The following is a 144,179-nucleotide window of genomic DNA, read 5'->3' on the forward strand; positions in this document are numbered from 1 at the left end:
GAGCCACGGAGGGCTCTTGCTGAGGCACGCTCGCTTCCGGGAGGAGGCGGAGCCAACCGGCGATCACGTGGGCAATCACGTGACTTTGTGCAGCCTCATAGTCCAGCCCAAACCGCCTTTGCGGTGTATTCTGTTGTTGGAGGAGAGCGCTGCTATATTTGTGAGAACGTTCATTTGGAAACATTATCCTTGGCACTGCGAGCCACGGAGGGCTCTTGCTGAGGCACGCTCGCTTCCAGGAGGAGGCGGAGCCAACCGGCGATCACGTGGGCAATCACGTGACTTTGTGCAGCCTCATAGTCCAGGCCAAACCGCCTTTGCGGTGTATTCTGTTGTTGGAGGAGAGCGCTGCTATATTTGTGAGAACGTTCATTTGGAAACATTATCCTTGGCACTGCGAGCCACGGAGGGCTCTTGCTGAGGCACGCTCCGTTCCGGGAGGAGGCGGAGCCAACCGGCGATCACGTGGGCAATCACGTGACTTTGTGCAGCCTCATAGTCCAGCCCAAACCACCCTTGCGGCGTTAAGCCCGTCCGCGGAGTAAAGGGCGTTGCAGTCTATCTTTAGCTGTACTGTTTTGCTGCTGTTTGGCTCAGGGTGGCGCAGGAAGCCCGGTTGGGTCTCACTTACTAAGAAGTATCTACAGGGGTCAACTGTTGCTCTTAGCTGGACACTGGGGAGGAGAGACGGACTCTGGCTGCTCCTCAAGCCATCGGGCGTTCCCAAGGTGATGCTTCTATATATATGTGATACTGATTTTAAAAGTAATTGACAAACATTATATACTCTTTTAATCGCATATCTTTTGTTCCCAGCTATTGTTTTTATTGATTTTACTCATAGCCACTTCGGAGATATTATCATTAATACCTAGAGGCTGCGAGCGGTGCTCCCCTCGGTAAGTAATATAGTATCTGTGCATCTGCTTTTAACATGCCCGCACTTAGAAGTGGGTTTGAAACTGTTGAGAACCAAGCACCTATAATAGTAGAGGTTCAACCTGGCTCCGGGAGGCTTTGATTGATGAATACTGCATATCGCTTTGGATCTCTGGAAAAACGTTCGGGCGGGGCCAAAGGCACATTCCCTGGCAGATTAATTTGCACCGGATTACTTGAAGTTGTAGGCGTGCCGCCCCCTCCATAGAGAGGCAGTGGCGTCTGTCCCGCTTGAGCCTGTAGCAACTGTCTGGCCAGATCATCAATCCGTTCCTTGGCCATGATCAACTCCCTTCGTAAAGCGTTTGTTTCTTGGCGAGATGCGTGTACTTCTGCCCTTAGTTCCCCAAGCATTTGAGCCAGTTGATCTGTGTCCGAGGTTTCCATTGCGCCTGGGTGGGAATATTGCGGTAGGCTTCGCGTTCTGTAACGCTCACCTGAATCCCTCGGAGGCGCAGGTCTGGGCTGGGGGTTCTCGGAGTCTTCTAGGGTCACGCGCAGGCCTCGAATGCCACCCTGGAAAGGCCCTCTCCTCACTGAGATCTTGATCTGAAGGGTGAGGTGTCTGCAATTGTGAGAGCAAGGGGTTAATAGGATATATAAGCCTGACAGGCAAGCTGACTCCCCTTCCTGGTAATCCCCACGTAGTTCGTAGGCTAAATGTGCTCACCTTATATAGGTGAAAGCGGAGCTCTCCATCCTGCGTCTGTGCAGGGGCGCCGAAGCCAGTTACTTCACTGGTTAATTGTCCAGCCTCTTGGTTGCAGAGGATGAAGATTTGGAGCTAGGCCGTCGTTAGCAGCACGAACGGCGGTTGCTTGAATGGAGAGCGATGGAAATGCGAAGGTATTGCAGGCAAATAAGTAAAAAATGTCAATTCGAAGTTTAAAGCACTTCTTAATGTCTCTTTTCCTTTTTCAGGTTGCAGAAGCAGCTGGGTAGAAAAATAGATGTCGAGGAATGCGCCGAGGAGTGAGAAAGATGAGAGCTGCCCAAAACACGTGCGTATGGATGGAGTTTTGTATTTCTTAATGATGTCCTTTTGTTTTGCAGATGCGAGTAGCAGCGTCGGCGGAGGCGAGAAGAAAGCCGCGCAGGTAGGAAAAGTTTCACGAAGGTTACTAACCAATGTCCTTGCTTCCACAGGGTGCCGAAAAAATGGAGAGCTGCAGCCCGTGGCTTGAGATGCACCGATGGATTAGGTAAGTGCTGCGCTGGTTTTATCTCGTGCTAACCTGGTGTTCTTTTCCCTTCACAGATGCTGCAGAAGACAAAGATGGTATTTCAGAAGGTAAGATTACGGATTTCTCTTCCCTAGATGCAGAAGTTGCAGATTCTCTGGAGCTGACACGGTGAGCGTCCTGCTGCTATTGCAGAATAACGCGAAGCACGTTGCTCTGATCGGGCGTGGTTTAAATAGCCTACTGGAGTGCTTAGGTGTCTCCTTCCACAGCAGCCTCGCCCAGGAAAGAAGTCCCAGCTTCCAGAATAGTTCCAGTATCCAGTCCCAGGGAGTGGTGCTGGCCACACCCAGAAGGTAAAGTAGTTCCAGCCATGGATGGATGAGGATGTCATCCTGCAGGTGAGTGAGCAGCATGGTCTGCAGCAGGTAGGTCCACCCAAGCACCATTCCTTGCATCATGAGCCCGGCACGTCCTGTGCCGGGACTGGGTCCCCTTATGAGCCTGGCGCCACTGGCGCCAGGACAAGGTCAATAAGGCCCCTATGGGAGCCGATGGGTGCCTGGAAATGAAGTTGTGACCCGGCTTCCGAGGCAGTTGGGCTAAACCTGACTCCTTGGAGGCTGCGGTCATGACACAAGGGTATTTATATCAATCCCATGTTGCAGGGTTTAGAGGTGGGAAACAATGGGAGAAGGGTTACTTGGAATAAGAAAATAATTAAGAAATGTAATACCTTGGTGTTGGAAAATCTGTCACAGGTGCAGCTTCAAAGTATTAGGGGGGATGACATTGAGTTGGGAGGTTCCTAGTATAATATTATTTTGTCATGTGTCTATAAAATTAGTATGGCCGAGGGTGCGGGCGGCTGATGCCAGAATTCAAAAAGCCAAGCATACTAAATATAGGGAAATTAAAGTCTTGAAAAAAGCATCTATTCCTTTTGTGGAATTTAGGCTGAAAAAGAAAAAAATAATTCAGAACTACAAAAACTTTATCAAGTCTCTTAGAATGGATCAATATCACGAAACACATCAACTGATGATGTATAATCTATGCAAGGGCAGAGAGGTTAAATTTTGGTCTACCATCAACTCCATACTCACGCCTGCTAAAGATAAATTAGACTGCCCCATTCAAGCGGATGTGTGGACTCTCTTTTATAAGGCAAAGTTCGCTCTACCCGCTAATCTCTCTAGGGAACAGGATGTTAACTTGGGCCCTCCGGTTGTAAGTGAGTGTTTGTGGGATATAGAGGATATCAAATGGGCCATCAATAAGCTCAAACCTTCTAGAGCACCGGGCCCCGATGGTATTGCCCCCTTTGTTATAAAGGAGGCCCCGGAAATGTGGGCTAAGTTACTCAAACCCATATTTGATGATGTATTTAAATATCATTCCATCCCTAAAACCTGGTCGCAGAGCATTATAATTCCTATTTACAAAAAAGGGGACGTCCTAAATCCACAGAACTACAGGCCTATAGCACTGTTAGATGCAGCGAGCAAAGTCTTTGGTATTTTGCTTTTGAGGGACCTTAATAAAGTTATTAGAGGGAAGGCCTGCTATAGTAAATTCCAGGTTGGTTTCAGAGAGGGCTTGGGAACCGACCTGAATGGGATGATTTTGGCTCATCTAAGAGATACAGTTCACCAAACTAAAATGGGAGATGTATACATGGCTTCCCTGGACCTCTCTAATGCCTTTGATGGGGTTATTAGAGCAAGATTGTGGACAAAATTGTTAGCTATGAATGTTCCACGCAAGATTGTCCAAATCCTGGCTCTTCTACATAGGAATACCTCCGTTGGGGTACGTTTATCACAAGAAGGTTCCCTATCCGATGCAGTTGATACTGAGGTTGGGGTCAAGCAGGGCTGCTCCCTTGCACCCACGCTCTTTAACCTGTACGTTAGCGATGTGGAGGACATGTGGCAGGGCCCTTCCATTGCTCCGGTCAGGTTGGGTAGCTTGGCTATCAAGTGGATGGCCTTCGCAGATGACTTTATCCTTTTTGATCGTACCCCGAGAGGCCTTTGCAGAAGGATGGATATTTTTTACCAATATGCACTGGCGAATAATCTCTCCCCCAACGCTTCGAAATCCCAAACGATTGTAATTTCTAGGAAAAGAGTTGCCAAACCATGTAACTGGAAGATGGGAGATAACTCGGTGGAACAGGTTCAGGCCATAACCTATCTAGGTTATAATTTTTCCAACCAATCTAGCTTAAAGATGTGGAAACTGAATCTTGGGGATAAAACAGCTAAACTAAAGAATCAGATGAAGTTTCTGAGGGGAAAGGTCTGTAAATTTTCGCTTCTGCCTATTAGACGATTCTACCTTGCGAAATGTGAACCGGTTCTTTTGTACGGTTTGGACATTTGTACAAAGGACTTGAGTTCATATCTAAATGTGATCCAGGGGAAACTGTAGAAGGAAGCAATGGGCCTTTCTAGGGCAATCCCCAATTCCATTATTCGGCACGAGCTATGTCTCATATCACTTAAAGCCAGATACTTGTGGAGGCAACTCTCCTCTTTTAGAAAAATATATGATCCTCCGATAAACACTTTATATGAGTTGTTGAATAAGGTAGTCAAAACGGGGACGGTACTAGCTATTAAGAGTTTTAGCGATAGAATGTTCTTTTTGTTGGAACCGCTAGGACTTTGTTTAGATGATCTGATTCAACGACCGGGACTAGTCAAAAAATCTTTATTTAGGTCAGACTGGGTAGACACAGTAAATGATATTGAGTCCCATGTTACCTACAAGGAGTATGCTAAATTTTTGCATGCAAGGGAATCGATTCCTCTATATATCCAAAGATTTCCTTGCCAGAAGGCGAGAACTACATTTATGCGTTTCAGACTAAATCAGATGCCCACTCTAGAAAGAATTTACCATTGGACCCATACAGAAAAAGGGTCGAAGGATAATTCTAAAAATCTCGCATGTCGATTTTGTGGAGCGACTGACATGACAGAAACACTTAGGCACCTTCTCCTGACATGCACCCATTTTGGGAATAAAAGATCTCTCTACTTTACAGATAGATTTGAGGGGGATTGGGAAATGTCGAAGAATCTGTTCTGGAGTCATGGCATGTGGGGTGTAAATATCTCCCTAATCCTCGCATTGAATTCACTCCTACTTAATATTCAGGAGGAACTGGAAGCAAAAAATAAGGAATTCAATGAGTAGAGACTAGATTGATCCTATGGTATATGAAATGATATACGGTGTATGAAATGTAAACTGTATATAATACATATGGAATTTGATTTTATGTCTGGGAACGATTTTAAAAGTTGATAAAAGTGTTAAAAATGTTCTGCTCATAAAATGAAATGTATTTTTCTACTTGTTTGGAATGTACTTTATGTTGTATAAGGTTTTATGTAAACTAATCATACAACAATAAAATAAAAAAAAAAAATTGAAGAGATGAGAAAAACCTCTTGTATTCCACAATCCAATTGCTAAACGGTCCTTTTTTGGCTTCGCTAAAAGTTAGCTTCGGTTGTTATTTGCTAAGGTAGCTGCCAGCCAGTTTCATTCGCTATTAGATACTGGTTTTTCTTCTTTTCCATTTGTTTGCGAGATTTGTTGAGTGTCTTTACAGTAATTCTAATTTGCTCTGATTGTTTTATTTTTTGATAGCCAGACTGTTCTTGTCGAAATAGGTTGAATTGTTTATATTCTGATTTCCAGGCCACGTCAGCCATCACTTGTGAATTAGATTGAGTTTTCTTCATACGTTCTTTTGTTTGACAGACATTTGAAGAAGCCATATTATTTGTCTTTTCAATCCTACTGGTAGTGTCTACTTCGACAATGTCGAAGCCGCAAGGTAGTAAAGCTGCGGTACCTTGAAATAATGTTTCACACACTAATCTGGAGTTTACATATAGGAACACTCTATCCAATGCAATGTCATCCTTGAATTCAACAGCCTGAATATCACTGGACTCGATGGTACGTAGCACGGGAACATGATGAAACAAACTAACAGGCCGATTCATGGAATAATTAGCGCGGCGCAAGTGGGCAAAAACGTGCGAATCGCAGTGGAATAGCGAAAATCGCAGTGCAAGTGCGAAAATCGCACGAAAAGCAGCGCACGTCGATTCATGGAAGTCTGTGCGCGAGAAAACCAGCGGATGTGCGAAAAAAAGTGCGCCGCGCACGTTGGCGCACAGGCCATCTAACAGCGTGCGCCAGGTCACAGCGAAAATCGCACAGGCCACAGCGAAATTCGCACATAGCACGGCGCACGCAACAAAAGTAGGCGGAACACGGGCGTAACACTCGGAATGGGGAACAACTTGCAAAAACGTGGGCGTCACGGGGGAAGTACAGGGCACAAGTGCGCGGAACGCCCACACGCTCGCCTACAACACGTATTCATGGAATAGAATAGGGCAAAAAAGCGCACGCTCAAACCAGCGCACAGGCACAAACACGACCGCCACAAGAAAGCAGGCGGTAGCGTCTCTGCGGCTGTAAGAAATGTGCGCCAAAAGGTGCGCCAACAAATAGCACCCATATACTGCCATGATGAATGTCCTATACTGTGGCCCTCCAGGACAAATGACGTGCAAAGGGGTACCCACAAACACGGACACGCTGACAAAAAATACGTGTGCGTGTATACCGGGGTGCGCGGGAAGTCTCACACGTGATTTGGCCGGGTACGTGGATTTCAGGGGGGCGCGGGAAGTTCCACACGCGATTACAGCAGGGTACGTGTATTTCAGGGGTGCGCGGGAAGTTCCACACGCGAATAGCCCGGGCGTGTGTATTTCAGGGGGGCGCGGGAAGTTCCACACGCGAATAGCCTGGGCGCGTGTATTTCAGGGGTGCGCGGGAAGTTCCACACGCGAATAGCCTGGGCGCGTGTATTTCAGGGGTGCGCGGGAAGTTCCACACGCGAATAGCCTGGGCGCGTGTATTTCAGGGGTGCGCGGGAAGTCCCACACGCGATTACAGCAGGGTACGTGTATTTCAGGGGTGCGCGGGAAGTTCCACACGCGAATAGCCTGGGCGCGTGTATTTCAGGGGTGCGCGGGAAGTCCCACACGCGATTACAGCAGGGTACGTGTATTTCAGGGGTGCGCGGGAATTTCCACACGCGAATAGCCTGGGCGCGTGTATTTCAGGGGTGCGCGGGAAGTCCCACACGCGATTACAGCAGGGTACGTGTATTTCAGGGGTGCGCGGGAATTTCCACACGCGAATAGCCTGGGCGCGTGTATTTCAGGGGTGCGTGGGAAGTCCCACACGCGATTACAGCAGGGTACGTGTATTTCAGGGGTGCGCGGGAATTTCCACACGCGAATAGCCTGGGCGCGTGTATTTCAGGGGTGCGCGGGAATTATCACACGCGATTTGGCTTGGTACGTGTATTACAGGGGTGCGTGGGAAGTTACATACGCGATTAGGCTGAGTGGGTCCTCACAGGTGTTCCCTGTACACCCTCGACGTCCCCTGCAGGCAGCCCACAAAACAGGGGACTACCCTGCACACCTGCTCATGTCTCCCACCACCCCCACCCCCCACTATCCAGGGGCACCCTCCACCAGGCCCCCACTCATGTCTCCCACCACCCCCACCCCCCTGCCACCATGGGCACCCTCCACCAGGCCCCCACTCATGTCTCCCACCACCCCCACCCCCAGCAGTGCAGGGGCAGCCTCCACCAGGCCCCCACTCATGTCTCCCACCACCCCCACCCCCCAGCAGTGCAGGGGCAGCCTCCACCAGGCCCCCACCCATGTCTCCCACCACCCCCACCCCCCAGCAGCGCAGGGGCAGCCTCCACCAGGCCCCCACTCATGTCTCCCACCACCCCCACCCCCCAGCAGTGCAGGGGCAGCCTCCACCAGGCCCCCACTCATGTCTCCCACCACGCCACCCCCCTGCCACCACCAGGCCCCCACTCATGTCTCCCACCACCCCCACCCCCCAGCAGTGCAGGGGCAGCCTCCACCAGGCCCCCACCCATGTCTCCCACCACCCCCACCCCCCAGCAGTGCAGGGGCAGCCCCCACCAGGGCCCCACTCATGTCCCCTATCACCCCCACCCCCCCGCCACCAGGGGCACCCTCCACCAGGCCCCCACTCATGTCTCCCACCACCCCCAGCCCCCCAGTCACCAGGGGCAGCCTCCACCAGGCCGCCACTCATGTCTCCCACCACCCCCACCCCCCACCATCCAGGGGCAGCCTCCACCAGGCCCCCACTCATGTCTCCCACCACCCCCACCCCCCTGCCACCATGGGCACCCTCCACCAGGCCCCCACTCATGTCTCCCACCACCCCCACCCCCCACCATCCAGGGGCAGCCTCCACCAGGCCCTCACTCATGTCTCCCACCCCCCCACCCCCCACCATCCAGGGGCACCCTCCACCAGGCCCCCACTCATGTCTCCCACCACCCCCACCCCCCAGCAGTGCAGGGGCAGCCTCCATCAGGCCCCCACTCATGTTCCCTATCACCCCCACGCCCCCGCCATCAGGGGCACCCTCCACCAGGCCCCCACTCATGTCTCCCACCACCCCCAACCCCCCCGTCACCAGGGGCACCCTCCACCAGGCCCCCACTCATGTCTCCCACCACCCCCACCCCCCACCATCCAGGGGCAGCCTCCACCAGGCCCCCACTCATGTCTCCCACCACCCCCACCCCCCCAGTCACCAGGGGCAGCCTCCACCAGGCCCCCACTCATGTCTCCCACCACCCCCACCCCCACCATCCAGGGGCACCCTCCGCCAGGCCCCCACTCATGTCTCCCACCACCCCCACCCCCTGCCACCATGGGCACCCTCCACCAGGCCCCCACTCATGTCTCCCACCACTCCCACCCCCCAGCAGTGCAGGGGCAGCCTCCACCAGGCCCCCACTCATGTCTCCCACCACCCCCACCCCCCAGCAGTGCAGGGGCAGCCTCCACCAGGCCCCCACCCATGTCTCCCACCACCCCACCCCCCAGCAGTGCGTGGGCAGCCTCCACCAGGCCCCCACTCATGTCTCCCACCACCCCCACCCCCCAGCAGTGCAGGGGCAGCCTCCACCAGGCCCCCACTCATGTCTCCCACCACCCCCACCCCCTGCCACCATGGGCACCCTCCACCAGGCCCCCACTCATGTCTCCCACCACCCTCACCCCCCAGCAGTGCAGGGGCAGCCTCCACCAGGCCCATACCCATGTCTCCCACCACCCCCACCCCCCAGCAGTGCAGGGACAGCCCCCACCAGGCCCCCACTCATGTCCCCTATCACCCCCACCCCCCCGCCACCAGGGGCACCCTCCACCAGACCCCCACTCATGTCTCCCACCACCCCCACCCCCCCAGTCACCAGGGGCAGCCTCCACCAGGCCCCCACTCATGTCTCCCACCACCCCCACCCCCCACCATCCAGGGGCAGCCTCCACCAGGCCCCCACTCATGTCTCCCACCGCCCCCACCCCCCTGCCACCATGGGCACCCTCCACCAGGCCCCCACTCATGTCTCCCACCACCCCCACCCCCCATCATCCAGGGGCAGCCTCCACCAGGCCCCCACTCATGTCTCCCACCACCCCACCCCCCAGCAGTGCAGGGGCAGCCTCCACCAGGCCCCCACTCATGTCCCCTATCACCCCCACCCCCCCGCCACCAGGGGCACCCTCCACCAGGCCCCCACTCATGTCTCCCACCACCCCCACCCCCCAGTCACCAGGGGCACCCTCCACCAGGCCCCCACTCATGTCTCCCACCACCCCCACCCCCCACCATCCAGGGGCAGCCTCCACCAGACCCCCACTCATGTCTCCCACCACCCCCACCCCCCCAGTCACCAGGGGCAGCCTCCACCAGGCCCCCACTCATGTCTCCCACCACCCCCACCCCCCCACCATCCAGGGGCACCCTCCACCAGGCCCCCACTCATGTCTCCCACCACCCCCACCCCCCTGCCACCATGGGCACCCTCCACCAGGCCCCCACTCATGTCTCCCACCACCCCCACCCCCCAGCAGTGCAGGGGCAGCCTCCACCAGGCCCCCACTCATGTCTCCCACCACCCCCACCCCCCTGCCACCATGGGCACCCTCCACCAGGCCCCCACCCATGTCTCCCACCACCCCCACCCCCCAGCAGTGCAGGGGCAGCCCCCACCAGGCCCCCACTCATGTCCCCTATCGCCCCCACCCCCCGCCACCAGGGGCACCCTCCACCAGGCCCCCACTCATGTCTCCCACCACCCCCACCCCCCCAGTCACCAGGGGCAGCCTCCACCAGGCCCCCACTCATGTCTCCCACCACCCCCACCCCCCACCATCCAGGGGCAGCCTCCACCAGGCCCCCACTCATGTCTCCCACCACCCCCACCCCCCACCATCCAGGGGCAGCCTCCACCAGGCCCCCACTCATGTCTCCCACCACCCCCACCCCCCTGCCACCATGGGCACCCTCCACCAGGCCCCCACTCATGTCTCCCACCACCCCCACCCCCCAGCAGTGCAGGGGCAGCCTCCACCAGGCCCCCACTCATGTCTCCCACCACCCCCACCCCCCAGCAGTGCAGGGGCAGCCTCCACCAGGCCCCCACCCATGTCTCCCACCACCACCACCCCCCAGCAGTGCAGGGGCAGCCTCCACCAGGCCCCCACTCATGTCTCCCACCCCCCACCCCCCAGCAGTGCAGGGGCAGCCTCCACCAGGCCCCCACTCATGTCTCCCACCACCCCCACCCCCCTGCCACCATGGGCACCCTCCACCAGGTCCCCATCCATGTCTCCCACCACTCCCACCCCCCAGCAGTGCAGGGGCACCCTCAACCAGGCCCCCACTCATGTCCCCTATCACCCCCACCCCCCCGCCACCAGGGGCACCCTCCACCAGGCCCCCATCCATGTCTCCCACCACCCCCACCCCCCAGCAGTGCAGGGGCAGCCTCCACCAGGCCCCCACCCATGTCTCCCACCACCCCCACCCCCCAGCAGTGCAGGGGCAGCCTCCACCAGGCCCCCACCCATGTCTCCCACCACCCCCACCCCCCAGCAGTGCAGGGGCAGCCTCCACTAGGCCCCCACTCATGTCTCCCACTCCCCCAACCCCCCAGCAGTGCAGGGGCAGCCTCCACCAGGCCCCCACTCATGTCTCCCACCACCCCCACCCCCCTGCCACCATGGGCACCCTCCACCATGCCCCCATCCATGTCTCCCACCACCCCAACCCCCCAGCAGTGCATGGGCACCCTCCACCAGGCCCCCACTCATGTCCCCTATCATCCCCACCCCCCCGCCACCAGGGGCACCCTCCACCAGGCCCCCATCCATGTCTCCCACCACCCCCACCCCCCAGCAGTGCAGGGGCAGCCTCCACCAGGCCCCCACCCATGTCTCCCACCACCCCCACCCCCCAGCAGTGCAGGGGCAGCCCCCACCAGGCCCCCACTCATGTCCCCTATCACCCCCACCCCCCGCCACCAGGGGCAGCCCCCACCAGGCCCCCACTCATGTCCCCTATCACCCCCACCCCCCGCCACCAGGGGCACCCTCCACCAGGCCCCACCCATGTCTCCCACCACCCCCACTCCCCAGCAGTGCAGGGGCATCCTCCACCAGGCACCCACACATGTCTCCCTGCCCCCAGGTCCTGACGATACTCAATCATGGCAGTAATGGGCAGCATACCCAGCACAAACACCCAGGCAAGGATTGCATCCACCCACATAGTGAATGCAATTACATGATACAACCCTAATGGCAAGTATGTAAATGAACACATGTCCGTCACACACACATACACAACGGGTGCAAGTGAATGTCAAAACCCATATCATGACATGTATGAAACCAATGAGAAAATACCACAAGTGAAAGTTAAAAAAACATGTATTAAAGATGGAAAATAAGTAAACAAATCAAACATACAACAATGGGGATAAAAAAATAAATGGTCCATGTCCGAGAACAAATGTAAAAATAAAAAAAACAAAGTAATCCAAAAACAAATGTTGTCCAAAGCAATGTCATGTGGAAGGAAAATAATGAAAAACCATTTCCTCATGGTGAACACAATAATCAATAAAAAAAATGTTTCTTCAAAAAGCAAACTATATACACGAATATTCCAGGGTCCATGAGCCCAACACCATAAATGAAACCTACTACTACCAAATGAAAAAAATGATCTACAAAAAAGTGGCCATTGTCCGAGCGGTCCAAAAAAATAAAAATGAATAAAGGAAACATAACACTAACTAACTAAATAACTATATACAAAGGCAGCGGGCAAGTCCTGCGGCTCACTTGGTGATGTTGCTGGCCAGGGCATCATCGAACTCCATGTCGATGTCCTGGAGGCGGGACTCTGTCCTGGCCCCGAGGTCTCGCAGGGATAACCCCATGTTCAGCTCAAACTCCCTGCGAGCTTCCTCGAGGCACTCAGCCCGCCTCAACGCCCGACGCATGGAGAACTCCGCCCTGACCATGGTGAGCCGCTCCTCTTCCGCCCGCTGCCGCTCCGCACCTATCCGCTGGACCAACTGCTCCCACACGGAAGACACCACCATCCCAGGGTTGCCCTGCCCTCCGGCCGATGCCTGCCCCTCTGATCTTGATGGCCCCGAGCCATGATGCCTCCCACGTCGAGCCTGCTGCTGTCTCCGACGCCACTGCCTCTGCCAGCACGACGGCATCCAGGCTGATGGAAACCACCGACGCCGTCGTGCACGTGCCCTGCCCGATGATGCTGTCACATCTTCCATCTGCTGGGGTCCAGTTGCTGTGTTGTCCACCCCTGCTGGACCTCCGACTCCCAACTGTGGCAGGGATGGGATCCCCACCGAGCTGGCTGCATTGGTCGGGGCAGGTCCACAGGGGGCCCTGGTGGCATCTGGGCCGGAAGACGGCAAGGAGAACGACTGGTGGATAGCCTGCACAGAGGAGGAGAGGGCCGCCAGATTGGCCAACACATGCAGCAAACGCCCGAACATGGCCGATCCCAATTGGGCCACGTCGGCACGGTGCACTTCGTGATGATGTGCGTGCTCCTCCCGGGAAGCATGCACAGCATCACAAATCACAGCCGTGCGCATCGCGACCCCAATCAGGACCTTCTCCACACGGCCAGGGGTTCCCACGTCCGCAGGTGGAGGGGAGTCAGGTGACATGGACATCCCCTCTACCTGCGGACGGGCCTGGGACGGGGCATCCCTGCTGGTGCATGGTGGTGCACTCACAGGGTCAGGGACAGCGACATGCACAGGCCCCTCCACGGTGACCTGTGCTGCCTCCTGCCCCTGGCCCTGGACTGCACCACTTGCACCAGCAGGGATGCCCCCACCAGGCCCCATGTGTGCCCCAGTGGCGGCCTCCTCCTCCTCTGTGCAAACCACCAACCTGGATGGCTCCTCACCGTCTCCCACCGTAGCAGGCCCCTGTGGGGGCTCACCCACCCCTTCCGCTGCAGCCGTGGGGGCATCCCCGCCGCCTTGCTCCACAGCGCCGTCTCCGCCCTCTTCTTCACTAGCCGCTGCGTAGAGGGAGACAAAGAACACAAGCATCAGGGTACTGTACAATGGTCCCCTAGACAGGAAGCAATAGCAGATGAGCACCACTGTCAAAGTACACTTCCATCATGTCCCTCCACAACACATGGGTCAGTCCAGGCAAAACACACACAGTAACAGGCATGGTGCATGCCATGGACATTTCCATGCATGTCCAATGGACTCTTGAAACATTCAATGATATGTAACTCACATGCATCATGGCTCATGCCTACCACATGCACACACTTCACCTCAGTCACATCCATCTGGCCCCAAACACACCAAACACAGCGGATACAAGGGTAATTTGGCTGCTTCACTGAATCTGTGCATTGTCACACACATGTGTCATGCAACTTTGGCATGCACAAGTCACAGACACGCAGGTCAGGCACACAGACATGGCTACCATATATGTACCTGGCATCAGCACCCATCCCTCACCCCCACCCATGTCCAGGTACAGAGACTGGCATGCTCTCATGTTCAAAATCTACATAGGGCTCCCCATGCGGCATTTGAACACATGCAACAACCATGTGGGTCACACATCACTGGTCGCACATGCATTACTATGATGTCCCTGCACACATACATGCATACATGGCCTATGGCACACATACAGGCAAGTATCATAGAACCAGCACACCGCAACATGCCCTGTCTCACACAGTAATGCTTGGACACTTACTGCTCAACTCCAGACGGGCCTCCCTCTCAAGGATCTGGGCGTACGCGTTCCAGGACCGTCATCTGGATGGAACTCATACGGCCCCGGCCCCCCTCCACGAGGCACCGGGCCTTCACAAGGGTCCTGGACCTCAAGTCCTCCCAGCGCTTCTTGATCTTCAGGACGTTGCGGGTTGCCACCCCCTCCGCGTTGATGGCAACCACACAGTCGGCCCAGATCCTCTCCCGTCCTTCCTTGCTGGCGCGGGACGATCCAAAGAGGGCATCATACTGCCCCAGGACATGCTCCACCAGGACACCAACTTCTGTGGCAGTGAAGCTGGTGCCCCTCTGCCCCTCTGGCCTGGGGTTGCCACTGGTGCCAGATGTGGAAGTGCCCGACATGGCAACCCTAGAGGCAGGTGTGGGTGGGAAACTGGGTCCTGGGGCTGGGCTGTGGAGCGATGTAATCCCAGTCGGGAGTCTTCAGTTCCAGCAGGGGTGGACACAGCAACTGGACCCCTGCAGATGGCTGATGTGCAGGCACCAAATGGCAGGGCACGGTGCAGCAGGCAGGCAGGCAGGCAGGCAGCAGCAGATTGCACGTGGGAGGCTGCTCGGGGCACTGGGGGGCAGTAACTCGGCCTTCTGGGCAGGAGCGTGGTCTTCCGTGTGTTTTCGCGTGGCCAGCTTGATACGGAGTGATTTGGCACGTGAAAATCCTGCACGTCAGCGTGAAATCCGAGGAAAGGCCCTTAGCGCGTAAGCGCGTCAGCACGCATACGCGATTCTATTGGACCAGAGTCCCTCAGCGCGTAAGCGCGTCAGTGACGTGACCCGCACGGGTTTTCCCCACTCAGCACGTGATGACGGAGCACACGTGGAAATACTGCACGTCAGCGTGTAATTGGACAAAAGTGCGCGTACACGCGATTGGCCTATGTACGTGTATTTCATGGGTGCGCGGGCACTTACACACGCAAGTACGTCAGCGCACCTGTATCCCGTGGTGCATGGGAATTTCCACACGCTATTGGACTGGGAACTGGATTCCAGGGGTGCGCGGGTCACACGCTCGCCTAGAACACGCGCAAAGCATAAATTTGCGCACTTTAACATTAACAAGCTCAGACGCCAGGATGAACATACCGTTCCTAGCAGCAGTGGCAATGGGCTACCAAAGGAGGAGGAGGAGGATAGTCAGGGCCAGAATATTCACACCCAGGACCAGCCTTTTCGGGATGCCTGATGACCAGGTGTATGGGAGTTACAGGTTTCCACCACACATAATACTGGACCTGGTGAGTGAGTGGGAGGATGACCTCACATCACCCACCCTGTGCTCCCAAGCACTCAGCCCCCTGGAGAAGGTCCTCAATGTACTGCACTTCTTAGCCACTGGATCATTTCAGCGGACAAGTGCCATAGTGGGTGGGGTGTCACAGGCCACCCAGTCACGCTGCCTACACCAGGTCTTGAACATCATCACTGCACGCCCATCAGTCCGCAGGCACATATATCTGCCCAGAACACCTGCAGAAAGGCATGCTGCTGCCCTGGATTTTTACGGTGTGGCACGATTCCCCAAAGTGCTAGGTTCCATCGCCTGAACCCATGTGGCTCTACGTCCCCCCAGGGCATCTGAGCACATCTATAGGAACCGCAAGCACTGGCATTCCATCAACGTGCAGGTAGCATGTAATGCCAAGGGAATCATCACCTCAGTATATGCCAACTATCCCGGGTCCGCCCACGACAGCTTCATTTACCGAATGTCCACCCTAAGCCGGGACCTAGAAGCTGGGCGGCATGGCGATACATGGCTGCTTGGTGAGTATGTATGCCACTGCACATGCATGCATGTTGGATACTGAGCAAGGTCACAACCCCACCAATGATACCAATCACCACCTCCACAGGGGACAGTGCCTACCCTCTCAGCCCCCACATGATAACGCCAATTCGGAACCCCACCACGCCACCCGAGGTAAGATATAACACAGCCCACATTACGACCCGGGGCATAGTGGAGCGCACATTCGGAGTGCTAAAGTCACGCTTTTGCTCCCTTGACCGTTCTGGCGGCCAGCTGTTATACGCTCCCCCAGTAGTGTGCAGGATCATAGTGGCAGCATGTGTCCTGCACAACGTTGCAACACGCCGGGGCCTGGCCGTGGACATGGTGGTGGCCCCACATCCCCAACCACATGCACAGCCGCTGCGCATGGGAGAGGAAAGGGCACGGGGGGAGGCAGCCCGTACACAGCTAGTGGCTAATTACTTCACATAGAAATCACACCCCTGTGGAGTGCACACTGCCCTGGCACATTCCATCTGACAATCAATGATGACTCAACCTGACACTGATCCTGAATGTCTGGAGAATGAACCGTGAATACCATATCAGCCTGAGATTGTTCACCTGGAAGTGTCACAATGTGTGCATCCCTACCCACACAGACACCACCAATGCAGTTTTGTGGTGTTACACATTCAAGCAGCTAAAAAGAATACCCACTTGCAAAATGCAATAAGAGGACAGTGCCATGTCAGCCAACCCAACCCCAGCACCGCCACACGACACACCGTGCCATGTCATGCTATTTGCAGGTAAACAAAGTAATCCCCACAACATGACACTAGTGTCACTATGTACAGTGTCCCTATTAGAAACCTGCAACACCTGAAATGCTCACAGCAATGCCGGACCAACAACATACTTGAGCACGTACTACCATTAACATGACATCACAAATGTTACATATTAGTAGTCTCACCACCTGGAAATGCCTGCACTCCCACCACTACCAACTGTGCAGTGTTGGCGCCATGTAGAGTTGTAGGTGCACTGCTGCCAACATGGACCCCATCTCCAGTCCTTGTGTAGACATGAGGAAGGGACCTGCAAATTGGGAGGTAGACACAGAAGATGAGTTACACATCAATGCAACATGCAGTGTACAACACAACAGCAATATGCACTAGGAATGTATACACAGTATTGACTACAGACTGCCCACACAGCTCATGGGAGTCCAACGTCACTGTGTAATTCACTGTCACTTGGGCACACCCTTTGCAAGCCCATGGAAACGGGAAGCAGGAGGGGTGTGTGTGACTCAAACCCAAGCATCTGAACCAAATACATTACAAGCCTGCATGTGCCCAGCCACAATGCAGCGTATGCCCACAGGAACCACGGAAGCCAACAAATCGTCCCAAAAAAATAGGGAATAAAATAAATAAAAATAAAAATAAGAAACGATCAAAAATGGCCATTGATGGGCCCGGGGGGGTTGGGGAGGCCACCCAGGAGGTCCGAGGACAGGATGCACACCATAACCCACCTGCGTGGATCCTGGGAAAATAAAACACCTCCATGGGCTCATGGCCCACACGGCTACCCTATTGTGGGAGTATCACTGCTGTCGCTATTATCACCCTGTGCAGCTGCATCCGGAGGTGGTTGCACTATGGGAGGCAGCCCACGCAAGGCCCTAGTCTGCTCCTCCATGGCTGCAAGCATGCGGATGTGGTAGGTCTGGTTCTGGAGGATGAGTGTGCGGAGGTCCCCATGCAACAACTCACGGGTTGCCCGGACCTCCGCCCTCGTTGCCTGCATCTCAGCTGAGAGCGTACGGGTGAGACGCTCCAGCTGCTGTTCTGTCCTTTGGTGTGTTGAAGCCTCAAGCTCAACAAGAGTCGTCCTGAGGTGAAGGAGCTCCTGCCTCAGGGCTTCCCTGTGGCCCTGGGACTCAATGGAGATGGCCTCCTGCAGAGTCGCCAGTGCCGACCGTCTGTCCCTGTTGGACCCCAACATGTCCTCCCTGTGTGACTGGCAGATGGAGTCGGTTGCCTGCTCTAGTCGCTCCATCAGCCTTTCTGGGGGGACAATGGAAGTGGCCACCCTATCCATGGCCTGAGCCATCATCTCGGATGATGCAGCCTGTTGGGTTGCCATACCGTAAATGGATTGCTCCCATGCGGTATTGCCAGGTGGCGTACAGCCACCACGTCGGCGGGCACCACACCTGTCTGGGGCAAGGCGAACTGCGCCTTGCTGTGCCGGCACTGCCTGAGGCTGCAAGACTGCATTCCCCCTCTGATCTGCTGGCCCAGGAACAGGATCAGATGTCGCGGAGTGTGACCCTGCATCCGTAACCACCACCCCCACCCCCCTGCCACCATGGGCACCCTCCACCAGGCCCCCACTCATGTCTCCCACCACCCCCACCCCCCAGCAGTGCAGGGGCAGCCTCCACCAGGCCCCCACTCATGTCTCCCACCACCCCCACCCCCCAGCAGTGCAGGGGCAGCCTCCACCAGGCCCCCACCCATGTCTCCCACCACCACCACCCCCCAGCAGTGCAGGGGCAGCCTCCACCAGGCCCCCACTCATGTCTCCCACCCCCCACGCCCCAGCAGTGCAGGGGCAGCCTCCACCAGGCCCCCACTCATGTCTCCCACCACCCCCACCCCCCTGCCACCATGGGCACCCTCCACCAGGTCCCCATCCATGTCTCCCACCACTCCCACCCCCCAGCAGTGCAGGGGCACCCTCAACCAGGCCCCCACTCATGTCCCCTATCACCCCCACCCCCCCGCCACCAGGGGCACCCTCCACCAGGCCCCCATCCATGTCTCCCACCACCCCCACCCCCCAGCAGTGCAGGGGCAGCCTCCACCAGGCCCCCACCCATGTCTCCCACCACCCCCACCCCCCAGCAGTGCAGGGGCAGCCTCCACCAGGCCCCCACCCATGTCTCCCACCACCCCCACCCCCCAGCAGTGCAGGGGCAGCCTCCACTAGGCCCCCACTCATGTCTCCCACTCCCCCAACCCCCCAGCAGTGCAGGGGCAGCCTCCACCAGGCCCCCACTCATGTCTCCCACCACCCCCACCCCCCTGCCACCATGGGCACCCTCCACCAGGCCCCCATCCATGTCTCCCACCACCCCAACCCCCCAGCAGTGCATGGGCACCCTCCACCAGGCCCCCACTCATGTCCCCTATCATCCCCACCCCCCCGCCACCAGGGGCACCCTCCACCAGGCCCCCATCCATGTCTCCCACCACCCCCACCCCCCAGCAGTGCAGGGGCAGCCTCCACCAGGCCCCCACCCATGTCTCCCACCACCCCCACCCCCCAGCAGTGCAGGGGCAGCCCCCACCAGGCCCCCACTCATGTCCCCTATCACCCCCACCCCCCGCCACCAGGGGCAGCCCCCACCAGGCCCCCACTCATGTCCCCTATCACCCCCACCCCCCGCCACCAGGGGCACCCTCCACCAGGCCCCACCCATGTCTCCCACCACCCCCACCCCCCAGCAGTGCAGGGGCATCCTCCACCAGGCACCCACACATGTCTCCCTGCCCCCAGGTCCTGACGATACTCAATCATGGCAGTAATGGGCAGCATACCCAGCACAAACACCCAGGCAAGGATTGCATCCACCCACATAGTGAATGCAATTACATGATACAACCCCAATGGCAAGTATGTAAATGAACACATGTCCGTCACACACACATACACAACGGGTGCAAGTGAATGTCAAAACCCATATCATGACATGTATGAAACCAATGAGAAAATACCACAAGTGAAAGTTAAAAAAACATGTATTAAAGATGGAAAATAAGTAAACAAATCAAACATACAACAATGGGGATAAAAAAATAAATGGTCCATGTCCGAGAACAAATGTAAAAATAAAAAAAACAAAGTAATCCAAAAACAAATGTTGTCCAAAGCAATGTCATGTGGAAGGAAAATAATGAAAAACCATTTCCTCATGGTGAACACAATAATCAATAAAAAAAATGTTTCTTCAAAAAGCAAACTATATACACGAATATTCCAGGGTCCATGAGCCCAACACCATAAATGAAACCTACTACTACCAAATGAAAAAAATGATCTACAAAAAAGTGGCCATTGTCCGAGCGGTCCAAAAAAATAAAAATGAATAAAGGAAACATAACACTAACTAACTAAATAACTATATACAAAGGCAGCGGGCAAGTCCTGCGGCTCACTTGGTGATGTTGCTGGCCAGGGCATCATCGAACTCCATGTCGATGTCCTGGAGGCGGGACTCTGTCCTGGCCCCGAGGTCTCGCAGGGATAACCCCATGTTCAGCTCAAACTCCCTGCGAGCTTCCTCGAGGCACTCAGCCCGCCTCAACGCCCGACGCATGGAGAACTCCGCCCTGACCATGGTGAGCCGCTCCTCTTCCGCCCGCTGCCGCTCCGCACCTATCCGCTGGACCTACTGCTCCCACACGGAAGACACCACCATCCCAGGGTTGCCCTGCCCTCCGGCCGATGCCTGCCCCTCTGATCTTGATGGCCCCGAGCCATGATGCCTCCCACGTCGAGCCTGCTGCTGTCTCCGACGCCACTGCCTCTGCCAGCACGACGGCATCCAGGCTGATGGAAACCACCGACGCCGTCGTGCACGTGCCCTGCCCGATGATGCTGTCACATCTTCCATCTGCTGGGGTCCAGTTGCTGTGTTGTCCACCCCTGCTGGACCTCCGACTCCCAACTGTGGCAGGGATGGGATCCCCACCGAGCTGGCTGCATTGGTCGGGGCAGGTCCACAGGGGGCCCTGGTGGCATCTGGGCCGGAAGACGGCAAGGAGAACGACTGGTGGATAGCCTGCACAGAGGAGGAGAGGGCCGCCAGATTGGCCAACACATGCAGCAAACCCCCGAACATGGCCGATCCCAATTGGGCCACGTCGGCACGGTGCACTTCGTGATGATGTGCGTGCTCCTCCCGGGAAGCATGCACAGCATCACAAATCACAGCCGTGCGCATCGCGACCCCAATCAGGACCTTCTCCACACGGCCAGGGGTTCCCACGTCCGCAGGTGGAGGGGAGTCAGGTGACAGGGACATCCCCTCTACCTGCGGACGGGCCTGGGACGGGGCATCCCTGCTGGTGCATGGTGGTGCACTCACAGGGTCAGGGACAGCGACATGCACAGGCCCCTCCACAGTGACCTGTGCTGCCTCCTGCCCCTGGCCCTGGACTGCACCACTTGCACCAGCAGGGATGCCCCCACCAGGCCCCATGTGTGCCCCAGTGGCGGCCTCCTCCTCCTCTGTGCAAACCACCAACCTGGATGGCTCCTCACCGTCTCCCACCGTAGCAGGCCCCTGTGGGGGCTCACCCACCCCTTCCGCTGCAGCCGTGGGGGCATCCCCGCCGCCTTGCTCCACAGCGCCGTCTCCGCCCTCTTCTTCACTAGCCGCTGCGTAGAGGGAGACAAAGAACACAAGCATCAGGGTACTGTACAATGGTCCCCTAGACAGGAAGCAATAGCAGATGAGCATCACTGTCAAAGTACACTTCCATCATGTCCCTCCACAACACATGGGTCAGTCCAGGCAAAACACACACAGTAACAGGCATGGTGCATGCCATGGACATTTCCATGCATGTCCAATGGACTCTTGAAACATTCAATGATATGTAACTCACATGCATCATGGCTCATGCCTATCACATGCACACACTTCACCTCAGTCACATCCATCTGGCCCCAAACACACCAAACACAGCGGATACAAGGGTAATTTGGCTGCTTCACTGAATCTGTGCATTGTCACACACATGTGTCATGCAACTTTGGCATGCACAAGTCACAGACACGCAGGTCAGGCACACAGACATGGCTACCATATATGTACCTGGCATCAGCACCCATCCCTCACCCCCACCCATGTCCAGGTACAGAGACTGGCATGCTCTCATGTTCAAAATCTACATAGGGCTCCCCATGCGGCATTTGAACACATGCAACAACCATGTGGGTCACACATCACTGGTCGCACATGCATTACTATGATGTCCCTGCACACATACATGCATACATGGCCTATGGCACACATACAGGCAAGTATCATAGAACCAGCACACCGCAACATGCCCTGTCTCACACAGTAATGCTTGGACACTTACTGCTCAACTCCAGACAGGCCTCCCTCTCAAGGATCTGGGCGTACGCGTTCCAGGACCGTCATCTGGATGGAACTCATACGGCCCCGGCCCCCCTCCACGAGGCACCGGGCCTTCACAAGGGTCCTGGACCTCAAGTCCTCCCAGCGCTTCTTGATCTTCTGGACGTTGCGGGTTGCCACCCCCTCCGCGTTGATGGCAACCACACAGTCGGCCCAGATCCTCTCCCGTCCTTCCTTGCTGGCGCGGGACGATCCAAAGAGGGAATCATACTGCCCCAGGACATGCTCCACCAGGACACCAACTTCTGTGGCAGTGAAGCTGGTGCCCCTCTGCCCCTCTGGCCTGGGGTTGCCACTGGTGCCAGATGTGGAAGTGCCCGACATGGCAACCCTAGAGGCAGGTGTGGGTGGGCAACTGGGTCCTGGGGCTGGGCTGTGGAGCGATGTAATCCCAGTCGGGAGTCTTCAGTTCCAGCAGGGGTGGACACAGCAACTGGACCCCTGCAGATGGCTGATGTGCAGGCACCAAATGGCAGGGCACGGTGCAGCAGGCAGGCAGGCAGGCAGGCAGCAGCAGATTGCACGTGGGAGGCTGCTCGGGGCACTGGGGGGCAGTAACTCGGCCTTCTGGGCAGGAGCGTGGTCTTCCGTGTGTTTTCGCGTGGCCAGCTTGATACGGAGTGATTTGGCACGTGAAAATCCTGCACGTCAGCGTGAAATCCGAGGAAAGGCCCTTAGCGCGTAAGCGCGTCAGCACGCATACGCGATTCTATTGGACCAGAGTCCCTCAGCGCGTAAGCGCGTCAGTGACGTGACCCGCACGGGTTTTCCCCGCTCAGCACGTGATGACGGAGCACACGTGGAAATACTGCACGTCAGCGTGTAATTGGACAAAAGTGCGCGTACACGCGATTGGCCTATGTACGTGTATTTCATGGGTGCGCGGGCACTTACACACGCAAGTACGTCAGCGCACCTGTATCCCGTGGTGCATGGGAATTTCCACACGCTATTGGACTGGGAACTGGATTCCAGGGGTGCGCGGGTCACACGCTCGCCTAGAACACGCGCAAAGCATAAATTTGCGCACTTTAACATTAACAAGCTCAGACGCCAGGATGAACATACCGTTCCTAGCAGCAGTGGCAGTGGGCTACCAAAGGAGGAGGAGGAGGATAGTCAGGGCCAGAATATTCACACCCAGAACCAGCCTTTTCGGGATGCCTGATGACCAGGTGTATGGGAGTTACAGGTTTCCACCACACATAATACTGGACCTGGTGAGTGAGTGGGAGGATGACCTCACATCACCCACCCTGTGCTCCCAAGCACTCAGCCCCCTGGAGAAGGTCCTCAATGTACTGCACTTCTTAGCCACTGGATCATTTCAGCGGACAAGTGCCATAGTGGGTGGGGTGTCACAGGCCACCCAGTCACGCTGCCTACACCAGGTCTTGAACATCATCACTGCACGCCCATCAGTCCGCAGGCACATATACCTGCCCAGAACACCTGCAGAAAGGCATGCTGCTGCCCTGGATTTTTACGGTGTGGCACGATTCCCCAAAGTGCTAGGTTCCATCGCCTGCACCCATGTGGCTCTACGTCCCCCCAGGGCATCTGAGCACATCTATAGGAACCGCAAGCACTGGCATTCCATCAAGGTGCAGGTAGCATGTAATGCCAAGGGAATCATCACCTCAGTATATGCCAACTATCCCGGGTCCGCCCACGACAGCTTCATTTACCGAATGTCCACCCTAAGCCGGGACCTAGAAGCTGGGCGGCATGGCGATACATGGCTGCTTGGTGAGTATGTATGCCACTGCACATGCATGCATGTTGGATACTGAGCAAGGTCACAACCCCACCAATGATACCAATCACCACCTCCACAGGGGACAGTGCCTACCCTTTCAGCCCCCACATGATGACGCCAATTCGGAACCCCACCACGCCACCCGAGGTAAGATATAACACAGCCCACATTACGACCCGGGGCATAGTGGAGCGCACATTCGGAGTGCTAAAGTCACGCTTTTGCTCCCTTGACCGTTCTGGCGGCCAGCTGTTATACGCTCCCCCAGTAGTGTGCAGGATCATAGTGGCAGCATGTGTCCTGCACAACGTTGCAACACGCCGGGGCCTGGCCGTGGACATGGTGGTGGCCCCACATCCCCAACCACATGCACAGCCGCTGCGCATGGGAGAGGAAAGGGCACGGGGGGAGGCAGCCCGTACACAGCTAGTGGCTAATTACTTCAAATAGAAATCACACCCCTGTGGAGTGCACACTGCCCTGGCACATTCCATCTGACAATCAATGATGACTCAACCTGACACTGATCCTGAATGTCTGGCGAATGAACCGTGAATACCATATCAGCCTGAGATTGTTCACCTGGAAGTGTCACAATGTGTGCATCCCTACCCACACAGACACCACCAATGCAGTTTTGTGGAGTTACACATTCAAGCAGCTAAAAAGAATACCCACTTGCAAAATGCAACAAGAGGACAGTGCCATGTCAGCCAACCCAACCCCAGCACCGCCACACGACACACCGTGCCATGTCATGCTATTTGCAGGTAAACAAAGTAATCCCCACAACATGACACTAGTGTCACTATGTACAGTGTCCCTATTAGAAACCTGCAACACCTGAAATGCTCACAGCAATGCCGGACCAACAACATACTTGAGCACCTACTACCATTAACATGACATCACAAATGTTACATATTAGTAGTCTCACCACCTGGAAATGCCTGCACTCCCACCACTACCAACTGTGCAGTGTTGGCGCCATGTAGAGTTGTAGGTGCACTGCTGCCAACATGGACCCCATCTCCAGACTAGAGGTCCTTGTGTAGACATGAGGAAGGGACCTGCAAATTGGGAGGTAGACACAGAAGATGAGTTACACATCAATGCAACATGCAGTGTACAACACAACAGCAATATGCACTAGGAATGTATACACAGTATTGACTACAGACTGCCCACACAGCTCATGGGAGTCCAACGTCACTGTGTAATTCACTGTCACTTGGGCACACCCTTTGCAAGCCCATGGAAACGGGAAGCAGGAGGGGTGTGTGTGACTCAAACCCAAGCATCTGAACCAAATACATTACAAGCCTGCATGTGCCCAGCCACAATGCAGCGTATGCCCACAGGAACCACGGAAGCCAACAAATCGTCCCAAAAAAATAGGGAATAAAATAAATAAAAATAAAAATAAAAATAAGAAACGATCAAAAATGGCCATTGATGGGCCCGGGGGGGTTGGGGAGGCCACCCAGGAGGTCCGAGGACAGGATGCACACCATAACCCACCTGCGTGGATCCTGGGAAAATAAAACACTTCCATGGGCTCATGGCCCACACGGCTACCCTATTGTGGGAGTATCACTGCTGTCGCTATTATCACCCTGTGCAGCTGCATCCGGAGGTGGTTGCACTATGGGAGGCAGCCCACGCAAGGCCCTAGTCTGCTCCTCCATGGCTGCAAGCATGCGGATGTGGTAGGTCTGGTTCTGGAGGATGAGTGTGCGGAGGTCCCCATGCAACAACTCACGGGATGCCCGGACCTCCGCCCTCGTTGCCTGCATCTCAGCTGAGAGCGTACGGGTGAAACGCTCCAGCTGCTGTTCTGTCCTTTGGTGTGTTGAAGCCTCAAGCTCAACAAGAGTCGTCCTGAGGTGAAGGAGCTCCTGCCTCAGGGCTTCCCTGTGGCCCTGGGACTCAATGGAGATGGCCTCCTGCAGAGTCGCCAGTGCCGACCGCCTGTCCCTGTTGGACCCCAACATGTCCTCCCTGTGTGACTGGCAGATGGAGTCGGTTGCCTGCTCTAGTCGCTCCATCAGCCTTTCTGGGGGGACAATGGAAGTGGCCACCCTATCCATGGCCTGAGCCATCATCTCGGATGATGCAGCCTGTTGGGTTGCCATACCGTAAATGGATTGCTCCCATGCGGTATTGCCAGGTGGCGTACAGCCACCACGTCGGCGGGCACCACACCTGTCTGGGGCAAGGCGAACTGCGCCTTGCTGTGCCGGCACTGCCTGAGGCTGCAAGACTGCATTCCCCCTTCTGATCTGCTGGCCCAGGAACAGGATCAGATGTCGCGGAGTGTGACCCTGCATCCGTAACCACCAAAGGCGTAGCTGCCAACACTGACATCCCCATGGAGGGTTCTGACCCTGGTGCAGGTGGGTGAGACAGAACAGAATCCCTCCCTGGAACACTCACCTGCGACGGCACATAGGTCTCATCCGAATCAACACCTGAGTACAGCTCGGGGGAGGTGCAGCCAGAGACACCCCTTGAGAGCACGACCTGCAGCACTTGTGGGTTCTCCCCCACCACCACACCACGTCCCTCACTGGTGGTTGGTCGGCCCTCGGACCCCTCCTGGGTCTGCACCATCTCCACAACCCCAGCAGTATCAGGTGCGTCTTCCCCTGCAAAGACATGAAAACAAAGAAATGGAAACAGGCATTAGCACCATGGCACACAATGAGGGCTGAGAAGCAAGAGAACCAGTACTTGATTGACACATGTCCCACATGACTAAAACCCTCCCATGCATGCACCCTCACTGCGTATGAAGTGCAGGCAAATGGCACACACTGATGACACCAAGATGGAAGATGAACACATTTTCTGCATGCTGCCTGGCAGTGGCATCACACATTGGCCTGTGATTGCCAGGTGAAACACACATGACATCACACAGATGGCATGTACCATTGCTATTGAGTGAAGATGGAGAGGAGGGCAGCACCTATTCATTCAGTCCAGTTCCCGCATGTAATTGCTTTTCTAATTCTAACAGGTCAGATTTTTCACCTGGAGCTGCCAGTCTGAAATGGTCCAATTGCACAGGGACATGTGTGTACAAATGATATCCAGGTAACAAAGTCACTCCACTTTACCATAGCCATGTCAGACATGTGACTAGTGGTCAGCGACATGGCTAGTAAAAGTGGGGGAATGCAAACAATCTGACTGAATGAACAGTGAAAAATAAGCAACTATGTTGTGGCAAGGTGACACTTCAAGGGCAACTGGCGTGCAGTTGGGCTAGATGTCTACTGTTGGCAGAAGGGATACTGCTATGGCCAAATGCAGCTGCGCAGGAAGTATTGCATGAAGCACATGGCTGACCCATACGACTCAGGCGCACACACTCTCACCTGGCACACAAACAGAAGCCCTCACACACACACCATGCACATGGATGACACACACATGCATGTGCACTCACCGGACAATGCCTCGTAATCAGCCAGATCTCCCACGCCTTGGATCTGTTCCTCCGTGACGTAGGTCCCAGCGACTGACTCATGTGGAGTGAGTTCCATGTCTACTACTGGAGACCCACCTCCAGTCACTAGAGTTGCGGCATGACTTGAGGCCAGCTTACTCTTTGCCCTGCGCTTTAGGTCATTCCAGCGCTTATAGCAATCATTGGCTGTGCGCCTCACGATTCCAAGGGCACTTACGATGTCCGCAACGGTCTGCCAGTGTGCCTGGCGTTGTGCAGGTGTGGTCTTGGATCCTGCAACAATGACCATCTCGTTGTCATGTCCGGACACATACTCGACAAGTGCATTCAGTTCGTCATCCGTGAAGCTGGGCTTCCTGGACGGGCCGGACTGTGTAGCCGTGTCTGGGGCATCAGCCTGTGCCGGACGAGCACTCTTCCTCTTCCGCTTGGAAGGTGGTGGTGATCCTGAGTGTCCTGCGCCGCTCTGGACACTAGGGGCAGGAGCCCTGGTGGACTCTGTATCAGGAGTGTGGGATTGCACACTCAGCATGGGAGTTGGTGCAGGCATTGGCTCTAGTGTGATGGTGGCAGGGGGAATGTCAGCAGCATGGACTAGGACCGACACTGTCCTGGCTGGGTGTGTGAGGGCTGGGGTGGATGGAGCCGCAGCTGCCCCTGCAGCCTCTCCGCCCTGCCTCCTTGGTGCAGCAGATGACCTTGCTGCCCCAGATCCACGTGGCATGATGGCATCAACGTGCACCAGCGCACGTGTCGTAGCCCTGCTGACCTGGAAGTCAGCCATGGAGTCAGCCAGGTCTGGTGCCACAATGGGCTGGTCCAACAAGGGGTGAGCATGGATGGTGTCAGCCACATCAGCCTCAACGGAAGGGGGGGATGGGGGGATTATGGGTGCCCGTGACTGGTCGTCCACACATGGGGGAACAGGCTCACCCTGCAAGTTACAACCACGTCCCCTACCGGATCCACCACGGCCACCACTTGTGGCTCTTCCACCTTTGCCACCCTTACGGAATCCTCGCCTCCCAGCCATGGCACTGATGTTAATGTGCGTATGGGAGTGGATGTAGACTATTGTCCTGGGCAATTGGGGGTCAAAGGGGTTGGGTACCAGATGGTAATTGTACCCTAGTGCTCTAGCAAGGCTGAATGTAACCCCTGGGGAAAGATGACGGGTCACGCAACGCACAGGAGGCCCAAAAAAGGGAGATGACGTGCACGCAACCCCTCCTAGACCACGTGTGCAGAAAGAAAAACCTGCACTACGCTGTGGCACCCAGTAACACAAGAATGAACGTATGCGTGTCACACGCAGCCTAGAATGACCTCTGAAGGGATAGGCTACACACGGGGCAAGCACAGATGTTAGATACGTGCGTGACTCACCGTCTGCCAGGTAAAAGAGCGTGAAAAATGAGCGCGTTTGGTTGGCAACACCCCCGCCAAAAGAAGATATGTACGCTGTCTGAGGAGACAGGACAACAGTAGAAGGGAACACTGTTTGAGGGAACAGGCCCAGGTAAACCAGTACAAGAGAAAAATAGAAAAAGCTGTCAGAGGTAACAGGGAGTACGAACTTGAAACGCCGTGAAGTAAATCGCGTGTGAAACGACAAGAAGTACAGAATTCACCCACTCGCTCTCCACGAAAAGCAGTACAAGGAATTGGTGTTCTACACGTACCTTATATGCAGGCCCACACGTACAGCCTCACTTACGCGGCGTGTAGGTGCTAGGCCCATTCCCACCAATTACACGCTTTGTCACTTCTACGTGTAGGTCCATTTGCACCAATTACACGCTTTGTCACTTCTGCATGTATGTCCATTTGCACCAATTACACGCTTTGACACTTCTGCGTGTAGGTCCATTTGCACCAATTACACGCTTTGACACTTCTGCGTGTAGGGCTATTTCCACCAATAACACGCTTTGACACTCGGACGTGTCACGCAACTTTTTCCTACGCGTGCACGTGACTTCATAGACGCGCATACGCGTTTACGCGCTAAGGGTCTTTCATCGATTAACACGCAGACGTGTGGGATTTTCACGTGCAAAATCACTCACTACGTATCAAGCTGTCCACGCGTTCACACACGAAAGACCATGCTCCTGCCCAGGAGGCCAAATTACTGCCCCCCAGAGCCCTGAGCACGCTCCCACCTGCCATCTGCTGCTGCCTGACTGCCTGCTGCCCACGTGCCCTGCCATTTGCTGCCTGCACATCAGCCAGGGGTGCTGTTGCTGTGACCACCCCTGCTGGAACCAAAGGCTCCCGACTGCTTTTCCGTCGCCCCACAGCCCAGCCCCAGGACCCAGTTGCCCACCAACTCCTGCCTCTGGGGTTGCCATGTCGGGCACTACAACATCTGGCACCAGTGGCAACCCCCGGCCAAGGAGGCAGAGGGGCACCAGCTTCAGTGCCAGGGAAGTTGGTGTCCTGGTGGAGGATGCCCCTGGTGGCTGGGGGGTGGGGGTGGTGGGAGACATGGGTTGGACATGGGTGGGGGCCTGCTGGCAGGTGCCCCACAGCGCTGGGGGCTGGGGGTGGTAGCAGACATGGGTGGGGGCCTGGTGGAGGGTGCCCCTGGTGGCGGGGGGGTGGGGGTGATAGGGGACATGAGTGGGGGCCTGGTGGAGGGTGCCCCTGCACTGCTGGGGGGTGGGGGTGGTGGGAGACATGGATGGGGGCCTGGTGGAGGGTGCCCCTGGTGGCGGGGGGGGTGGGGGTGATAGGGGACATGAGTGGGGGCCTGGTGGAGGGTGCCCCTGCACTGCTGGGGGGTGGGGGTGATAGGGGACATGGGTGGGGGCCTGGTGGAGGGTGCCCATGCACAGCTGGGGGGTGGGGGTGGTGGGAGACATGGATGGGGGCTTGGTGGAGGGTGCCCCTGGTGGCTGGGGGGTGGGGGTGGTGGGAGACATGGATGGGGGCCTTGTGAAGGGTGCCCCTGGTGGCGGGAGGGGTGGGGGTGATAGGGGACATGAGTGGGGGCCTGGTGGAGGGTGCCCCTGCACTGCTGGGGGGTGGGGGTGGTGGGAGACATGGATGGGGGCCTGGTGGAGGGTGCCCCTGGTGGCGGGGGGGGGGGGTGGGGGTGATAGGGGACATGAGTGGGGGCCTGGTGGAGGGTGCCCCTGCACTGCTGGGGGGTGGGGGTGGTGGGAGACATGGATGGGGGCCTGGTGGAGGGTGCCCCTGGTGGCGGGGGGGTGGGGGTGATGGGGACATGAGTGGGGTCCTGGTGGAGGTTGCCCCTGCACTGCTGGGGGGTGGGGGTGGTGGGAGACATGAGTGGGGGCCTGGTGGAGGGTGCCCCTTGTGGCTGGGGGGTGGGAGTGGTGGGAGACATGAGTGGGGGCCTGGTGGAGGGTGCCCCTGGTGGCAGGGGGGTGGGGGTGATAGGGGACATGAGTGGGGGCCTGGTGGAGGGTGCCCCTGCACTGCTGGGGGGTGGTGGTGGTGGGAGACATGGATGGGGGCCTGGTGGAGGGTGCCCCTGGTGGCAGGGGGGTGGGGGTGATAGGAGACATGAGTGGGGGCCTGGTGGAGGGTGCCCCTGCACTGCTGGGGGGTGGGGGTGGTGGGAGACATGGATGGGGGCCTGGTGGAGGGTGCCCCTGGTGGCTGGGGGGTGGGGGTGGTGGGAGACATGGATGGGGGCCTGGTGGAGGGTGCCCCTGGTGGCTGGGGGGTGGGGGTGGTGGGAGACATGGATGGGGGCCTTGTGAAGGGTGCCCCTGGTGGCGGGGGGGTGGGGGTGATAGGGGACATGAGTGGGGGCCTGGTGGAGGGTGCACCTGCACTGCTGGGGGGTGGGGGTGGTGGGAGACATGGATGGGGGCCTGGTGGAGGGTGCCCCTGGTGGCGGGGGGGTGGGGGTGATAGGGGACATGAGTGGGGGCCTGGTGGAGGGTGCCCCTGCACTGCTGGGGGGTGGGGGTGATAGGGGACATGAGTGGGGGCCTGGTGGAGGGTGCCCCTGCACTGCTGGGGGGTGGGGGTGGTGGGAGACATGGATGGGGGCCTGGTGGAGGGTGCCCCTGGTGGCGGGGGGGTGGGGGTGATAGGGGACATGAGTGGGGTCCTGGTGGAGGCTGCCCCTGCACTGCTGGGGGGTGGGGGTGGTGGGAGACATGAGTGGGGGCCTGGTGGAGGGTGCCCCTGGTGGCTGGGGGTGGGGGTGGTGGGAGACATGGGTGGGGGCCTGGTGGAGGGTGCCCCTGGTGGCTGGGGGGTGGGGGTGGTGGGAGACATGAGTGGGGGCCTGGTGGAGGGTGCCCCTGGTGGCGGGGGGGTGGGGGTGATAGGGGACATGGGTGGGGGCCTGGTGGAGGGTGCCCCTGCACTGCCGGGGGTGGGGGTGGTGGGAGACATGGATGGGGGCCTGGTGGAGGGTGCCCCTGGTGGCTGGGGGGTGGGGGTGGTGGGAGACATGGATGGGGGCCTTGTGAAGGGTGCCCCTGGTGGCGGGGGGGTGGGGGTGATAGGGGACATGAGTGGGGGCCTGGTGGAGGGTGCCCCTGGTGGCTGGGGGGTGGGGGTGGTGGGAGACATGGATGGGGGCCTGGTGGAGGGTGCCCCTGCTGGCGGGGGGGGTGGGGGTGATAGGGGACATGAGTGGGGGCCTGGTGGAGGGTGCCCCTGCACTGCTGGGGGGTGGGGGTGGTGGGAGACATGAGTGGGGGCCTGGTGGAGGGTGCCCCTGCACTGCTGGGGGGTGGGGGTGGTGGGAGACATGGATGGGGGCCTGGTGTAGGGTGCCCCTGGTGGCGGGAGGGTGGGGGTGATAGGGGACATGAGTGGGGGCCTGGTGGAGGGTGCCCCTGCACTGCTGGGGGGTGGGGGTGATAGGGGACATGGGTGGGGGCCTGGTGGAGGGTGCCCATGCACTGCTGGGGGGTGGGGGTGGTGGGAGACATGGATGGGGGCCTGGTGGAGGGTGCCCCTGGTGGCTGGGGGGTGGGGGTGGTGGGAGACATGGATGGGGGCCTTGTGAAGGGTGCCCCTGGTGGCGGGGGGGTGGGGGTGATAGGGGACATGAGTGGGGGCCTGGTGGAGGGTGCCCCTGCACTGCTGGGGGGTGGGGGTGGTGGGAGACATGGATGGGGGCCTGGTGGAGGGTGCCCCTGTTGGCGGGGGGGTGGGGGGTGATAGGGGACATGAGTGGGGGCCTGGTGGAGGGTGCCCCTGCACTGCTGGGGGGTGGGGGTGGTGGGAGACATGGATGGGTGCCTGGTGGAGGGTGCCCCTGGTGGCGGGGGGGTGGGGGTGATAGGGGACATGAGTGGGGTCCTGGTGGAGGCTGCCCCTGCACTGCTGGGGGGTGGGGGTGGTGGGAGACATGAGTGGGGGCCTGGTGGAGGGTGCCCCTGGTGGCTGGGGGGTGGGGGTGGTGGGAGACATGGGTGGGGGCCTGGTGGAGGGTGCCCCTGGTGGCTGGGGGGTGGGGGTGGTGGGAGACATGAGTGGGGGCCTGGTGGAGGGTGCCCCTGGTGGCGGGGGGGTGGGGGTGATAGGGGACATGAGTGGGGGCCTGGTGGAGGGTGCCCCTGCACTGCTGGGGGTGTGGGTGGTGGGAGACATGGATGGGGGCCTGGTGGAGGGTGCCCCTGGTGGCGGGGGGGTGGGGGTGATAGGGGACATGAGTGGGTACCTGGTGGAGGGTGCCCCTGCACTGCTGGGGGGTGGGGGTGATAGGGGACATGGGTGGGGGCCTGGTGGAGGGTGCCCATGCACTGCTGGGGGGTGGGGTGGTGGGAGACATGGATGGGGGCCTGGTGGAGGGTGCCCCTGGTGGCTGGGGGGTGGGGGTGGTGGGAGACATGGATGGGGGCCTTGTGAAGGGTGCCCCTGGTGGCGGGGGGGTGGGGGTGATAGGGGACATGAGTGGGGGCCTGGTGGAGGGTGCCCCTGCACTGCTGGGGGGTGGGGGTGGTGGGAGACATGGATGGGGGCCTGGTGGAGGGTGCCCCTGGTGGCGGGGGGGTGGGGGTGATAGGGGACATGAGTGGGGGCCTGGTGGAGGGTGCCCCTGCACTGCTGGGGGGTGGGGGTGGTGGGAGACATGGATGGGGGCCTGGTGGAGGGTGCCCCTGTTGGCGGGGGGGTGGGGGTGATAGGGGACATGAGTGGGGTCCTGGTGGAGGCTGCCCCTGCACTGCTGGGGGGTGGGGGTGGTGGGAGACATGAGTGGGGGCCTGGTGGAGGGTGCCCCTGGTGGCTGGGGGGTGGGGGTGGTGGGAGACATGGGTGGGGGCCTGGTGGAGGGTGCCCCTGGATGCTGGGGGGTGGGGGTGGTGGGAGACATGAGTGGGGGCCTGGTGGAGGGTGCCCCTGGTGGCTGGGGGTGGGGGTGGTGGGAGACATGGGTGGGAGCCTGGTGGAAGGTGCCCCTGGATGCTGGGGGGTGGGGGTGGTGGGAGACATGGGTGGGGGCCTGGTGGAGGGTGCCCCTGGATGCTGGGGGGTGGGGGTGGTGGGAGACATGAGTGGGGGCCTGGTGGAGGGTGCCCCTGGTGGCTGGGGGTTGGGGGTGGTGGGAGACATGGGTGGGGGCCTGGTGGAGGGTGCCCCTGGATGCTGGGGGGTGGGGGTGGTGGGAGACATGAGTGGGGGCCTGGTGGAGGCTGCCCCTGCACTGCTGGGGGGTGGGGGTGTTGGGAGACATGGGTGGGGGCCTGGTGGAGGCTGCCCCTGCACTGCTGGGGCATGGGGGTGCAGGGGGACATGAGCAGGTGTGCAGGGTAGTCCCCTGTTTTGTGGGCTGCCTGCAGGGGCCGTGGAGGGTGTACAGGGAACACCTGTGAGGACCCACCCAGCCTAATTGCGTGTGATAATTCCCGCACACCCCTGTAATACACGTACCTGGCCAAATCGCATGTGAGAATTCCCGCGCACCCCTGTAATACACGTACCCAGCCGAATCGCGTGTAGAACGTCCCGTGTACCCCTGTAATACACGTACCCAGCCAAATCGCGTGTGATAATTCCCACGTACCCCTGTAATACACGTACCCTGGCCAATCGCGTGTAGAACTTCCCACGCACCCCTGTAATACACGTACCAAGCCAAATCGCGTGTGATAATTCCTGCGCACCCCTGTAATACACGTACCTGGCCAAATCGCATGTGAGAATTCCCGCGCACCCCTGTAATACACGTACCCAGCCGAATCGCGTGTAGAACTTCCCGTGTACCCCTGTAATACACGTACCCAGCCAAATCGCGTGTGATAATTCCTGCGTACCCCTGTGATACACGTGCCCTGGCTAATCGCGTGTAAAACTTCACGCGTACCCCTGTAATACACGTACCCTGGCTAATCGCGTGTATAACTTCACGCGTACCCCTGATATGCACGTTACCCACTTTGCGTTCCTTGTTTGGCAGCCCTGTAGACTGGTCCAGGGTTAGCGCAGCCCTTTGCGATGATTTAGCGATTTTGATGGCTTTTCCTTGCGCGAGGGCGTTCTTGGGGCGTTACTGGCGCTGCTGCAGGGTCGCTGCGATACTCTGCGCCACGGCTGGTTTGGGAGCCTAAAATCCATGAATACGCTGTGCGTGGAAATCGGTTTTAGCGCACGTGCCTGGCGCAGACAATCGCACGCGGACACTCTGCGCCAGCCGCTTGCGACACTTTTCTGCGAAATGCTATGAATTACCCTGTTAATACATTCTTCCTGTTCATTATGAGTCCATCGTGGATATTTAGAATTCTTTCAAGACTTAGACAATATTTTCCCTTTATTTTGTTAGCATTGTTTTTCTCACCATTTGTGTTGCTAATCTTCCCTTGTGTTTTAGAGAACTCTTCCTTCCCTTTATGGGAGTTATGATCCAAAGGCATGTTATGAGTCATGGATTTTTTTATACATGGCAGTTTGACTTCTTCTAAGGTTTTTTTTTCTACATCTGCAGGTTTGTAGTTCGAAGCCACATCCCTTATTGTGTTTGTTTCGGCTTGGTTCTGCATCATTAGTTTTAATTTTTTCCTTTTTTCACCTAACGTTTTGAAAGGACTCTCTAATGATTCATATGGGTCAGAGATGGGATTATTTGGTTCGGTCACCCATTCGCAAAGACGTTCAGTTGCAAGTACATTGTCATTCTTTTTAGGGTCAGCGGGCCCGCTCGTATTCTTACTCGGGGCCAAGTCAATTGCCACCTTTCTCATATCGCAACCCGATTGCTTAACTTCTTGTGGTTCTTCATATGTAGAGAGGTTCATTAATGTCTCGATGTCAACTCCGTCAGACTCCGTTACCGACTCTTGATCAGCAGTGCAGCACATGGGTGTTTCTTCTTGAGTTTCTAAAGCCTTTGATGGAGTTTTAGTTTGTTTATTTGAACATCTGTCCGAATTATTTTGCAATGTGCTGCAGTTGTTTGCTGATACATTCCCAGTAACTGATTTCAGATTTCTCAGAAATGCTCGGCCGCCATTTGTTATTTTTCCCTTCTTTTGGTTTTTTGGTTTCTTTTTTTGCAGTGCTCCTTTTGGAGAATGTTTTGAGCTATTTTTTGCAAATATATCGAACAAACCTTTCTGTTTTTCCGCACTTCTTTTCCAGTATATCTACTATCTCACTTGGGATGTCTCTTGTTTACTTTTTCATTTATTTATTTTTTTGTACTGGGGGTTTGATTTACGTTTTCATTTGCATTAATTTTGGTCTGATCTTCACAATCCTTTTGAGTATCTTTTACTTCAATTATTTCAATAATTTCCTCCACTTGGAGCTTCTCCGCGCTTTCAAGAACTCTGTTTTCAGTGGATTTTGATTTTGCGGAACAGACACCTTCCTTTGATAGATCAGTCTTATCATTTTCAGTTATGCTAAGCCTTTTCTCTTGTAGGCCATCTAATAAGATCTCGCGCTCAGCCCTAGGTGCAGCAAAGGATTCTTCCGAAAATGGAAGGCAGCCTTTCCAGGTCGCATTCTTGTCCTTATATGCGAGTGCGATTGAAGGGTCCTTAGCTTTACTTAAGAGCAAGTAATCTTTCTTAAGCCGTTCTTTTTCAACAATTTCATGACCAATGTTTTGGTCAATAATCGGCAGATTGTTTTTTCCCATAATAGAAGTACTACGACAACAGTCTAAGTTATCACTGATATTAACATCATCCTTTGTGGTAGTCGAAGGAGGTTTGTTGAATAGTTTTAGAGCTTCGCGAGCAACTTCGACTATTATTTTTTTATCCTCTTGTGAGTTTTGATTAGAGTCCAATATTAATTTCAGATAGTTGGCATTTTGAGTTTTTTCTTGTCTCAAATTATCATGATTCTTTTGTTGTTCGATTTCCATATTAGAAACTTTAGTGTTTAACAAGGCTATTAGCGTCGTTAGATCTTTGATATTGCCATCCATTTGTTCGTATAATTTGCGATAGGGAGACAGTACTATGTTCATAGAGGACATAAGAATTGTCTGTAAGTCCGGAGAGTCTCCTTTTGATATGTTAGATTTTTTTTGTAGATAGGATTTCTTTTTATTCCAGTGCGCAAGTCTTATTTTTAGGAAAGGTCTTTCTATTAAAGATGAGTCATCGCTGTCAGAAGAGGAAGAGGACGATGATGAAGGTAAAGTATTTCTTTCCTCGTTGGTAGATGTTGAGATTTCAGTTGCGCCTTTACTGTGCGGTTGATTTTGACTTTCATGCGCTGTGAATCTTACGGGTGAGTGCAGCATATATTGTTGCTTTGAGGTTCTTAACTGCGAACAAGCAATTTCGTCAGAAGTACTGTTTCCACTTCTTTTCCTTTTACGTGCGGGACTGTTTAATATTTTGTTTGTGCTAGAATCTGTTAAGACATCTTTTCCATGTTTGAAGTTTTTTGCATATGCAGCATCATGGGGCAACAGTCGTATCAAAGAACTCTCTCAATTTACAATAGAGGAGCTTTTTAATTTGTTATCATTTCGTTTATTGAAATTGAAATTCATTTTTAGTAGGTCTTTCAGCAGTTTGTCTGCTACACTAATAGAATCTCTTCTTTCAGTGTTCGATTTTCCTTTGGCATCAACAGGTGTCTGCAGATCCATTATATTGCCGCCACCAAGATAGGGCGGTTTGTTGACACTCGTTTCCATAATAGGTTTTCCAGTCGCATGATCTGTTCTAGGTTCCGTTTGAGTTTGATTGGCACACGTCAACTCGCCAAGATGCAGTAAGGTAATTAGTTTTTCCACTCCATTTATCAGCTGCACAGTTTTTGCTGCAAGATCATGTAATTTAGGCAGAGTGTGGACCGGTACCAACTTGTTAGCGTCTATATTGCCATCAGTTGGAAACTCAGAGCACGAGAAGTATTTGCCTTCTTGGATTCGATATGTAATGATTGCATCAATTTCAGACACAATACCATTAGCAATTAGCAATTTGTTTGTTTCACTTGTATCAATTTCAGCTTCGGTTTCAGCAATGAAGCAGTCGTCATCACTTTCATTGATTGAACTGTTGGACACATCTTCGCCAATCTCATTTGGTTCATGCTCATGCTCACCATAATTGTTGCACTCATCACGCTCATCACGCTCAGTAATCTCACAAGAACCACCATTCTTACCGCACTCCTGCAAACTATCCTGTCGGTAATTCGCGGAATCACCGCTTACTAACAAATGTGTTTTGGAGACAATATGAGTGTCATTATAAGTTCTATCTGATGAGACAGTGGAAGAGGAGGTGGTTAGAGTCATTAAGTTAATTGCATTCTCACCTGTTAACGGTGCAGAAGTTTTACTCCTTACCGCAGGTTTAGTAGATGCGCCTCCTCCGCGTCGCAAGCCAGACTGGGTCTGCAATGGTTCCAAAACATTACTCACTCCCATCAAGCTGAGAGAAAGGTTACTATGAATGTAAAGTTTTGCGCTTGGTTAAAGCACAGACGGGAAGGCAGAAAAGCGAAAAAAGCAAAAATGATGGCGCTCCTGTAAATATCTTTTGGACGAAGGACAGAGGGACCAAAGGCACCAAAGACACACAAGACTCTGTGCCATCTCCAGGCCGCTCCGCGGGTGCACTGAGTATTTGTAATGTTGTAGCTCCACCGCCTGGCAGCAAGCTAAAGGTAGGACTCCAAAGGCAAAACGAAAAGCACAGTGCCTCCTTCCAAGACACACAAGACTCTGTGCCGACTTAATTGACAGAATAGTAGAATTGTTAGCAACAAGGATGGCTCATTCATAGAGCCACTCGTGATTTTTGTAATTTTATGGTATGTTTGAAAATACTTTCTGTATCAGTTCTGTAACTGATGGCACCATCGCTCAAAAATCCTCTGGAAAAGTAATTTCACCTGATGCTGCAACCCCTCAGGTCCATTCGCCTCTCATATGCCTTCACCTCCCACAAACTCATAAACAAATTTTGACTTTTATAAATAAAGAAAAAAAGGGGTAGGAAAAGGCCTATATGACCTTGCTCTAAGAGGAATTTCCTTACCTAAACCAAAACTATGGATCTATTTGTGTCAGGATGTCCTTGTGTCCAAAAGTTATGCTCTGAACCTCACACTAAAACTAAACTATAAAGGTGAAAATGGAAATGTCTTTAACCTTTGAAACTCTTGAAAAAGTGTTCATAAAAGAAGAATGAGGAGGCCACCAGGGGGCACGTTGATGCAGGCAGCCTCAGTGTGATTCTCCCACACTTCGGGTCTTTGAAAGTGGTCTATGCCCCGCCTTGTGTGAACCCCCTGCCCCACAGCCTGTCGGTGCAGTGAAGGGATCACCCACAGCGTCCGCAGTGAAAAGAACGGTAGAAATCGGCCATGGAACACTAGAGAACCTCTAACAGCTCTTGACGGTGAAACCAAAAGCAGAGGAGCCCGCATCAGAGAGCCGCAAGGAGGAGGGACACGGCCAGTGGTCACACGGCTGGAGGAATGGAGAGGTCAGCCCGGGGAGTGTGTGTAGATGAGTCTGTGCCCCCTGCGCGGGCTTTAGTGGGAGGCCACCTGAGAAATACCACTGGGATACCAGGCTACATGAGGAAGCCCCCCCCACCGTAGGACTGAATTGACAAGTGGAGATGGAAGAGGTTTGATGAAGGAGGAGTGGGGAGGAGAGGGCCCCTGACACCGGGGCGTGTGCCCAGCTTCCAGGTGGTGGATTGGATCAGCACCCTAAGAGTTTGAGGCACATCCAGGGGAAAGATGCAGGGGACATACCAGCCACCATCTCCCACTGTGAACGGGCAGGGAGCGCCCAAGCGGAGATTCATATGGAATAGCGGCAAGGGGTACATGGAGGTGAAATTTAAGTAGCCCCGGAGCGGGAAACCCAGCGCAGACCAACATGGCCACCACACCAGAGGAATCCGTGGCTACCAGAAAAGATGTCGCAGCATTGATGGAAGAAATCAGGAATATCAGGGCGGACATTGGAAGTAGGGTCGACAAAGTCACCCAAAGGATAGACAAATTGGAGTAGAGGTTGGAGGAAGTTGAGCACAACCAAACTTCACTCGACACCCTACAAACACAAATGGATATGCGGATGTCCAAAATGGAATGACGAGAGGAAGAGGTCAGGGTGAAAAGGGACGATTTGCAAAATCGCGAAATGTGGAATGATCTTAGGCTTTTCGGAATTCCGGACAGAGAGGGGGAGACGGAGCTACACCTGAAGAGAACACTACACGAGATCACAAAATTGGTATTTGAGGACGACAACATCGATGAGGCTAAAGTCGAGAGAATTCACAGGGCAGGGGGCTGAAAGGGGTCTGAGGTCAGTCATCGCCTGGTTTCACAACTACTCCAACAAAATGAAAATCCTCGAAAAAGTAAAACAGAGATGGCCGGTCATGTACAGCACATCTAGAGTAATAATTTTCCATGACCTGTCCTCCCTGACCCTAACCAAGAGGAGGATGTGTTCACCCCTGACCAAGTGGCTCAATGAGAGAGGAGTGAGGTACAGGTTGGGGGTTTCTGTTCTCCATCCTTTTTGAACTGGACGGACATAAATACCGGCTGACGATGGAGGAAGACATTCGGAAGGTTACGGGAGAGTTACTTGGAGAAGCCGACGATCAAAGCATCAGGGAGAATAGGCGGAAGGGGACAGGCAGTGGCTTATTAAGGGACCCAGGAGACGACGAATTCTGGGATGCAGGAAATACAGGAAGTTGAACACATCGCCTATGGCAGACACTTGACTTATAGGCAGAAGCAGCTGAGGCAAGGATATAGGACCTGGGAGGTCCCTTTTATGGTGTAAGGTGGTGACGTAAGAGCAGGTGGATCCTTAATATGTTATGTTAAAGTGTTCAGATTGAAAAGGGCATATGCCGACCCTGGATGCCGGCTGTGGCCTGGAAAGTTGCAGTTTAGTTTTGTGGGGTGGGGATGGGCTCAAAGGTAATGAGGTGTCTTATGAGGGGGACAAGAGGCGAACCAGTTCCAGCTGGTTGTCCGACCTTGACCCAGTGATGCTAACCACGAGGAGTCGGGCACCCTTTTGGGCTATTAGGGGGTAAGGGAGTGACACAAGTGTGGGGGTTAAGATTCAGGTCTTCTCAAAGTTTTGGTTTTCGATTGTTGGGAGATGGATTTCTGTGTACAGGCCCCCTAGAGAGCTAAGGAGGTCCATGTGCTGAGGAATAGTAAGAAGGCCGTCGTTTCAGATGAGAGGGTGGAGGCCGCCTGAGGGTGGGGACACGGAATGTGAAGGAGATGAACTCACCCACAAAAAATCTTTGGTGGCGAGGGAGTATAGCAGAGCAGGTTTTGACGTGATGTTCCTCCAGGAGATCAAATATGCTAGAGGGGAGGAATGGGGGTCCCAGGCAGGGCACTGTGTCAGGAATACTGGGGTTCAGGGCCCCTGAGGAAAGCGGGTGTGGGAATTCCCATTTGTAAAGAGTTAAGAATGGAGGTTACAAAGGTTTGGGCAGATAAGGAAGGCAGGGCCATCCTGGTTTCTGGGACTTTAAGAAAGGTGGGGTTCACATTTGCCACAATCTCCTGCTGAACCAGAGTCAACTGAGGTTCCTGATGAAAACTCTCCCAATCATAATGTTTGAAGCCTCGGCCATATAAAACTGGGGGTGATTTCAACATGTGGGCTGACACCAAACTTGACAGACATGCTCAAGAGGGGGGACACATGAGGTGCTGAAACTGGCGTACGGTGAGGTCCTGGAAATGTTAGAGGTCTACAGGCTGTGGGACATATGGCAGTACACGCACCCAAAGGAAAGAGGGTACACCTTTTACTCTGCCCCACATGGCACTTTCACTATAATCGACTATATGTGCATCTCAAGGGGTCAGTGGAAGGAGGCACTGGGCTCTGAGATTTCCCCGATCACATGGTCACACCATGATCAGGTATCAGTGGACCTGAACTGGCACGGGATTGTACCAAGGGGGTCAAAGTGGAGATCCAATGAATCCCTATGGAAAGACTTAGTGTGTCACACAGAAATGACCAAAGAAATTGAGGATTTTTTAAAAATAAATAACAAGGGTGAGGTCTCAAGGAGAGTGGTATGGAATGCTAGGAAGATGACATGGAAGGGTATCCTGATCAGGAAAGGGGTGCAGACGCTAATTGAAACAGATTGAGGGCTGGCGTTGCCATCTAGATAAGAGGCCAGGAACACAACCGAGGGGTGGGTGGAAAGGGTCATGGAAGCAAGGGGAAAGAGGGAGGAGCTAAGAAGCTTAGAGGAAGGTCAAATAATTAGGAAACTGCAGTTCCTAAAACAAAAGTTTTATGAAAAGGAGATAAGGCAGATGTATTACTGGCCGCCAGTCTGAGGGGACAGTGAGCCAAGAGGTGGGTGAAGGCCATAGAAGGAGTGGATAAAACACAGGACCAAGGAACGCTGGGGATCTAAGAAACATTGCATCCTTTTATGAAACTTTCTATAGGACAGACACCAACTTAGTGGAGAGAGAAATAACAACTTATCTGGAGGGAATTAGGATGCCCAGGCTCTCCCTGGAGGAGGAAGAGGCAATGGAAGCCCCAATAACGGCTGAAGAAATCAGGAGGGCAGTAGCAAGAGTACCTATGGGGAAGGCCCCAGAGGAGGATGATTTCTCAGCAGGTTTTTACAAGACCTTTCTTACCCCCCTCATCGCTCATGATAGAACTGTTCAATGATACCCTGGAGACAGGGGAAGACCCAGATTCCTTCTCCCGTGTGATGATAACTGTGATATCCAAGGAGGCCAGGGACCCCCGGTTATGTGGATCCTATCGAATCCTCTCCCTTCTTAATATCGACGCCAAGATCTACACATAGGTATTGGTGGTGAGACTTGAGCTACATATGCCCCACCTGATCCACTCTGACCGAGTGGGCTTTGTAAAGGGATGTCAGGGGGTGGACACATTTAGGAAAACCCTACACCTGATCCATGAAGCGCATGGGATGGGAGAAGACCCTGTTCTCCTCTCAGTGGATGTGAAGAAAGTCTTTGACAGGGTTAAGCTCAGGGAATCAGAGAAGACCTCTGTGTAGAAGGACTCAGGGTGGGGTTGAATACAAGGTTGCGTTATACGCTGACGACATGCTTTTGCATATGAGAAACCCCCCAGCATCCAGACCCTGGACAATCACACTGATTGAGCGGTACAGAGACCTCTCTGGTTTTAAGATCAACAGGACTAAATTAGTCATCTTCCCCCTGGATAGGGACAGGGACAGATAGATAGATAGGTTCACCCCACTGGGATTACTGGTCAACCTGGACACACTGAGATACCTAGGGGTTAACCTCATGAGGGACATTGGACACCTTTTTTAGGCACAACTTCCCCACACTCTTGTCCAGATTCAGGGATGAACTGGAAAGATGTGAAAAACATATTAGATCATGGCTCGATGCCTCAATGCTCTTAAGATGGTGCGTTTACCAAGGTTCCTATACATGTTCCATATGCTTCGATCCAGGTCCCTGAAGCCTTTTTCCAGGAGATAAAGTGGGCTATGTTGAAATTCTTGTAGCTGGGGAAGAAGCCAAGAATATCCTTTGAGGTTCTCACTTTACCGAAAGATAGGGGCAGAGTGCGGCTCCCAAATGTGAAACTGTACTACAAAGCGGCACAGCTAAGGGTCCTCGTACCCCATCTCAGAATTCAGGGGGAAAATCAGTGGGTTAGTCTGGATAATCTCCACCTGCCCCCACCACTGTGGGTCAATGGCTGTGGGTCCCAAGGAGCAAGCTCCCCCGCAAAATCAGAGACCTCCCAATTCTGGGCATAATATGAGAGTTATGGATCCAGGGCATGGAAATGCAGGGAGTAACAACATGGCACTCTCCCCTGAGTCACTTATGGGTGCCAGGAGTCTGAGACGCAATCCAGAATTCTGAAAGATTCCAAGCATGGTTCGAGGCAGGCCTTGAGTGGCCTGACCAATTGTGGAGGGATGGCACCTTTATCACTATAACAGATCTGGAGGGGGAGCTGGGAATAGGTACTCTCTCTGTCTTTTCATAACTTCAATTAAAGGGGGTGATCACATGGGGGAAATGGAGGAACGGGATTACAGAGGGACCTTACTCCCTTTGAGAAGCTCTTAGATAAAAGAACCGAAATGAAGGGCCTGATCTCAGTCATGTACAGGGAACTGGTGGTCGCAGGGAATGGGTCCATGGAAAAGCTGAGACGAAGATGGGAAAGTGACATGGAGAGGAATAGACTCAGAGCTGTGGCTGAGATTGTGTAAAGGGGCCTCTCAGATGTCGATCTCGAGCCAATACAAACTGCATGCTATCAAGCTCCTCCATAGGTGGCAATATGATCCCGTCAAGCTCTCCAAGATCTTTCAGACTCCAAGCCCTGCGTGTTGGCACTTATGTGGGGATAGAGCTGAATACTGCCATATGTGGTGGGGATGCCCTCGAGTAAAGGTGTTTTGGGATGAAGTGTTGTACTGGATCAAGTAACTGGAGGGCGTTCACCGTGCCAAAACGCCCTTACTGATCTTGTCTGGGATGGAGGAAGTTGAGGGAAAACTGAGGTGTTTGGGGGGGTTGGCAGCACCCCTGCTGCTCGCAGCTCGGTGTTAGGCAGAAACCTGTGCAGTTCCCTTAGCAGTCTCTACCACCCAGATTTACCTGGTAGCTGTGGCTGAGCAGTCAGACTTCCCTCAAGAAGAGTTAGGCAGTATGCAAAGTATACACAATAGGCACTCAGATACAATAATACAAGCAAACACTGACCAGAGCTTTGGCATCAAAGTATATGATTATTTATTTAAAAACACACAGTTTGAAACCCTCCAGCACTCTTATTGTAAAATATTCTAAACACAGTTACTATTGTAATATATACACCCCTTTTTCCTTATCAGATAAGTCACAGTAAAACACCACTTATTTTCATACAGAGGTGAGCGCTTACCTAGATTGCACTCCAATAAGTTTGTGAGAAAGGGAGGGAAAAAGACAGAATATGGAAAGCTACACCACTCTAAGATTCAGGAACACTATTAGCAAGGCAGAAGAGCAAAAAGTCACTGGTGAGCCAAAGTCCAAAGGCTGGGCCCCCTCTTAGAGAGAGCAGAACACAAATGCGCCCAAGATCACAAAGTTACACTAGGCTTACTAAGTCTTGCAGAGGGTCCAAAAAGAGTTTAGAGAGGCTTAAGAAAGTTTAGCCAGGGTGTCCCAGACTAACTCAGGTTCGAAAGCCTGGGGCTAAATCTACCCCGTACAGTCGGTAGCAAGGGAAGCCAAGCGGGACACGGTACCTTAAGTGGGAAGGATCCTACAGCGGTGGCAGTTGTTCCTGGTAGTGGGTGCAAGTTGCGTCATCATCCAGGGGAAGAGAAGATCTCGAATTGGAGGAAAGATGAAGGTCGTTGCACTACCAGGGCAGAAACCAGCCGCAGAGTTTTCCGGTTAAAGATGGTACCTTTGGTCGTGGTAAAACGTGGTATCCCGGTTGACGGGGTGCTTGGCACGGGCAAGGCGGCCACGAGGTACGTCGGGAAAGCGAAAAGACGGTGAAACTGGTTATCCCCACCAGTCAAAGGAAGAAGACTCTCCGGCGAGAGATCTCCTCTGTCGTTGGGAAAAGTGGTGAGGCAGTCCAGCAGGGTTCCACCGGTGGTGGTGTCGTGGCAGGTCAGCTCAGCTTCTCCCTCGTCGTATTCTTAGGTCCTGTGGCGACTTCTGAAGTTCCAGTCCCCAAAGCCCTGCTTTTATGCAGCAAACCCCCATTCACTCAGCCTAGCTGTCACTCAAACATGCTAAGTGGTGAGCCGGCCGGCTCACCACTTGGGCCAATCAGGATGGAGTGCGACTTGAGTTGCCTAGGTAACTCAGTCCAGGGTGCCTACATTTCCCTCCACCCCTCCTAAGTACCCCAGACAGAGTGGCACCACTTTGGAGGGCTTCTGTGGAGAAGCCTGCCAAAAAGTGGAACAAAGGGCTCGACTTTGGTTGGAGTCACAGAAGAGAACACAAACGCCATTTTAGAATCAAGTTTTGGCAAAAAATACCAACCGGAGAATTAATATTAATTAAATAAACTGGCGGTATGTTCGAGGCTACCGTAAATAATTAAATAAAGGTAGTAGCCTAAAACAATGGGAAATCCCATAGGAAAATATTCACGGTTGAATATAAAAAGTAGTATCCACTGCCACCAGCCAAAACTTGATCAGGGGGGACGGAGACGTGCCCCCTCGACTAACAGACCCTGGGGCAATTGAATTGCCCCAGCCAGTACGTCCACAATATGATGGTTTGTACTGATTCTGTTCAGAATTTAAGACTAGTAAAGTCAATGGTGACTTTACATGCCCTGGGAGACAGTAGTCAGTCCCAGGGTATGGAGTCTATACCGGGGGGTCACTATGACACCCCTGTGTCACTGCACTGAGGGTGCTGTGTAACACACATCACAAAAACACATGAAGCCATATGGAGTAAAAGACCCCATAGCCTATTAAACACATCTAGATTCAAAGAAACACACTCAAACATGCCCAAGAGTGAGAGTCTCACTCTTGGCAGGAGAAAAAAATAAACCCCAAAAATCCAGCAAAAGCTGCTGGGGGACTCACTAGGTTAGGAAATTCAGCCTAAACAGAGAATTCTCCCTAACACTCGCCCCCCCCCCAGACTAAGGGACAGGAGGATTTAATCCACTCCTGGATGAACCTCATACCTCTAGTCGATGACATACATCCTAGAGAGTCCATCAGCATTTTGATGGTGACACCCTGACCTGTGCTCAATGGTGAAATCAAACCCTTGCAGGCAGATTGACCATATCAATAGTTTTGGATTTTCCCCCTTCATTTGCATTAACCATCTCAAGGGTTGGTGGTCAGTCTGAATGACAAAAGTAGAACCATACAAGTATGGCCTAAACTTCTTCAGTGCCCACACAATAGCAAAGCATTCTCTTTCTATTGTTGCCCACCTTGTCTCAGGATCCTTCAGCTTACGGCTGATGAAGCAAATGGGGTGCTCCCTTCCCTTCTCATCCAGTTGGCTTAGAACTGCACCTATACCTACATTGGAAGCATCAGTTTGTACAATGAAAGTTTGGTGGTAGTCAGGAGCTCTCAATACTGGTGCTTGGCAAAGAGCTTTCTTCAGTTTTTCAAAGGCCTGATTGCACTCCTCATTCCATTTGACCTTTTCAGGGAATTTTGGAGAGGAGATTACATTCAGTGGAGAAGCCATGGTCCCAAAGTTCTCAATGAAATTCCTGTAGTACCCATTGAGGCCTAGGAAGGCTCTCACTTGGGTTTGAGTAGTAGGTGTTGTCCAATTTTGCACAGTTTCAATCTTGCTGAGCAAAGGCCTTATTTCTCCACCTCCTACCTCATGCCCAAGGTAGACCACCTTACTTTGACCTATCTGGCATTTACTTGCCTTGATAGTCAAATTGGCCTGTCCAAGAGCCTGCAAAACATGTCCTAGGTGGTTCACATGATCCTCCCAGGAGTGGCTGAAGACTGCAATGTCATCCAAGTATGCCATGCAGAAGTCATCCATCCCAGCTAGAACTTGGTTCACCATCCTTTGGAATGTAGCAGGTGCATTTTTTAATCCAAAAGGCATGACCTTAAACTGGTACAAGCCAACTGGGGTGGAAAATGCAGTTTTCTCCTTGGCATGGTCTGTTAAGGCTATTTGCCAATAGCCTGACGTAAGGTCAAATGTGCTGAGGTACTTGGCTGCACCAAGTTTATCCACCAACTCATCTGTCCTGGGTAAAGGGTGGGCATCAGTCTTGGTGACTGCATTAAGAGCTCTATAGTCCACACAGAATCTCAAGTCTTTGGATCCTGCCTTTGGTACTAACATAACTGGGCTCGACCATGGACTAGTAGAGGGTTCTATTACCCCGAGATCAAGCATCTTCTTGACCTCCTCCTTGATATGGGTTCTCACATTTTCTGACATTCGGTATCCTCTGCTTTTGACTGGCAGACAGTCACCAGTGAGTATCACGTGCTGTCCCTAAGGGGTCAAGCCTGGTGAGAGTGAGAACAGGGAGGCAAACTGATTTAACATAGATTTGCACTCCTCTTGTTGCTCAGGTGTCAGATCTGAAGAGAGATTGACTCGTTCAATTTTTTCATCTAAAGGTACACCTCTGAGGAGATCAGGGAGAGACTCACTCTCTTGTTCCTCTGCTGCTGAAGCTAGAAGCAAGGCTCCTACTTCAGGTCTGGAGATCTACGCTTTCAGTCGGTTGGTGTGGAAGACTCTAGGAGCTTCCCTGGGTCTGCCCAGAGCCACCAGATAGTTGACCTCTCCAAGTTTTCCCACAACTTTGAAGGGTCCCATCCATTTGTCTTGCAAGGCCCTCTGCCTTCTTGGGAGCATAACGAGAACTAGCTGGTCTTGAGTGAACTCAACCATGTTAGCCTTTTGATCATGCCAATGCTTGTCCAGCTTTCAGGTTATCACTAGCTTCTGCCATCATATGTGACATTCTCCTTCGGAGACCTATCACATAGTCAGTCACTCTGACTGGCTTGAGGGGAGGAGCGCCTTTCAACCCCACCTTAATCAGGGCAAATGGACCTCTGACCGGATGGCCATAGAGAAGTTCAAAGGGAGAATAACCTACTCCCTCCTGAGGGACATCTTTATAAGCAAAGAGAAGGCATGGCAGTAGAAGGTCCCACTTTCTTTTCAGAGGTTCCTCTAAAGCACCTATCATGCTCTTTATGGTTCTGTTAAACCTTTCTACCAGCCCCTTGGTTTGGGGGTGGTAGGCGGTTGAGAACTTGTAAGTAACTCCACAGGTTTTCCACATGGCTTTCATGTAGCGGGACATAAAGTTTGACCCCCTGTCGGATATTACTTCCTTAGGAAACCCAACCCTGGTAAAAATACCAACGAGGGCCTTAGCCACAGCCAGAGCTGTAACAGTTCTCATAGGAATTGCCTCAGGGTATCTAGTAGCATGGTCTACTACAACAAGGATAAACCTGTTGCCTGAGGAGGTAGGGAGATCAAGGGGACCAACAATGTCAATCCCTACCCTCTCAAATGGGACTCCCACAACTGGGAGAGGCACTAATGGTGCCACATTCTTGGCGCCAACCTTACCAGAAGTTTGTCAGGTATGGCAGCTCTTGCAAAACTTATCTACTTCTGCCCCCATTTTTGGCCAATAGAAGTAGAGTGAGAGCCTTTCCTTGGTCTTCTTGAAACTCAAGTCACCAGCCAAAGGAATCTCGTGGGCTAAGTGCAAGAACTGTTGTCTGTTTTCTTGAGGTACTACAAGGCGTTTGTAGTTTCCAGGTCCAGACTCAGTTGGTTCACTGTAGAAGAGGCCATCTTCCCAGTGCAACCTATACTTCCCAGGCTCTTTCCCATCAGCCTGAGCAGCTGCCTGTTGGTGGAGACCCTCCAGAGTTGGACATTCTCTTTGTCCCTTAAGGAAAGCTGCCCTGCTGGGCCCACCTTCTGCCAGTAAAGACTGTAGCTCAGGATGGTCCTCATGGTCTAGATCTCCAATAAGTTCTTGGCCTCCCACTAGCTCTTCTTCAGAGTCTAGTGCAACCATACAGGGTTGTACCTCCCTCTCAGCCTCAGCTGGAGGGGGAGTTACAGGTGTAACTGTTGGAAGCACTGGAGTGCTTGCTGCTGACATTTTCCTAGGAGTCTTGGGTTGCTCCTTTGCTCCTGATCTGGTAGTTACTGCAGTGAGTTGCTCCAGTGGTAAAGGAGTGATCTCTGTCATCATCTCCTGAGATAGCCCTCGCAGGGTTTTCTCTCTTGCAGGTTTCGTGAGCTCCTGTAACCTTTTACTAGGTGGTCTCGGGGTATTTGACACAACTCCAAGAGCTTTCAGGTCATTACCAGACAGAACCCTACCTGGCACTTCACATTGTACACTGACAGGTATTTTTACAGCCATGTCATTACACTGGATGAGAACTGGTAACTGGGGACACATCTGCACAGGCCCTCCAGCTAACTTGGTGAGGCATTTGGGCGCCTTAGCAACATCCTCTGCCTTGAAAAATGATTCATCCACCACAGTTATGCTGGCCCCAGTGTCTCTAATGGCAGGAGTCTCCTGACCATTCACCTGGACACTGTCTTTATAATACTCTTTAGTATTATCTGGGATAGAATTATACACATCTAAATTATGTTGTTCCCACAACCTCAGAGAGACTAAAGAAACACTGGCTGAGACTCCAATGGGTTCATCAGCCAGCAGTAGAAAGTTTCCACTTGCCATTGGGACTTCCTCTTCTGGAGCGAAGGCTAAGGAGGCAAGTTGGATCCCTGAAGGTTTACCCTTGCATCTGGGATCTCCTTTCACATGGTCAGTAGAGCCACAAACAAAGCATTTACCAAATGCCTTTTGGAATGGAGGCTTGTTCTGACCTCCCTCTGGTTTGGCACCAGAGCAGACACTATTCTGCTGTGGTTTCCCTGGTGGCTTACCCTTCTGGTTTTGTTTGGGGCCCTCTTTGGAATTTGCAGTATTAGAATTCTCTTCGGAGTCCTTTTTAGGCTGTTTCCCCTCATCCTTTTTTTGAGTTACCCCAGAATCCTTGTGAGTGGCCCTGTTGGCAACCCACAAGTCAGCAGCCTTAGCTAGTTTTCGGGAATCTAATTCCTTTAAATCAGCCAAGTGCTGTCTGGGCTCAGGAGAGCAGGCATCATAAATTGACTCCAACATAAAATGATTCTTCATACCTTCATAAGTGTTCACTTTGTAACCCTTAATCCATCCCTTTATGTTTTTCAACCCTTCATTCACCCAGGTAGCCCAAGGGGCACCATCATGCTTTTTGAGGGTTCTAAACCTCTTAAGATACTGGGAAGGGGTCTTCCCAAACCTATCTATCAGAGCTAGTTTCACACATTCATACTCTTTCCTATCCTCCTCCCCCAACTCCATTACCACATCAGTTGCAACAGGGGGAAGCCTAGAGAACAACCAGGTGAGTAAGTCATTTCCTGTGATGTTCTGGAGCCCATGATTATATTCAAACAGAGACAACCAATCCAACACATCCAACTTAGGCTCATACATACCAACCAATTCTTTAGGCATCCAGGCTCTTTTAGGACTGGAACTTCTAGAGGAGCCAGAGAGAGAAGCATTTTCGACAGATAATTTCTTCATTTCCAGCTCATGCTTGAGCTCCATTTCCCTTAGCCTTAGTTCTTGATTCATTTCCTGATGTCTCTGTTCAGCCAGAGTATTCAGCCTCTTGAACTCTAGTTCAAGTTTCATTTTCTCTAATTCGGGATGTTGAGGACTTAGTGTGGGACTTGGCAAAGGCCCAGTAGGTACAGCAGGTAGAGCAGACAGAGGCCTAGGGGGGACAGTCACAGCAGCCTCACCCTCCTCTTCTGACTCTTCCTCAAGATTATCAATATTTTGATCAATATCAATTTCTATACTGTTATCGACATTTTCTGGCATGGTAGGTTCCTCTGACCCATCATCCAGACTTTGGTTAGCTAACAACCTTTCTATTAATTCCATTTTCTTGCCTTTAGTCAGGAGGTTCTTATGCTTACATAATACTCTTAAACAATCAGCAGTTTTTGTAGCAAGGGACTCTTGACTATTAGTTTCCATAGTTGACATGTTAGAAAGATTACTTTTTCAGTGCTAAGCTTTGTGGTTAGTTGTACTAAGGTATCCTAAAGCACTCTAAAGTGTATACTCAATACAAAGCGCCCCGCTTTACACCAGTGTTAGGCAGAAACCTGTGCAGTTCCCTTAGGGACCACTGCAAAAGATTTAAGACTACAGGTGTTGGCAGTAAACCCACTTGGTAGCAGTCTGTACCACCCAGATTTACCTGGTAGCTGTGGCTGAGCAGTGAGACTTCCCTCAAGAAGAGTTAGGCAGTATGCAAAGTATACACAATAGGCACTCAGATACAATAATACAAGCAAACACTGACCAGAGCTTTGGTATCAAAGTATATGATTATTTATTTAAAAACACACAGTTTGAAACACTCCAGCACTCTTATTGTAAAATATTCTAAACGCAGTTACTATTGTAATATATACATCCCTTTTTCCTTATCAGATAAGTCACAGTAAAACACCACTTATTTTCATACAGAGGTGAGCGCTTAACTAGATTGCACTCCAATAAGTTTGTGAGAAAGGGAGGGAAAAAGACAGAATATGGAAAGCTACACCACTCTAAGATTCAGGAACACTATTAGCAAGGCAGAAGAGCAAAAAGTCACTGGTGAGCCAAAGTCCAAAGGCTGGGCCCCCTCTTAGAGAGAGCAGAACACAAATGTGCCCAAGATCACACAGTTACACTAGGCTTAGAAAGTCTTGCAGAGGGTTCAAAAAGAGTTTAGAGAGTCTAAAGAAAGTTTAGCCAGGGTGTCCCAGACTAACTCAGGTTCGAAAGCTGGGGGCTAAATCTACCCCGTACAGTCGGTAGCAAGGGAAGCCAGGCGGGACACGGTACCTTAAGTGGGAAGGATCCTCCAGCGGTGGCAGTTGTTCCTGGTAGTGGGTGCAAGTTGCGTCGTCATCCAAGGGAAGAGAAGATCTCGACTTGGAGGAAAGATGAAGGTCGTTGCACTACCAGGGCAGAAACCAGCCGCAGAGTTTTCAGGTTAAAGGTGGTACCTTTGTTTCGCGGTCGTGGTAAAACGTAGTATCCCGGTTGCTGGGGTGCTTGGCACGGGCAAGGCGGCCACGAGGTACGTCAGGAAAGCGAAAAGACGGTGAAACTGGTTATCCCCACCAGTCAAAGGAAGAAGACTCTCCGGCGGGAGATCTCCTCTGTCGTTGGGAAAAGTGGTGAGGCAGTCCAGCAGGGCTCCACCAGTGGTGGTGTTGTGGCAGGTCGGCTCAGCTTCTCCCTCATCGGATTCTTAGGTCCTGTGGCGACTTCTGAAGTTCCAGTCCCCAAAGCCCTGCTTTTATGCAGCAAACCCCCATTCACTCAGCCTAGCTGTCACTCAAACATGCTAAGTGGTGAGCCGGCCGGCTCACCACTTGGGCCAATAAGGATGGAGTGCGACTTGAGTTGCCTAGGCAACTCAGTCCAGGGTGCCTAAATTTCCCTCCACCCCTCCTAAGTACCCCAGACAGAGTGGCACCACTTTGGAGGGCTTCTGTGGAGAAGCCCGCCAAAAAGTGGAACAAAGGGCTCGACTTGGGTTGGAGTCACAGAAGAGAACACAAACGCCATTTTAGGATCAAGTTTTGGCAAAAAATACCAACCGGAGAATTAATATTAATTAAATAAACCGGCGGTATGTTCGAGGCTACCGTAAATAATCAAATAAAGGTAGTAGCCTAAAACAATGGGAAATCCCATAGGAAAATATTCGCGGTTGAATATAAAAAGTAGTATCCACTGCCACCAGCCAAAACTCGATCAGGGGGGACGGAGACGTGCCCCCTCGACTAACAGACCCCAGGGCAATTGAATTGCCCCAGCCAGTACGTCCACAATATGATGGTTTGTACTGGTTCTGTTCAGAATGTAAGACTAGTAAAGTCAATGGTAACTTTACATGCCCTGGGAGACAGTAGTCAGTCCCAGGGTATGGAGTCTATACTGGGGGGTCACTATGACACCCCTGTGTCACTGCACTGAGGGTGCTGTGTAACACACATCACAAAAACACATGAAGCCCTATGGAGTAAAAGACCCCATAGCCCATTAAACACATCTAGATTCAAAGAAACACACTCAAATCATGCCCAAGAGTGAGGGTAAAAGAGTCTCACTCTTGGCAGGAGACAAAAATAAACCCCAAAAATCCAGCAAAGCTGCTGTGGGACTCACTAGGTTAGGAAATTCAGCCTAAACAGAGAATTCTCCCTAACACTCGGGACTGCCTAGTGATGAAATGGAAATGTGCCCTGACTCCATGTAAGAGGGACTGGATCAATGTGGTGCTGAACATATGTACCATGGAAAGAATAACTGCAGGATTCCATGGAAACGGTGCCCATCGTGAGGCAAATGGCGCCCTTAATGCGGGACAATGGTGCCCGGCCGCGTTGCCCTTCCTTCCGCAGCTAATATTGATGAGGGCTGGAACAGATGTGTAGTCTGCAGATTTTTGGCAGCTGACTTCTGATCCACTGATCATCGACTTGGCTGAAGGCAAGGTTCGAACATGATGTTCGCGTGTGCAGATGGCTGTGTTATCTGTTTAGTTTAAGCTGTACTTTCTGTCCATGGTTATTGAGTTTGTGGGAGTGTTTATGTTTTATGTTTGATGTTTTGTCTTGGGAATCCTTTTGTATTAAAGAGAGCATGTTCTGAGTCGACAGCTTTGTCAGTCTGAACGACGTGGTTGTCTGGCTCCTTTGTTTTGAGAAGTCCAGATAGTTTTTGCATTGAATTGTCCAGAGCAGTTTTTCATGACTGGCGATTGTTTTTGAAAATGCATGTACATATATTCGTCAGGCTAGAGAATTGTGTTATTTTTGTAGATGCTTGATGACTTTTGTTGAAGTTCACTGACATTTTTGAATTGGAATCAGACCTTTGGTTTTGATTCATTTGTTGGGAACTTGTGCACAATTTCGACAAGCTTGAAGACTGTGATCTCCATTGTTTAGAGATGTCAAAGGCTTGTATGAAAACTTACACCACGAGATGTGAAATTTTGTTGACGATTGAGAAACCCGAAGGGTTGAGAGTGAATAATGAAGAAGCAGGAACAGAAATGACTCCATATATTATTGACTTGCATGCAATAATATGTTGTCTCAGACATGTAATTGATAACTGGGAAGATGTCCCAGCAGCACCTGCAGACTAATTGAAAGAGTCATTGAAGCCATTGACAACAGCAGTCATGGAAAGGAACAGAGTTCCTAGAGAAAACCGAGCAGGGGTAATAAGTGAAGTAGTGCATGGAGAACATTTGAATATTGTTTTTTGGGGAGAAAGAGTTACCTCAGAATAATAATAGCGATAATGTGACCCAGACAGTTTGTTCCACTGATAGTACGGCAATAACTGAAGAGATTGCAGCAATAGCAGAGCAACAAATTTGAACAAGATGTTTGCTATGAAGAGAAAATGGAGAGTGCATTTTTGACAGACATGTGCAGTTTGCCTAGAGGAATGCATAGAGGGTTTGCCTATGAAGATTTGCATTATGTAACTGTATCATTGGAGACACCTTTGCATGGAAGTAGTTATGTGCATGGAGGCAGTTATGTGAATCATTTGCATTCTAGGTTTGTGAGAAGAGAAGAGATGGTTAAGATCTTTGACATAGAATGTCATGATGGCATTTTTGGCAGAATTTATTGCAGCAGTGCTTTGCCTATGTTAGGGACTGAAAATCTTGTAATGTCTAACGACTTTGAAACATGGATAGCAAGCGAGGAGGAAGTGAATTGATTGAATCGTGCTGAGGTTGAATGTCCTGAGATATTGTAATGCTCACCTGGTATCCACTGGGACGTCACTCAGCCTGTTGTGACCTCTTACGACCTTGAACCCTTCCCTGGAGTCTACTCGACTGGAGACTGGGCCTGAAACACAGGATTGGTAGAGTTTAACTCCCTATTGTCTCTGTGTGCTTGAACCCATTCTTCCCCGGGGTCCAACCCTTCCCTTTGATCCACAGCTCACCTTGTTTTCTTGGAAAGTGTGCTCTCCGTCCTGCTTTCAGCACAGGGGCGCATTGATTGAAGTGAGCTCGTTGCTGCCTAGTTATTTCACTGGCAAGAGTCCGACAGGTAAGTATAATGAGTCTTTTGAACAGTTCTCTAACTTCGTTCCTTTCCTTCCTTAGACGATGGCCGGCGTCCGGGGATGGCGACGTGCTGCTGAGATGAGTAGCACTGAAGGTGAATGAGAGTGTGATGCGCAATGCGACCCTTTCGTATTTGTATTGAACTGAGTTCTTTTTCTGTGTCTTTTAAGTGCCACAACGTTTTCAGCGTGGATGCTAGTTATGTGCCTCAATATGTTTCCATGCTAACCTGGAGTGTCTTTTCCCTCTTGCAGATGGATGAGAAGTTCCGGAGACCGAGTTCCCCCAGAGCGGCTGGGATTCAGGTAAGCGTTTGAAGCTCGTACAGTCTTTAAAAAATAAGCGAAGATTTGCTGAATGCTTACTAATGCCTTTTTTCTGTCCTTTTCCCTTTTCCTTAGGAAGCGGCGTGCCGGGATGGGAATGACACCGCCGAAGATACCCGCAGAACAGAAGAAGCGATGAATGATGGGCAGAAGCGCCGCAAGGTAAGGCTATTCATAACGGTGTTCTTGTTCTTGCAGTAGCTGAGCGCAGAAGCAAGATGCAGTCCTACTGGAGACCAATCCGAACACAGTAAGTGTCACGCTGCAGGTGCAGAAAACAGAAAGCATGTCCCTGAGCCTGGGCGTGGCTTCAATAGTCTCTGGGTATCCCAGGTGTCTCTGGGTTGTACCACACCCAAAAGACTAGACTGCACATGCAGTTCTGGGAACTGAAATTTGTGGGGGCATCCATCTTGTCCCCATCAATGCACTACAAGTCTATTCCCCAATGCTATCCTATGGGAGTGAGTGAGTCTGGTGCCACAAGCACCAAGTGTGACTCCAAGTGGGTCTTTGGAGGGATGGAGAGGCCCTTGAGGGCCATGTAGGTGATCGTGGCCTGGCTCCAGCCTGAAGTCCTGGAGGGCTGGGGACAAGGGGGGCAGGAATCATGACAGATATTGCATTCTTTGAATATTTTGAGTTTTCCGAGTGAACGCATGGAGAGAACGGTGTTTACATTCTAATAGCAATAATGCAGAAACATCGCACGACATTAGGAGACTGTTGTTTTGAAGAAGGAGTAGGCAAAGAAGGGAAGGAATGTTTATTGAATCTGAATTGCATTGCACATGCAGGAAGCAGTGTCCATTTGAATGAAATTGATTTGTTTTGTCAACATTTAGTTTTTCAGCGTTGTCAATACATCATGTTGAAAGGGGAGTCTGTGGCTAGAACAAATGAAAATGACACAGAGAGCAATGCTTTTGTAGGACATGGAGTGCAATTGAATGCAGAAATGTATCTCTTTTGTGAAAATGAATGGATTCAGAATGCATCATTGATGTTGAAAAGGGACTAGAGAAGATTTTGACAAAGAAAGTTTTGACACACAGAGGAATGCAGCTGTGCAATTTTTGAATTTGCATTTTCTGAACTATGTGAAATGGGCTGTCCTGTTTTGTTTTGAGAAGGACAGAGATGGAGGCGAGAATAATGCATCATGCAGCACGTAGAGATAGGCATGGATAGACAGATGCACTGGCACACTGAATTAGACACTGACACCTAATTAGACACTGCCTGACATTGGGGAGACACTGAGAAATTAACATTGATGTCTTTTGAGAGACATGGGGAATATAGAACTAGCTATGTGCACTGAAGCACAAATGCTGTTTTGTTTTTTTGGCTTTGAAAACATCTGAATCTGATGAAAATGATATTTGCACTTTTGTTTTCCTTGCATGATCTGGAGAGACACCTTGACCAGACCGAGATTTGAAGACCGTGACTGACGAGATTGCATTGCATGAATTGACCAGACCCTGAATGAACTAGCAGCATGACGACTGCAAAGATTGACCAGACCTTGATGCGAGATCCATGATGAGTGAAACCTTTTTGACTTTGCATCCTGGCTGTTTTGAAGCAGCACTGAAAAGAGACTGGCTTTTGTCACCTTGTGATGTGGCAATTGACACCTACGCTTTGCAGCAGCACTTCTGGGGAATGCCGACCGACTGATTTGAGGCCTTAGTCTGTAGCTTTGTCAATGGCTGTGCTCTGAGAAGGTACTCAGAAGACCTGTTTGCTACCTGATTTCCCGGCTTGACAACTGAAGTTATGTGGGCCTCATTACGAGGTAGGATGTAGCCATGGTGCTGTTAGCCCCATAGGGCTCAATGGGAATGGGGATGGAGCTAATAACGGTACCGCAAATTGCGGTACCGTTATTAGCTCTGAAGTCCTTTAACTGGTCCCATCCATAACACCTGGTAAAACCAGGCGTTAAGGAAGGGACCCGCTAAGGGACCTCAGAATAGGGTGGTAAGGGATTACTGGCACCAGTGTCCTTACCAGTGCTGGTAATCCCTTACCAGCTACCTCGTAATGAGGCCCATGGAAAGTGAAGATCCTGACTGACTGTTTTGAAAATCGACACCTTGCAGCATTCTGTTCGAAAGAGAGAGTAAAAGATGTTCAGCACGGAGAGAAATGCAAATGAGCAGGAAGATGTGCTCTGAAAGCATTTGAATTCCCAGTGCTAACCACATTTGAAGAGTGGTGAAGTTCTTTGACTCTTGTGGGAGTGAGAGAGAGCATTGATCTGACACGATTGTGCATTGAAATATGCAATTGCATCCAACTTTGGCTGGTCCCTCATGTGAAGAGCAGGGACAAGCATGGCATGTCATGACATAGCAACTGGCTTGGCAACAGCATGGACTGGCAAGGAAGGAGAGAGCCTGAGAGTGCTCTGAATCTGAATCTGGAGTTTTGGCCTATGTGCAGTGCCACTGAATGCCATTGAAAGTGCCACTGGAGAGTTGCATCTGTATTGTAACACTCTGAATGAGTGCCATGTGAATGATACATTGGTATCAAAAGAGGATAGACTAGGGAGAGCTTTGGAATAGGGATAGAGAGGAAAATGCTTGAGAATCTGTACTGACTGGCATCAACGAAGGAAGCTTGCAGCAGTGAGCATGGTTTGTTCTGAAGAAAGATCTGTCACCTGTTGTGAGAGAGCTGGCACAGTGAGGCTCTGAAATCTCTCACTGAAATTGTCTGTTTGCAGGACACACACACTTGGGTTCCATTTGCAGCTGGACCACACTTCTGCTTTGGGCTATGCTTTGATGACCACACATGTTTTGCTGAACACACGTTCGTTGTTGACATTTGTGAACAACTTTGTGAACACGTCGCCTTGTTGACACACTTTGTTGACATTCCTTTGCTGAAACCTTTGCATTGGCTTTGTTATTGTACTGACTTGGGAATTTCACACAGATGTGAGGACACACATACTGATTAGCTACAACATGAATTAACCTGAACGAAGTGATCACAGACTGACATGCGGTGAGTAACTGGAAATGAACTAGAATGGACTGGGCCTGCATGACCAATACACTCGAAATGTATACACTGAATGGTTTGACACCTTGACACCTGTGAAAGAAAAATTGTCATTTTGTGCTTGACACACTGGAATTGAATACAACTTGATGTCCACAGTACACATGCAGTGATTCTATGCTTTATTTTCATTCTGAATTCAATATGCTTCTAGACACACTGTTGGCTTTACACTTCTGACTTGACTTTTTGCTTGAATTGCTACACTATGATTTGATATTAGAGATTGAATTAGAAACTTGAACATGCCATTCTGAATTCTGACACACTTGCAGCTATGCATTTGAGATTTGAGTTTTAGCTTGACACTGATAGAGTGAAGGTTTTGCATTTTTGTTTATTAGCATTATTGAGATAGAATGCTTTTTCCCTTTTGCAATTTTGCTTGTTTTAGCATGTCACAATGAGATTTGTTTTGACAAATTGTAACACTAGTAATGATTACATAATGATAAGAGGAGAGATTTGTGAAACCAGATTGTATGGAGAAGCATGGTATGTTATCATTAGAAATCCAATACTCGTGTAGTGACTCAGTTGGTGATTAGTTATCCATCGGTCATTCTGATTAGTAGTGTGATTAGTTATACATTATCCACATATTATGTAGCCATTTGTATTTGCTATAGAAATAGGCCTGTTATATTTGGATTGCCTTGCTAGAGACATGTAGAGACACTTGTAGAGATAGACTGACAGTTATGTATTATGTATGCATTGTAGAGACACGCATGAGTGTGCACTTAGAAGTTTTGAGTATAGCGCTTGGTATGAGTGAATGCGTTAGGCACTACATTCGAGAATGTAAAGCAAGAGGCCTTTGGCATTCTGAAGCCATCTGAATGAGACAGAACAGAAGCTCCACTTGGTTCTGCGGAGAGAATGTTATGGTACACTGTGAGCGAGGAATGCATAAACAGTTTGGTTGTTCTGACAGATATAACATGACTCTTGTGCGAGTAGAGAAGCGACGAAGGGCTGGTTTGTCAGGCCCTGGGCTGGTGCTCGCAGACAGAGAATGTGGGAGCAGGGAGCGAGTGCTTTGCACAGAGAGACAGGATAGAGGGATTTTAGAAGCTAACAGTGGAGTGAATAGAGGAATATGGGAGATGGGAGGATGGTAACATGTAGCACAGATAGCATGGTACAAGATATGATGTACAAATGTCACGATGACAGAACACGCAGTGACTGAAAAGAACAAGACATGCATCACAGACTTTCAGGTACTGTTCGGAATTTAGAAATGCTGACAGAGAAAGTGAATCTTAGCTTAGAGAGATATGTAACCATAGAGATGTATGTACGTAATTTGACACTAAAACTGAACAGTAGGAGTGTATGCTGCTCTATGAGTTTTTAGATGTAGATGCAGATGACTCTAAGAGAGGGGTGCAGCAGAATTGATGGCTTTGGGAGTTCGGAAGCTTGGGGAAGCATTTTGATTAGAGCAGAGTTTGAGAGCTTGGCAGAGGGTGCTGGAGAGGAGAGAGATGGGATGCATTCGAGCCATGGCAAGAAGGGGAGTATTGTTGATATGAGGCCTAATTGATCTGAATAAGACACGTGCATGGGGAATTAGGACAGACACTCACACAGATCTTTGGGTTTGGAGAAGGGGAAATCATACAGGGATTGTCTCAGAGAGAGAGTGTGATGTGTGGTGTGGACTGGCGAGGAATGTTGAATGCTGACGCTTTGCATTTATTGTTATTAGGCTGCATTAGCATTATAGATCCAGCTAATCAGATTGCTTGCATTAGAAGCCTGTAAGGCTTACATGTATTGCATTGCATTGTAGATTTGCACCCAGAGCATAAAAGGTGCAAATTCGACAATTGCATTATAGTAGTGTTTGCATCATGCCTTGTTGTGCATGAATAAATGTATTCTATTGTTATAATTGAAACTGACTTGTGTGTTTTGATTTGTGTCCATTGTTATCTTATTTCTTGTGTCATTTCTTAGTGTTTGGTTATGTTTGTGTGTCCATAGCATAGTAACTTAGAAGTAACACAGTGCACAATCGCATGAGATACAAGAGCAGGGGGGGGCATAGTGATCCACACCCCCCGAGATAGAGTTGAAGACTAGCAAGTGTCGCCCATGTGGGGCTAGACCAAAGGTAATATTGTTTTTAGAACTAACAATGTGAACAACTGAAACAATGGGATGATATGTACATAAACTGATGGAATGAGGGCTACTACTGTGCCGACCAAGAGGTAACAGGGAGGAGCTCCCCCCAATGAACTGCCACCAGCCAGACTATATTCCATGAACGAATGAAATGCTTTGGAGTCGGCCAAGGACATATGAGTAACACATGACTTTTAAATCTCAAGACAACCAAAGTTTTTTTTTTTGACTTTGTCACAGTTAAAAAGACACCGTTATCGGGACGGATGGGGCGGGAATGGGATGGGGTAGAAAAGATGGTTGATTTGTTGCCTTGCACGCAAGGCCCGATGTTTCTGCTGTGTGAAAACTTACAATAAAATACAATAAATAAAAAAAGGAAGAATTAATAGCTCCAACACAATCATTCTTTATGTATGAAGAGTTTGTTTTTCACAAATGTGGGGTTCACTTTTCCTGGATTTCTCTTCAATTAATCCAACAGTTCCTTGTGTCTTTCTTGGCTCACAATAGCACTGTGAAAATCAAAGCTCCCAAGCTTTGTAAATACTTTTGTCAGGACTTGGCTTTTCTTCATCTGCTTATCACAGTTCTGATATTCCTCTACTTGGAAGTTCTTGTTCCCTACTCACTTGTAATTACCTAGTGTACTCTTCGGCCAGGGATTCTTGTATTTACACACTTCTGATTGCCTTGTATACTCTGCTGCCAGGACTTCTCAGATTCACACACTTGTGATTGTCTGGTATACTCACTTGCCAGGGTGTCTTGTTCTTACACACTTGATATTTGGTGGTATGCTTTCCTGCCAGGGCATCTCATGTTCACAAACTTGTAATTTTCTGGTATATTCTCCAGCCAGGGCTTCTTGAATACACATTTGGTTTCTAACCATTTCCAAAAGTGTATATTTACTTGGTTGACTAGTATAGCTTCTTGTTATACATTTCCCTTTGTTGTTGCCATGTATTTACATTCCATGCATTCATATACGACAAGAGTTTTAATTCTCTCCCCCTTTTTACGGTCAGTCTCTTCACTTTCACTCATTATGTGGTTCTCGTTACTGTTATTAATAATTGATGCGATCGCTGATGTCGCGGTTGGCGAACACCCAGTAGTCTTTCCTTGGCACATGGCATTTTGGCACTACGACCCACACCGTCACCGTCTCCCTTCTATGTTTCTGGTGAGCCGCTTCGCTCCACCATGTTTGCTTCGGCTTTTTGGTCCTTCGAGCCTCCCACAGAGGTGAAATGTCTCACCAACAGCAGCCTCTACCATCTTGTTTTGTCCTTTAAATTTACCAGTTACAGATGTGTGCGGGGAAAGACCAGAATGCTCACTGGGCTTGTGGCTACTCCCACTTTGCATTACTCTTTCCCTCTCTTTGTCCCAGTACTTGTGTGATTCTGGGTCGAGAAGTCCCTTGTTGGTGATTGATTTGCAAAGCTTCAACAATCACTGTCAATAGTTTTAAATGGCAAAGTGTTTACGGATGATTGAACAAGCATCAGCTTGGCTGAGCTGAAGCCAATTGATTGATCCTCTCTAGGGGGCTGATTTGGAACTCATGACAGAATAATTATCACTAATTACAAAGAAGAAATTACGCCATTACCAACGTCCTTCACCATGGTGATATTGGTCCCGTGATAGGGCGATCTGTGGTAGTAAATTGACCCCAATACTCTTTCCGTACAGCAAACTGAATCCGAAAATCTGATGCTTCTTTCTAGTATGAGGTAGATAGCTCAGTGCTGGGAGAATACACATTTAGTGAGAGATTTTCATGTTAAGTGAGAGAGGGACAAAGAAAATGCAGCATTCCACCTCTTACTCACTACAACGATACATGTGTGCCTACAGCATGTAGTTAATCACCTACCCACATGAGAGCTAACACTCAGCAAATAAGAAAAGTGCCACATACTCTAACCATCCCAGAGACACTTGAGTATATCACCACGCTAGACTGAGCTTTTACCAATACCAAGGAAAGCAGGAGATGCTAAAAGCCCCAGTTTAAAATGGGACTCTAGCTCTAAAAGTACAAAGAGGCTCAAATGTGTAACACATATGGTTCAACTAAATAGAGAACACTAGAGAACACAACCTGTGCTCCAAGAAATAAACTTACAAGTAATACAAGTTAAATGAATCATCATGTGATATGATAGAAAGTTGCCTTTTTGCGGATTCTTGACAAATCCACCTGGGATTTTCTAAACTCGCAAGTTACTTGCTTTCAAATGGAACACAGCTATTTGATAAGTGGATGTGTTCAGTATTACATGTAAGTTAACAATACAGCTGGGCATTAGAGACTGAATCAACTCGTGCAGCACTTGGGGATTAATGATATTATATGGTACAGCAATTTCAATGATTTCTCTGGAACGGCAGCAGGATCACGGGAGGAGGAAGAATTGCCCACACCTTGTTTAATAACTAGAAGAGGTCGATCCGGATATCTTGCGCTGGTTAATTAAAAAATAATCAAAATGTTCAACATTACAACAAAGGTTTTCAATTGTCAGTTTAAGTTGATCAGCTGATACATGTTTTGACCCTCACAGGTCTTTCTAAGGGCTTAGAGTTTTTAAGGCTTCACGTGGAATTTGTAGGTGGGTTGCACACAGCGGTTTGGAAAATCAAGGCCTTTTGGCTAGGGTACAAGTTCAGAGAAAAGTCTGCCGGCTCGGATGGCTCATCCCATCAACTAAAACTGCCAATTAAAAACTTTTGTTGTAATGTTGGACTTTTTTGATTCTTTTTTAAATTGATCAGTGCAAAGTATCCGGGTAAACCTCTTCCAGTGTTACATATACCTTTTTGGCAAAATTTGGTATTTTTGTAATACTATTGAATAACTTTGGTGATAGCAATTCAGCCTGAAATGGTGCTTAATTTCAGAAGTTGACCCACATATCACCTCAGAACAAACATATCTCCCACATTTGCAAGTCTTCCCGGGGATATTGACATATCAGAGAGGTAGAATTTGCAATCTGAGTTGAACAGATTCTCAAGTTACTGGCTGGCTTCGGAGTTCAATGAGGAATTCCTGGATTACTGGTCACCTCTTGACATGCCACTCAGCACATCATGCCAGATGATTGATTACGTGCAATTGAAAGGTTATATGTAGCAGCAGGGACAACAGTATTCCCCCAGGTGAAAGAAGATTGATGCCCACTGATTTGATCCTAATTCCACCCTTTGAAACTTATATGAGATTGGCTCCCAAGTGAGGACTCACGTGGAGGTTTGCAATTGATGTAATGGCTGGGGTTATAGACCCAGACTTTATGAGCAATGTTAAAGTATTATTACAGAACCATGGAAAAGATCCCTTCTGCATCCATCAAGGGGAAAAACTTGTTCAAGGGGTACTTAAGAGGGCAATGTTACCTAGGATCAAGGAAAAGGCTGCGAAGGAGAGAACCGATAGAGGTGCTCGAGGTTTCGGAGAGGCGGGCGAAACACCTGACTATTCTCCAGAGCTTGGACCTTGAAAGATCATAGGGGAAGAAATTGAAACCCTTCCGGACCTAACTTTCGGCCAAAGGAACAACCCGTTGTTGACTGAAGCCTTTTTAGAGGTTACATCTCAACAAGAGGGCTGTGAGAAAGGAGAACCCTTTTTCTTCCTAAAACATGGGCTTATGTATCTGGGAAACACAACTTCAGAAGGCTTAGAAAGAACCCAACTGGTTATCAATAAGAGTAATAAGCAACTGGTAACAAAAAAGTTTACTCACGCTTCACTTGAGGCCATTTAGGACAGACAAATACACAAGACCACATTACTAGCAAGTTCTACTGGCCAGGAAAATATGCTGACTTCAAAACCTTTATCCAGGCATGTGAGATTTGACAAAAGACTAGTACTCATATGCCGCCACCAGTTCCCTTAAATCCATTACCAATCATTGAAATTCCATTCTCAAGAATGTGAATGGATATTGTAGGACCCTTAGGAACACGTTAAGAGCAAATACCACCCATCAAATCCTGAAACATCTGATCCCTTCCTTCTCGTGAGTAGGGTTCCCAAAGGAAATACTGACCAATCAGTGCTCAACCTTCATGAGCAAACTCATGGGGGAAGTAAAACAATTGTTTCAAATTACCACTTTCAAATTACCACTTTGAGAACATCAGTGTACCACCTACAGACAGGTGGCATTGTAGAAATATTTATCAAAACATTAAAGAACATACTGCAGAGGTTAGTGGAACACGATGGAAGAAAATGGGATCAGATGATCCCATGGGATTCATTCACCCCCTCAGGATTCCACAGGATTCTCCCCCTTTGAATTACTTTATGGACGGGAACCCCAGGATGTCCTAGATATGTTAAGGGAAACATGGGAGGAACGAGCAGAGGCCCCAATACCACTCTCCCAAACTGCCACTAGAGTTAAAGACACATGGCGGCTGTGAGATCTTTGGTAAAGACCCATAAAACTAAGGCACAGGAACAACAGAAAACCTCTTATGGAAAAAAGGTTTCATTAAGGTATTTTTCATCGGCCAAAAGGTATTAGTGTTGTACCCACTTCGGATAACAAACTAATGTCCAAGTGGCATGGCCAATACAAGGTTTTAGAACAAATTGGACCTTGCAGTCATAAAATGTCCCAACCTGATTGCCGCTTTAAAACCAAAGTCTACCAAATTAATTTTCTCAAGAAGTGGAAGGAAAATCCGTCAGGATCTAATGCCACCATTTTGTCTTGTTTCTTACCAGATAATTTAGACAACACCGTCCTAATACCACATGACATTAATAACAACTAAAAGCAAGATCTATATGAACTTATAAGTCAGTTTCCTGATGTATTGATGGAAGAGCTAGGAAGAGTCAAGGATATTTATCACATTATCCGCACTCCAGAAGGCAAAGTGGTACATTTAAAACCTTACTGGCTCCTGGATTCCAAAAATAAGATATTATTCAAGAAGTTAAACAGATGCTTGAGGCCAACATTATTAAACCATCTACTAGCTCCTGGTCCTCCCCTATCATGTTGGTGGAAAAGTCTGATGAGAGTTGGAGGTTTTGCATCGACTTTGGAAAGGTAAGTGCCATCTCTGTCTTTGATGCTTACCGAATGCCACATATTGACGATCTTATGTAGCAGCTGGGTAATGCTGTCTTCCTCTCTACTATATACCTTACAAAAGGATATTGACAGGACCCACTACATGGACCTGCAAGCAGAAAACTGCCTACACTACTCCCGTAGGTCTTTTCAATTTTAAGTTGTTACCATTCGGTCTACATGGATCTCTTGCAACATTTCGACTCCTCTATTGCAAAGTCTGCTGCAGCCAACGCTTGTTCAAATGGGAAATGTCCTCTCTTCACTGGATCTAAAATCCCACTGTAATACGCATGGGGTTTTTGCCACATTGACATTTTCTGCAGGAGGACAGACGTCATCACGTATCCGTTTGAATGTGAGAATAAATAAACCTCTTCCTTGTAATTTGGTATCCCTAACACAGGAGCAGTGCTTATTGTTTCTTTCAGGGCCTCAAATGCATTGATCATTTTGTCTGACTACATTACATTGCTTGTTTCCTTTTGTGCTTCCTTCAGTCCACATACGACAATAATTCCAAAGGCCCAATAATTGCTGTACGTCTTTCACTGTCACTAAACGAGGCGTGTTTGCAATTGCTTCTGCTCTGTCAGGCGTCACCCTCCTTCCTTACTTTGATAATATCTGGCCCAAATATTATACTTCTTCCCGTAAATACTGCGATTTGTCTTTGTCCACCTTGTAACCTTTCTCAGCCACTACTGATAGTGACATTACTGAGTCTGCCCTGTGCACTTCATGTGCGGTTCCGTAAACTAACAAATCATCAAAATACTGAATAATTGTGCTGGATGTTTAAATGTTTCCCAAGTCCATCTGAAACACTCTGTTGAAAACACTGGGGGATTCATATCACCACTCTGGGAGTCTTGTTTGTTGGAGTTGGATACCACGGTAAGTAAATTCCATGAGATATTGAGAATCTTTGTCTAATGGAATGCAAAAGAAAAATTGTAGCTACAAATTGTAGCTCTGTTTGAAGCAGCGTTAAACTCCACCTCCACAATATTGTTTAAGAGGCATAAATCTTGTATACATCTCCAACACACTCCTTTTGCCTTTTTCACTGGGTCACAACAATGTTGCATGGGGATTCAGTTGGTACAATAATACATTCTCGCATCAAGTCGGCAGACTTCCCATAATTGCTTTTATCTGTCTCTCTTGACTTAGGATACTGTTTAACTAAGGATAAACCTGCTCCCTTCTTCAATTGTATTCATACTGCTCCAATCCCTTTCAGCAGACCTTCATCATAAGGGCTGCTAGTACATAGTACACTTAGTACATTTGCCAAATCTTGTGGCATAATATTGCCCAACAATATTAACTGGGGTATTTCTCTGTACTGTATTTACATTTGATACAGAATGGATATTTCAGAAATAACTCCATCATCTGTAGCTTCATCTTCAAACAGCTCATCATCTGTAATGTCACTCAATCGCTGTGCTGTGTCTCGAGCTATGGCTGTGTGACAGCTAACACCTTCCTCGTCTGTCCCATGTAGCACTACACTGTCCTCTCACACCATGCTGCTTCTAAATGTATTATTTTGACCTCCCCTTCTGCAACATCCTTGGGTGCCTCTGCTCTAAACAAAAACCCTGTGGGTAATTGTAACAGCTTGTCTCATATTCGTGGAAGGCACCCTAACAACACTTGTACTGCATAAAGGAATAGTTTTGAATGTAGGGGTATCCCTCATACTGATGTCCAGCCATATATAATGCCTGTAGAAACTCTCTTGCATTTGCATAATACATGCCTGTTGTTGAACATATTATTCCTTCATCGGTAAATTGAATTGTCATGTTTAATTTGGCCTTCAAATATCTTCACAGTATGTTAACCAGTGCCTTTCGAGAGTACAACAATGGTGCTGCCATTTGATCTTCGACTTTTATAGGTAGCTCTTCTGTGAATGGAACCCTTTTTATATCCCCAGAAAATGTTTGTGCCTCCATTGTTATTTGTGACAGTGAAAACTCTCCTCTTTTTACACAAGATTTTGTTGACCAGGTGTCAACCAAGAAATAAAACATCCTATCTTCTATTTTCACCCCCACCTCGGGTTCTTCTTCCGAGTCGGGAGTTAGTGATGGAACTGGACACATCAAGCTTCTCTGTGAGCTGTCCTATTGTGGATACATGTTCTTCCCTGTTCCTGTAAAGGGATTCCCTCCCACCACTGTTGCACGCCCTGTCAAAGATAGTGTAGTTTCTGGAAATATATTCCTGTCCCACTGTCCAGTTGTGTTTGCATTTGTAATGTTTTCTATGCATGTTATGGCTGTTGTAAGTGCTGTATTTATGCTGTGTGCTGTTGTAGTGCCTGGTGCATCTGCGGTTGCAACTGTGGCTGCATTTGCAGTCATGCCTGTGGTACCATCTGTTGTGGGAACGGTTGCTGCTGCGTATAATAAAATGTACCCAGTTTTTGCTGTGTCTGTGCAGAATATTGCAGGGGAAATACAGGATCAGGTTGTGGCCATCCTCCGTTTATTGCCCCTCCACTCCTATACACCAAAGCCCTATCACCCGGCACATCCAGCACTGTGCTCCAAATCGTCCCTGCTCTCCAAACATCTAAATTGTGGTCCTCGTCCACCTCCAAATCCATACCCACTTCCCCTCAGTGCATATCCCCTCCCCCTGAGGTAATAGTTATTTTCTCCAGTTCCTCTCATTTATCAGCTCACCCCTTGATGTTGATATTCCTGTGAATTATTTTCTCCTCCAGCGTTTGTAATCATTGCCCCTTCTACCTTTACCTTTTGATAATTTGTTCTGCACCAATTTAGCTTCCTCTCTTTGTCTCTCCTCTATCTTGTTCCTCTCCTTCTCTTGTCTGAGTTGACAATATTTAACAAGATTCAACTGTATCTTGGGCCATTGTTTCTTTTCAATACTTGCAATTGTCTTTAGCTCTTTATGCACTTCTTCAGGAGGACCGTTGCATAAAATGTGATAAAATATAGGTATATTTTTGTTGCAGCATTCCCTTGTTTCTAAACAACACTTCTCTTGTATTTCTTCTATACATGCCACTGGATCCTCTTCTATCCTCCTTTTGCATGTCATATTGGCACTCATGTCTGATGCCTCTGGGTACTGCACCCTCAATCCCCACCAAAAGTCTGCTCAATTGTGAAATGGCAAACCATCATGTGCGTTATTGTTCTCCATCACAACAGGATATCCTGCCCTTTTCTATACATCATCTGATTGTTCTGCCAATGTTGAAGCAAGTAAACTCATCATGTCCCCTACCGCTAACGTCATTCCTGCCGTCTTTTTCTATAACTCATAAATCCACTTTTCCTGCTGCTAATGATGGTAAGGTAGCCATTACATTTTATTTATATGTTTGTAGCCACAACACATACTGAGACTGCCTCCTCCCCTTTTGGTGCAATGCTAATGGCGTCACTGTTGCTTTGTGCACGGGTGCAGCCGTGCCCTTCGGTCCTTTCAATGTCATTGCCATGTGGCTTCTTCGGCACCTGGCACATTTCTTAATCTGTTCACATATGGTGTTTTCCTTCCTGAAGTTATTGGTAGGAGCCCCAGGAGCAATGGGCTCTACCTCCATACTAGTTCATCATCTCGCAACTCTATTAAGGGAGACTCTAGTCTTTCAAGCGTCTCTTTTTGGAGAACTTGTGTCGCCTCTTCTTCCACTTCCTCTTCTTCATCTTCTCAACGAAATTTACCAATAATGTCAACAATCACCATTTCAACACGCTCCTACCGTCCTTTTCCTTTTTACCCCTTCCTCACAATTTCAATACAATGTTCCTTCTAACGCACACCAACAATACACAATTTCAATCTACTCCATACTTACCTTTAAACAATCCTATCTGCAATTCTATCAACACACAAAAATACCTCTACCATTCTATTGCATACCAAAACAATATCAATAGACTCAACATCAATAATTCCATTCTACATAGCTGTCTTCCCTTTTATAGGTGGAATCTCCTCTTATTTCTTATTGCCCCCTGAAGGAGGCAAGGCTTTACAAAACATAACAACAATAAAATAGTCCCTGCAGGTATTTCCCTGCATGGATATACTCACACTCATTGTTCCCAAGGTCTCTCTGCTTCCAGCGTCTTTTATCTGCCTGCTTCTGCCCTTTGCGCCATGCTTGCCACTAGCGAGGCCGGACAGAACTTTGCTGAAACTGGGCTGTTGCCAATATCATATTAGGGGTGCACTCAAACAGCTCCCTGCAGGTGCACTACGCTGTCCGAGGGTGCCACAATGAGGAGAGTCATCGACCCTCCGCCAGACACTGGGAATCTCAGCAGCACCTCTAAATATGAACATATGTCGAAAGGTACCATTAAAGGAGAATACTCAATAAAAGAGTAACTCCAAGTGCACGACAAAGCCCAGCTTTATTCCAAAACAAACGGCAGCTGGGAGAATGTAAAAAGAACAATCTCAAAACGGTATCAGAAACAACAATTTTGAACAGAGGATATCGTCATAATTGATGTCATTGTTAAAACATTCACCTCAAATGTCTATTCTCATACTTGATTGGACGGTAGAGTATAGGATGTATACGTATCTATAAGTGATGCCTTTATAATTGGTCCTTGTACAGCTCATACCCGTACTAGGCTAAACCCTCTACAAATAATGCATTTAAATCTAATATGTTCCCAAACATGAAGTCTTATCTATCAGCTTTTTTAGTTGTCTTGGCTGTCCTCACTGTGTCTGGATGTGCCAAGTGAGTGGCAGCTGCACTATCTAATTGGGTCGGGAATGAATTGTCATTGTTGATATCACATGGTAGGGGACCACTGTTTGGAGCTCACATTCATCTATTTGTTGGATTTTCTGGTGTTTTCTTTCTTTCAAGGGCCACCCTGGGCACTGTGTACTCATTAGCTATGGTGTGAATTGGTATGCTAGCCACATGCATCTGGCATTCAAGGATATGTGTATTTTCTCGCTGCTACCTTAATAATTGTAGCTGTATGCCCTAGGAAACGTTATCTGGTGTGGTTCCAGATTGCTAAGCAGAACTCCCATTGGCACACTGACCTTGGTGTCAAGGGCTCGTCGGAGCGTTGTGAGGCCTGGAAACTTATTTTCAAGTGATTTTTCTGTTAGGCCACAGTCTGTTGGAATTGCGGCCTAGCAGAGTTTCGTCTAACCAATGGCAGCACTTCTGTTCATTCGCCGCCATGTTGTTTTCTTCGTGTCTTTCATATTAGTGTTCTTCATGTCTAAGTCTAAATGTTCTTAGCATCTACGTGCATGTTTCCTTCGTGTCTATGTGTCAGTGTTCTTCGTGTCTATATATTGTCACCATTTGATTATTCACTGCCTGCGTATGCCACAAAAGTCAATCTGCCTGTTGCCCTATTTAAGTAGCACAATCTACTCTACGCTCAATGGTAAATACATTGCTCTTGGTGTTTTGTTTAGTGTTTATAGACCAGTTCTCACCTGTATCTTCATGCCAATCAATCAAAACCTTTATTTTGGATTTCTCCATTAACAATACACAAAAAACACATTAACAGATCAATGCGATAAATACAACATCATGAAACCCAATTTAAATCTTCCAGATCAGACATAGATGTTTAAAACAGACAGTCTAATGAACTTCAAGGCGGGTAAAAACATACGTCTATTTACCCGCATTGTGCAAAATATGCAATCTCAGGTCTAAAGCTCTTTTTTAAAAATTCAGCCAAATCATACAATAAAGAAGTATCCTCCAAAATTAGGACAATAGACATTGCTTCCTTACTAACCCTAGTCTGCTTACTGTTAAAATGTGGTTTTAACCATTCCTTCCTTAAATCATGATAATGTGGACAGATGTGAAGAAAATGAACCAGATCCTCATCTAACCATGTCTTACAGCCACATCTACCAGAACCCTTCATGCAGTTCATCCTTTTGGACAGAGGCAATAGATTTAAACGTGCAAAATTCATCAGCCTTCTGCCTTCTGGTGAGTTGATTTTAGTAATGGAGTCTGGGCCCAACTTAAACATTTTCAGATCATAATACCAGTCCACCGACTGTAAGAATTTAGGATTTTCCACCTCTGAGTCAAGGGTCTTTTCCTTTGACTACTAGAGAATACTTGCCTTGGCTTGCTTCAATGTGCCTGGCTCAAGGAATTCCCCTGATCCTGACCGAAACTATTGCCAAAGTCTGTGTCCGATTCTGAACCACTCAAGTTTCAGTGTACTCACAGATGATCCAACTCTAGAAATCAAGCAGCCATGCTAGCATTAGCAACAAAGCCTAATTGGAACCATGCCCTGTATGATAGGAGTCTGGATTGTACTACAAATTTGACATATTGAAATCCGAACTCTACCCTCAAAGCACCACTTGGACAACCAGACGGCATCCCAAGCAGCTGTCTCAGAAAACGGTTCTGAACAACCTCCAAGGAGTTACAGTCCTGGTGGTTTCAGACCTTGTTTCCAAAAAACATTATGGATGCAACCTTCAGCTTATAAACCTCCACACACTTTTCCAGTTTCTGGGCCCCATACAGCTCATATAATTTCAAAAGCCCCTCTACTGGACTGACAACTCTCTCCCTTCTTCTCACTTGTCTGAATGGGCTGACCTCAGTGCATCTCTCCTTTCCTCTACCTCCCAGCCTGTCCTCATTGGGAATCTCAACATCCACCTGGACTCCACTGACTCCTCAGGGTTTTTCCACAGCCTCTGCAACTCTCTCTCCCTCTCCTTTCTTCCCTCTGGCCTGACTCACTCTGCATGGCACTCCTTCGATGCTCTCATCTCTTCAGACAACCCCCTCTCCAATACTCTCACAACTCCTCTCTCCTGGACTGACCACTCTCTCCTTTCTTCTCAGTTGTAGCTTCCTGTCCAAGGGTTAAAGGCTCATCCAGCACTGCCACCATCCTTTGCAGTCATTCGACCTATGTAGCGAGTGTCAGTAGCCGCCTTTGCCTCAGCTTCCTTTCCACCTCCTACTGCTGCAGTTGACTCCCATCCTAACACAACCCTTTCCAACCTTTACCTTTCTATCTCTAACACACTCAACATCCTTACCTCTGTCATGAGGATCCGCATGAAGCCTGCCAAGAAATGCAACTGTTGGTATGACTCCGATCTGGCAGCTCTGAAATGCAAGTGCAGAGCAACTGAGCGGAAATGGGGAGCTTCAGGTACCACCTCTGACAAACTGGGCTGCTGCCTCCTCCAAAGGCAATACGGACTCTCTGTCCTCTCTAAAAAAAAAGAGGGTCTATCTTCAAGCCTGCAGCTCTGCAGACTCTAACAACATGGTCAATCTATTCAAAATATACAGGGAATTGGCCACTCCAACTTCAGTATCTTCCTCTTCTACTCCTAGCCAGGGCCTCTGCTCAGCCCTTGCCTCTCATTTCATTACTAAACCCAGGACATTCTGCCCCCATTCTCCTCTACTTCAATCCCGCACTCTACCTATCTCAGGCCTTCCTTGGCCTCCCCTCGGCTCTCTTTCTCTTCTCCCTCCTCAACACCAGATGAGGTTTCCAGAATAGTCCGGTCTATGAAAGTCTCATCCAAACCCTGCCCCTCCAGAACCAATAAGTTAAAAATTGGTTCACTCTCTCCAGCCTTGGCTGATCTCTGCAACCACTCTGTCACCACTGGCGTTTTCCTATCTCCTCTCACGCACTCCCTTGTGCACCCCATCTAAAAAAGCCTTCTGCTGACCCCTCCATTCCGGCAAACTATCACCTGATCTTTATCACTTCTTTCCTGGGCAAACTCCTGGAGAGGTTGGCTCCCCCAGCTTACTCGCCACGCCGAAGCAGTTGGTTGTTTCCATGAACATCAGTCTGGCTTCAGATCACCCAGAGCCATGGAAACTGTTCTCTTGAACACATGTGAAGATCTGCTCTCTACCCTTGACTCTAACTCTTCCCCTGTCTCCTTCTCCTTGACCTTTTATCTGCTTTTGACACAGTGAAGCACAACATCCTGATCACTCGTCTCTGTGATACCTTGGGCATCACAGATCAGGCCCTGGTGTGGCTGTCCTTCCTCATGGACCGTCCTTCCCAGGTTCAACTTGGGTCTTTCCTCTCCTCCACCAGACTCTCCACATGTGGTGTGCCCCAGGGCTTTATCCTCTCCCTGTGGTTTTCAATGTCTATCTGGCCTCTCTGGCCCTCCTGATCTCTACCTTTTATTCTAACTTTCAGTGTTATGCATATGACACACAGCTCTCTTTCAGGCTACCCTCTGCCTTTCCCTCGCTCATCCCTGACTGTCTATCGCTATTCAGACATTGTGTGCCTCTAACGATCTCTGCCTGAATGCAAGTAAGACGAAGATCCTTCCCATTGGGACACCTGCTCCCACTTTTCCCCTCTCACTCTGGCTTGCCTCCCTGGGCCATCTGCCGTCACCCTCTTGTGAGGCAAAAAACTTTGGGGTCATCTTGGACTCCACTCTCTATTTCTCTCCATACATCACAGACTTTTCCAGAAAAACCCATTTCCAGCTGCACCTCCTTAGAGATTTTCTTCCTTTTCTTACCTTCCCTGAGAAGCTCACTGACTCCAGAGCCTTGGTTCTCTCTAGGCTGGATAATTGCAACAGCCTCTTTCTCCATCTGCCTAACTCTACCCTTCGCTCTCTACAACTCATCCATAACAGGACCGCAAGACTTATCCGAGGCCGCAAGCCCAGGAACCACATCCCTCTGTATCTGAAATCCCTCCACTAGCTCCTGGTGGTTGCAAGGTACAAGTTCAAGAGCCTCTGTATCATCCACAAGGCTTTGTGGGGCCTGGCCCTTACTATATCCAATGCTCTCTTCCCAAGTACCTTCCTACTAGAGCCCTCCACTCCTCTACTTCCAATTCTCTGCGGTCGAGTTACTTCTCCAAGCAGAGACTGGGTGGGAGACCTCTTTTGTCTGCAGGTGCCTCCCTCTGGAAACAACCTCCCTGCCTCTCTCCGCCTTGAGCCAGATCTCCTTGAGTTTTGGAAGCACCTCAAGACCTTAATCTTCGCCTCTTCCTTCTCTCTGCCTCTCCTCTGCTAACCTTTCCCTTCCTCCTGTACCACTTTACTGACTGGCTGCTTAGTGTTTCTCTGAGACATACAGGTCACCAGCCTACCCCCAGCTGTCCAGTCCCACTACACTTGCCTGTTGGCCTTCCTGCACTGTCGCCTGGCATAACTTGCACTACCTGGGTGTGACTACCCCGGGGCCCTGCTGCTGTGGGTGCACTTCCCTGTATCCTTCCCCTGTACTTCCAGGATTTGTACTTGCACAATCTAAATGATGCTAGGCCTAGTAAGTTCATTTGTCTTGTTTTCTCTTATCCCCCTGACCCCCTTGCCTGGTTGCACCTTGAAACACTTGTGTATAGGCACGTTATAAATAACATATCAGTAAATCAATCAATCACACCTGATGGTGGCTCTTTTTGCTTGATATTTCATGTGGCTATCCCATCTACCAGTACTAGAAAGCAATTGGCCTAAATACAGGTATGAATCAATGGCTCCCTGTTGTTCCCAAGTATATTCCACTACAAGATGTGTGTCGCAAGCCAAAAATCATGATTAGATTTCTTTTTATTTAATTTCAGTCTGTAATTGTCAAACATTGTATTAGCATATACTAAACCCAATTTGAGAGAGTTCGGGGTAAGTCCTAGTAGCACAGTGTCCCCCGCAGACAGTAATGTGCTACTTGACCCTCCCCAGTTTGGGACAGAGGATTCTACCATCGGCTTTGCCTGTAACACAATCAGCCATAAACAGCGTGAACAGCAAAGGGGCAAGTGGGCAGCATTGATATACCCCCATATTGGTGTTAAAAATGGGGTACTTCCCCCTTGCCTTGTACACCGGACTGCTGACTTGATATCTCTGTAACAGACCTGAATCATTTTCAACAACCCCACTGGCACCCCCATTCTGTCCAACTTATACCAGAGAGCCACCCTGTTAAGTAAGTCAAAAGCTTTCTTGAGGATCAGCAAGGCTGCATACAAGGTCCCCACCGATCTTGGAAATGTGACAGTGCTAACTGTCACCCCAGCAACTTATCTTTTTTTTATATATATATATTTTTTTATTTGTTTGGTTGATAAAATCAACCTTTCAAATTTTACGACAAGTACAAAACAATACAATACAATACAGTAGAAAATATAAAATCATCTTACGTAATATTTACATGGGCTATGCTTTGATGACCACACATGTTTTGCTGAACACACGCTCGTTGTTGACATTTGTGAACAACTTTGTGAACACGTCGCCTTGTTGACACACTTTGTTGACATTCCTTTGCTGAAACCTTTGCATTGGCTTTGTTATTGTACTGACTTGGGAATTTCACACAGATGTGAGGACACACATACTGATTAGCTACAACATGAATTAACCTGAACGAAGTGATCACAGACTGACATGCGGTGAGTAACTGGAAATGAACTAGAATGGACTGGGCCTGCATGACCAATACACTCGAAATGTATACACTGAATGGTTTGACACCTTGACACCTGTGAAAGAAAAATTGTCATTTTGTGCTTGACACACTGGAATTGAATACAACTTGATGTCCACAGTACACATGCAGTGATTCTATGCTTTATTTTCATTCTGAATTCAATATGCTTCTAGACACACTGTTGGCTTTACACTTCTGACTTGACTTTTTGCTTGAATTGCTACACTATGATTTGATATTAGAGATTGAATTAGAAACTTGAACATGCCATTCTGAATTCTGACACACTTGCAGCTATGCATTTGAGATTTGAGTTTTAGCTTGACACTGATAGAGTGAAGGTTTTGCATTTTTGTTTATTAGCATTATTGAGATAGAATGCTTTTTCCCTTTTGCAATTTTGCTTGTTTTAGCATGTCACAATGAGATTTGTTTTGACAAATTGTAACACTAGTAATGATTACATAATGATAAGAGGAGAGATTTGTGAAACCAGATTGTATGGAGAAGCATGGTATGTTATCATTAGAAATCCAATACTCGTGTAGTGACTCAGTTGGTGATTAGTTATCCATCGGTCATTCTGATTAGTAGTGTGATTAGTTATACATTATCCACATATTATGTAGCCATTTGTATTTGCTATAGAAATAGGCCTGTTATATTTGGATTGCCTTGCTAGAGACATGTAGAGACACTTGTAGAGATAGACTGACAGTTATGTATTATGTATGCATTGTAGAGACACGCATGAGTGTGCACTTAGAAGTTTTGAGTATAGCGCTTGGTATGAGTGAATGCGTTAGGCACTACATTCGAGAATGTAAAGCAAGAGGCCTTTGGCATTCTGAAGCCATCTGAATGAGACAGAACAGAAGCTCCACTTGGTTCTGCGGAGAGAATGTTATGGTACACTGTGAGCGAGGAATGCATAAACAGTTTGGTTGTTCTGACAGATATAACATGACTCTTGTGCGAGTAGAGAAGCGACGAAGGGCTGGTTTGTCAGGCCCTGGGCTGGTGCTCGCAGACAGAGAATGTGGGAGCAGGGAGCGAGTGCTTTGCACAGAGAGACAGGATAGAGGGATTTTAGAAGCTAACAGTGGAGTGAATAGAGGAATATGGGAGATGGGAGGATGGTAACATGTAGCACAGATAGCATGGTACAAGATATGATGTACAAATGTCACGATGACAGAACACGCAGTGACTGAAAAGAACAAGACATGCATCACAGACTTTCAGGTACTGTTCGGAATTTAGAAATGCTGACAGAGAAAGTGAATCTTAGCTTAGAGAGATATGTAACCATAGAGATGTATGTACGTAATTTGACACTAAAACTGAACAGTAGGAGTGTATGCTGCTCTATGAGTTTTTAGATGTAGATGCAGATGACTCTAAGAGAGGGGTGCAGCAGAATTGATGGCTTTGGGAGTTCGGAAGCTTGGGGAAGCATTTTGATTAGAGCAGAGTTTGAGAGCTTGGCAGAGGGTGCTGGAGAGGAGAGAGATGGGATGCATTCGAGCCATGGCAAGAAGGGGAGTATTGTTGATATGAGGCCTAATTGATCTGAATAAGACACGTGCATGGGGAATTAGGACAGACACTCACACAGATCTTTGGGTTTGGAGAAGGGGAAATCATACAGGGATTGTCTCAGAGAGAGAGTGTGATGTGTGGTGTGGACTGGCGAGGAATGTTGAATGCTGACGCTTTGCATTTATTGTTATTAGGCTGCATTAGCATTATAGATCCAGCTAATCAGATTGCTTGCATTAGAAGCCTGTAAGGCTTACATGTATTGCATTGCATTGTAGATTTGCACCCAGAGCATAAAAGGTGCAAATTCGACAATTGCATTATAGTAGTGTTTGCATCATGCCTTGTTGTGCATGAATAAATGTATTCTATTGTTATAATTGAAACTGACTTGTGTGTTTTGATTTGTGTCCATTGTTATCTTATTTCTTGTGTCATTTCTTAGTGTTTGGTTATGTTTGTGTGTCCATAGCATAGTAACTTAGAAGTAACACAGTGCACAATCGCATGAGATACAAGAGCAGGGGGGGGCATAGTGATCCACACCCCCCGAGATAGAGTTGAAGACTAGCAAGTGTCGCCCATGTGGGGCTAGACCAAAGGTAATATTGTTTTTAGAACTAACAATGTGAACAACTGAAACAATGGGATGATATGTACATAAACTGATGGAATGAGGGCTACTACTGTGCCGACCAAGAGGTAACAGGGAGGAGCTCCCCCCAATGAACTGCCACCAGCCAGACTATATTCCATGAACGAATGAAATGCTTTGGAGTCGGCCAAGGACATATGAGTAACACATGACTTTTAAATCTCAAGACAACCAAAGTTTTTTTTTTTGACTTTGTCACAGTTAAAAAGACACCGTTATCGGGACGGATGGGGCGGGAATGGGATGGGGTAGAAAAGATGGTTGATTTGTTGCCTTGCACGCAAGGCCCGATGTTTCTGCTGTGTGAAAACTTACAATAAAATACAATAAATAAAAAAAGGAAGAATTAATAGCTCCAACACAATCATTCTTTATGTATGAAGAGTTTGTTTTTCACAAATGTGGGGTTCACTTTTCCTGGATTTCTCTTCAATTAATCCAACAGTTCCTTGTGTCTTTCTTGGCTCACAATAGCACTGTGAAAATCAAAGCTCCCAAGCTTTGTAAATACTTTTGTCAGGACTTGGCTTTTCTTCATCTGCTTATCACAGTTCTGATATTCCTCTACTTGGAAGTTCTTGTTCCCTACTCACTTGTAATTACCTAGTGTACTCTTCGGCCAGGGATTCTTGTATTTACACACTTCTGATTGCCTTGTATACTCTGCTGCCAGGACTTCTCAGATTCACACACTTGTGATTGTCTGGTATACTCACTTGCCAGGGTGTCTTGTTCTTACACACTTGTAATTGGATGGTATATTCTCCAGCCAGAGCTTCTTGCATACACATTTGGTTTCTAACCATTTCCAAAAGTGTATATTTACTTGGTTGACTAGTATAGCTTCTTGTTATACATTTCTCTTTGTTGTTGCCATGTATTTACATTCCATGCATTCATATACGAACAAGAGTTTTAATTCTCTTCCCCTTTTTACGGTTAGTCTCTTCACTTTCACTCATTATGTGGTTCTCGTTACTGTTATTAATAATTGATGCGATCGCTGATGTCGCGGTTGGCGAACACCCAGTAGTCTTTCCTTGGCACATGGCATTTTGGCACTACGACCCACTCCGTCACCGTCTCCCTTCTATGTTGCTGGTGAGCCGCTTCGCTCCACCATGTTTGCTTCGGCTTTTTGGTCCTTCGAGCCTCCCACAGAGGTGAAATGTCTCACCAACAGCAGCCTCTACCATCTTGTTTTGTCCTTTAAATTTACCAGTTACAGATGTGTGCGGGGAAAGACCAGAATGCTCACTGGGCTTGTGGCTACTCCCACTTTGCATTACTCTTTCCCTCTCTTTGTCCCAGTACTTGTGTGATTCTGGGTCGAGAAGTCCCTTGTTGGTGATTGATTTGCAAAGCTTCAACAATCACTGTCAATAGTTTTAAATGGCAAAGTGTTTACGGATGATTGAACAAGCATCAGCTTGGCTGAGCTGAAGCCAATTGATTGATCCTCTCTAGGGGGCTGATTTGGAACTCATGACAGAATAATTATCACTAATTACAAAGAAGAAATTACGCCATTACCAACGTCCTTCACCATGGTGATATTGGTCCCGTGATAGGGCGATCTGTGGTAGTAAATTGACCCCAATACTCTTTCCGTACAGCAAACTGAATCCGAAAATCTGATGCTTCTTTCTAGTATGAGGTAGATAGCTCAGTGCTGGGAGAATACACATTTAGTGAGAGATTTTCATGTTAAGTGAGAGAGGGACAAAGAAAATGCAGCATTCCACCTCTTACTCACTACAACGATACATGTGTGCCTACAGCATGTAGTTAATCACCTACCCACATGAGAGCTAACACTCAGCAAATAAGAAAAGTGCCACATACTCTAACCATCCCAGAGACACTTGAGTATATCACCACGCTAGACTGAGCTTTTACCAATACCAAGGAAAGCAGGAGATGCTAAAAGCCCCAGTTTAAAATGGGACTCTAGCTCTAAAAGTACAAAGAGGCTCAAATGTGTAACACATATGGTTCAACTAAATAGAGAACACTAGAGAACACAACCTGTGCTCCAAGAAATAAACTTACAAGTGATACAAGTTAAATGAATCATCATGTGATATGATAGAAAGTTGCCTTTTTGCGGATTCTTGACAAATCCACCTGGGATTTTCTAAACTCGCAAGTTATTTGCTTTCAAATGGAACACAGCTATTTGATAAGTGGATGTGTTCAGTATTACATGTAAGTAAACAATACAGCTGGGCACTAGAGACTGAATCAACTCGTGCATCACTTGGGGATTAATGATATTATATGATGCAGCAATTTCAATGATTTCTCTGGAACGGCAGCAGGATCACGGGAGGAGGAAGAATTGCCCACACCTTGTTTAATAACTAGAAGAGGTCGATCCGGATATCTTGCGCTGGTTAATTAAAAAATAATCAAAATGTTCAACATTACAACAAAGGTTTTCAATTGTCAGTTTAAGTTGATCAGCTGATACTTGTTTTGACCCTCACAGGTCTTTCTAAGGGCTTAGAGTTTTTAAGGCTTCACGTGGAATTTGTAGGTGGGTTGCACACAGCGGGTTGGAAAATCAAGGCCTTTTGGCTAAGGTACAAGTTCAGAGAAAAGTCTGCCGGCTCGGATGGCTCATCCCATCAACTAAAACTGCCAATTAAAAACTTTTGTTGTAATGTTGGACTTTTTTGATTCTTTTTTAAATTGATCAGTGCAAAGTATCCGGGTAAACCTCTTCCAGTGTTACATATACCTTTTTGGCAAAATTTGGTATTTTTGTAATACTATTGAATAACATTGGTGATAGCAATTCAGCCTGAAAAGGTGCTTATTTTCAGAAGTTGACCCACATATCACCTCAGAACAAACCTATCTCCCACATTTGCAAGTCTTCCCGGGGATATTGACATATCAGAGAGGTAGAATTTGCAATCTGAGTTGAACAGATTCTCAAGTTACTGGCTGGCTTCAGAGTTCAATGAGGAATTCCTGGATTACTGGTCACCTCTTGACATGCCACTCAGCACATCATGCCAGATGATTGATTACGTGCAATTGAAAGGTTATATGTAGCAGCAGGGACAACAGTATTCCCCCAGGTGAAAGAAGATTGATGCCCACTGATTTGATCCTAATTCCACCCTTTGAAACTTATATGAGATTGGCTCCCAAGTGAGGACTCACGTGGAGGTTTGCAATTGATGTAATGGCTGGGGTTATAGACCCAGACTTTATGAGCAATGTTAAAGTATTATTACAGAACCATGGAAAAGATCCCTTCTGCATCCATCAAGGGGATAAACTTGTTCAAGGGGTACTTAAGAGGGGAATGTTACCTAGGATCAAGGAAAAGGCTGCGAAGGAGAGGACCGATAGAGGTGCTTGAGGTTTCGGGGAGGCGGGCAAAACACCTGACTATTCTCCAGAGCTTGGACCTTGAAAGATCATAGAGGAAGAAATTGAAACCCTTCCGGACCTAACTTTCGGCCAAAGGAACAACCCGTTGTTGACTGAAGCCTTTTTAGAGGTTACATCTCAACAAGAGGGCTGTGAGAAAGGAGAACCCTTTTTCTTCCTAAAACATGGGCTTATGTATCTGGGAAACACAACTTCAGAAGGCTTAGAAAGAACCCAACTGGTTATCAATAAGAGTAATAAGCAACTGGTAACAAAAAAGTTTACTCACGCTTCACTTGAGGCCATTTAGGACAGACAAATACACAAGACCACATTACTAGCAAGTTCTACTGGCCAGGAAAATATGCTGACTTCAAAACCTTTATCCAGGCATGTGAGATTTGACATAAGACTAGTACTCATATGCCGCCACCAGTTCCCTTAAATCCATTACCAATCATTGAAATTCCATTCTCAAGAATGTGAATGGATATTGTAGGACCCTTAGAAACACGTTAATTAGGGAACAAGTACATTTTGCTTTTCCTGGACTATGCAACACGATAGCCATAGGCTTTTCCTCTGAGAGCAAACACCACCCATCAAATCCTGAAACATCTGATCCCTTCCTTCTCGTGAGTAGGGTTCCCAAAGGAAATACTGACCAATCAGTGCTCAACCTTCATGAGAAAACTCATGGGGGAAGTAAAACAATTGTTTCAAATTACCACTTTGAGAACATCAGTGTACCACCTACAGACAGGTGGCATTGTAGAAATATTTATGAAAACATTAAAGAACATACTGCAGAGGTTAGTGGAACACGATGGAAGAAAATGGGATCAGATGATCCCATGGGCTTCATTCACCCCCTCAGGATTCCACAGGATTCTCCCCCTTTGAATTACTTTATGGACGGGAACCCCAGGATGTCCTAGATATGTTGAGGGAAACCTGGGAGGAACGAGCAGAGACCCCAATACCACTCTCCCAAACTGCCACTAGAGTTAAAGACACATGGCGGCTGTGAGATCTTTGGTAAAGACCCATAAAACTAAGGCACAGGAACAACAGAAAACCTCTTATGGAAAAAAGGTTTCATTAAGGTATTTTTCATCGGCCAAAAGGTATTAGTGTTGTACCCACTTCGGATAACAAACTAATGTCCAAGTGGCATGGCCAATACAAGGTTTTAGAACAAATTGGACCTTGCAGTTATAAAATGTCCCAACCTGATTGCCGCTTTAAAACCAAAGTCTACCACATTAATTTTCTCAAGAAGTGGAAGGAAAATCCTTCAGGATCTAATGCCACCATTTTGTCTTGTTTCTTACCAGATAATTTAGACAACACCGTCCTAATACCACATGACATTAATAACAACTAAAAGCAAGATCTATATGAACTTATAAGTCAGTTTCCTGATGTATTGATGGAAGAGCTAGGAAGAGTGAAGGATATTTATCACATTATCTGCACTCCAGAAGGCAAAGTGGTACATTTAAAACCTTACTGGCTCCTGGATTCCAAAAATAAGATATTATTCAAGAAGTTAAACAGATGCTTGAGGCCAACATTATTAAACCATCTACTAGCTCCTGGTCCTCCCCTATCATGTTGTTGGTAAAGTCTGATGGGAGTTGGAGGTTTTGCATCAACTTTGGAAAGGTAAGTGCCATCTCTGCCTTTGATGCTTACCGAATGCCACTTATTGACGATCTTATGTAGCAGCTGGGTAATGCTGTCTTCCTCTCTACTTTATACCTTACAAAAGGATATTGACAGGTCCCACTACATGGACCTGCAAGGAGAAAACTGCCTACACTACTCCCGTAGGTCTTTTCCATTTTAAGGTGTTACCATTCGGTCTACATGGAGCTCTTGCAACATTTCGACTTCTCTATTGCTAAGTCTGCTGCAGCCAATGCTTGTTCAAATGGGAAATGTCCTCTCATCACTGGATCTAAAATCCCACTGTAATAAGCATGGGGTTTTTGCCACATTGACATTTTCTGCAGGAGGACAGACGTCATCACGTATCCGTTTGAATATGAGAATAAATAAACCTCTTCCGTGTAATTTGGTATCCCTAACACAGGAGCAGTGCTTATTGTTTCTTTCAGGGCCTCAAATGCATTGATCATTTTGTCTGACTACATTACATTGCTTGTTTCCTTTTGTGCTTCCTTCAGTCCACATACGACAATAATTCCAAAGGCCCAATAATTGCTGTAAGTCTTTCACTGTCACTAAACGAGGCGTGTTTGCAATTGCTTCTGCTCTGTCAGGCGTCACCCTCCTTCCTTACTTTGATAATATCTGGCCCAAATATTATACTTCTTCCCGTAAATACTGCGATTTGTCTTTGTCCACCTTGTAACCTTTCTCAGTCACTACTGATAGTGACATTACTGAGTCTGCCCTGTGCACTTCATGTGCGGTTCCGTAAACTAACAAATCATCAAAATACTGAATAATTGTGCTGGATGTTTGAATGTTTCCCAAGTCCATCTGAAACACTCTGTTGAAAACACTGGGGGATTCATATCACCACTCTGGGAGTCTTGTTTGTTGGAGTTGGATACCACGGTAAGTAAATTCCATGAGATATTGAGAATCTTTGTCTAATGGAATGGAAAAGAAAAATTGTAGCTACAAATTGTAGCTCTGTTTGAAGCAGTGTTAAACTCCACCTCCACAATATTGTTTAAGAGGCATAAATCTTGTATACATCTCCAACACACTCCTTTTGCCTTTTTCACTGGGTCACAACAATGTTGCATGGGGATTCAGTTGGTACAATAATACATTCTCGCATCAAGTCGGCAGACTTCCCATAATTGCTTTCATCTGTCTCTCTTGACTTAGGATACTGTTTAACTAAGGATAAACCTGCTCCCTTCTTCAATTGTATTCATACTGCTCCAATCCCTTTCAGCAGACCTTCATCATAAGGGCTGCTAGTACATAGTACACTTAGTACATTTGCCAAATCTTGTGGCATAATATTGCCCAACAATATTATCTAGGGTATTTCTCTGTACTGTATTTACATTTGATACAGAATGGATATTTCAGAAATAACTCCATCATCTGTAGCTTCATCTTCAAACAGCTCATCATCTGTAATGTCACTCAATCGCTGTGCTGTGTCTCGAGCTATGGCTGTGTGACAGCTAACACCTTCCTCGTCTGTCCCATGTAACACTACACTGTCCTCTCACACCATGCTGCTTCTAAATGTATTATTTTGACCTCCCCTTCTGCAACATCCATGGGTACCTCTGCTCTAAACAAAAACCCTGTGGGTAATTGTAACAGCTTGTTCCATATTCGTGGAAGGCACCCTAACAACATTGTACTGCATAAAGGAATAGTTTTGAATGTAGGGGTATCTCTCATAATGATGTCCAGCCATATAATGCCTGTAGAAACTCTCTTGCATTTGCATAATACATGCCTGTTGTTGAACATATTATTCCTTCATCAGTAAATTGAATTGTCATGTTTAATTTGGCCTTCCAATATCTTCACAGTATGTTAACCAGTGCCTTTCGAGAATACAACAATGGTGCTGCCATTTGATCTTCGACTTTTATAGGTAGCTCTTCTGTGAATGGAACCCTTTTTATATCCCCAGAAAATGTTTGTGCCTCCATTGTTATTTGTGACAGTGAAAATTCTCCTCTTTTTACACAAGATTTTGTTGACCAGGTGTCAACCAAGAAATAAAACATCCTATCTTCTATTTTCACCCCCACCTCGGGTTCTTCTTCCGAGTCGGGAGTTATTGATGGAACTGGACACATCAAGCTTCTCTGTGAGCTGTCCTATTGTGGATACATGTTCTTCCCTGTTCCTGTAAAGGGATTCCCTCCCACCACTGTTGCACTCTCTGTCAAAGATGGTGTAGTTTCTGGAAATATATTCCTGTCACACTGTCCAGTTGTGTTTGCATTTGTAATGTTTTCTATGCATTTTATGGCTGTTGTAAGTGCTGTATTTATGCTGTGTGATGTTGTAGTGCCTGGTGCATCTGCGGTTTTCAACTGTGGCTGCATTTGCAGTCATGCCTGTGGTACCATCTGTTGTGGGAACGGTTGCTGCTGCGTATATTAAAATGTACCCAGTTTTTGCTGTGTCTGTGCAGAATATTGCAGGGGAAATACAGGACCAGGTTGCGGCCATCCTCCGTTTATTGCCCCTCCACTCCTGCACACCAAAGCCCTATCACCCGGCACATCCAGCACTGTGCTCCAAATCGTCCCTGCTCTCCAAACGTCTAAATTGTGGTCCTCGCCCACCTCCAAATCCATACCCACTTCCCCTCAGTGCGTATCCCCTCCCCCTGAGGTAATAGTTATTTTCTCCAGTTCCTCTCATTTATCAGCTCACCCCTTGAAGTTGATATTCCTGTGAATTATTTTCTCCTCCAGCGTTTGTAATCATTGCCCCTTCTACCCTTACCTTTGATAATTTGTTCTGCACCAATTTAGCTTCCTCTCTTTGTCTCTCCTCTATCTTGTTCATCTCCTTCTCTTGTCTCAGTTGACAATATTTAACAAGATTCAACTGTATCTTGGGCCATTGTTTCTTTTCAATACTTGCAATTTTCTTTAGCTCTTTATGCACTTCATCAGGTGGACCGTTGCATAAAATGTGATAAAATATAGGTATATTTTTGTTGCAGCATTCCCTTGTTTCTAAACAACACTTCTCTTGTATTTCTTCTATACATGCCACTGGATCCTCTTCTATCTTCCTTTTGCATGTCATATTGGCACTCATGTCTGATGCCTCTGGGTACTGCACCCTCAATCCCCACCAAAAGTCTGCTCAATTGTGAAATGGCAAACCATCATGTGCGTTATTTTTCTCCATCACAACAGGATATCCTGCCCTTTTCTATACATCATCTGATTGTTCTGCCAATGTTGAAGCAAGTACACTCATCATGTCCCCTACCGCTAACGTCATTCCTGCCGTCTTTTTCTATAACTCATAAATCCACTTTCCTGCTGCTAATGATGGTAAGGTAGCCATTACATTTTATTTATATGTTTGTAGCCACAACACATACTGAGACTGCCTCCTCCCCTTTGGTGCAATGCTAATGGCGTCACTGTTGCTTTGTGCACGGGTGCAGCCGTGCCCTTCGGTCCTTTCAATGTCATTGCCATGTGGCTTCTTCGGCACCTGGCACATTTCTTAATCTGTTCACATATGGTGTTTTCCTTCCTAAAGTTATTGGTAGGAGCCCCAGGAGCAATGGGCTCTACCTCCATACTACTTCATCATCCCGCAACTCTATTAAGGGAGACTCTAGTCTTTCAAGCGTCTCTTTTTGGAGAACTTGTGTCGCCTCTTCTTCCACTTCCTCTTCTTCATCTTCTCAACGCAATTTACCAATAATGTCAACAATCACCATTTCAACACGCTCCTACCGTCCTTTTCCTTTTTACCCCTTCCTCACAATTTCAATACAATTTTCCTTCTAACGCACACCAACAATACACAATTTCAATCGACTCCATACTTACCTTTAAACAATCCTAACTGCAATTCTATCAACACACAAAAATACCTCTACCATTCCATTGCATACCAAAACAATATCAATAGACTCAACATCAATAATTCCATTCTACATAGCTGTCTTCCCTTTTATAGGTGGTATCTCCTCTTATTTCTTATTGCCCCCCAAAGGAGGCAAGGCTTTACAAAACATAACAACAATAAAATAGTCTCTGCAGGTATTTCCCTGCATGGATATACTCACACTCATTGTTCCCAAGGTCTCTCTGCTTCCAGCGTCTTTTATCTGCCTGCTTCTGCCCTTTGCGCCATGCTTGCCACTAGCGAGGCCGGGCAGAACTTTGCTGAAACTGGGCTGTTGCCAAAATCATGAAGTCTTATCTATCAGCTTTCTTAGTTGTCTTGGCTGTCCTCACTGTGTCTGGATGTGCCAAGTGAGTGGCAGCTGCACTATCTAATTGGGTCGGGAATTAATGGTCGTTGTTGATATCACATGGTAGGGGACCACTGTGTGGAGCTCACATGCATCTATTTATTGGATTTTCTGGTGTTTTCTTTCTTTCAAGGGCCACCCTGGGCACTGTGTACTCATTAGCTATGGTGTGAATTGGTATGCTAGCCACATGCATCTGGCATTCAAGGATATGTGTATTTTCTCACTGCTACCTTAATAATTGTAGCTGCATGCCCTAGGAAACGTTATCTGGTGTGGTTCCAGATTGCTAAGCAGAACTCCCATTGGCACACTGACCTTGGTGTCAAGGGCTCGTCGGAGCGTTGTGAGGCCTGGGAACTTATTTTCAAGTGATTTTTCTGTTAGGCCACAGTCTGTTGGAATTGCCGCCTAGCAGAGTTTCATCAAAGCAATGGCAGCACTTCTGTTCATTTGCCGCCATGTTGTTTTCTTTGTGTCTTTCATATTAGTGTTCTTCATGTCTAAGTCTAAATGTTCTTAGCATCTACGTGCATGTTTTCTTCGTGTCTATGTGTCAGTGTTCTTCGTGTCTATATATTGTCACCATTTGATTATTCACTGCCTGCGTATGCCACAAAAGTCAATCTGCCCGTTGCCCTATTTAAGTAGCACAATCTACTCTACGCTCAATGGTAAATACATTGCTCTTGGTGTTTTGTTTAGTGTTTATAGACCAGTTCTCACCTGTATCTTCATGCCAATCAATCAAAACCTTTATTTTGGATTTCTCCATTAACAATACACAAAAAACACATTAACAGATCAATGCGATAAATACAACATCATGAAACCCAATTTAAATCTTCCAGATCAGACATAGATGTTTAAAACAGACAGTCTAATAAACTTCAAGGCGGGTAAAAACATACATCTATTTACCCGCATTGTGCAAAATATGCAATCTCAGGTCTAAAGCTCTTTTTTAAAAATTCTGCCAAATCATACAATAAAGAAGTGTCCTCCAAAATTAGGACAATAGACATTGCTTCCTTACTAACCCTAGTCTGCTTACTGTTAAAATGTGGTTTTAACCATTCCTTCCTTAAATCATGATAATGTGGATAGATGTGAAGAAAATGAACCAGATCCTCATCTAACCATGTCTTGCAGCCACATCTACCAGAACCCTTCATGCAGTTCATCCTTTTGGACAGAGGCAATAGATTTAAACGGCCAAAATTCATCAGCCTTCTGCCTTCTGGTGAGTTGATTTTAGTAATGGAGTCTGGGCCCAACTTAAACATTTTCAGATCATAATACCAGTCCACCGACTGTAAAAATTTAGGATTTTCCACCTCTGAGTCAAGGGTCTTTTCCTTTGACTAGTAGAGAATACTTGCCTTGGCTTACTTCAATGTGCCTGGCTCAAGGAATTCCCCTGATCCTGACCGAAACTACTGCCAAAGTCTGTGTCCGATTCTGAACCACTCAAGTTTCAGTGTACTCACAGATGATCCAACTCTAGAAATCCAGCAGCCATGCTAGCATTAGCAACAAAGCCTAATTGGAACCATGCCCTGTATGATAGGAGTCTGGATTGTACTACAAATTTGACATAGTGAAATCCCAACTCTACCCTCAAAGCACCACTTGGACAACCAGGCGGCATCCCAAGCAGCTGTCTCAGAAAACGGTTCTGAACAACCTCCAGGGAGTTACAGTCCTGGTGGTTTCAGACCTTGTTTCCAAAAAACATTATGGATGCAACCTTCAGCTTATAAACCTCCACACATTTTTCCAGTTTCTGGGCCCCATACAGCTCATATAATTTCAAAAGCCCCTCTACTGGACTGACCACCCTCTCCCTTCTTCTCACTTGTCTGAATGGGCTGACCTCAGGGCATCTCTCCTTTCCTCTACCTCCCAGCTTGTCCTCATTGGGAATCTCAACATCCACCTGGACTCCACTGACTCCTCAGGGTTTTTCCACAGCCTCTGCAACTCTCTCTCCCTCTCCTTTCTTCCCTCTGGCCTGACTCACTCTGCATGGCACTCCTTGGATGCTCTCATCTCTTCAGACAACCCCCTCTCCAATACTCTCACAACTCCTCTCTCCTGGACTGACCACTCTCTCCTTTCTTCTCAGTTGTAGCTTCCTGTCCAAGGGTTAAAGGCTCATCCAGCACTGCCACCATCCTTTGCGGTCATTCGACCTATGTAGCGAGTGTCAGTAGCCGCCTTTGCCTCAGCTTCCTTTCCACCTCCTACTACTGCAGTTGACTCCCATCCTAACACAACCCTTTCTAACCTTTACCTTTCTATCTCTAACACACTCAACATCCTTACCTCTGTCATGAGGATCCGCATGAAGCCTGCCAAGAAATGCAACTGTTGGTATGACTCCGATCTTGCAGCTCTGAAATGCAAGTGCAGAGCAACTGAGCGGAAATGGGGAGCTTCAGGTACCCCCTCTGACGAACTGGGCTGCTGCCTCCTCCAAAGGCAATACGGACTCTCTGTCCTCTCTAAAAGAGGGTCTATCTTCAAGCCTGCATCTCTGCAGACTCTAACAACATGGTCAATCTATTCAAAATATGAAGGGAATTGGCCACTCCAACTTCAGTATCTTCCTCTTCTACTCCTAGCCAGGGCCTCTGCTCAGCCCTTGCCTCTCATTTCATTACTAAACCCAGGACATTCTGCCCCCATTCTCCTCTACTTCAATCCCGCACTCTACCTATCGCAGGCCTTCCTTTGCCTCCCCTCGGCTCTCTTTTTCATCTCCCTCTCTCCTGTCACACCAGATGAGGTTTCCAGAATAGTCTGGTCTATGAAAGTCTCATCCAAACCCTGCCCCTCCAGAACCAAAAAGTTAAAAATTGGTTCACTCTCTCCAGCCTTGGCTGATCTCTGCAACCACTCTGTCACCACTGGCGTTTTCCTATCTCCTCTCACGCACTCCCTTGTGCACCCCATCTAAAAAAGCCTTCTGCTGACCCCTCCATTCCGGCAAACTATCACCTGATCTTTATCACTTCTTTCCTGGGCAAACTCCTGGAGAGGTTTGCTCCCCCAGCTTACTCGCCACACCGAAGCAGTTGGTTGTTTCCATGAACATCAGTCTGGCTTCAGATCACCCAGAGCCATGGAAACTGTTCTCTTGAACACCTGTGAAGATCTGCTCTCTACCCTTGACTCTAACTCTCCCCCTGTCTCCTTCTCCTTGACCTTTTATCTGCTTTTGACACAGTGAAGCACAACATCCTGATCACTCGTCTCTGTGATACCTTGGGCACCACAGATCAGGCCCTGGTGTGGCTGTCCTTCCTCTTGGACCGTCCTTCCCAGGTTCAACTTGGGTCTTTCCTCTCCTCCACCAGACTCTCCACATGTGGTGTGCCCCAGGGCTTTATCCTCTCCCTGTGGTTTTCAATGTCTATCTGGCCTCTCTGGCCCTCCTGATCTCTACCTTTTATTCTAACTTTCAGTGTTATGCATATGACACACAGCTCTCTTTCAGGCTACCCTCTGCCTTTCCCTCACTCATCCCTGATTGTCTATCACTATTCAGGCATGGTGTGCCTCTAACGATCTCTGCCTGAATGCAAGTAAGACGAAGATCCTTCCCATTGGGACACCTGCTCCCACTTTTCCCCTCTCACTCTGGCTTGCCTCCCTGGGCCATCTGCCGTCACCCTCTTGTGAGGCAAAAAACTTTGGGGTCATCTTTGACTCCACTCTCTATTTCTCTCCATACATCACAGACTTTTCCAGAAAAACCCATTTCCAGCTGCACCTCCTTAGAGGTATTCTTCCTTTTCTTACCTTCCCCGAGAAGCTCACTGACTCCAGAGCCTTGGTTCTCTCTAGGCTGGATAATTGCAACAGCCTCTTTCTCCATCTGCCTAACTCTACCCTTCGCTCTCTACAACTCATCCATAACAGGACCGCAAGACTTATCCGAGGCCGCAAGCCCAGGAACCGCATGCCTCTGTATCTGAAATCCCTCCTCTAGCTCCTGGTGGTTGCAAGGTACAAGTTCAAGAGCCTCTGTATCATCCACAAGGCTTTGTGGGGCCGGGCCCTTACTATATCCAATGCTCTCTTCCCAAGTACCTTCCTACTTGAGCCCTCCACTCCTCTACTTCCAATTCTCTGCGGTCGAGTTACCTCTCCAAGCAGAGACTGGGTGGGAGACCTCTTTTGTCTGCAGGTGCCTCCCTCTGGAAACAACCTCCCTGCCTCTCTCCGCCTTGAGCCGGATCTCCTTGAGTTTTGGAAGCACCTCAAGACCTTAATCTCCGCCTCTTCCTTCTCTCTGCCTCTCCTCTGCTAACCTTTCCCTTCCTCCTGTACCACTTTACTGACTGGCTGCTTAGTGTTTCTCTGAGACATACAGGTCACCAGCCTACCCCGAGCTGTCCAGTCCCACTACACTTGCCTGTTGGCCTTCCTGCACTGTCGCCTGGCATAACTTGCACTACCTGGGTGTGACTACCCCGGGGCCCTGCTGCTGTGGGGGCACTTCCCTGTATCCTTCCCCTGTACTTCCAGGATTTGTACTTGCACAATCTAAATGATGCTAGGCCTAGTAAGTTCATTTGTCTTGTTTTCTCTTATCCCCCTGACCCCCTTGCCTGGTTGCACCTTGAAACACTTGTGTATAGGCACGTTATAAATAACATATCAGTAAATCAATCAATCACACCTGATGGTGGCTCTTTTTGCTTGATATTTCATGTGGCTATCCCATCTACCAGTACTAGAAAGCAATTGGCCTAAATACAGGTATGAATCAATGGCTTCCTGTTGTTCCCAAGTATATTCCACTACAAGATGTGTGTCGCAAGCCAAAAATCATGATTAGATTTCTTTTTATTTAATTTCAGTCTGTAATTGTCAAAAATTGTATTAGCATATACTAAACCCAATTTGAGAGAGTTTGGGGTAAGTCCTAGTTGCACAGTGTACTCCGCAGACAGTAATGTGCTACTTGACCCTCCCCAGTTTGGGACAGAGGATTCTACCATTGGCTTTACCTGTAACACAATCAGCCATAAACAGCGTGAACACCAAAGGGGCAAGTGGGCAGCATTGTTATACCCCCATATTGGTGTTAAAAATGGGGTACTTCCCCCTTGCCTTGTACACCGGACTGCTGACTTGGTATCTCTGTAACAGACCTGAATAATTTTCAACAACCCCACTGGCACCCCCATTCTGTCCAACTTATACCAGAGAGCCACCCTGTTAATTAAGTCAAACGCTTTCTTGAGGATCAGCAAGGCTGCATACAAGGTCCCCACCGATCTTGGAAATTTGACAGTGCTAACTGTCACCCCAGCAACTTATCTTTTTTTTATATATATATTTTTTTTATTTGTTTGGTTGATAAAATCAACCTTTCAAATTTTACGACAAGTACAAAACAATACAATACAATACAGTATGTTTAGAAAATATAAAATCATCTTACGCAATATTTACATGAATATCATGACCACACAACAGAGCAGAGAATAACAACACAAAAATCCATTACAAGTCATTTCACCTCCAAAATTACTTCATTCAAAAGCCAAGCAAATTAATAATGAATGATGATATTGGAAAGCAGAATACAGTATTGCTGCGAATCAGGAAAAATTGCATCCAGAAATTGTACAGTGGCTATTTTTACTGAAAGGGAAGTAGTTGTAAAGATACATTGCCACATATTTTTCTGGGTATACACATTCTGATTCTCAAAGACATTTTTGAAACACTTCTTTCGGGTAATAGATAATAGTGGGCAATGGATTAGGCAATGTTCCAATGTTTCCCTTTGAACAGGATTTTTATAAAACCGACATTGATTTTCAATATTGGAATTTGCTTCCTAAGCACCAAAACATCTAGGGTTGGCCAGAGGCAACTTATCTATGAAGCTGGGCTACTGCCTCAGTGGCAGATCTGTTCAGCTGTCAACATGCACAGCTGACATACTGCACACTTACACTCTGCCTAACTACAGCCCACAATGCATAATTTCCATAAAAGCCTTCACCCTTAACCTTTTGCCTTTATAAGCATATTAAATAGTGAGGCGTTAAAATCCATGGCGCTAACCTGCCATGGTGCTAATTACGCCACCGTAATTTACGTAATTAGCGCCTTCCCCACTCCCATTATGCCCTATGGGGCAAAAATGGGAATGGGGAAGGGAAAATGGGAAATGGGGATTTACCGCCCCACTCACCTTGGAATGGGGCGGTAAATCCGCCATCCACCATGGTGTAAACAGAGTTTACACCATGGTGGTAAAGTTGGTGCACTTAGCACCAAGGTTGTAATGAGGCCCAAAAGGTGTGTTTATCTTGGCATATATCTTACCACTTGTACACAGCAATCATTACATAACAATATTTGGTAGTGCGAATGGGGAAGAGCAGTTAAGAAAAAAAAGAAAACAGTTTAAAAAATAAACACCATTCAATAATAATGGCAGTTTCCCCGACTTTGATCGTGGGACTTGGAAGAAGCCACGCTTAATAACAAACTCTTGTACCTTTTAGAAATACATTTGCATGTGACATTGAGCAATTACACATTGAAAACTTCTATCTGACCAAGGAAAAGTCCATTCATTCAGTCATGCCCTCATGTTTTACTAGCATGCTCCCCTTGCACACCGAAGATTCTCTCTTTGTGTCAGCTTAGCAACAAATGCAGTCGTAACCTCCAGCCCACTGGTATAATGAAACTCTATGCCAGGATAACCGCTCCCCCATCTATTGCCTGCCCTATGCTCAGCTGTTGTTCGTCTGCCTGGAAAACCTCTATCAGTCTGCTGTTTGTCTCTGAACATCTGATCTCCACCCTCTATCTCAGCCACATTTAATGTCTCCTGCTGCCATTTATACAGAATACTTCCCCTTTCTAAATCATACCACTGAACCCCACATGGTATTACTGTTGGGCAATAAAATTATACTTTTCCCTTCCTTTTGGCCCTGGCTTAACAATAATGCCTCTCAGCAAAGCACATTCCATTTTCACACTCTTTGCCATGCTGCAAGAAATCGCACAGCCAGAGAATACTTGCACGTTTTAAATCCATTGCAGAAAAAGCCCTTCAATTTCGACCTGTCAACTGGGCCTGCTTTGCACTGCTTTGTTAAAGACATGTTATAAATTATGGGGTACAAACTGGACAGCTGTTCTGTTTACCATGAACTCTTACCATTTAAAACACATGCTTACTGCAAGAATGTTCATCTCTGTTTTTAGTCTGCGCTAACCATTTGATGTCTGTATTCACCATATGAATCCCCTTGTCATTATTTACTGCCTCATCTGAATGTAATGTCATGGCTCCATATACAATATCCCTACATATCCCTCCCTTTTCTACTGCTGGGATCCCCTAGGATATCACTGAAGGAGATACTACAACAATCTTTAGAAAATAAAGCGTATTCAACCCCAGGAGTCATTAATCATGTACATACTCCAGCTTCATGCAACAAGCAACATTTCCGGTCATAGATACATTAATGATACATTAATGATGTTTCAACACACCGAAAAAATAGCATATATTTTGGATGATTTTTTTTAATTACTTTTTTTTTATCAGATCTCATATTTTCATTTTTTTTAATGATATATTTCTTTTAAGACCACCTTCTTTTTTTTCAGATCTTTATCTTTATTCTTTGTCTGATCACCATCTTTGAATGTATATATTTTGTATCATTACTTTTGTCGGTGATCCAATGACATATATATATATATATATATATACATTTATATATATATATATATATATATATATATATATATATATATATATATATATATATATATATATATATATATATATATATATATATATATATTTTTTTTTTTTTTTCTGTCGTATTACCATTTCCAGACAACATACAACCAAATGCAAAACAACAAATGAAAAATAAAAACAAAAATGAAGAATATGTTTCTTTAGTTCCTGGTAACCAGAATATACTGGACCACGCCTCCGGAACGTCCTGTCCATCAACCTCTGCATTACAAATGCACATAACGCTGTCACCAGCAGAACTCCTCTAGTCCGGCACTCCATGAGATCTCCTCCAAAGGCATCATCTTTATGGCATCTTGGGCTCCTTATCTTCAACCCCTTCTCTCGGTCCGGGGGCTTTCCCAGGGCCTCCTATCCTGTGGCATCCTCCAGGGGTCTGGCACTCCATGGATCCAATGCTGCCGGGTTAATCAATTAGTTATCTAGAGTTAAAGGAATAAAAACAAATTAAGTACCCGGCACAATACATTTTCCATTCCTCTTTTGCTGCAATATCTGAACATAAAATTGGATTGCCATTATTATTACGGTGACTCCATGGATTTTGGTCTACCTCACCGGAACACCTGAAAATAAATGTATCATTATACAATTCAAAACATACATCTCACAGCAGGCAACCTAAACACTTTCAGAAACATACATTATACAGATCATAGCTCTTGATATCAGAACCCCTTATAATTTTCCATTCATTTCAATGTTTCCCTTAATTCTCTGATTAGGTTAATTTTCACTCTATACTCATTATTTTCTCTCAACTAGACTCAACGTGTTCAATCCTTCTCACCTCATTTTTCCGGGTGGAAAGGCTTGATTTGTTTTATATGGACAACTTTCCACTGTCATTTCTCCCTCCTTCTTAACTATTCGGTACAGCACAGGGGAGACCTTGACTATTTTTCTAAAGGGCCCTTGCCATGCTGCAAGAAACTTAGAGTTCTTATGTTTACTTCTCCCAAAGTTAAATTTGTCCACTTCATCGCCCACCTTTTATTCCCTCAAATATGTCTTCCTATCATAATATGTTTTCTCCAGATTACGCTGCACAAATGTAAATGCATGTTGTAAATGCTTCCTCAACTCTTCCACATATTTGTGAATTGTGGAGTCATTAACAAGTGTTTGCTCATGGGTCCTGTACAATAAGTGTTATGACAACACCGTATTTCTCCCTGCCAGTATTTCATGAGGACTGAGATTTGTTGATTTAGTGGGGGTCGATCTGATGGTCCTTAATACCAAGGGCAGCCAAAGGTCCTAACTAGAACCTGCCTCAGCCACACATTTCTTTAATATGTCAACAATAGACCTGTTGTTTCTTTCCATACCACCTGAAGAAGACGGCCGATATGAAATGTGTAGTTTCCTCTTCACACCCAATATTTGCCAAATTTTGGTCATTAATGCAGTGGTGAAATGATTACCCCGGTCTGACTCTATCCTTTGGGGTAACCCAAATCTTGAAAAAATATGATTTACCAGTAGTGTAGCTGCCGTTTGTGCACTGCAATCCGATGCTGTAATGCACTCCACCCATTTGGACATTAGACAAACCATCATTAATAAATATTTATTTCCTCTGGCTGATCTTTTTACAGGCCCAACATAGTCGATTTGCAAATCAGACAATAGAAGGGGAAAACCTATGTTCATTTATGGGGCTATATGCGTAGGTGAAGCTAGTTGAAATTCTGCACATACTAGACTCCCTCTGGTCTATAGTTCAACATCCTGGGACATATATGGCCAATAGGCATAATCTTTTAAAATTTGCAACGTTTTTTGGAAACTCCCTGTGTCCTGCAGTTGCTGCATCATGTGCATGATATAACATTAGTCCCCGAAATGACAAAGGCACTTTCCATTGGATTTGACCTGTTAAAGATTCTCTAATCAATAATCCATCTTGTAACCTAATTTTCATTTTGTTTTTCAACAATACTCTCAATTCTTCTTTCCCTTTCCAATAATTTTCAGTCAGAGGATTTTGTTCTGCATCTATTAAGTGATCATGAAATAGGCCTAAAATTGGGTCTTCTTTTTGCACTTTGATCAGGTCCTGATCTGGAGTATCCCAACTCCATTGCACTATAGGCTGTTCAACTCTTTTTTTGAGACTTAGAGCGTGTTATCACATCTACCTGCACTTCACCAAGTAGATGTTCAAAGGGAAATAGCTCTCCCATTACAGCTCCAATTTTGGCTAATTGATCTGCTTTTCCATTCCCCTACTTGTCCTCACCTGGTGTCTTTAAATGGCCTCAGATTTTTCTCCAATCTATTATTCAATAATTTTCTGACACAAGTTTATTGATGGCTTGAATCATCTTCCCATGTTTAAAAGGTTTTTTTTGTTATATGTGAGCATACCTTTTGCCTTTCAATCAGGTGAATATTCTGCAAAACTGTTTTCGTGCATAATCAGAATCAGTCACTAAGACTATCTCTCCAAGTTTGTTTTCAACTGTGGTAGCAATTGCTTTGTAGATAGCAGCCAATTCTGCCACCTGACTACTTTTACACCCAATCCTCATGCTCACTCTTGTCACATTTAAACCAGCTATTTCCTATTCCTGCCACAAGCTCTTTTTTCTGTTTTATTTTCCACATGGTATGCAAACCCAACTACATACACTGTTGTTAAATCCCTACATACATCCTCATTAAATGCTTTGTGTGGAGATTGTTCAAATTCACCCAAATTGGATTCTACTTTTGCTTCATTGGGTGCACATTCAGCTGCGCAATCATGCAGAAACCGCTAGCCCTTGGGCAATTGAACTCTTTTTATTTTGTCCATATTTTACTTCCACCTGGAATCCCTGAATGCCAATGTCCAAGAAGTAATTCTGGACTGTGCCAAGTTCCCTGACCTAATTCGTTTACTTTGCAGAAACTGTTGGGGTTGGTAATTGGTTTCAATAATCACTCTTTCCCCTTGAATGATGGGACCGAAATGCTGCAATGCCCAAACAGTGGTTAGGAGTGCTTTTTCACATTCACTGAACTTATTTCCCACCTGAGATAAGGCCTTGCTAGCATATGCAACAGTTTTATTATTCACATCATGCCTTTGAGATAACATTGCTGACATACACTGATCAGTGATCCCTATTTCTACAAAGAAATCCTTGTTCTTTATGGGATATGACAAACATGGCGCCTCCATGAGACATTCTTTTAGCCTGGCCACTGCTTCACACTGCTTTAATAATCTGGTTAAAGGTAGTTTAATCCCGGCATAGTTCTCAATCCATTTCCTGTTATAGCCTGTCATCCCTAGTAAACTCTTCAATCCTTTCAAATTCATAGAATCTTTCAAATTCTGTATTGCCACCACCTTTTTCTTTTGTGGACTTAATCCATTCTCAGTCACCTCATGACCTAAGAAATTCACTTTCTTTTTATACCATTGTGCTTTCTGTAAAGATACCTTGGCTCTGCCTTCTGTAACTGGCCAAGCACATGTCTAATTTCATTGAAATTACTTTTCAGATTCTCATTTTTAATCAGCACATGATCAACATAGACTATTTGCCCCCTCTCTGCTGCATCTGCAAGCTCCTTTTTCAAAAATATTCAAAATTCACTCCCATAATTAACATACCCAAACGGTGTCCAGGACCATGCATATTGGGATTTCTCAAAAGAATATGCAAACAAGTTTTGTATATCTTCAGCCAGTTGCACACACCAGTACCCAGCTGTAAGATCTAATGTGGTAAACACCTTTGACCCGTGGACCTGTGCGAGACCCTGATCAATAAAGGGAAGCTGCCACCTGGAAAAAGGTACTCTTTTTTTTAACTCTCGTAGGTCCGCTCACAAACACCATTGGCAATTCGGTTTTAACCCACCCAATATGGGAGTATTTAATGTGCTATTAATGGGCCTAATGCTTTCTCTGGATTCTAGATTCTTAATTATCTCAGCTACTAATTCCAAACATGCAAGGGGCAGCCAATATTGATGCACAAATACTGGTTCCCTACCATGTCCCTCTGGCAATGTGGCAATATGCAGATCGGTTAGGCCACAATCATATGCGTCTTTGGCAAAAACCTCTTTAAACTCCATACATATTTTTCTCAACCAATCCTTTTCTTCTTCATTTGTGCATGAACCTGCTCTTCTACCAATTTTGAAAATTCTGGTAAGTCCTCTAATGCAGGAACCTCTGTGCTCTCCTCAATCCGTGTGGCTGTATCTCTTTGTAGAGTTGACATGTTTACATATTTTGAAATATTAACCTCCATCTCAATATGCTGCTATTCTGTTTCATTTTTTATTTAAATCAAATAGGATGCAATTTTCGTGGTGACAGCAAACTGTCTCACTTGATTCATAAGGATACACAGACTGAATTTAAAATATTCCTGTAGGTTGAGAATCCAAAGACTCTGGCAACTCACCCTGCTCATTAACATATCTCTCAGATATTTTCCCAATCACTGCATTACCGTAATCTGCAGTGTAGTGAGATTTTTGTATCACCATTCACAACTCTGAATTCTCCTCTAAATGGATATCCTGGCATCCTTTGTTATCCACAAATATCTTAATGGGTCCATAACCAATCTCTACCAGTGGTGTATATTCAAATTCTAGCCCTTGCATCCTCGTGCATTCATTTAGGCACACAAATGCATCAATCTTTCATCTGTTGCCCCTTTCTGTGTTTTTGCGCTATTGTAACTTGCCTGGTAAATGCAGGAATGGTAACATTCTTTTTCACCTGTAATTCATTTGCATATGGTAGCATCTGTGTGCAAAGATAAGTCTGTCTCTTGTCTTCAAACTCAGGTGCAGGTCCCCCCAACTTGGACCACTCTTTGTGATTAAGGACGTCTAGCACCATACACATTCTGTGCATAATGTCATTTCACAGATAAAAGTTATTCTGTTTCCCAATCACTGTCCACACGTTGTGATGAATAGTCTTAGTGCCAATTGTGATTTTTAGCATGCATCTTCCTATGACCCTATTTCCTGACTCTGAATTATCCAACCCAAAAATGAGGATTTTTTTTATTCTGAACTTTGCGATCACATCCCTGTCGATTATGTGCTGAAACATTTCCTCATTAATGAAACTTCTGTCCTGCTGAAGTGCTAAAGTGGCTCCTATCACTTCAGAATGCCCATTTACCTGGATAGGGACCCATGGCTGTTCATCCTCCATGTGTATTTCATAAAGTATTGTGATGTGTTTTTCTGTGTTTACCCCTGGAGTAACATTTGGCTTACAATTCTCTTTGTTCAAATAAAAGTGCAATGTGTTTTCATCTATTTCTGTTTGCCATTTTTTATTAGGGTCTAAATAAATCTCCAGAGACTGCTTCTCTTTTTCACCTCGCATTTCACCCTGACACACCAGAATGACAGTGACACTTGGTACACAGTCATTCTGAAGATACACTTCCACTGCATCATCTGATTTAGCCACTGTATGGCATTCTTTTATACTGTTGTGTTGTGACATCACCTTCTTAGGCCTCAATGGTTTTTTGGCTAAAGACCATGAGATCCCACTTACTCCATCAATAAGGGGCGACAACCTTTTCAGGCAATTTGTCCCCATCAGAAACGATATTTCACTAATAGTCGTAATTAATACTTCCTGTCTCATCCTATGTTTCCCTATCTTTATGTCAACCTTAGTGACACCTTCGATAGGTATTTCCTCACATTAAAATTGTGCACCGGACCTTCATTTTGTCTCACCTTTATGTCATTTTGTGGGGATCTCCCTTCATTGATACTTTTTATCAACTCTTTGGACATTATCGTGGCCTGTGCACCCGTATTTATTATTGCAAACACATTGCATTTTTCTTCCACAGTTATAGGAGCATAATATCTGTCAACTTCCTCTAGCCCACACAAAAAGTGTGAATGCTTGCTGATTTCAGGACTCACCTTTCTTACTCCCTTTCCACTTCTCGCTAAACATATGGGCATGTGAAATGATATTTTTTTACTCCTTTTTGTCCAGTTCACTTTGGACTCCTTGGCCTATTTTTATGTGCTCATAACCCATTTGGACTGTGGCAACTGACTCTCCCTCTGTTCTAGGGCTATCAATTTTCTCACCACAGCCTTGTGACTGAACACTTTCACAAGTGTCAGATGGCTGCCTGTCATTCTCTGGCTCATGACACCTATCTGAGTTTTGCACAATGGCTGTCCTTTCGGTCTCTTGAAATATTTGTGGCTCAAAATACTCCTAAGGTGACTGGTCTGCACCCTCCTTTTGAGATACCATTTTTCCTTCTGGACTTCATCAGTATTATGACTATCAAGGGAGGATATTTTAACAGCCAATCCAACCTCTTCATCAGATGTTTTATCTTCACATAAAATGTTCTTTTTACGTCTGTCTCTCAGATCTTTAGGTTTCTCTTGTTCATTTCCCTCTTTTTGTTCTTCATCTGCACAGACTTCAATAGTCTGGTTCAACTATAAAGTGAATCACACCTCCTCTGTCTGTGTGTGCGTATCTCTTGTTTCACTTTCATTGGATTGTATTTTTATTTTTGGATCAGCAAGTACCGTTACACAAAAATGGTTCATGGGCTTCTGTATCTTTATCATTGCAGTGGCTATTACATAGTCACTTGCTGTCAGAACGCACAAGATAACTCTTATGACATTCTGCACCTTCACTTGGCTGCTGGTGTGTTTGGACTGTACAGAGGTTTCCTATTTTCTCAGATAACATTTTAACTTGGGCCTCAAGACATTGAAATCTGTCCATGTCCCTGAATTTCTCTCTCTCTGGTTTAGGCTGATATTGGTTAAATTCACCCTTATTGGGCCTATTCTGGTATCTCTCAGGAGATTGATTTCTATTTGGGTTGTTTCTAAACTCATGGGCCATAGGAGGGGGAGAGCGTGGTGTGACCATTCTTTGACTGTAGTCAACTAATGGTGCTGACTGGTTATAATGGCGTTGGACATAATTCATATTTTGTCTTTCATTTGGTGGGAACTGTCCCTTTTGCTGATTTCCATTTTCAATGAATCTATCCACGTACCGTGGCCTGTCTTGATGGTCATATACCATGGTATTAGGGTCAAACCTGCTCTGCACCCCCAGTGTCTGGTATGGGCCATAGTTCATTTGATTTTGATTGTTATTCATACCTGAAATATCTGGTCGGAATCCTACCCTAGGGTTATCACCCAAATATCTAGGACTAATGTAAGTATCTCTATTGCTCGGGTCACTTGATTGGAACATAGGGGTTTGGGGTGTTGTCCTATGTGGTGGCGCGCCTTACTGGTTAGGTGTCATGTTTTTCCTTGCATGAGTTTGGGCTGATTCAAGTGCCATTTTTTCAGATTGTATCTCTATTATTGCTGGTGTGGAATCTTTAGATTTTGATTGTGTCTCTCTATTACAAAAGATTACTGCAAACAATTTAGTCCCCTACTCTACAATTCACTATAGAGATTTTTCTCAGTCAAACTCACGAATGAACTGTGTTATAATGTCTTTTTGAAGACCATAAAAGTGTGCAGTCTTAAATTCTGCATAATTAGGATAAAAAGACACATCAAAACAGGAAAAAGCCCTCCTTAACTCTTGAAGGAACCGACAAGGTGATATATCTGGCTTTGCTGTCATTGTATACACTGCCTTTTTGGCCTCTTGAATCGACTGGTAAGATGAGAAATGATGTCTAACCTCTTTCTCAAGTCTAGCCATGACAGGTTTTCTTGTTCATTAAGGCCCCGAATGACACTAGCAGATGCAGAATCAAGTGTTAGGTGAAAGTGCTTTACTGTTCCCTAGGTATCTGAAGAGCCTTAAATATATTGTGTACTGTTTCTAAATGGTCTTCTATGCAATAATAACCTTTTTTTTAATGGTTTAATCAAAGTCTTGATTGATTTAATTATCTTGATGGGGCTACTTGGCACAATACTTGGGGGCACATTATTCTGTTGCTCATTTCTTTTCTCAGGTGGACAGGTTTGATGGTATCCATCGGCAGATGAGTCAAACCCCCTTAACGGGCATCAGACCTAGCCACAGGCATGGCTATTGGTACATTGACTCATCAGGCAGGGCTGGGCTGATCTCAACTCCATTAAATATAGTGCCTTGTTGTTTTTCTTGAGATTTAAAACTAAATATTTGCTTTTCCAAATCTTTACACCATTTATGAAGTCTGTCTGCCGCCTGACAAAAGTTAGAATTCTTGTCTCTAATCTTATTAATCACGGCTTGCATTTAACTTATTTGCATTTGGCACTGATTAAACTCCCTGTCCTCCTTTTCATTCTCCTCTAACATTTTAACCATTTATTGTTCTATATCATGAAATTCCTTTTCTTTCTCCATGTTATTCTTTTCAAGCGTTTGCATCTCTAATATGGTGTCATGCTTGTCTTGCCTTATTACGTCTATGACCCCTTTTAGTTACATTAAAGAGAAACTAAAGCTTTGCACATAATCGTATTATGCAATCTTTTTCTGCATTCTTGTCTTAAAAGTCTTAACAGGCAGACCTGTACAATGCTGCCTTCTTCAAAAATGTCTTGCAATTACTCCTTTTGCACCTCTCCACATAAGCGGTCCCTCCATAAAACTGCCTTTTCTGATGATCACACCCCATGGGCAAATAGCTTTGCCTACAGGTAGTTCACCTGCTCAGAACAATGTGCTTCAATTTGGGACGTGCAATGCCACACTATCACCTCACAGAATTAGTTGCCTTTTTAGGTGCACCAAATGGCTGTGCCTAATGGCCTAATGCAGATGCCACGCCAAGTAACTGCTTTAAAATTCCTACTCGACCAACACACCAAAATATGTTAGGGATTTTGTCAGTGGGCTATACCTAATCTTGTGGTATTCTCTTATGGTGGTCAAGTGGTATGGCGTTATGGTAATGCTCTATATGGTGTGACAATTCTCTCCTCTATACATGTATTCTATTTAGGGTCAACTCTAAACACAGATTATCAGGCTTAGTACACTTGCAAATTTGACAGTGCTAACTGTCACCCCAGCATCTTATGTACGAGGCTGAGCTACTGCCTTGGTGGCGGATCTGTTCAGCTGTCAACATTCACAGCCGACATACTGCACACTCACATCCTGTCTAACTACAGCCCACAACGCATCACTTTCATAAAAACCTTCACCCTTACCCTCTTGCCTTTATAAGAATATTAAATACATTGTCCCAAATGTCATTAAAAAAATGTTTCAGGCACAAAATGTTTTTTGTGATGCGTTTTTATCTTAGCAGATAACTTACCACTAGTACACAGCAATCATTACATAACAATATTTGGTAGTGCGAATGTGGAAGAGCAGTTAAGAAAAAAATAGTTTAAAGAATAAACACCATTCAATAATAATGGCAGTTTCCCGACCTTGGAAGAAGCCACGCTTAATAACAAACTCTTGTACCTTTTAGAAATACATTTGCAGTGTGACATTGAGCGATTACGCTTTGAAAACTTCTGACTGACTAAAGAAAAATCCATTCATTCAGACATGCCCTCACGTTTTACAAGCATGCTCACCTCGCACAAGGAAGATTCTCTCTCTGTGTCAGCTTGGCAGCAAATGCATTTGTGACCTCCAGCCCACAGGGATAATGCAAACTGTATGCTAGGATACCCGCTCCCCCTTCTATCACCTGCCCCCTGCTCAGCTTGTTCATTTGCCTGGAAACCTTTGTCAGTCTGCTGTTCATCTCTGAACATCTGCCCTCCACCCTCTCTCTCAGGCACATTTGAAGCCTAATGCTGCCATTCAAACAGAACCCTTCGCCTTTCTAAATCATACCACTGAACCCCATGTGGTATTACTGTTGGACAACAAAATGATACTTTTCCCTCCCTTTTGACCCGGGCTTAACGATAATGCCTCTCAGCAAAGCACATTCCTTTTTCGCAATCTGTGCCATGCTGCAAGAAATCGCACAGCCAGAGAATACTTGCACGTTTTAAATCCATTGCAGAAAAAGCACTTCAATTTTGACCAGTCAACTGGGCCTGCTTTGCACTGCTTTATTAAAGACATGTTATAAATTATGGGGTAAGGGTGTTAATGGATTAGTTTAGATTACTATGTATACAGTGCAAACCGGACAGCAGACCTGTTTACCCTGAACTCTTAGCATTTTAAACATGTGCTTACTGCAAGAATGTGCATCTCTGTTTGTAATGTACACTAACCATTTGATGTCTGTATTCTCTGTATGAATCCCCTTGTCATGATTTACTGCCTCATCTGAATGTAATGTCATGGCTCACTTACTGCCTCCATATAAAGTATCCCTACAGTCTGGCACCCACCAATCTAGGAAAACCTCAAAAAAGTCAGAGGTCAGCCCATTTAGGCCTGTAGCTTTGGCGTGTTTCATTTAACCAATTGCCCCTGAGATTTCTGCATGTGAGAACATTGTTTCTCCGTCAAAGTCCACCACGCTGCCCCTTGGCTGACTTCGAGACTTGTCAAAAAAAATCCCTTGAAACATCCTCTGGTAACTTCCTCAGTTGTGATGGGAGGGAAGGTGGAAAAGGAGGAAGGAGGGTTGAGTGGGGAGTGTGTGGAGGGGGAAGTGGGATGGGTTGTGAGGGAGTGTAGGAAGGGTGCTCAGAATGTCCTGAGTTTTGGTGGCAAAGTGAGAGGCCAGTGCTTTGCAGAGGGCCTGGGAAGGAAAGGGGGAGGAGGAGGCTGCATAAGGTTTGGCTAGTTCCCTGCAGATTTTGAACCATTCAGCTGAGTTATTGGATGTGCCGGAGACTCATGCTTTATTCATGCCTATATTCGAGGCTATAGAAAACTACAGATAACCGCTGGAGATTCGTGCCTGAATGTGGGCTCTATTCTTTGCATGAATGGCGAGTCTGTATTGCCTTTGGAGCAGGCGACAGGCCAGTTTGTCAGAGGATGAGCCTGAAATTAGCCACTTCTGTTCTGCTGCACTTTGTTTCAGGGGTGTAAGTTCGGTGTCATACCAGGTGTTACGCTTTGAGGCAGGTTTCAGGTGGATCTTCATGACTGGGGCAAGAATGTCAAGAGTGTTAGTGATGGAAAGATGGAGGTTGCGGAGGGCAGAGTCAAAGGTGTGGGGGTGAGGAGGGGTGAAGGTGGAGGCAAAGGCAGACGAAGTCACTCGTTTCATTGGGCGGATGATATTGAATGAGGCTGGTGTGCCTTTGGGGGGGGCGGTCAGTGGGCCAACGGGACCAGATGGGAGGAAAGCTGAAAGTGGTCTGATCAGGAGATAGGGGTGATTAGTGGGGGGGAGAGAGTGAGGTCAGAGTGTATGAGGGCATCCAGAGTGTGTCCAGCTGTGTGGGTTGGTCCATAGGGGAGAATGGCAAGGGAAAGCGAGGAGCAAAGGTCAGTGAATAGAGTGGATGCAGAGCCAGGGGAGTCCAGTTGAATATTGAAATCACCCAAGAGGAGAAGGTTAGAGGTGGAAGAAAGTAGAGAAGAGCAGATGTCGGCCCATTCAAAGAGTAATAGGAGCTGGTGCCTGGAGGCTGTTAGATGGTGGCAATTTTCAGGGTGCAGGTGGGCGAGGTAACCAACTTGCAAACCAGGCTTTCAAAAGAGGAGTAGGTCTGGGTGGATAAGATGGAAGCAGGAACCCACTCAGGGAAGATTAGGGCAACCCCCACCAGTGCAATGAGGTTGATGCGTGGAAATGATCTTGAAGGCGTAAGGGAGGAGGGAGTCAAAAGCAATGACTGAGCTGGCATTAAACCAAGTCTCGGTAAGAGCGAGAATGTCAAAGTTAATGGGCCTCATTCCGAGGTTGGAGGTAGTCATGGCGCTATTAGCGCCATGACTACCTCCAATACCGGTACCGAGTCCGCCCTCGTTCAATGGGGACTTACCGGTCTATTCCGACCTTTGCGGGACCGGTAAATCCCCATTGAAAAAGCCATTCCCCATTCCCATTTCAGCCCCCATAGGGCTCAATGGGAAGGCACTGATAATGGTAAAGGTTATTAGCTCTGAAGTCCCTTAACGGGCCCTGTCCATAACGCCTGGTAAAACCAGGCATTAAGGAAGGAACCCGCTAAGGGACCTCGGAATAGGGCGCAAAGGGATTACCGGCACCGATGTCCTTAACGATGCCCGGTATCCCTTTGTGCCCACCTTGTAATGAGGCCAATATCTTCAAGAAGGAGTCAGAGAGTGTTTGTTGGCTGAGCAGGCATTAATATTCATCAGGTGGAGGTGGCCAGTGCTTTTGAAGGTTTTCTGATGTGGGGTACAGGGGCATGGTACACCATTTAGAGGTGGTGGAGAGAGAGTACAAGGGGGAGATGCAGGTGAAGGAAGGAAGTTAATGAGAGAAGGCAAGATGCAATCAAAGAAAAGGAGGTTGGTTGTGGCCCCTGAATCAGAATGGTGCCAGTGTGATAGACATTAACGAAGCAACAAGAGGATGAGAAACCAGCCAAGAGGTCGTCCCACTTGGTGCCACCATTAATAGAGGAGTGTGAGGAGGGAGAGAGTGTGGAGATGAGATGTGGGATCCAGAGAGCAGGAAAGGGGACAAAGCACCCCACGCAGAGAAAATAGTTGAATCCAAAAACGTTATTGAAAGTAAACATAAATATAGGTTGTGCACACTCACCACCCTAAGACAGAGAAAAGGATGTCAGTGAACACCTCTCTAGAGGAAGCACTGACATAGATGTCTGCAATCGGAAGCACAGGGTTTGCATTTAGGATATCTTTTTAGTGCTTTGTCTTGCAGGACCAGGAGAGAGATAGGGGAATAGGTGATAGTGTAGCAGTTTGAGAGTATAGGAGAGAAGGAGAGAGCCATATGAGGGCAGAGGGTTTAGCCGAGGAATGAGGGAGGAGTGGCAGCACTGCACAGTTCAGCCTTCCCTCACTAGAAGGTATAGTAGATTGAGTTGGAGAGAATAAGGGAAACCAGCAGGAATAGAAATTAGAAAGGAAGAGCTGCAGAGAGATGTCAAACTATACACACATGAAAATGGAGCGGTATCAAGCAATGCAATGTAGATGGCAAAGAGGAATGCAAAACACCCAAATGCGATATTAAAAGCACACCTCAAATTTGACTTCCAATGAAGGCAGCAAACAATGCAAAGCAGATTGTGCATTGACGTGATTTATTGACTTTTCCTCTCTGCTAATTATCCAGAATGCTTGTATCATTTCATTCTGCATGTTTCGTCTTCATTTACAGGGGTGAGTTTTGTTTGTGTTTTCTGGTATAGTTTGTATTGCATATTTTTGGGTTTAATTAAATAACAAATAATTGTATGAAACCTTGATTGGGCTTTCTTTAATTTTAGACTGCACTATTCCTGTTTAGGTTGTTATTGTCTCACATTCACACCGCTCTTAAGAGTAATGTCTGACGTTGACATATGTTACCACAAAAGGCAAAGGGGGTATATGCCTTATCTATGCCTGTTTCAGGTGTATGCTTCATATGAACGATTGTGAGCCAAACACAGTGCCTCCGATGATTTCCAGACTTTCCGCCAGGATGCAGTGCGGATCCTAGTGTTGTAGGCCTAGGGAGCTTCATTTTGGAGGGTGGAACCTCAGGTGGTGCAGGGGATCTTCTGGAAAAGCAGGAAGTGGGAAAATAATACACTTGAACATACACTTTTAATCGCATGACCCTTTGGGAGACAATCACACTGCTCCAGATGGATTCCAGACTTGCAGCCAGGATGTGGTCAGGGTCCTGGGTATTGTAGGCACAGGAAGCTTAATTTTTCTAGCAACAACTTCAGATGGCCGAAATAAATGTGACTTGAAAATGAACATCCAGTCACATGATTCACAGTGAGCTAATCACAAGAATCCAGATGACTTTCAGACTTCCTGGTAGGATGCAGGCAGAGTCCTAGGTGTTTTAGGCAGAAGGAGGCTCATTTTACAGGTAAGCAGGTTGTGTGTGTGTAAGTGTGTGTGTGTGTGTGTGTTCACGCATGTGTGTGTGCTTGTGTGAGTGTGTTTGTGTGTGTGTCCCTTTGACTAATCAACTGTTGGTTGAGAACCAGCATGCTCACTATTCTTTTCAGACTGGTTTCCACCAGGGCTCTTCTAGCCACTGTCTACATCCAGATGGTAATAAATTCAGCAGGGTTAACTGGCCTCATTCTTTCTACATCATTTGGTACTGTGTGCATAACATCCACCCTTGCAAGTCCTTTTCCCTCTTCCATAGTATCCTGGCATTCTTGCTTTCCGTCCAGTCATTCTGATACTGCTCCTTAGCCTCACTGGAGTGTGACACCGTAGTACTTCTCATCGCAGTGTAGATGTGCCTCTCATGAGATGTTGGATGTTCTGGGGCCCCTAAAACCTCTGGGATAATCTTACTATTGAGGATGATCCACTGGTAGTAGTCACTTACATTCTGTGGCCTGTATGCCTCCTCCAGAATATGAACTCACTGAACAATATTGATTCCCACATTATAGGCACCTAAGGAAGGTGTTGCATAAGAGCATTCTAACAGTGTACCCTTATCACAACCATGTTTAGCTGTGTAAGGGATTAGTGTCAGGGATTATTACAGCTCCTTTGAAAATTGTGCATCCCATCAGTCTCCTGGGTCTCGCTGACCTGACTCACCTGACTAAGAGGCTAGATGGCCACTAACTAGCTCAGGCCTCATGGCCTTCTTGCTAAGATGAACTCTCTCTGCTTGTCCAACATTCTTGAGCCTGGAAAGGATCCAATTTCAATCAATAACACAACCGAATATAATAGTGTTACAGCATTATCCATATTTTTATTTTATTTTGGTGGACTGAACAGTTGAGTTCTGAATTCATCTAGCTGTCCACTTGTGTGATTAAATGCAATGCTGGCCAAAAATAGTACCAGTGAGAGAAAAAACGTGTAGGCACTATACCTGAACTGGTACTGTAACTAGGTTCAGTGGTGTTTTTGTTATACACGTAAAAGAAAGGAATTGGATTGAAGTCTTCCTTCAATTTAACATTGGTTGTGTGGGCCCAGGGCAGGCTTTGTTCTTCAGAGATGTGGATAAGTAGAGGAAGCTTCCAGGACACAACAGTGTAGTCAGTATGAAAATAAAAGGAATGTTCAAATAAGGCTTTATAAAAAATGGCAAGATGGCTTCCCTAAAAACAGAAAATCACTAAACATAATCACTGCCCAGCAAAGGAAAATCACAAAGGAAAATCACACATTAACACATCATGAATATATGCTACAAGCAGATAAGTAAAGCCGGAATTCTAATGCCAAGGGATATCAAATATAGGCAAATAGATTAAATAAAAAGCAAATCTCTGTATGAAAATGATTACTTTAAAAAAGATTTCAAATGCCTTTGGATGCGGTTGGCAAATATGGACCTTATAAGTCCCAGGAACCAAGCTAAGGGGCAGAGGGTCAGGTGTCTTATTCATCTTATGAATCCATGGGAAGGAAGGAGGAACCCAGTTCATGAGTTCACATCCTTAGTCTCTTCATCAGGTACTTCGTCCTTCGCTATGCAGAAGAAGCGGAAGGTTTGCCCCTGGAGTCTTCCTGGGGCTCAGAGGACAGCTATCCCTGTGTCAGGCTGCTTAAACAGGGGTCTGAATGCTGCTTGTTGTCTCAAAATATACTCTTGGCAAAGTGCTGAACAACAGTTATGTCAAATGTAATGGCTCTGGTGTTAGAATACACTGATTATTCCAGCACAGGAGTACAAGTACATTATACAAACAGGACTACTGTACCTCTCCAGTTAGTTGGATGTCCTATTCAAGTGGATTCTTAATGCAGGCAAGCATCAGAGTTCCTATATCAGTAGTTTCTCTGTCCCTCAGAGGCTGTTGAGGAAATTGTCTCTCTTCTTTCCCTGCTACATGTTCCCAGCCAAAGCCAACATCCAAAGAGTGGTGGGATCTCACTCCATTTACAGCATACTCCCAATTAAGTATCCACAGTCTGTAGGAATTCACATCAGGGAAGAGCAAAGCCAGTATTATAAAATTCAAGGTGGCAAAACCCTGCTCTCTTAAGTCATCTCTCCCTGATTGCCTAACCTTCACCCATGTATTTACTGCTGGGATCAAAGGGGGTCATTCCGACCCTGGTGGTAAGGGGTTTAACGGCGCCGGTAAAGGTGTCGGAGCCGTCAACCCCTTACTGACTCATTATGAGTTCTGCACGCGGGACACACTAAGGCCGCCTGGTTTTACCAGGCGGCCTTAGCAGGTCCCGCGATATGCCCAGCATGCTAACAACGGGCCCGTTATTAACGGGCCCGTTGTTAGCATGCTCCCCATTACCATTGAGCCTTATGGGGGCTCAAATGGGAATGGGTTCCTTGAATGAGGAATTACCAGGCCCTCCAAGGTTGGAATGGCCCGGTAATTCCTCATATCGGAACCCGGACCCCGGACCCGGTAACCTGGCATGCACCATAAGTCTACATGAAACCAGAATGCCTGGCTGAACCTACAGCCCTTCTCCTCTTCCGGCAGCAGGTGGACCCCTGTCTGACCTGCGCAGGTTCCGGCCAGACCTACGCAGGTGGCTGGACATAGTGGAGCTGCCATTGGAGGATGTCCTAGGTTGTTCTGCAACCTGTGCCGGACGCATGGCCTCCATTGCTGCCACCATTTGGGTGAGCACCTGCCTCACTGCTGCCAATTCACTGCATATGTCTTTTGAGGTGTTCTCAATTGAAGATTTGAGGGATGAAGCACATTCCCTTATCTCATCCCTTGCCCGGACACATTCCGTGATGTGCTGTGTCAACAGCCCTGTCAGCTCCTCCTGCCGCTTCTGGATTGCCCTGATCCCCTCTTGGCTGTTCAGGACACTGGTGGATGTATGAGGTGCTACCGACATGGTTGGGTCCTCATGCACGGTTGGCGTGGGGCTGAAACTACCAGGCCATGACCCCCCAGGAGACAGCTCAAGGCTGTTGCTGTTGTGTATGCTGGATGGGGAGAGATGTGGTGAATGCGGGGGGCCTGTAGCGGTGGTTGTGCCATGTGGCAGAACATCTGCCTCGTCATCGGACACAGCTGCTGTGGCAGCTTTCTCCCCCACAGTACTGCTGACAGCTGATACAGTGCCTCCAGCCACTGGCTCCTGTGTGTTGGTGGCAGGTGTGGGTGCTGTGGTGGGGGCGGTAGTGCACATTGGTGCTGTGGGTTCTTGGGTTGTCTTGCCCTTCCGCGGTATTCCAGGTTGCCCTCTTCCCCTTGATGTAGAGGGGCGGTTTTCTCCCTCTATGCCCCTGGTCTTGTGTGGTGTTGCAGCATCCTCCCTGGGGTCCTGGTCATCTCTGTCTGATGGTGTGCCTGTGGGGGACCAAGAGAGGGAGAGGATTAGTGATGGGTCTACATGCATCAGGCATGCATTGGAGTAGCTGCATTGATATGGAATGGCAGTTGATTGGCATTGGGTTGTGACATACGGGTTGCTTGGCTTTTGGGTGGGTGATGCAGGGATGCATCTGGGATAAGACATATATGGGGTGCATAATGCATGTGGACAAGATGGTGCTGTGCACTGCCTGTAGGCAATCTTGCAAATATGTGTCTGGTGGACCCTGCTTTCCATCATTTCAGGGGGACATCATTGTGTTGGTTTTTGCAGTGTTACATTTGGGACACCTACCTGCATCAGCCGATGACAGGGCTCCTCGCTCCATGTCCCCCACTCCCTCAATAGCCTCCATCCCAATGGTGCTTGCACAGATCTCCTCCCAAGGTTGCATCTTTATGGGGGAGTTCGCACCTCCACCTGTTGCCATCGCCTGTTTGCGGTTGGCCGAGAGGATGTTCCGCACGCATAAGCGCAGTTCGTCCCAGCACTTCCGGACATCTTTAGGAGTGCGGGGGTGGTGCCAACGGCACTCACGTTCTGCGCCACCTCCGCCCATATCTCCTTCTTCCGCTGCACTGCAGGTTCAGACATGTTGGTGGAGAAGACGACATCCGCATGTACTTGCAGCGTCTCAGCCAGCATGTTCAACTCCTCTGGTGAGAAGCGCTCCTTGCGCAAGCGCTCTGCATTTTTTTTTTAAATTGCGGTCACAGTTAATGCTGATGGCTTGGTTGGCGGTGGAGTTTTCTGCGCTTAGCGCAATGCCGGTAAGGGCGATTTTTCGCCCTTTTATGGAAGGGCGGAAAGGTCATTACCGGCATGGCGCAAAGCTCGTCCCCGCATACTCGTAATTGCCCCCTAATAGCGGCCTTGTGGCAACACGGACAAAGTATTTGCTCCATGCCGGTAAGGGCCTTACCTTACCTCCTAACTCGTAATGAGGGCCAGTGACTGTAATTAAATGTGCTTGCAAAGGCACTCCCCTGAATTGTGGACTCCAATAGTGTGTGTAGGTTTTAGTTTCATATTTATAAATCAACATATCACAGCTGGTGGGCTGTGACTTTGTAATATACAAAAGGGATTGCAACGAGTGAGATAAATATGATTTGTTCAAAAAAATTAGATTTAATCCACTTGATTGATGCGCTGGTGGCTGTGGACTTTGCTGCAGACACCTTTATTAAGTAACATATCAAAATACTATAAAAATACAAAACACATAACAGATGATTGAACAATAACAATCCATTTAACGAACACTAAACAAAACTGTTCTATGAACCGCCTGCAGATGTGCTTCTGTGATTATGTGCCACACTCGCGGCTGTTCATACATATAGCTTTCATGCACATTTGTATGTTCTCTGTGTCATATTTTCACATGTGGAAAAAAACCTATGCGGTTTTCCCACAAACATAATCTATGTTGCTATGTGTAAGAGGTGACACATGGAATACACGCTGCATATCTGAAATAGTCAACATTTGTGGTCACAAAAGCAGGTCACATAAGGTGACTTCATGGAGGGTTTTTTGGATGTAGCTAATCCACAGGCTAGCTGTTCAGACGCAAGGCATGTTTCACAGTTACAACTGCTACTATATGAACTGCTAACGGGAGTGAGAACATTGTTTTTAATAGGAAATATTGATCTATCATAACTGTAATCCAGGATTCTGTTTGCCGAAAGCTAGGATTCTGGACCAAGGTTCTGCACCAAGTTGTGAGCAAAAATTTGTGAGGGTCTGGGGATATTTTTCCGATATTGAAGGCTACATCCAAGGCTATAGAAGACTACAGATAACCGCGGGTAAGAGTTATTCTGTGCCCATGGCTATTCATTTTGAGGTGTCTGTGTTTTATTTCTTTTTAAAAGTTATTTTTATAGGTATAGTGATGTCGGGGGGTCAAAAATAACTGGCCATGTGGTCAGTGACATGGTAGGTATTTGGGAGTCTTATCTTTTTTGGCTGTGTGTTTTTAGACTTTCTTATATGTGAGATTGTGGAGAAAACGGAAGAAAATGGTTTTAAAAAGTCAATACAATAAGAAGGCTCCATGCTCTAGTTTTAGATGCGACCAACAATTGTACACACTGTGCACTCCTGTCTTTGGCGGTGGTATTTAAAGAGAAAGTTAGATGTAATTTGTAGCAAAATATGCTTCATAGGAATTTAAGGTGCAGGGGAGATAACAGTCAACCCTGGCATATGGGTTGTAAAACAAATAAACACAAAATAAGTTCCTAATAGAGGAACTCCCATCCCCTGCACACTTTCACTAGCTCAATAAATGAGCCAAATAGTCTGGAATATATCTATATATCTAATAATATCTAAAAAGACATTTCAAAACATATAATTACTTTTTGTTTTTGTTTTTACAACCACAATGACTCCAATGTGTCATCATTACATATTAGGCTTCTATTGATGGGCTTATTTTCTTATAATTATATTTCAACAATAAGTAAAAGGATGTATTCAAAAAATGTACTTAATGTTTATATGATCTGTGTAAATAATATGAAAGTAATGATATGTTTTGACATTTCTTTTTATATTAAATGAAAGTAAAAATTGCCCCTGAAGACGAGTACATTCTCGAAACGCGTTGGGCCCCATGAACATTAAACCATATGTAAAAATATAAGGAATGGTGTTTTTTTTGTTAGATCACTTGAAATAACGGAGAGACGTTTATTGATTATGGAAGAATTGAGTAAGTATAGAAGGTTCACAAATTGTGTAAAGATATATTCCAGACTATTTGCTCATTTATTGAACTAGTAAAAGTGTGCAAGGGACGGGAGTTCCTCTTTTAGGAACTTATTTTGTGTCTCTAGTTTTAGATGCCCCAAACACTGTATTTTAGCCTGTGTATTGTCACCCATACTATCATATCTTGTGTAATTGTACCTATTAAATGTATCCCCACCTAGTTTACTGTCCTATATTACACTGTGCTTTCTTTATCTTCAACTTCCTTAAATAACTACACCATCAGTCTTTTACTGTATTGCCTTTTAACTTCTATTGTATTATAAAACCCAAAGTGACCTCCTCAACCCTAAAACTTACAATTTGTTAACCCTGGTTTTAAAAAAAGTGAATGAACTCTAACCAAGGTTATATAAGAAAAAATGTTTTTGGGAATTATGTTATTGTATTTGTGTATTTATATGTTGTTGTTTGAAATCCATAATTGGTTGTGGTGTGTCATGAATTTTGTAACTATTTTATTAATATTTCTCAGTGATTTTTCAATTTTGCCATTCAATTCGGTGGTACATCTCAATTTTTGCCTCTGAGTCAGATTGGAAAAGATGATGACGGTGTGTTGAAAAAGTTCCATTAGTTTTTCCAAGTCTTGTTTCATCAATAAAAAAGGGACACCCACGCACATTCCACCAAAGTATTTCATCCACAATTAATTAGTTTGGAAACTCTTGGAACCAATGCATTTCCGTAACCCAAATCAGTTAATTGTAAAATCTCTCAAACCAAGGTCCATGTTAATATTTAGTTTCTCACAAGGCAGTGTGCAAAACAGCCAACTGTCTCCAAACAGCTACACAGTTTTCAAACCAGCCATGATATGTGCAGTCTTTCTCTGTTTCGAGAAAAGTGATTCCTAGTTTGAATTTTTTGTAATTTCTATGAATAGGGTATGTATGATGTGTGCATTTTGGTGTTTGTAATTGGTTGATGTTACTGTTATAATTCTGTGTTTGTATGCGATAGGTTACCCTCAAAATATATGAGCCATTTATTTTTCTTCTGGTTAATAAATATAGTCCTCTTTTTGTGATTTTGAAATGTATGAACGCTATAATTTTATGTACTTTTGTTCTTCTGATTGTATAGCTCTCTTTGCACTATACCCTCATTGTTTGTGTCCATTCTGAACGTTATCCACCTACCTAATCCTAATCTTCTATATCCTAACTACTATGTATACTTTAAAACTGCTATGAGATGGTGTTCATTATCATTTATTCGTGTCGACCGATTGTGTGGCATGTATTTTTAAATGTATTTTTAACTTTCACTAACATGGACGCACAAAATTAGATTTGTCAATTAATGGCATTTATATGCAGGCGTTTCGTTTTTGTATTCATGTTAGTGTGGTTGAGCTTGTATTTGATGGTTTTTGTTGTCATTTTAATGCAGTTTCAGCTATGCAGTAGTCTTAGTTGTTTGACCTTTCTGTGAGGTAGTACATTTGATGGTGTTTTGCCAGTTCATTTGTGTCATGTTTTTTATTTTGTATGTTCTTGTGGTTACTTATTTTAGTATCTGATGAAAGAAAGTTTGATTCTTTGCATTTATTTTCACTTTGGGCCTTTGTTGTTTTTATGGTGGGCAGGTGCTGATGGTATTCAAGTACTTGAGATACTCTGGCTATTGAAGAAGTTGTTCAGTTAACTCCAGTGAAAGCTCAACCTATATTCTAAGTGTTTCCCATCTTCTCCAAGTTTACTTAACTTACTCCATCCTTTCTTGCTCTGGATGTTTACTTTACCAACCCCTTTCTCTCTTGTTTTCCACATTTATTTAACATGCCCCATTTACTCTATTTTAATTCCTTAGCATAATGTCCCCTGTTTGTTCTCACCCAGGTTATATATATTATATATTCAGTGAAAAAAACTTTGTTTTGGGACATTATGGTTCAAAGTAAAACCAAAAAACCCCTGAAATTCGCTAGTTATTGTAAGGTAAGCAACTATAATTTGCGCCACCACTGTGCACTGCTAAGACTAACACCCAGGACATCAAAGATGACATCACAAATGTCATTGATGACATCACTGATGACATCAAATGCCTGGCTCACTCTTTTTTCCTTTACTGATATATCTAGGCCAGTAACAGTCAGGAACTAAAAATTCAAAAGTACTATATTTGTAGAGTTATACTTGAAATATGTTCTTACAGTAATTCACTTAGGGTCCACTCACAGCATATGAAACATTTACAAAGGGGATAACATAGACTTGGAAGACAGCCATGCTATCTATGTATGAAGATGATTAGTAAAGTTATCAACACTTCTGTTATTTTTGTATTACTGTACTTTCCGTGGGTACGCTCATATTTGTGCACATTGCATTTACACTACTTTGCTTAGGGCCTAGTCACAATATATGATAGTTATACATAGGGAAGTAGTAGCTTTGAAGCAGAGCAATCATTTATGTGCATGGAGATAATCAGTTAGGTTACTTAACTTTCCCTGCATATGCTCATATTTGTATGTGTTGTTGTCTGTTTGTGTTTTGTGTGCAGTAATGCAATAATGTAGTAAGTGGGTTTTATTAGGTACTTATTAAATGTTTTACAGTATGCAAAACTCTAATACGAAAGCATTTAAAATTGTAGTATTTAACATGGCAAGATTATTAATATTGCATCTCCATCATGTCTGCTGCACACTATGCCTATGTTGCTACATGTGTACCTTGTTATATTGGAAAAAACTTGATAATACAATTCTATTTGGATTAATGCATTGCTTAATGCACTACGTACCTCATGATATTTATTGCAATGTTCCTTGACACTTTTTTATTAACATTACAATAAGAATCCCTTGTACAGACTTTTCATGAAAGGTAAATGCACAGTGATGTCACCAATGCCATTTGTGATGTCAGCTTTGATGTCCTGGGTGTTAGTCTTAGCAGTGCACAGTGGTGACGCGAGTTATGGTTGCTTACCTTACCACAACTAGCGAATTTCAGGTGTTTTTCTGTTTTACTTTGAACCATAATGTCCCTTTAACAACATTTTTTTACTGAATTTCATAGGTTTTTAGTAGCACAACTTAACCATAACGTCCCTTTAACAAAGTTTTTTTACTGAATTTCATAGCTTTTTAGTAGCGCAATTTAACCATAACGCCCCTTTAACAACGTTTTTTTACTGAATTGCATAGGTTTTTAGTAGCACAACTTAACCATGATGTCCCTTTAACAAAGTTTTTTTTAATGAATATACATAGGTTTTTGGTAGCGCAACTTAACCATAACGTCCCTTTAACAAAGTATTTTTGCTGAATATACATATACATACTGTGAATTTGATGTATGTTTACTAGGATTCCCTTACTTTATATACATGTAACATAGAACATGCTGAACCCCCAGCTAGTGATTTTGATATCCGCTGACTGTGTGTATGTCCGCGGACCGACGCTGAAATGGGGGGTGAAAGCCATTAACAACCCAGGTTTCCAAAGCGGAACCCGGGGTGCTAAAAAAGAGGATTTTGATTCCTACACTGGGACGCCTGTGGCATCCCAGTATAGAAAGGAAAATCCTTTTCCAAGATGGCCACCATGGAAAAGGAAGGCGAGGGTTCCATACAGGGCCCTCTTTGCTTTCCATGGCAGCCTGCAGAAGGCAAAAAGAGAACCCTATGACCAGCACATTTTTCTTCCCTTTCATATCTATCCTAATTTCGAATAATGTTACCACAAAGCCAGTCCCACATGGACCTGGCCACTTTAATCCTATGTTTTCTCCCTTGTGGTCATAGCCAGTAGCCAGTTTGTCTGGATCATAACCTTATTTCATGAACCAGACAATCTGGCCACTGCCCATTGCCACATGCTACCCCTCATTCACTTAAGGTATACCGCTATTTTTTTATAGCTACATTATGACATTTGGCAAATAATAAAATACTAGCACATTGGCAAAACCATACTTGTAGGTCCTTGCCAATGCTCCTTACGCAAGTTTGCTACAAATTCACCCATGTTTTATTTTTTCAAAAGTGTCAAATGAATGCACACATAATCGTGATATAACCTAGCCCCTACTTGACAAGATCCACTCAGACTGTACGAAAACATTTATATCTAGATCTATAATCCTTTTGCAAACCTTTGCGTAGATTTGTCAAATGTCACCACATGTATACGCCTTTACATTATTTTGGCACCCCCCCTCAAATTTTGCCCCCTCTTGACAAAATCCCACCAAACTTCACAAAAACATTTATATCTAGATCGATTATCAGTTTTCCAAATTAAGTGCAGATTCATCAAATGTCACCTCATTTATAAGCCATTACATCATTTTGGGACCCCCCCTCTAATTTTCCCCCCTCAAGACAGAATCCCACCAAACTTTGTAAACTCATTCGCAATCAAGTCACAAATATACCATCCCATCCTTATCACCCCTCACCTCATTAGAGATTATTTGATAAGTTTGCCAAGAGCAATGCTCAGAAAATATTATTGTTCCGAGGGTTCAGGCACGTATTTTTATACATACGTTGATCGATTGCACAAACATTTCTAATGAACCTTACCTTAGTTTTCCTCTTTTGTACACATGCGAAATCTGGCAACAGGGCGCGCGCATCTTGTGCTTATCTTACCCGTTGCTGCATCGGCGTGGGTGCATCACTGGGGGGCCCTGAGAGCTCAGCATGAAATCTAAAAAAAGAAAATAATATATATATATATATATATATATATATATATATATATATATATATATATATATATATTTTTTTTTTTTTTTTAGATTGGAAGAAATGAGCAGAATGGCTCACATGGTCGGGCTGAAGCATGAAACTGTCTCAGGCAACAATGAAAAAGTGGACCGCAGTTGTAAATGGATATTCATTCCTTTAGTCACAGACTGCGCCTCATTACAACTATGGCAGTACGGTAACAACGGTGCTGGTAAGCTACCAGCACCGTTGCTACCGTACCGCCATAGTAAAAGTTGTGCTCGCGGGTGACTGACAGCTTGCCAGGTCTGACCTGGCAGGTCGTGCGGCACCCGCGAGCACAGCTACACAGATGCACCGGCACCGTTATTAACGGTGCCGATGCATCCGAGCTCCCCATTCCCATTGAGCCCTACTGGGCTACTGGGCTCAATGGGAATGGGGATCTACCGGTACCGGCACCGGCGAAAGGGCAATTATCAGGTCCGCCTAACTCGGCATGACCCGGTAATTGCCCATTTGCGGGTGCCAGACCCGGAATGCAACTCCGGCGGCAGCCGTGCTGGTTTTACCGGCACAGGTACTGCCAGGGTTGTAATGAGGCCTACTGTTTCAATAGTACCCAAGGGGGTGCTTTGTGTTAAAATGTAAGTAAATTGTGATATATTCAGCAACAATGGTCAAAATTACTAACTGCATAGTTAAGTAACTCATCAAACTGGTCCACATTGGCCAAAATGGTGGCCCATTTTGACTGGCCCACATTAGCATTTTACATTTTTGGTACAGGCATTGCCCTATAGCCCAGTCCGAGTCTGGCAGCTCATCCATTATGGAGGCGCTAAGGAGCCATCCCAGTGAAACAGTGATCACTCCCTCAGCTGCTTTTTCCAGCTGATGGAGTGCTCCTGGGCTGGCTGAACTGTCAAAGGTAAAACTGTTTCCCATTGACAGTTCAGTTTAGTTCCCCAGCCGCACATGCTCACTGAGCCATACAAGTGCTGGGGCGTTTTACTTCGCCAGCATTGCATAGCTCATTGAAAATGCTGGCTGGGGCACTGCATGTCTGTATGTCCGAGGAGGAGCTCCTGCGCCTCCTCGCACATACGGACAGAGCAGCCTGGAGCAGGGCGTTTCAGCACCCATTCGCAAGTCAATGCAGAAGGTACGTTTATGTTAATTGTTTTTATTTAAACATGTGTATGAATGCGTGTATGCTTATGTTATGAGTGAATGTATGGTGATGGATGCTCGTGTCAATGATGGAGTGATTGCTGTATAAATGTGCAGAGCCTTGCATATACACGTGATCATGTTGATTGTGTTAGGCCCAGTGGGGACAGGGATGGTATCTTTTTACTGGACACCCATTCTTTTTACTTCTTGCAGCCATATCCCATCCCATCCTCATCACCCCTCACCTCCCCAGAGATTATTTGATAAGTTTGACAAGTGCAATGTTCTGTTTTTTAATATGTTTTTACCACGATGTCCGCAAATCCGGTAGTGTATTATGGTTAAGTTGCTAAACTGATAGGAAGAGTACTTTTTTGGTAGCTTATAACTTTGCTCCCCCTGGAGTAATCCTCCCCAAACTTTTTTATAAAAAGTAAATGTCCAGCTCTGAATTTTTTCGCCAAGTCATGTGAGGTTTCGTGTAGGAGGGGCAAAGTTATTTTTTTTTTTCCCATAGACTGAATGGGGAAAAAATGTGTGCACGGAAACAGCCCGAACGGCTAGACGGATTTTCACCAAACATGCGGCAGGGACGGGGGCTTGGGTCAGAAAGAATGCTTTTGTGTGTTTGGTGGAAATCTGACCAGTACTTTTGTTGGAAATTACTGAAACGTATATCCCCAAAAATATGTGATATATGGGTCTGCAGCGCGTACCCATTTCACTGTTCACTCCGCGGACCGAAGTCTCATTGGCCTCCGGCACACCATGATGTCGGCGAATGTTGGACGGTGCGGGTGGTTGGCTAGAGGGAAGCATGCTGTGCATCAAAGGTTTTGGGAAATATTGCCATGGTGTATCAGAGGACAGTGCACCAGGGGAAGGCTCTGCAAAATATACCATATGCCATGTGTTGGCCGCAAGAGGGAAGGTAATGGTTGGGGGAATGAGAAGTGGTTAATGTGACATATGTATATAGGGGGAAGAAGACAGAGGAGTGGCTGCAGTATTAGTGCGTATTGCGTTAATTCGCGGGTACGTAGACAGCTGACTACTTTGGATGGTGATTGTAGACAGCTGTCGTAACGGCCCGATAGCTTGTGCCGCAACCTGTTTGCAGCGACCACTTTCCGTGGTGAGGGGTGGCAGATGAATTTCAGAAGGGGAGTGAATTGCACATGGCATAGGCTGGGTGGGAGTGCATATGCCTGTGCTATGTGGTTGGATAGCGGTAGTTGGGCACATGGTGGCATGCATGGGTGCATGATGCATCGGTGGGTCTGTTGAAGGTTTAGACTATTGGGTGCATGGCCAAAGACCGCAGGCCGCTGGCCATACACTGAAGAGCCTAGGGCTTGGGCTCACCCACAGCAGCAATGCATGCCAGACTCTCCTTTATAGGCGTGTGCGTGCATAGTATGGTGTGTGCAGATTGTTTGGAATAGGGTTACTGTTGCAAACAGTATGTGGGTAGGTTGGCAGTGACACTCTACTTAGTGAATGGAAGTCGGTACATCCGTAGTATGTGAATGACAGTTCACAGGGGTGCAGGAGACAGTGTAATGTGAGTACATTATGGTGACTGTTACATTTAACACTGTGCATATGAATTGTGGTGTGGATGTTGGGTAGGAGTGCTGGTGCCAGTGGTGCGTGTTTTTCATAGTGGTACGTGGTGAAATGATGACATGATTGGTAGAGTTACGGTGGGAGGAATGTGTGCAAGGAGCACACCCACTGCGGCCTTGCAGGTTTGACAGTGCATTAGGCACAGGGCAGTGATGTTTGGAGAATGGGAGTGGAGCACATTGTACAGGTGCTACAGCAGCACAAGTGAGTTACAAAGGGTGTATTGTGCGTTCCTTGGTTGTGGTGATAGTTGCAACATGGAACAGTATTTGGTGTACGGCAGGAGATGGTGCAGTGAGAAGTTGTGCAGTGTGGCCACAGGATGCAGTGTTTATGTAATGTGAGTATAAAAGAGGGTATAGTTGAAGTGCCGCTTACATGTGCTTGGTTACTGTGCTGTGTGTAGATTTATTTGAAGTGGGTGTCTTGAAGGATTGGAGTATCAGTGGGTCTATTGAAGGATTAGACTATTGGGTGCATGGCCGAAGGCCGTAGGGTCAGGGTCAAGTCACACATATACAGTGTCTCATTGTAGGGATACGGGGCTTGCCACATCATGCATGACACATGCACAGGTATCCGTAGACATGTGCATCGACACATACACCCATGTGACTGGGTCACATGTCTATGGATAGTGTGTGCTCTGGGAGATGTGGGGGGGTAACACATCTGGGTTTTCGCAAGCATGGTTAAATGGTGCTACATTGGATGTGTCCCCCACCTCACAGCCGTGTCTGGGTGTAGTGGGGAATGGTGCATTACTGTCTTGCGATTATCACTCCATTGGCCATGTAGGTGTCCCTTAATGTATCTGGACTGGCATTCGAAACGGCAAAATACAAGTGGGCTGTTTGCAGCTCCTGATTTGCTGTAGGTGACTGATGGCACTCTTTCAGGCGGAGCATCCAGACTTGTGCAGTATTGGCTACTCTTCCCCTTACATGGATTGACGGTACAGGGTGATGCATCATTGTACATGTGCCGCTGCGAGCTGGAGGTCTGTTACTCACCGTGGATACAACTGCATTGCATTGCATTGCAAATGCATTGGCTGTGCTGCAGGTTCTTCATATTCACGGATGCCACGCTTCATGGAACGGGACCGTGTGTGTTCCTCAATTGCTAAATGTGTGTGGGTTTATGATGTGTATGTTGGGAAGGCTGAGGTACCTAGGTCCACTTCCACTTGGGACTGAGCGCTCTACTGGCCTACCCGCTCTCTCTACACTACTTTCCATTCCTGGTTGTGCCTATGGGTTTTGGCAGGGTTCACGGTGCATTCATACATGCAGTATGCATTTGTGCTGCAAGATGATGCAATGCTGTGCTATGTTGCAACACCCCACATGGCCCACCCAGCGGACAAGTTCCCGGTGCTGACAACAGCTCCCCCCATCATTACCCCACATGGCCCACCCAGCAGACAGGTTCCCAGGGCTGGCAACAGCCCCCCCCCACAATCAACACTGCCTATGCCCCTGTGGTCAGACTCACCCAACAGCCATGTATGAGGTCTGGCATGTCGATCCATGTAGCGGGGCAGCGTGGAGTTCCGCAGGACCATTGCGTCGTGTGTGGAGCCTGGTTATCTTACACAGCAGTGTGTTATTATTTGGCTGGCATCACACACAATCTGTACATTCAGTGAATCATACTCTTTTCTATTGCAGTAAACCACCTCCACAGCATGCCGCACCACAAGCTCAACATGTGTGCAGCCTATCCCACCAATGATGTTGGGCATGCCTGCAATTTCGTGGAATGCAACTTTGGTAGCATCGACCTCTGCTGCAGTCCGTGGCATGCTTATGTGGTTGCGTACCATAGGTTCCTGTTGCCAAGAAGTGGAGCACACACACTACCTTCAGCAGGGGGGGATGGCTCTCTGGATATTGATAACACTCATAAGGTCATCGTGTATGAGGCCAACTGTTCTGACTTGAGTGTCGTGTAGACCGATGAGACCTCCGTCCCCAAGTGGCGCACAGGGGAACAAAATAGAAACCCGCTGTGCGACCCTTGAGGCCACAGGTGAGAGATGTCTTCCCAGATCCACGGAGCCTCTGGAACACCGATGCTGCTGTCAAGAAGGAAGGAGGTTAAGCACCAGGCAATCACAATACAGGCAGGTAAACAAAAGAATCTAAAGTGTCTTACCTATCTGGTGTAAGGGAGACCCAGGTAACCTAGTAGGGAGGTTCGAGGCTCATTAGATGCGGCGGTCCCTGGAATGGTAGAACCGCAGGTTAGCGTGGATGAAGAGTAGCCACCTGTGGGAGTCAGGGCTTGACTTGAATCCCCAGTAGGGAAAAGGCGTAGAAGATCAGCAAGGTACCAAGGGATGATCCAAAGACAAGTCGAGGTGCAGTCCAAATATCCGGCAACAGGTAAACAGTTCCAAGCAAAAGTACCAAGGGGTGTCCGAGGGAGTCCGAGATAGAGTTCCGAGATCAAGGTAACAAGGAGCAAGTTGTAACGCCAAACAGTGTCCGAAGCCAGCTGAGAAGCAATGAGCGTTCTGTCTCTCAGACCTTTATACTGTTCGCCCCTGGGTCATGTGACTTCTCTGGATCATGTGACGTCCACCAAGATCACATGGGGAACGCCATAGCGTATCACGTGACCGGCGTGAAGACGTAAGGCCGCCCTTTCTGCTATACGTTCTCCAAGGCAGTTGCCAATGCAGAAAGGGTTGCAATCGAGCCCGTACATTGGTACGGAGTTTTCGGTTCTGTGGTTTCACCGAATCACTTGAGCCTCGAAGCTTGGGAGGAGATGTTGGGGAAATGTGAGCAGTGTTCTGATGTGTCGTGGCCTGGTGTGCAGAGGATCGCCTAACATAGCCCCCCCCCAACGGCCCACGACCCCGTGGGCAGGACGGATGATCCCTATGGAAGCGGGCTACCAACCGCGGGGCGTTCAAATCAGATGCGGAAACCCACGAACGCTCCTCCGGGCCGTAACCCGTCCAATCCACCAGATACTGGAGCCTACCCCTAAACCATCTAGAACCCAAAATGGCCGACACCTCAAAAACATCAGGAGAGGACAAGGACACCGGCGCAACAGGGGTACGAAGACGGACTGAGTCAGGACAGGGTTTGAGGAGGGAGACATGAAACACAGGATGGATACGCCAAGAGCTGGGGAGTACTAGACGGAAAGCCACCGGATTAACAACCTGTGAGATCACATACGGCCCGACAAAGCGAGGCAGCAATTTCCGGCAACCCACTAGGCGAAGATGTCGGGAAGATAACCAGACCCTAGAACCCACCACCAGAGGGGGAGCAGCACGACGTTTGCCATCCACACGGGCCTTCATAGAGGCCTTTGCTTCAGTGAGATGAACCACTGTACTCGCATGAATAGCAGAAAGATCCCTAATACATGTCGTGGCCGCAGGATTCGAAGAACCAGAGGCATCAGGGACCGGCAAAACCTTGGGATGTTGACCATAGAGGGCGTAAAAAGGAGAATAACCAGTAGCTGAATGAGCCGCATTGTTATACGCGAACTCCGCAAGCCGCAAAACGGCCAACCAAGAGGACTGATGTTGCAATATGAGGCAACGAAGGTACTGTTCCATCGATTGATTCGTCCTTTCGGTCTGACCATCGGTCTCCGGATGATAGGCCGAAGAATACCTCGTATCAATGCCCAATAGTTTCGTCAAGGATCTCCAAAACCGAGAGGTGAACTGTGAACCTCGATCGGAAACAATGACCGAAGGGAGTCCGAATAGCATAAACACATGTTCAAAAAACAAGTCCGCCAAGACAGGGGCCGAAGGGATACCCTTGCAAGGAACAAAACGGGCCATTTTTGTGAACGTGTCCACCACTACCCAGATGGTATCGAAGCCTTTCGACTTGGGGAGATCGGTAACGAAATCCATTGTCAATGTATGCCAGGGCCTGGGAGGTACCGGAAGCGGAAGCAACAACCCAACCGGTCGACCCCTCTGATGTTTAGCCTGAGCACATACCGCACAAGATCTGACATAACACTCCACATCGCGCTTCATAGAAGGCCACCAACACCAACGCTTGAGAAGGTCTAAAGTGCGCTCTTGTCCGGGATGGGCATTAAAGGGAGCGTCATGAGACCACTCAAGGGCAAGATTACGTGTATCAGGTGTAGGAAGGAACAGGCGTTCATGTACGAAAGGTAAACCATCAGAATATACCGGATCCCATTCTCGTTACTGGTCAGAATGATCGCTAGTCCAGGATCGAACCGAGTCTATCAGTGACATTGAGGGAGTACAGAGACAAACCACATGATTTTTTTCGAGAACAGTGTCGGGGAATGTAGGCAATTGGACCCCCCCCGGGGAACGTGACAAGGCATCCGCCTTCCCATGTGCCGTTCCAGGACGGTGCATAATACGGAAGTCAAAGGAGGAAAAGAAAAGATGCCATCGGACCTGTCTGCTATTAATGCATTTCAGGGAGGCCAAATCCTGTAGGTTCCGATGATCGGAGTATACTGTGACAGGATACTTAGCCCCCAGAAGATGATGACGCCAAACACGGAACGCGTCCATGACCGCCAAGAGTTCTTTTTCCGTAACGGTATAATGAGACTCAGTACTGGAAAACTTACGGGAGTGGAATGCCACTGGATGTAATTTGCCGGTATTAGGACACGTTTGTGACAGCACCGCCCCGAGGGCAAAGGAAGAGGCATCTGCCTCGACTATGAACGGAAGATCCGGATTGGGATGTTGGAGTACCGGTGCGGTAGTAAAGGCGGTTTTCAGAGTCTCAAAAGCCTCCTGCTGTTCTCTCTGCCACTGATATGGTACCCGAGGACTAGTCAGGGCCGTGAGTGGGGCTACAATCGTGGAAAAGGAAGAGATGAAACGCCTATAGAAGTTGGCGAATCCTAAAAAGGCCTGCAAGGACTTGAGTGTTTGAGGTACTGGCCAATCTAAGACTGCTTTGACCTTGGACTCGTTCATGGATAACGCCCCAGGGGTGATGTGGAAACCCAAAAACTCAACAGAGGTCTTATGGAACTGACATTTCTCAGGTTTGGCAAATAAGGAATGTTTGCTTAAACGGGTTAATACTTCTCGGACGTGTTTTACATGGTCATCCAGATCACGAGAGAAGATCAGGATGTCGTCCAAATACACAACCATGTACACATCCAGAATATCCCTGAAAATGTCATTCATGAATCGTTGGAACGTGGCCGGGGGGTTACATAAACCAAAGGGCATGACAAGATATTCGTACAATCCGTAACGAGTACAGAAAGCAGTTTTCCACTCGTCTCCCTCGCGGACGCGTACCAAATTGTATGCGCCGCGTAGATCAAGTTTGGTAAAAATGGAAGCATGTGTTAAATGATCTAAGAGTGGAGTGATTAACGGGATGGGATATCTATCCTTCTTGGTGATCGCGTTAAGACGCCGATAATCCACACAAGGACGTAAATCCCCCTCCTTCTTGGGTACAAAAAAGATAGGACTTGCCGCTGGTGAAGTGGAGGGGCGGATGTGTCCTAAACGCAGGGCGTTCTGTACATATTCTTTTAACACCAGTTCCTCCGAAGGAGACAGAGAGTAGATCCTGCCCGAAGGAACGGTGGAATTAGGAAGCAATTCGATTGGGCAGTCATAAGGTCTATGTGGAGGAAGTACCTCAGACGAGCCTCGATCGAAAACTGATTCGAAAGCCAGATATTCTGGCGGGATCCCAGACACCAACCCCCCAACAGTATGGGACTGTATGACTTCTGGATCGTCAACCGTCAGTGTGAGTTGTGCTAGGGCTCCCAAGACCCGAGAGGGTGTGTCAGGGGCTTGATGGATCGGGAGACAATAATTCTGACAAATATCGGACTCAAAGAGTACAGTGCCTGCTTGCCAATTGATCAATGGATTATGTTCACGTAACCAGGGAATCCCTAGTATGATACCGAATTGAGGTGCGGTAATCAAATCAAAACTTAAGGTTTCTGTGTGTATGTCCTGTATGTTCAACAAGAGGGGTGCAGTTTGATGTCTAACAGGACCAGAAATCAATGCGGAGCCGTCTACGGCTTGGACAGGTTCCGGTCGTGTTTTTACCACTAAAGGTAGATTGAGGGAATGGGCCAAATCAATATCTATGTAATTACCAGTGGCACCAGAATCAATAATGATATTGACTGCATGTAGAAGGCCAGTAGAGGGACATAGAGTAGCCTTTACGGAGATAGGTTGAACACGAGCAAAGGTAAGAGGGGTTCCCGGAGAAGATGATGGGACACTCGACCTGGTCTCCGGTTCTAAGGTCGAGCCATCCGAAAAACCTGACTCTTCTTGGGACGTCGAGGACACTCTTTCACGAAATGTCCAGTGGTGCCACAGTAAAAGCACGCATTATCAACCCTTCTTCGTTCCCTCTCAGATGTTGCAATAGGACTGCGTACCCCTCCCACTTGCATAGGTTCTTCAGTAACGGAAACGGGAGTATTAACAAGAGGAGGAGAGGAGGAGGCCCCCGATTCAGCTCTACGCTCCGCTCGGCGTGCATCTACCTGCAGGACGAGATCAACCATTTCCTGGTACTGAGTAGGCATAGAAGGGATCACTGCTAAAGCGTCTTTCATGGTGTTACTCAACCCCCTATAAAAGACCACCGCCCGCTTATTTTCTGGCCATGATGTTTCCGCAACTAGCTGATTAAACCTGGTGATGTAATCTATCAGCGTTCTTTTGCCCTGAGTCAATTCCAACAACTCCAAATCCCTAGACTGTGCCTTGTGTCGAGTATCGAATACTCGGGACATTTCTAGGACCAACAAATCAAAGTCATAAAGAACCGGGCTATTGTTTTCTAACAGGGGATTAGCCCAAGCGGCAGCTGTTCCAGCTAAATGGGAAAGGGCGAAGGCGGCCTTAGCAGTGGACGTGGGAAAAGCCAAAGGCCTGCATAAGAAATGTAACTTGCACTGGTTAACAAAGGTTCTGAATGTCTTGGGATCACCCTGGTAACGTTCAGGAGCAGCCAGGGGGGAAGGAGTTGGGAGGACTATTGGAGTAGGGACTGGCGGTGTAGGGGAGGAGCTGCCCTCTCCAAACTCTGGGTCTGCAGGAAGGGAATGCTGAACGCTCTGTATGGTATCCAGCCTTTGGTGGATCACTGTGTTTGCGGCGGCCATATCTGCCCTTAGTATTGTAATTGCCTGAACTAGAGCAGTTATGGGTTCGTCCGTGGATCCCTGCATCGTCTACCACGACTATACGGCTTCTCAGTCTGTTCTGACTTGAGTGTCGTGTAGACCGATGAGACCTCCGTCCCCAAGTGACGCACAGGGGAACAAAATAGAAACCCGCTGTGCGACCCTTGAGGCCACAGGTGAGAGATGTCTTCCCAGATCCACGGAGCCTCTGGAACACCGATGCTGCTGTCAAGAAGGAAGGAGGTTAAGCACCAGGCAATCACAATACAGGCAGGTAAACAAAAGAATCTAAAGTGTCTTACCTATCTGGTGTAAGGGAGACCCAGGTAACCTAGTAGGGAGGTTCGAGGCTCATTAGATGCGGCGGTCCCTGGAATGGTAGAACCGCAGGTTAGCGTGGATGAAGAGTAGCCACCTGTGGGAGTCAGGGCTTGACTTGAATCCCCAGTAGGGAAAAGGCGTAGAAGATCAGCAAGGTACCAAGGGATGATCCAAAGACAAGTCGAGGTGCAGTCCAAATATCCGGCAACAGGTAAACAGTTCCAAGCAAAAGTACCAAGGGGTGTCCGAGGGAGTCCGAGATAGAGTTCCGAGATCAAGGTAACAAGGAGCAAGTTGTAACGCCAAACAGTGTCCGAAGCCAGCTGAGAAGCAATGAGCGTTCTGTCTCTCAGACCTTTATACTGTTCGCCCCTGGGTCATGTGACTTCTCTGGATCATGTGACGTCCACCAAGATCACATGGGGAACGCCATAGCGTATCACGTGACCGGCGTGAAGACGTAAGGCCGCCCTTTCTGCTATACGTTCTCCAAGGCAGTTGCCAATGCAGAAAGGGTTGCAATCGAGCCCGTACATTGGTACGGAGTTTTCGGTTCTGTGGTTTCACCGAATCACTTGAGCCTCGAAGCTTGGGAGGAGATGTTGGGGAAATGTGAGCAGTGTTCTGATGTGTCGTGGCCTGGTGTGCAGAGGATCGCCTAACACCAACTAGTGTGGTGATGGTGTCCCTGTCTGGGTGTGGATCTGTGCAGGGGTTAGGTTGAATAGGCAGGCCCGTTGGCGGGTGATTGGTTGCAGCCTGCGGGGCACAATTGCCTGCACATTGGGTATGTGCTGTCCCCTTCCCACCCTCCTTCTCCTCCTGCACATTTGCTGCATGGCCTGGCTCACTGCCTGCTCATAGAGTAGCTGTTCATGCATGCACTCCTGCTCCAGCAGAGCTATTGCTAGTGGTAGTATTTTGGCTTTGGGAGGGGTGTGGTGTCTGGGTGTGCTGCCTTTATGCTGTGCCTGACTTTGAATGGTCTCCACCTGTGCTGATTGTGGCCACCTGTGGTAGGTTTCTGCACACTAGGTTCCTGTTAATGCCTGTCCCACGATGCCATTGTTCCCAGCATCATGGTAACCATTCTTACCGGCATCTAGATTCCGGTAAGTGCATGTCCTTGCAACTTGTAATTTTCACTTCCTTACGGCAAGCTGGTGTTACTGGCACGGCTGCTGCGTGCCTGCGCCCATACCGGGTAGGTGCTACCTGGTCACAACAGGTCCCTGCGGTTGCCGGTAGCACCGGCATCGTGGGTCATAATGCATCAGTCCATTAAACGATGCCGGTATTCCCTTACCGGTATCGTTACTACCGGACCACCAACCTTGTAATGAGGCCCATTGTTTTATTTTTACAATATGGTAAATGTTGCAATTTTGTACTGGATAGTTGAATGGAGGTGCAGAGGTTGGGTAGGAGTTCTGGTCGGAGTGTTGTTTATATGGATTGTGTTAGTTGGTGACATGGTGACATGTATGGTGACATTACGTTGGGGTGGGTGTGTGCAATGCCTAGACTACTGGGTGCATGGCTGAAGGACATAGGCCGGAGGCCTTGCACTCAAGAGCCTACGCGTTGAGCAGAATGATGGCACTAATGTATTGTTGACTCTGCATCTTGTCAGTATGGTAGAGCGTATGGTTGAAGGGCATTTTATAGGTGCTATGGGCAGATTGCTTGTAGTATGGGCACTGTAGTGAGTAGTTTGTGGTTAGGTTGGCAGTGCCACAACTTTCTGAGTGTAAGTGGGTAAGACAATAGTATGTGAATGAAAGGGCGTAGGGGTGCCGGAAACAGTGTAATATGAGTAAATTATGGTGACTGTTGCATTTAACGCTGTGCATATGCATTGCAGAATGGAGGTTAGGAAGGAGTGCTGGTGCTGGTGCTAGTGGTGCGTATGTGCATAGTGGTATGTGGTGAAATGCTGACATGAATGGTAGAGTTACAGTGCAGATAATGTGTGGAAGGAGCACACCCACTGCAGCCTTACAGGTTTGACAGTGCATTATGCACAGGGTGGTGATGTTTGGAGATTGGGTGTGGAGCACATTGTACACATGCTACAGCAGCACAATGAGTTCCAAAGGGTGTATTGTGCTTTCCATGGTTGTGGTGATAGTTGCAACATGGTACAGTATTTGGTGTTTGTCAGGAGATGGTGCAGTGAAAAGTTGTGCAGTGTGGTCACAGGGTGCAGTGTTTATGTAATGTGAGTATGGAAGATGGTATGGTTGAAGTGCCGCTTACATGTATTTGGTTACTGTGATTTGTGCACATTTATTGAAGTAGGCCCAGTGTTGTGCAGCTCTTGTGAATAGGTTGCCAGTGACACAATACTTTGTGAATGGCAGTGGGTAGGGATGGTGCGGGCTGTGGTATGTTTGTGGATTCTGCTAATTGTGACACTTTTCTGTGAATGGGTGTTATTTGGTGTGGGGGAGTTGGGTAGAAGTGGCGATACACATATGTTATGTTTGTGCATTATGTTAAGTCGCAAAATGGTGGTATGCATGCATCCAGAGTGTTGTAGTGGGTGTGGAAAGGGCTGCACTGTTATGTGCATGACCAAAGGTGTGGTGAGTGCGCCTCTGGATAATTGTGGATGCTTCAATCGTGCATTCTTTACAGAGGTTTCTGGTGGTTGGGCTTTGGAATGAAACGGGACGTGTACTGAGAGTGTGTAAAGGTAAACATGGAGTGCTGTGCAGAAATGATAGTGTGCTATGCTGAGGTTTTGTATGTGATTGCTGCATGCATGTTTGAAAATTTGCCAGCACCTAATGGGGGAGTGGAGCAAAAATGCTTGTGCAAAGGGAAGAAGTATTGTTTGTGCATTACTGGCCCATGGCCCTAACTGTAGTTGGGAACCACATGCGCCACATTCTGCCATTATGAGCATGGTGGAAATGGAAATGGAATTGTGGGAAATAGGCGATTAGGTGTTTAGGGTGTGGTTGCCAGGAAGGGGCGGTACCAAATTGTCCCAATACTGTCTCGTGAAGTTGGTGGAGATGAAGAGACACACAGTTCCTATCGTCGGTGACACCTTTGTGCGCCATCTGCACAGGTGTTGCGTGCAAAGAGGCCTTGCTGGTAATTTCGGGTTGGAAGGAATGGACACTTTCTGGGGCTGTCAGGGTGACTTCAGTTTCAGCGGAATGGCTCGACTTTGCAGATATATGGCCTCCGTCACAAACGTTGACTTTGTTGTCATGCACTATGGAAGTCTACATTTGGGTTATATGTCATGTGGACGTTTAAAAAGCCACCTGAAGAGGTTGCTGAATGTAGTGATGCAGGTTTTTCCTACTATTAAGGTCGTTTTCTCATGCATAACACCAAGAGTAGTATGGGCCCATGACAGTGTTATTTGTCCCCAGCCAGAGGTCGGAAGGTGTGTTATAAACATAATTATGTGTGATTTTACGCAGACTGCTGGCATGTTCTCCACCCATTATGAGGTGATGAGGTTGCACAAAATTCAGTGGTTCCGTAGAAATGGCATTTATTTGAGCTCCATTGGCAATGCTGTTTTCTTTTACACTGTGCCAGAAACATTGATCAGTATGTGGTAAAAACTGAGGAGAGGCAAACAAAAAGGCATATTAAGAGGAAAAACAAAAAAGGTTGCTCGCACACCAGTAAAATAAAAAGAAAAAAACCTTTATACATTTAGGACGGAAGATCAAATCCCATTTTGAGGTTACTATGTTACTATTACTTACCCCGCCACCCCCCAAACCTCTCCCTCCCACTCACTATCACGAAAAGGTTGCAAATTGTGCGCTACTTTTAGTATTACACTTGCCACATCTGTTTTGGAATGGCATGACACTTGTACTGTAAATGTGTAATGGTACATTTGAAGTGTTGTACAGCAGTGACAATGTTGGATGATGGTGGCTTTGATGCGATTGGTGGATGCGTGTGGGCCTATTAACGCATAAGCCAATGAGGTAGTGCTGCAGAGAAGATAATGCAAAGGGAAGAAGGACTCCTCCTGCTTTACTGGGGCGCAGCCATCATGCTACCTGGGGAAAGGCACATGCCACATTCTGCCCTTCTTACCATGCTGGCCAATGGAAATGGGACTATGGCATTTGGCCAATTAGGTGTTCAGGGTGTATATGACAGGAAAGAGCACCAATAGGGAGAAGGATTCCTCCTGCTTCACTGGGGCGTGGCCCTTGCGTTAGTTCAGAAAGCGCACGTGCCTCATTGTGCCCTTGTAAACATGCTGGACAATGGGAATGTGCCTATCAGGATTATCCAATTAGCTTTCCAGGTTCTGGCTAACAGGAAGTGGCATTAACAAATTGTTACTGTACTTCTTGCTCTCAGACTGGTAGACATGGAGAGACGCAGAGTGCTGTTACTGGGTGATGGTTTTGTGGTAGATTTGCACAGGTCTGCCCAGGAAAAAGACTTGCATGGCAATTTCAGATTGGAAGGAGTGGAGGCATTGTGGTGCGCTGTCGATGTCTGCAATTTTGGCATTGTCATTGACCTTTGCAAAGAAGTGGTCACTTTCGGGCCTTTTCATGTTGTCGTGCTACACTACGGAGCTCAGCATGTGGGTGGCGCCTCTTCTTTATATGTGGAGCATTAACTGAAGAGATTGTTGACAGCAGTGAGGTGTTTCTTTCCCACTGCAAAAATTATATTCTCATCTTTACCGCCAAGAGGAATGTGGGCCTGTTGGAATGGAGTTTCTTCCCACCCAAAGGGTGAAAGGTGTACCATCAGGGTGAAAGGTGTACCATCAATGGAAAAATTGCTACTTATTTTAGCAAAGAAGGAATGTTCTTCTGCAACAATGACATAATTGGGTGTAGAAATGCGGTTTTCTTCCACGGCAATGGCATGTCTTTGTCGAACATTGACAATAGTATTTTGTTGCAATATTTACAAGATGCATTGAAAACCTTACTTTAAGAATGCGTGGAGTACAGGAAAAGAAAAATCCTTTGTATTATCCATACCACTAACAAGACTATGCACCTGTTCTAATGCAGTTTGTTCCCTGCGAGAGGGCAGAAAGATGTATCAGCAATGGAAGCATGCCTATATTTTTGTATGATGCTGTAATGTTTTTCTGCAAGATTCACATCATTCTGTTGGGATCTCGCATGGTGCAGAAGTCTCGCCAGACCTTGGCAAACCTCAAAGTGCTGGGAAGAAAGATCGCAAAGCCATAACCTAATCAGACTAAGCCGGCAGAGGACACCAAGCAGGTCCAGCTTTTGACCCTCCCCTCAAATGAACAGGAAGACAACTCCAGACTCTGCATTTCATTGCATCACCCTGCACCGTGGAAGGCTAGCTACCTTTGAACTAAATGCTGCACTTGTTGTCTGTTTTGCACTGCTGATTTTGCTGCAGTAATAAAGAGTTAAGCTTGTAACACAAGAGCATCAGCTACATCATTTTACAACACATTGCTTCAAAACATGCAGACTTAGTCCATGACAATAGCATTTCATTGTGCAATATTGATAATGGTTTTTTGTAGTTGCATGTACAGGATGCAGTGAGGAGGTTGTTGTAAGAATGGGCGGAGTGCACAAATATAAACATTTCTATAGAAACCACAGACAGAGTTTTCCCTTAAAAGCATCTACACAAGCAAAACCGACCCACCTCTTTTTAGAGCCACCACTACATATAAAATCTGCTGTCCTGGTTGAAATGTATTCCACCGCGTCTGCACACAGCATGAAAATTACACGTAAACCCTGTTACGTCTGGGATTCCACGTGCACATCTGGGCCATTAGCAGAATGGCACGCAATGAAATGGGTCTGTGGAAGCTACAACATTGTGCAATAAGGCTTCCGGGTGTGGTGTGGGCAAGAATGTGTTGGAAGCGTAACGTTTGTAAATGAGTCACCAACGGAATATTACAGCACTGTATATGATATTGTTATCAGGTAATTGGAATAGCTACTGCAAAGGGTGGGCAGGGACTTAGACATGCATTGCGAATGAAAGCCGTCGACTGCAACCAGATCCCAATAGGCACTGTGTTCCTTTGCTGCCATATGTGTGAATGTCTCACCACGGGTAATTTGTTCTCGTACTTATTGATGTGCAGCATATTCTATGCCATATATTATGCCACATAACTGCTATTTGTACGTCTTCTAATATAGCAATCTGTGCATCCAAGCAAAAGTTCCCTCACTTGATGGTACAATATTAGTGATATCTGTAGCATTTATGGAGATGAGTGCATTTTACCACATAGGAATGCTTTTCATCAGGAGACACGCAGTTTAATTAGGAAACGCAACACGACAGTTGTTCAGGCAGCGCCACATGGCCATAATATTTTTGTAACCGGCAATGTTAATGTTTGAGATCCCAAGATTTTGTTGTTTACTCAGCTTTGCTCACATGTAAACTGTCTGGGATTTAGCAAGCAGCAACAGCCTTCATATTTTCCAGAGTCACTACTGATTGTCATATGTGCAGTGCAATATTTTATGCACTTGTGCAAATGGTAGTGAGGAACTTGCTATGTTCCCTCATGTTGCTAAGTACAGAGGCGGTGTGTGAGTTTCACACGTAATGTAACGACAACCAGCTCATCAATCAAGGCAATGGGCCATTTAACGTGCCCACTGTACACTAGAGCATCCTGCTCCTTGCTCCCAATGGGCCCCAGGCAGCCAGGTGTGAAACAGTCATAAATTGGTAGCTTTGCAAATCGAAATGAGATTTGCGATGGCATCTTTGATGTCATGGGTGTTAGTCCTTGCAGTGCACACTGGTGGCACAAGTTATGGTTGCTTAACTTACCATAGCTGGCGAATTTCTGTTTTTTTTGGTTTTACCTGTGACCATAACGTCCCTGTAACAATGTTGTTCCATTGAATTTCATAGGTTTTTGGTAGTGTAACTTAACCATAACGTCCCTTTAACAAAAGTTTTTTCATTGATTACCGGGCCCACGGTAGCGGCCGTGTAGTTATGGTTATATTTCTAAACCCATAGGAAGAGCACTTTTTGGGCGGCATATAACTTCCCTCCACCTGGACGAATCCTCACCAATCTTAGTAAAACAAGTATATGGCCCGCTCTGATTTTTTTGCAAAGTTTGTTGAAGTTTTATCAAGGGGGGGCAAAGTTATAGGGGGGTCCCAACATTTCTTTTTTTTCCATAAACTGAATGGAGAAAAACTTTGCTCCCGCCTACAGCCCAAACCTCTTGATGGATCTTCACCAAATTTGCAGCAGGAGCGGCGGATTGGTCTTGAAAGTGTGCTTTTGTAAATGTGGTGGCTATCCGTCCAGTATTCTTTTATAAAACGACCGAAAAGTAGGTCCAAACAAATTAGTGGTATCTGGGTCCGGTCCGCGGACTCACTTCCCTGTTCGGTCTGCGGACAGGACTCCGATTGGCTTAGGAGGCAACATAGTGTCCGCGGACATCGGACGCGCCCTCTGATTGGATGGTGAAAAGCGTGAAGCGCGTCAAATTTTTGGAAATGCCCACCATCTTGGATTCGCAAACAGCAGCCGGTGTCTACAGACATTGCGGTAAAAACATATTAATAAACACAATATTGCACGTGTCAAACTTATCAAATAATTTCTGGGGAGGTGAGGGGTGATGAGGATGGGATGGGGTATGGCTTCAAGAAGCAAAAAACAGGCGTTTTCGCAGGAAAAGTCCACAAACAGTCCTGAGAAGTTTGCGGACACCTCAGTATTACAGGGTTGCTGAAAAGCAGTTCTTGGGTGGCTTATAACATTGGTGCCACTTAATGAAACTGCATGAAATTTTGCAATTATATTCCTGACTTTTGAATAAGCATGCAGAGTTTCGCGGATTCTGTCAAGAGGGGGAAAAATTAGAGCGGTGGTCCCACAATATTGTAAAAGCTTACACATATGGTGCCATTTGACATATCTACACAAAGGTTTGCAAAAAGATTATAGATCTAGATATAAATGTTTTTGTAAAGTCTGAATGGATTTTGTCTAGGTTATATGACCATTGTATGTGCATACATTTGACACTTTTGAAAAAATAAAATATGTGTGGATTTCCAGCAAACCTGTGTAAGGAGCATTTGCAAGGACCTGAAAGCATGGTTTTGCAAATGTGCCGGTGTTTTATTTTGTCATCAATGACATTTTTGATGTCATCTTTGATGTCCTGGGTGTTAGTCTTAGCAGTGCAAGGTGGTGGCGCGAGATATGGTTGCTTAACTTACCATAAATATGGTGAATTTCTGGGGGTTTTCTGTTTTACTTGTAACCATAACGTCCCTTTAACAAAGTTTTTTCATTGAATTTCATAGGATTTTATAAGTGCAACTTAACCATAACGTCCCTTTAACAAAGTTTTTTCATTGAATTTCATAGGTTTTTATTAGTGCAACTTAACCATAACGTCCCTTTAACAAAGTCTTTTCATTGAATTTGAATGGGAAGCTAAGCAACCATAACTCGCACCACCACCGTGCACTGCTAAAATTAACACCCAGGACATCAAAGATGACATCACAAATGTCATTGATGACATCACTGGTGACATCACATGTGCATTTAGTTTTCATCCATAGCCTCCACACAGGACTGTCATTATAATTTTGGCAAAAAAATGTCAGAGATCTTTGGAAGAACTGTCATTCAGCAAATACTTCATTAAGCGCTGCATTGCTATAAACACCATTGCATTATTCAGTTCTTTCTAGTACATGTACACACTCATGTTCCCATGTAGGCATTCTCTGCGGCATGCACCATAGAGGTGCAATTTTCAAAATAATCCATGTTGGATAGTAAAATGATGAATGCTTTCATTTCAGAGTTTTGGATAGTGTGAAACATGTAATAAGTCCCTAACAATGCCTCCCTTACTGCATAATTCTTTTACTACACACAAACCATAACAAGACTACAATGCATACAAATACGAGTATGTGCAGGGAAAGTAAAGTAAGAAAAAAAACAGCACTATTCCCCGATAGTGTTCATAACCTCATTAATTAACTTCTTGCACGTAAATGATTGCTGTGTTTCAGGCTTCTTTCTTCTCCCTTGCATATATAATATATGATGTGCCTGCAACCTAAGGAAAGCAGTGTAACAACATATGAGAAAGGTAAGATCTACAAACATAGTACCTTTTGCCTGAACCCCGAACCACTGTAAAGGAAACACCGGTTAAGTGTCAAGCCAAAACAGAATCAACAACCAATCAACAAGTAAGTGGAACGGTCTTACCAAAAGACGTCTGTGGAGTAGCAGTTGTACCTATGGGGAAGGTTCCGAGACTCGGCAAGGCTGTTCTCTCAGTATGTAGCGATCCCAGCAACGTTGCAAGTGCCAGGCCCACCTGATGCCAGAATCCACACAAGAATGGCGGAACGTAGTAGGAGTCCGTGCAGCAGTCCGTGGTCGTAACAATGATCCAAAAGCAAGTACCAAAGCCAAGGGTTATCCGCTGCCAGTCCGTAAAACAAATCCGAGGTCAAGATCCAAAAAGGTGAGACAAAAGGTAAGTAGCGTCGTACAGGAATCCGAAGAAACAGCTGCGAAGCACCGAAGCACCGCAATACAGCCGTTTAAATACTGGCGCTGCTATTTCCTCCCGGTCACATGACCCACGAGCGCATCACGTGATTGTAGTCCAGAAACACGTGAGCGGGAGACGGCGGTCATGTGACGCGGAAGAAGCCGGTCTAGCAACCGCCACAGAAGATGCCAAAGGGGTAGATGTCTCCGCGGGCAAACAGCATGCCGACCCAAGCTTTGTGGCAATCGGCGCCGTGGCAACTGGGGCGAAGACAGAACCTGTGAGTCCCAGAACCGGGCAAGAGGGCGAGGGGTGTTCGGGGCACGGGGATGAGGAATGGGACCCCCAGAGGGACGAGTGGAGTGCGTGACAGAGCCCCCCCAAAGGCCCACGACCCCGTGGGCACGGAGGATGGTCCCTATGGAACCGTGCCACCAAACGGGGAGCCTGGACATCAGTAGCCGGGACCCAGGACCGCTCCTCGGGGCCATACCCTGACCAATCCACAAGGTACTGGAGACACCCCCTAGAGACACGGGAACCCAGAATGGCAGAGACTTCAAGAACATCCAGAGTGGACAGAGACACCGGGGCCACAGGAGAGCAAAGCCGTGTGGGAGCGGGACAGCGCTTCAGCAGAGAAACGTGGAAAACAGGGTGAAGCCGCGAGGAACCCAGGAGAGCAAGTCGATCAGATACAGGGTTGATAACACGAGTAACCGTATAGGGACCCACAAAGCGAGGTAGAAGCTTGCGACAACCCACCAGGTGCAGATGTCGGGTGGATAACCAAATGCGGGATCCCACAGTGTACAACGGGGCCATCACCCGTTTCCTGTCCGCCTGCGCCTTCATGGACACCTGGGCCTCGACAAGATGAGTCGAGACCTGAGCGTGGACGGAGGCCAGGTCCCTAACGCATGCAAGGGCAGCCGGATTGGCTGAAGTAGGCAAGTCCGTGAAGGGCAGAACACGAGGGTGCTGACCATAAAGTACGTAGAACGGGGAGAAACCAGTGGAAGAATGGACAGCGTTGTTGTATGCGAATTCCGCAAGATGCAACACGCTCAACCAAGAGGATTACAGCTGTAGGGTGAGACAACGTAAGTACTGCTCCAGCGTCTGGTTCAGTCGCTCGGTCTGGCCGTCCGTCTCAGGGTAATATGCTGAGGAGAAGCGGACGTCCATCCCGAGTAACCTAGTCAAGGCCCACCAGAAATGCGAGGTGAACTGTGAACCCCTGTCTGAGACGAGAACCGAGGGAAGCCCGAAAAGACAAAAGACATTCTCGAAGAACAACCGGGCCAGAGTAGGCGCCGAGGGGATGCCCTTACAAGGGATAAAACGAGCCATCCTAGAAAAAGAATCGATGACCACCCACAAGGTATCGAATCCCCGGATCCGGGGTAGGTCAGTGACGAAGTCCATGGTCAAGGTGTGCCACGGTTTGGGAGGGACAGGTAAAGGAAGCAAGAGACCCACAGGGCGACCCCTACGGTGCTTACATTGTGCGCAAACTGCACATGCGTTGACGTAAAATTCAACATCTTTTCTCATAGACGGCCACCAGCACCACCTTCTCAGCAGCGCCAAAGTGCGTTTCTGAAAAGGATGACCATGAACCGGGGCGTCGTGAGACCATTCCAAGGCCATATTGCGGGTGTCTACCGTGGGCATGAATAAACGATCAGAAACAAAGGGGAGACCATCGTGAACCACCAAATCCCAATCGGAAAACTGGCCTCGGTGTGAGGTAACCCACTCCCGTATCGCGTCAAGTAAGGGCAGGGTTGGAGCACACAAACAAACCACCTTGCCGATGTCTAGAAGGGTGTCTGGAAACGTCGGCAAGGCTACCCCCCCAGGAGAACGCGATAAGGCATCGGCTTTGCCATGGGTATTGCCCGGGCGATGTTTGATCACAAAGTCGAAGGCCGCAAAGAAGAGATGCCACCTGACCTGCCTGCTGTTGATACACTTCAGAGATGCCAGGTCTTGTAAATTCTGGTGATCGGAATAAACCGTGACACAGTGCTTAGCACCCAAGAGGTGATGCCTCCAAACGCAGATTGCGTCCATGACCGCCAGTAGTTCCTTTTCGGTGACGGTATAGTGGGATTCGGCATCTGTGAATTTACGGGAATGGAAGGCCACAGGGTGAAGACGACCAGAGGTGGGGCAAGTCTGTGACAATACAGCACCTAGGGCAAAGGATGAGGCATCAGCCTCCATTATGAATGGCAGTTCTGGGTCTGGGTGCTGCAAGATGGGGGCAGTAGTGAATGCTGTCTTTAAAGCCTTGAAGGCCTGTTGATGTCTGTCCGTCCATAGAAAGGGTGTGCGAGGGCTAGTCAGGGAAGTGAGGGGAGCCACCAAAGAAGAAAACCCAGAGATAAATCGCCTGCAAAGGTTAGCGAAAGCAAGGAAATACTGGAGCGTCTTCAAGGAATCAGGGACCGGCCAATCCAGCACCGCGCGACCTTGGAATTGTTCATGGCTAGCCCTCCAGATGAGATGTGAAAACCAAGAAACTCCACGGAATCGGCCTGGAACTGGCACTTCTCGGGTTTGGCAAACAAGGAGTGCGTCCTTAGACGAGACAACACTTCCCTGACGTGCTGTAGGTGGTCCTTCATGGTCTGGGAAAATATCAGGATGTCATCCAAGTATACCACCACAAAAACGTCCAGGACGTCAGAGAAGATGTCGTTCATGAACCTCTGGAATGTGGCCGGAGCGTTGCACAAACCGAACGGCATGACCGTATACTCATACAAGCCATAGCGAGTACAAAAGGCGGTCTTCCATTCGTCCCAGGAAAGCACACAATCCAGATTGTAGGCACCACGGAGGTCTAATTTGGTAAACACAGTGGTGTGTGTGAGACGGTCCAACATGGGCGTGATTAGTGGAATGGGGTAGCGGTCTTTCGTGGTGATGGCATTGAGTCTGCGGTAGTCCACACAAGGCCGTAAGTCACCCTCCTTTTTAGGAACGAAGAAAATGGGACTCGCCACCGGGGATGTAGAAGGACGTATCTGGCCCAGGCGGAGGGACTTTTGGATGTACTCCTTGAGGGCTTGAGGGAGCAGATACGACCTGTGGGGATAGTGCTGTCCGGAACCAGATCTATCGGGCAGTCGTACGGGCGATGTGGCGGTAGGACTTCTGATGAACC

Source organism: Ambystoma mexicanum, chromosome 1p, assembly GCF_040938575.1.
Source record: "Ambystoma mexicanum isolate Mex_15411 chromosome 1p, UKY_AmexF1_1, whole genome shotgun sequence".
NCBI classification, from domain to species: Eukaryota; Metazoa; Chordata; class Amphibia; order Caudata; family Ambystomatidae; genus Ambystoma; species Ambystoma mexicanum.